The 107,465-nt window shown below is 37.9% G+C and overlaps 2 protein-coding genes across 3 annotated transcripts in view; one reads left to right on the top strand and one right to left on the bottom strand.

Annotated features, from left to right (window-relative positions):
• The window catches only part of LOC145998585 (uncharacterized), a 25,637-nt gene extending 15,555 nt beyond the window's left edge, over positions 1-10,082 (bottom strand). Inside the window, exons 1-5 of one of the 2 annotated variants that reach the window (XM_083135024.1) lie at positions 9,940-10,082; positions 4,517-4,551; positions 3,714-3,804; positions 726-817; positions 135-207 (exon numbers count right to left, since the gene is read on the bottom strand). In XM_083135024.1, the coding sequence (XP_082991150.1) occupies positions 135-207; positions 726-817; positions 3,714-3,804; positions 4,517-4,551; positions 9,940-9,994 (346 nt within the window). In that variant the 5' untranslated portion in view covers positions 9,995-10,082. Of the gene's footprint in view, positions 1-134; positions 208-725; positions 818-3,713; positions 3,805-4,516; positions 4,552-9,935 lie in introns of both variants that reach the window. The other variant, XM_083135026.1, reaches the window with a different exon arrangement.
• Positions 10,083-44,321: 34,239 nt separating this feature from the next.
• On the top strand, positions 44,322-106,668 carry LOC145998390 (uncharacterized). The gene is made up of 15 exons (XM_083134795.1): positions 44,322-44,410; positions 58,827-58,980; positions 61,629-61,641; positions 64,240-64,356; positions 75,324-75,377; positions 75,913-76,003; positions 87,664-87,792; positions 94,588-94,761; positions 98,774-98,896; positions 99,137-99,218; positions 101,587-101,881; positions 102,706-102,762; positions 103,083-103,188; positions 104,019-104,125; positions 106,499-106,668. The coding sequence occupies exons 1-15, from the start codon at positions 44,322-44,324 to the stop codon at positions 106,645-106,647; spliced, it is 1,740 nt and encodes a 579-aa protein (XP_082990921.1). The 3' UTR covers positions 106,648-106,668.
• The last annotated feature ends 797 nt before the right edge of the window (positions 106,669-107,465 follow it).

The raw sequence follows: 107,465 nt of genomic DNA, 5'->3' as shown, positions 1-107,465 counted from the left end.
GCACATTGGTAGAAAATAATTGTAACATGATTATCAAAGCAAATGTGAAGAGAACCACATCCATGCAACATATTTCATATCAGAAAATTAACATATAGAATAAAATTGCAGTTTGTGGATCTTTTTACACTAACCTTTCAAATGAGAAACCTTTATTGGAATTCTCACGTATGCTGGTTCATCTTTCACAAAATTTTCATTTTCATTCTGTAAAAAAAAAATGTGTACTAGGTAAAATGCATATCACAGGAAAATTGTGTTTCACAGAAATATTTACTATAAAATAAGAAATACTTTGTGTAAATGTGATACACATAAAAATTGTGTAACCTAAAAGCCATTCTCATCCTCCCAATTTCTTCATGTACTCTAATGAAAAAGACACATGGAATGGTAGAGCATGAATAATTCCAAACTTTGTTATATCTTCTCTGTTTAAAACATCATATATTTTATATCCATCCACCTTACTGGGCATGTTTGCAAGCTATGAACTTTTGAAAAAAACTTGATTGTCCAATGCACCAATGGAGAATTCAGAGAAATTGCATATTTATATCAGCTTTACACAATCTAAATGAATAATGTAATTTCTAGATTTATTTTCAGGTATACTAACCTGCAAGAGCTAAAAAATCAGCTTCCATTCATCCACAAAACTATACTTTTGAGCCTAGTAATATATAATTTTATAATCTATTAACTATTTAATAAAGTTGTCTCACCATCATCATAATAATTTCTTCGCTGGTTTTGACTGACTCGTATTTTTTGTCTGGTATTTCTATTAGATCCTCATCTTCAAGAATTTCTTCATCTAAAATGACATATATTGCTTATATTAGTTTGACAATGTAAAGGAAAAAAGCACTTGAGTTAATTTATATAGGGTGGCACATATTGTGTCTACCAATATAAGCTGGCAACTCTGTCGGAACGCAGGTGCACATGCGCAGATGTTTCCCATGCTTAGGCAGCTCAAAGTCTCGCAATTAGTCTGCCATGGAACGTTGGACAATTTAGACACAAATTGTGGCAGTAGAGGCATTCATCCGAATGGGCCCCATTCAGGAGACACTGCAACGAAGGCCCAATGAGGGTTGCCATCAACCAGTGCCAGAGCATCACAACATGATACGATGGGTCACACGATAGAGAGCCAAGGGCAGCGTGCAGAAATAGAAGTCTTCAGGTTGAAGGAGACGGATTCTCTGGCACCCTGATGCTTCCCAGTGCAGTACCTACTGCGTCTCCTAAATGGGACCCGTTCGGATGAATGCCTCTACTGCCACGATTCGTGTCTGAACCGACCAACGTTCTATGGCAGACTAATTGCGAGACATGCAGCTGCCTAAGCATGGAAAACTTCTGCGCATGCGCACCTGCATTCCGACAGGGTTGCAAACTTCTATTGGTAGATACAATATGCACCACCTTGTATGTTTGCTGTGCTTCTAATGTACAAACAACATTTTTTTTTTAAGTAATGAGATAATGACAGTTATAAGACTCAACAATGCTGTCACCATCATAAGCAGGAAGGTCAATTAGTAAATGCAGTCAATTTTATCTTTAAAATAAGGTTAAATTTGTTACTTGTTTATTTTAAGCATATCTAAAGGTAGGTGAAACTCAGTTTTGTATGTGTTTATAAATCTTATGTTCAATGTTTATACCAGCAGCCAAATCCAGATAAAATTTTATCCGGATATTGGATATTTTTTTTTATCCAGATGTCAGATATTCAATCCAAACTATCGAGATATCCTAATTGTCTGCATGTTCAGATTATCCTAAATATCTTGATATTTGAATGATCTAGATATTCGAAATATGTTAATGTATGCATTATCTGGACAGTTCTATCATTTATCTGGTTTACGGGGATGCCAAAATCAGTATAAATGCCCAAAATTTTCCCTTGTACCAAGAAGAGTAAATGAGATACAGTTTAGAATATAACATTCTCAATTTGGTGTCCTGTGACATGTGGGAAATGAAATACTTAATGAACATGTATCCTTCATCATTTTGCCTGAGAACCATCCTGTCACCCTTCCCCCTTCCCCCTGCCCCCCTATCTTCCTCTCTCAGATGGAAGAAGCAGATCAACTTGGTTTGGTGTGTTCAAGGGAGGGTAAGCACAGGATTTTATTTTAAAGCAGGCAAACAAGAAAGTCTCTGTGGATTTATCACATTAGTTTGATTATTTTTCAATCTAAGGCATTTGTTCAAGGGCAATCTCAAACCTTTATTTGGTAATAATTTTCTTAATTTCAGGAACCATTCTTACCAGAATAACTTACTGTTAACACTGTTAATCCTTGTTTCCATGTTAATAAAACATTAAAATGCTGACCAAGGCAAACTTTTCTAGATTTTATGTATATTTTTTATACTTTAAAAGTTTGCCTTGGTCAGCATTTTAATGTTTTATTAATGTACTGGTCTTGAAAAAGTTGATTGATTGATTGATTTGGTTTATTTTATCTGGCTAATCGTGAATATGAGGTTGAATGATAATACAATGAAATTGATGAAGGGACACTCAATAAAAAACATATATGCCCAGGCCGCAAATTGAACCTCGGTTGTCTGTGCTAACCACTCCTTCATGGAGGCCAACATCTTGAAAAATTAAATAGCAGTTTGCATACAAGGATTGTCTAAATATTTGGATATCTTGATTATCCACATTATATATATATATATATATATATAGGATAAAAGCAAGGAGGGCCAAAAGGGCTAAGTAAAAATCAAAGAAGGTAAAAGGAAACCGGTTCCGTCTATTTCTCCTCACACCGATGATGCTATGAAATTAGCGAAAATTTTGAATTTTTCTACTGTCCGGTGAGTGTTTCCTTTTACCTTCTTTGATTTATATATATATATATATATATATATATATATATATATTAATTATCTGGATGTACAATTTATCCATCCATTCTGATTTTATATATTATCCAGATTATCCATTGCATCCAAAACAGGTATTGGATAATTTGAAATATGGATATCCGTTATCTGGATTTTGTGGCTTGTATACCATTATGCTTATTGTACATCCAATGGCTAAGATAATAGTAGAAAAACTGTCCACCATTATTTTAATTTTTTTTTATTCCACATACTGTGTTGTTTTAAGGAGTGAAATTCGGTTGATTCAATGTTTTCATTTCAATTCCTTATCATCATGGTGTGGGAAACAAACTGAATTAAAATTGTAATGGTCAATTTGCCTACTGTTTGCTTTGCTGTTGTATGCACATGGTACTGATGAAAGAAATAACTATCACCCATGCCTTCTCAGGGTTCATTTTTTACAAATGATGTGGATACTTTATTGTCCTACACAAACATTAAGGTCTGAATCTTGGTTGATATGTTTTACTCATTATTTAAAATAGTAGTGTTTCAAACAAGATGTAAGCAGAAAAGAAAAACACATTCAATGTAGATAAAAAAGGCTATTATTTTAGATCAATTACTTGCATAATATGGTAACAAATTCATGTAAAAAAAGGGCCTCCCCAATGGTGCAGTGGTAGTGTCGTCGCCTTGTAATCAAGAGGTCCCAGGTTCGATACCTGGTGGAGGCACATAGTGGTTCGGATTCCACTTTAAGCTGTAGGTCCAGTCCCGATTAGCCTTACTGTGGACTTAAAACACCAAATCAATCAATCAATTAATCATGTAAATAAGTGTACCTTCACTTGAATCCTGAGTCCAACCCTTTTCTTCATATACCCAGCTGTTCCATATGAATGGAAGGAAAGGAATTAAATCTTGTAATATGATCTGAAATATAAAATGGTTAGGGTCTGTTATGTCATAATTATTGATGATCAAATTTCAGCTTCCCACCCAAGGCTGTGTCTCACCGAATCCATCTGTTTGTGTTCATACCAATTTTGTTAATATTATGTTATACTAGAATATTTAATGTCTGTTAAATAATGTCATGACTTTTCCATGCCAATGGCACAACTGTTCTTACCTCAATACCCCCCTTGAGCTCTCTGAATCACCCACAGAAACCTTATGTTTATTTTACTTTGCTTTTCTGCCATTTTTGGCTAATTGCAAAGATGAGAATGAGTGATGAAATGAAGAAATTGATGAAGGGACATTCACAAATAACACCCATGCCCAGGCTGGGATTCAAACCCAGGACCCCTGGCATCATAGCACACCATGCTAACCAGTCTGCCACAGAAGTCGTCTTATGTTTAGTCCTGATGCTAAGAAGCAATGAAAGAAAATTGTACAGGGCCTGCAGATTTTTTTTTATTAAGCTTGTGTCACTTAGACTGAATAGTTTAATAAAAGTTCGGTGTTTGATCATTACAAACATATTTTCAAAAGATTTATCCACAAACTTTCAAAAAAACACCACAATTTCCACAAGAGACTAGAAATTCTATCAGATAGTTGGGAAGAAAACATTATATTGCATTAGATTACACGTAGCATATATAATTCCTATGAAAGAAATATGAGACATATTTACCTGCAATGCTGAATCACTGCTACACATCGACCAATCTGAAGAAAATACAAAAAAGTAAAACTGGTGTTGTAAAACAAGCAAATGAATATACCGATAGAATATTTTTGAAAACTGCAGTTAAAATTCCTTCAGTCTCTGGCCAAATAATTATATTAAGTAATTCGCAGCCTGCAACTACGCAGCTGTGTATGTGTGGTACCTGTTTCCCTCTGCCATTGAATCTACCATAGCCTTATGTAACATTACATATCTAAACCACGTTGATCATGTGGAAATAAAATGGCCAGTTTTGGTTAATTCTCTTTTGTAACCAAAGTCTTGCTCTAGAGGTTGATATAGGTCCTCCCGAATTTTGTAGTGAGTAATGCTGTCACTTTGTAATCGGATTCTTGCCAGAGGCACATTGTACAGTGCTTTGGATCTTAATTAAAATATATGTACAACCTTAGTGACAATGAAGTTCGACCAGTCACAAATATAGGAGTGCGTTGTGAAAGAAGGAGAACACATGCATATGCTGAACATATTTTATTCAGCAGGCTACATGGAACAAAGGAAAACATAAATTTCCGCTGCAACGCAGCAATGTATGGTGTCCACACAAAATAAAACATTTTCGTCCATCTACACGTGACATTGAAGTTCGACCACTGTTAGAGGGGATCCTGTTTACCATGGTGTGACGCCGCCCCGTCGGCGAATAACTGTGGCAATGCGTCGGGGCATGCTGCGGACGAGTCGTTCAAGGTATTCCACATCGATGCGGTGCCATTCCTCCTGCAGGCAGGCGATAAGAGCAGCCACTGTCGTGGGTCCCCTCTGTTGCACACGTCGCTTAAGAACACGCCACACATTCTCAATGGGCGAGAGGTCGGGACTCGATGGTGGCCATGGCAGAGTTCGCACTTGATGGCGAGTCAACCATTCTCTTGTCAGCCGCGCTGTATGAGGCCTGGCATTGTCGTATTGAAAGATGAGGCGCCGCCTGTGGAACAGGTGCCTTCGCACTGTGGGAAGATGCCGCTCCAGTATGTGTGATAGGCGTGTGCATTCACAATGCCCTCACAGACGTGTAGTGGGCCAACCCCAGATGCCGTCATGCATCCCCATACCATCACTGACGCAGGTTTCTGTACCCGACGTGTATAACATTTTGCTTCATTCTGTTCCTCCTTCCGACAAATGACTGTTTTCCGTATTTTCCCCTAAACAACATTGAAAATGGATTCGTCCGTCCACAAAACCCTGTTCCACAGCCGAAATGTCCATCCCCGGTACATTCGTGCCCACCGTAGTCGATTTCCTTTGTTCAACATGGAAAGGAAGGGTTTACGTTTCACCTTGTACACTCGGTAACCGCATCGCTGTAGGTAACGGCGAATGGTTCTGATTGACACTTCAATGTGAAAACGTTTTCGAGTCCACAGTCGTAATTCGGCCACAGAAACATGATTGTTGGTCTGGATATAGCGCCTAAATATCCTTAGGTCACGCACGCTCAGCAGGCGTTTTCGACCAGGGGCCTTACCTGGCTCTGTAGTACCCGTATTTTGGTGGTGTTTGATGATGCAGTGGACAGTTGACTTGGGTAAGTTCAGTTGGCGCCCTATTTCCCGTTCACTGAGTCCATCCCGTTGCAACTCCACCACTCTTCTCCTCACGGCGTTGTCAATAGGTTTGCCCCTGGCCATGGTGATGATGCACTGCGGTTCCTCGGTTCACAGCACGCGCTTATATACGGCGGACTCCCTTATCGTGTCCGTGACGTCATGCTTCCGTCGAATGCGCCACTATCTGGAATTTTCCGTACGGGTCTGGTGCCTGATCGAAGTTCAATGTCACGCGTATAGTTCCCCGTTTTCGTTCTTTAAGTGACCTTGGGTGCAACATGCTGGGATCACGATTCTTGCCTGCTCACACGCCTCCTCTTACACACATGCGTCACTTCTGCGGGTCACCCATTCCACCGCCTATGCCTCTGTGCATTTAATCACGTATTCCTTTCTGGTCGAACTTCATTGTCACCAAGGTTGTACTTGTATTTAAAGTTGTACTTTTGTGTTTATTTATTTATTGAGAAAATTCCAGATACAGCACAGGTGGCCATTTTACACTGAAATTGTCAACAATGAGAAAGCAATAATAATAAGAAAAAAAATTTTAAAAAATAATTAAGAGTAACAAAACAACATAAAAGTGAATAGCAAATGAACAAAAAAATAAGTAAAAGATGGCACTATGTGATATTAATTACAAGCATTCCTTCTGATAGAAGACCGAAAGGCAAACTCAGAGGAAAATGTATCAATATTTGAGGGGAGATCATTGTATTGTGCTGCAAGTCTGTAAAAGAGAGATCTTTTTTGAATTTCTAGTATAGGTTTTTTTGTATAAAATAATCTTGTGTTGTGTGTTGTGCGCATAGGTACTCGAAAGTGGAATTCCTCAAGAAGTATGTTGCAGTGGATTTTGCCATTCACAATTTTGTATATATAACTGAAATCATTCTGCAAACGTTGCTGATAAGCAGTTTGTAAGTTTAGAAAAGACAAGAGATGCGGAGATAAAAAATTGCATAATGAGGGAACCCTGTGAAGAACTATAGCTAGGAAGAAGTGAAAGACTGAATCGATTCTAGAGAGATGAGTGGGACATGCCATGGACCAGACGGGAGAGCAGTATTCTATTATTGGGGAAATGATTGATTTGAAGTACAAGTTGAGGGTTGAGATGTCACTAATTTCAGTGAAACGGTAGAGTAAACCTAAGAGACACATGGCTTTTTTGTGGTCGAAAACAATGCCTAGGTCTTTGTGAGAGGATCCTGCTTTGATGTTATTGCCAGAGATGGAGTAAGATGACTTTAACAGATTCTTCTTGAGAGAGATAGTGAGAGTAGTACACTTGTCAGGATGTAATGTAAGGTCCCATGTCAGGCACCAGGAAGTAAATGTTATGTCATTCTGAAGAAGATGAGTACCATCGGAAGTGGAGATTTCTCTGAAAATTTTAGTCATCTGCGAAAAGAAAGTAATTACTAGAGGGAGCTGTGAGATGGTCGGCAAGGTCATCGACGAATAATATGAACAAGAGAGGTCCTAGAACACTACCCTGTGGAACCCCAGAGAGGACAGGAAGAAAGTTAAAAACAGTTCCTGGAAGAACGACACATTATTGGCGATCGCTAAGGTAATCTGCGAGAATGGTTAGAAATTTGCCATAAATGTTGAATCTAATGCATAATTTGTGAATCAGAAGACGATGACTAACAGTATCAAAAGCTTTGGCCAGATCAAAGTATATTACATCTAATTGTGAATTATTTGAAATGCAGTTCATAGCATGTGAGAGTAAAACAGACAGGTTTGTAAGACAGGAGCTACCAGGAAGAAAACCATGTTGCTTAGAGCTTAAGTTCGGAGAAACAAATTTGTACAGTCTGTCTTTGATTACTTTTTCACAGATGATGGACAGAGGAGAGAGTAGGAGAGAGTAAGGAGATTGGTCTGTAAGATGAAACAAGATTTTTGTTACCACTCTTGTGAATCGGTGTGATGTTAGCTTGTTTCCAAGCGTGAGGAAAGATGCCTTCCGAAAAACATCTGTTCAAGAGAATGGAGAGGGGATAGCACAGGGATTGCACAGTTTTCCTGAGGAACATGGTGTTGATATCGTCCGGTCCTAGGGCACGGTGAGTTGAAAGAGACGACAATAGATTCTTCACCTCATCGGGTGTAGTGACAAGCGTTGTTAGAGAGGAGGAACAGATTGGTCTTACGTTTGGCAATGCTGCAAGGGAAGACGGCGGGCAGAAGTTACCATGAAAATAAGCGTTGAAGAGTTCTACCCTTCAGTCGCCTATCGCACTTTCACTATCATGTGTAATTTCAGCTGGAGTCCTACTGTTATTTTTTTTATTTTTGAGTTTATTAGATTAAAAAAGTTTTTTGGGTTTTCCGGAATTGTTATTTCTGAATTGTAACTTGCCACTACATAAATAACTCGTAGAGGCATAGTCTTATACCATGGCCACACACAATATTAAGTCCACATGTGGAGTGATAGTGAATGACTGGAAATAATGTTGTAATGTTATCACATGACATCAGGGAGGAATGGTTTTTGCAAACAGATAATTTCATCATTAATCTTCAGAGCTAGAACACACAAGGGTGCCCATCCCACAAAGCCTATGATGCACTCCTCCTTAAGAGGTAGCACATCCTCTCCACAAATGTTTTGCTAAATTCTTTACACATTATTTTGTGCAGACAAAATTTTATGGAAAACTTATTATTTAATATTATTGAGATTTTTTTATTCTCATGTGCTAGTGGGAGTCTGTATCTATGTGGAATCAAAGATATGGTAAGACTTCTGCCTATCTTCCCCCAAAACACACACACACACACAAAATATTATCTGAATTGTAAGAGGCATTAGTGTAGATAATTATTACAAATATCTTACAATGGTCAGATGAAGTTCATCATGATTTCTTTGTTCTATTGCAAAAATATTACCTTAACAGTACAGATGTTATATTTAATTATAATCCTTATATTAGTATTTCTAGCATTTATAAAACTGTTAGGAATGACTGTATTTTGCAGGTTTTACATAGGCACAGAATCCTATCTGCAAACATACATTAATACTAGCCTAATAGGACATCAGAACTTTCAAAGAGAAGCCATGGCATTTAGTCATTTCCAACTTTTTATGTTTTTTGCACATATTTTGCAAGGTGAACTACCCATCTCTTCCCACACAGCTACAGCTCTGTGTACACACTCCTGAGGTTCTCTTCTGTGTTCGAATCCATGATGTCTTTCCTTAGAGGAATAATTATGAAGTTGATGAGAAATGTAGTATTGCAAGCGAAGTGAGCGATTTTTCTTTTGCAAATTTACTTGAAATAACCAAGTCAATAAAATAACTAACTCAATCTGCTCCCCCACCCACTTTGTGTGTGAATTGAAGCAGGAGGTAAAATATATTTTTTAATAGTTTATTATTATATTATATTATCCTTTGTACCCCACAAAAAATCCCTATGATGCAGTATGCTTCATTAACCCTCCCTCTGAGCACACACACTATGTATGTTACATCACATAAGATATGAATATATTATAGTAAAAAAGAATCTTTGTATTGTGAAATATTAATTCTTATTGCTTCTTTCATGGTTTATATGATACATCGAAGCCTTACACTTTTCTTGATCCAATTTTTCTGAATCCAAATGTATAATTGTGCCTTACCAAAGGTTCTTTTCAGCTATAGTTCCAGCAGATTATGCTAGAAAAATACATTTCTTGCCAATTAATTAAGTCTGAAGTAAACTACTGATCTGGGGTGCAATACAAAAATACAAACTGGGTTTTCAAAACAAATAGCAAAAAGTTACACATACTTACATATTCCCAAGACAAAGACTAATGTTGCAGTAGTTGCTGGAATTAATGGCCACATACCGATAGCTTATGGATCACAAATACTTCATTGAGTTTCTAAATATGTTTAATTGTGTTCATAGTAGATTTACATTGAAGATACGCTAATCGTCATACTCTTTTTATTGGGCTCACAACTTCACATTTGGCTGTTTTTGTCCAATATATATTTATAAACACAGATGCTGCAAGTATTGTTTGGTCAAGAGTGAACCTATAGATAGGCAGGCTTGGAAAGTGAGAGGAAGGATGACAAAATCCAGGATTATTCAGCAACAATTAATATATTCTAATACATGAAGTTAAGAAAGCATTTATTTATTTAGCTGATGAGGTAGACTGATTGAACAGAGAGCATCCACTACTGATGTCATCAGGCCTGGATTTAGGAAGGGGCTACAGCTGCCTGCCTCCACTAGGGAAGTGAGTAAATCAAGTAAGAAAAATAGAAATACTTCATCCACAAAAAAGATGGTGGAATTTACCTGTGCTAATATTATTTGTTTCTACATGCTATCATTTTATGCCCCTAAATATCACATGGAAAAGGTTTATTTTCAATACAAGTGAGCTTTCTTACCAACAATTTATTTTCTACTGGGTGCAGGCCCACAGCCAGGAATTCTTTGTAGGGGGTGCGAAGAAAAGTCAACCCTAGAGAGGGGCAAATTTTTAATATATTGTGTCACATTGGCAGATATAGCAGGGTACACAGAGGCACTTTCCCCATCCCCCAAAAGAGATACGTAACAGAAAAGGGATGATATCTTGAAACTGCAACAAACAAAAAAAACTTCGAGCAACATCAAATAGCAATATTTCGATAATGACCTTTCCAGATTGCCAAAGAATATAAAGTTTAACATAAATAGGCTAAGGGATTGTATCTACTGATTAAGGGAGCCCTTTATAAATCATGCTTCATAATGATTCCCTCAAGTTTCCAGTATGCAAGATTTTTACGCGCAAAGGAATCTAACGAGAATCCAACACCAGCATTGCGTTGTGTTATGCAAAAAAAATTGAATTAATTAAATAATACTGGTTTCATATTATCTACACTTTGATTAATTGTGTAAATACACTTTTTTTACTTGCTAAAACATCAAAACATGGGTCCCTTCAGTGACGTGCGGTGATGTCAACACTTGGGGTAGCAATCAGTGGCTTGCCCAAGGGGGGTTGGTGTGGGTCATAATCCCCCTCCCCCCTTTAGGGCCCAGTATTCCTAAAAATAGAACGTCAAAGAAAGGATTGCAAAATGAGGAAAGACTACTGAAAAGAAACACGTGTTAATCCCACCTTCTTTCGAAAATCCAAAACATGTTGATTTGACTATTAAGCCAGAGATCCCGGGTTCGAACCCCGACCTGGGCATGGGTGTTATTTGTGTTTGTCCCTTCATCAATTTTATCGTACCATTGTGACGATTAGCGAAAAGTGTAGGGAAAGCGAAGTAAAACAAACCAAATTAAACAATCAATCAATGATTTGATTTATGCTACTTAGCGTCGCTGTCACATTTGGTTAATCGCGAAGATGGTACAATACAATTAATGAAGAGACAAACACAAAAAACACCCATGCCGAGGTCGGGGTTCGAGCCCGGAACTCCTGGTGTCATAGCGTGCAGTGATAACCACTACCCCGCGGTTGGATGATTTGGTGTTTAAGTCCACTTTATGTACATAAAAGCTAATCGGGACTGGACCCACAGTTTAAAGTGGGATCCAAACCACTATGTGCGTCCACCTGGTACCGATCCGGGGCCACTTGCACTCCCCACGGAGGTCGGCCGACAACAAGGATGAGTGGAAAGCTCTAACTATTCGGATACTTGGGTATCGGTAAAGCAAACTGCGTATTTACTCAGTGGTACGTAAATTTCAATTGGATTTTTGAAACACCATATTTGCAGATGATTAACGTTTTTCCAAAAAAAATTGCGTTCCTTGATTTCCCTAATTTCTTCATCTCACGATCTCGTTACTGAAGGATCCGGGCTCGAGCCCTGGCCTGTGCATGAGTGTTTCTTTGTAACCACTTTTCATCCGTTTAATTTAATCAACGTTCATCGTCATGGCAGAAGTTAGGTAAAGTGATGGAAAAGCAACGATAAAGAAAGGAAAAAGCAAATACAAATAATTTCCTCCCAGTGCATCTGCAGGGCACTGTGAAATCAGGAGTCCAGAGTTCTCTGTTTATGATTGTCCCTCGTGACTTCCATAAGCTCATTAGCTACTTATCGCGATTAAATCTATACAGCTAGAAAAAGTTATGGAAGGTGGCAAACATTAAATATATTAGAGGGGATGAACAGGTAACAAAATTCACTTTTTTGTAGTTTCTTCAACAATATTAATTTGGTTTTTTTGTTCTGGGATACATTTTTCGTTCCAAATTATTTCATTATTCACTGCAGAGTACAACACATAGGAACAAGAATGCCCGCTCGTCACGGGTTCGAATCCCGGCCTGAATTGTTCTTTGTGAGGTCCCTTCATCAATTTCATTATATCATCACTCATCCTCATTTTCGCGATAACCAAATGTGGCAGAAAGGTGACGTAAAATAAACCAAACCAACAACAACAATTAGAATGCGCGTTTTCTTGTCCAAATTAATACATCCGTATTTATGACTGTTTAGCTTACCCATTTTTTTTATTGTAGGCCAAATTATTAGTATATTTAAATAAAACACTACTAAAACGAGAGCAAGAGAGAGCGTGAGCAAATATTTGTTATTTAATCATTATATATTCCATATTTGATAAAAAGAGAAAAGAAACCATCACATTTTTGTCTGCACATAATACAAGTAAAACTATATCCCATATTATACATACATATTGTGCAACGTATAAAAGGTTGTGTAAATACAGAGAACATAAGTACTGCAGAAAATTTTCCCTAGAGTTCTTTATAGGATTTACAAAGGAATCGGAGGGAAACCAATCCCCTATCTGTCCTATAGGAGATAGACTGGAGGACCTGAAACCACGGGCTTTCAACCATGGGAGCGGGGGGCGAAGGGGCAAGGGAGGTACAGGCAGAAATCTTCCCTTTCGCTTCGGGCGGTTGTCTATACCTGGATCTGGTAAGGCGGAAGAAGAGCCAGCTAGGGTATTCAGCCTTGCCAGCTGATCACATCGAGGGACGAGAAGCGCGTGTAAAGAAATGTTGCATATGAACTGAGGAGGCTTCAAGATAATAAATATTGTGATTTGAAAATAATTAGAGACGTGAGATTGATTGATCTATCTCTGCTAGACTAGCTACTCCTCAGTGCACGTCACTGGGTACCAATGCCAATGCCAATGCTTTATTAACAGGTTTTTTGTAAGTATCGGGACCATTGTGCCCTTGACTTACTATGATGTTCTTACAAAGTAGTGTATATAAAACATTGCTATAACCCGGGTCGACTGTCGTCCGGGATTTGGACAATAGTTCATCTGTATTATTTCACTAATTTGAAATTGTTGAGTTCCTTGTTAAAATTTTGCATTGACAGAGGAATAAAATAATCACTATTATTTTTCAAACCATACAATAGCTCGGTGCACTGATGAAAAGTTCTAATCACAAACTACATTTTGCACATCACTTTAAGACACAAAACATAAAATAACCACATAGAATAATAATGATAATAACAATATATAAGTAACAATAAGTAACAAAAAACCCAACAAAATCACAATCGGTGCTTTTATAGCTGCACTATCAAGGAACACTAATCTGCTTCATTGAAAACAGTACTTTGAAGTACTCATAAACAGGGAGTATATGTAACACATAACATAATAATACAATAGCATTTTTTGAATTTAGATTTGTTCAAAATTTCGGGGCATGGAGTGGGACATCCGGACCTGTGGTCGAGTTCCAATGCCCCGAACCGCTGGATTTGGATGCTGTTGGATCTGGCTCCAGAAGTTGTAACACATGGCATATATAGCAGATTGAACATAATCTAGTTCAAGATTCTCATGGATTTGTAAGATACGAGTATCTCGGCTATGACCAGTAATAAGTCGAGCAACATTATTCTGTATAATCTGCAATGTCCTTATGACTGAAGGTCGGATATGACCCCAAGCTGGTGCTGCATACAGGAGTGTGGGACGTACCATCATCTTATGCACATGCAAGCGAGTCGTCAGTCCCAAGGTAGGATTTCGGAAAACTGGGTACAATTGTCCAACTCGATTTTGTGCTTTTGCTGTCACAGTTGAGATGTGTTTATGGAAATTTAATCTTCGGTCCAAAACCACTCCTAGATATGTACTGGGTACCTTAGTCCACTACGGACTCTTATTTCCTTCAAAGGGGACACTCTTGCATCACTACAGACAATCTTGCCTACTGGTTACGTTAACCATTTTGCAAAATATTGTGTGAATTGTATTATATTATAGTTGAAATACATGATTTGACACTTGACAAACAAATGGAAATCCCTTGATTGATCAATGACTTCTTGGATTACAGTGTCATCATTAATATTTCATACTAAGTTTCATAGAAATAAATTATTTTAATAGAGCGCAAATCATTTTACGGGGCGCCATAGGATTCTCTTTAACATTTTTTTCTTTCATATAGATCGTTTGACTCCCAGGGTTGACTCCCGCCGCCCCATAGCTATGGCTCTGAACTTGAACTACTCGTATAACAACAGCAGACATTGCTAGCGAAGCAAGCAAGAAAATTTTACGAAATGTATTTTTATTTGTATAAAATTTTAAATCGAGGGCGAAAATTACCCCTCTGTGCCCCTTGCAAGTAGCCTTGGCCGTCTGGAAGAAAAATGCAAGGAACACGTAAAAACTAATTCCATCATGAGTATCCAATTGTCATGCTAGTCTTAGATTTAGTCTTCTTTTTTTTTACTTCAATGTTTGCTTCCCCGAATGGACTTCAAGGTCGGGGGGGGGGGGGAGGGCAATGGCCTCTGTGGTTGCGGCACTGTTTATGAGTGTCTCTTCATCAATTTCACGTCATCACTCATTGTTGCGATTAGCTAGAAGTGGCAGAAAAGCAACGCTAAGTAACAAAAATCAAATATTCACTCCCTCTCTCTACCACATGAATCAACCAAAAGGTAGACTTGGGAAACAAAAATTTAAACAATTCCAAGTTCATAGCAACACATCCAAGAAAAACATCCGAACATATTAGGCACCTTTAATACTAGATACTGAAAATTGCGAAATCATTTCCCGAAGTTTGAATCTGGCGAATCCTGATACGATTGATTGATTGATTGATTTAGTTTATTTTACTTCGCGTTTTGTGCTTCTTGGCTAATTTGCGAAGATGGGGATGAGTGATGAAATGATGAAATTGATGAATGGACGGACATTCACAAACAACCAAGCCCGACCAGGATTTGAACCCGGGACCCTTGGGAATCCTCATACGACATTGTACGGAATCCCATACATCAATATCAATCAATATCAATATGTTTTTTCATCATTAAGCATTACAATAATGCAATAGATGTCGTCATTGGTACAAATATAAAACATAATACAAGAATAGTATAAACATACAAATATAAAACATAATACAAGAATAGTATAAACATACAAATATAAAACATAATACAAGAATAGTATAAACATACAAATATAAAACATAATACAAGAATAGTATAAACATACAAATATAAAACAATACAAGAATAGTATAAACATACAAATATAAAACATAATACAAGAATAGTATAAACATACAAATATAAAACATAATACAAGAATAGTATAAACATACAAATATAAAACATAATACAAGAATAGTATAAACATACAAATATAAAACATAATACAAGAATAGTATAAACATACAAATATAAAACATAATACAAGAATAGTATAAACATACAAATATAAAACATAATACAAGAATAGTATAAACATACAAATATAAAACATAATACAAGAATAGTATAAACATACAAATATAAAACATAATACAAGAATAGTATAAACATACAAATATAAAACATAATACAAGAATAGTATAAACATACAAATATAAAACATAATACAAGAATAGTATAAACATACAAATATAAAACATAATACAAGAATAGTATAAACATACAAATATAAAACATAATACAAGAATAGTATAAACATACAAATATAAAACATAATACAAGAATAGTATAAACATACAAATATAAAACATAATACAAGAATAGTATAAACATACAAATATAAGACATAATACAAGAATAGCATATATATCTAAATATAAAACTCAATACAAGAGTAGCATAAACAAGCCTATATATATATATATATAATAAATACATAGGGTGAGTATGGAGAGAATACTAATAAATCAATCACAACATCAATAAGTGTTTTTGTTATGTGCTAGAGTTACACATGATACAATTGTATAGATTAGTGAGAATTCCAGGTAGGAATGTGTTCTGTATTTTTCACAGGGGGGCAAAGCAGGCTCTCATGGGGTGCAGTTGGCACCCTCTAGCTACGGGCCTGACTGGGTGTCTCAATAAAATACCCATTATGTATACACATATAAGAGAAAAATTAATGAAAATAGTCATAACCCCGACAAAAAATCGTGGTTGTGCCTCTGGCCAAAACGGGGGAGGCAAAGGACAGATTACTTTCCCTTGGTAGATAATGTTTAGTATAGTGCGAGGCAAAAGTGGCAAAAAAGTGGGGGGACATATCCTCCCCGCACACACAACCCGCTAATCACCTCCACTTTACTCGAGCATTTGACTTTTTTAATAGGAGTGTCACTCCAAAGCGGAGTGGAGTTCATCTCCATCAACTCCATTTGGACATGCCATTGTGCTAAGGTAGTACAGTATTTGTGGCCGCGGTGGCTCAGTGTCGACCTCCGTGGCGAAGTGGTTAGCAGAGCGCGCTACAACGCCAGGGGTTCCGGGTTCGAGTCCCGGGTAAGGCATGGGTATTTGTGATTGTCTGTCCTGAAATAGTCCTGAAATAGAAATGTGAATGAAATGATATGAGTGAATGTGATGGGGGAAGCTTCCGCTTAGGGGGCTTTCCTTTAAAAAAAAAAAAAAAAAAAGTCGGTAACGCGTCTAACTACCATGCTAAAGGTCCCGGGTTCGATCCCCGGCCGGTTCAAATCCTGGAACTTTTCTAACGATGTTAGCGGCTACGGCGCCCACCCAGCGTCGAATAACATGGGTACCTGGGGGAAACCCTGGGGGCTAAAGGCGGTCAGGGGCGTGATGATGATCACATCACCCCCACTCACGACCGGATCAAGAAAGTGTGGGCGTTACCCCCACACCCCCTATACGCCTTCATGGCGTGGTGCTATGCACAGGGGAGCACTTTACTTTGTTTTGTATACACACATATTTTGGATGATTAGGCTATAATGGCATTGTTTATTCTTTGTTTATAAGATGCAGTTTCTTCTTAAAAAAAAGAATGTGGAAGGCAGGAACAGATGGCAAAAGGAGGGCTGACTACTTAAAAAAAAGTATGCGTAACACCCTCGTCTCAAAAATCCTGGACACGCCACTGGGCGTGAAGTCCATTCATGACAAGATGGCAATCTTGTGTACACCCTTCGTACAATCCATCTGTTCAGCACACTTTGCCAAATACCTCTCACAAAACTGCACTCTCCGGTCCGGATCATCTGCATTGAGAACATGAACTATTCTTGGTATTCTTGACATTCTTCCAATGCCAGTGCTCCTGTTATAGTGTGTGTACATTTTTTGAGGATACTCTGTATCCGTTTTAAATGTATAATTTCATACATATTGTAAAATATTGGGAAAGAAGCGTATTCCATTATTCAATTAGAAATTGGATACGATTAACATTGGTGATTTTTGAATTTCTATTTGAGAGGTGCTATATTTTTAATCTACTAATTTGAATGTGTCCAACTCCGCAAATTTCGTGATTACATTGCAGTTGAATTGTACTACCTTAGCACAGTGGCATGTCCAAATGGGGTTGATTGAGATCAACTCCACTCCACTTTGGAGTGACACTCCTATTAAAAACGTCAAATGCTCGAGTAAAGTGGAGGCGATTAGGGAGTTGTGTGTGCGGGGAGGATGTGTCCCCCCACTTTTTTGCCACTTTTGCCCCGTACTATACTAAACATTATCTACCAAGGGAAAGTAATCTGTCCTTGCCTCCCCCGTTTTGGCCAGAGGCACAACCACGATTTTTTGTCGGGGTTATGACTATTTTCATTAATTTTTCTCTTATATCCTATGTATTTTTAAGCGATGGATTTTTATGTATGCTGGTGCAGAAGTTGTCAACAGCTTGTTTTGAGTTATATTTTAATTCTTGAAGCTCTTATTGGGTCAAATATAGTGTACGAACATGGTGATGGACAATTTGCACGGTAATACTCATGGATCCCACTGTATCAGGATAAACGTACCAATAATAATAATAATTTTAATAGTAATAATGCTAATAAAAATGTTATTATTATTGTTGTTATTGATTTGCTTTAGTTTACTTCGCTTATTGTGCCACTTTTGGCGAATTTGCGAAGATGGGAATGAGTGATGATATGTAATTGATATGAATGAGAATGGACACTCACAAACAGGGCCGGATTAACCTATGGGCAAATGGGACAATTGCCCCAGGGCCCCCACCAAAAGGAAGCTGTGAAGGGCCTCCACCAAATAAATATTTTAACCAGCTGGCTATGCTTGTGAAAAATTACATTAGAAGTTGTATTTTAAAAATAAAAAAAACTTCAATATTGTCGTATGTCTACACTCTTCTGGATCCAATTGTTGCACAGCTCTCAGTCGATCTGTTTGTAGATATCTGAAGCTCAGTATACTTTATACCATGGATTGATTTGGATGTAGTGTGGAAATAAGGCACACTTATTCAAACAATCAATCCTCAGATACGATTAAGATAATAAATAATCCTACGAAGTACTTTCTTTCGTTGATAACATCGTTTTAGAACCGTGAGTTTTTCTAGGGGGAAAAAATTGTGGAGATACTAGCGCTCTCTCTTGGTGCATAAGTGAAATACGGGACACCTAACTTTAAGCACTGCATTGTGAACCGCGCTAACATACGCTAACGGACGGCGGAATGAGTTGATTGTTTCCTTTCGGCTAAATAAACTGGCAGAGCTAGTACCATGTTGTGCCCACTCTTTGAATCGGGTAGATAAAGCAGCGGCTAATGCATGTCCTGTAGCTGTTCATTTCTTCGATTTTGTACAACGGCTTTATGTGTTCTTCACAGCACCACCTCACCATTATCAAACATTGGATAAGTTGAGACAAGCAGAAGGGAAATACTATGCTCCCAGGAGTTTAAGTGAGACTCTGTGGGCATATAGAGCAGATGTCACAAAAGACATAGTCCAAGGTTACGAAAAATTTAAGGAAGCTCTTGTCGAAATAGCCAATGACAAAGAAGAGAAGGGTATTGTAAGAAGTGAAGCGAATGAGCTCTCACGGCAGATGTCATCCCTGGAAATGGCACTGTTAGCCGTCTTCTGGAATGACATTTTAGAGAGATTTGATGCTACGAGCAAAACACTCCAGGATCCAAGGTGAGTTCTTCAGTCTGTCATTGACATTTTGAGATCTTTAAAGAAGTTCGTAGAATTAAAAAGGAACTCGTTTTCTGAATATAAGGAGATAGCCAGAAGAAGTGGCACAGAAGAGTACAATAAGGAACACTCACGTCAGCGGGTGAGAAACGTCCGACTGAATCCTCTTGACTATGAAAATGAACCTCAAATCCACCTCTCGCCTAGTGAACATTTCAGAGTGGAAAGTTTTCTACGAGTGATAGATCAAATCACCTCATCACTAGCAGACAGGATTTTTCCCCATGAAACTGTCGCAAAGAGGTTCAGTATTCTAAATGAACTTGCAGTGGCAACTCCATCACAAATTGCATCTGCAGCTCGCGAGCTTCTGAGCATCTACGAGGAGGATCTGGAACCCTCGCTAGAGAATGAGCTGATACAGTTTGCACACCTAGTAAGCAGTAGCAATGTGAAACATCAGGAAGACATCCCAATGGAACTATCTAAGTATACTATTGTATGTAAGGACACGTTCCGCAGTACATTTCCCAATGTCGAAATTCTATTTAGAATTTATTTGGTCTTAATGGTAACAAACTGCAGCGAAGAAAGATTTTTCTCAAAAATGAAATTAATGAAAAACAGACTTCGTGCTGCCATGGGACAGGATCGCTTATCCAATTTTTGTTTATTAAACCTTGAACATGAACTTCTTCGTGAATTCGACTTCGATGATATAGTAGATGAATTTTCGGCGAAAAAGGCAAGAAAAGTGTGTCTACTATAAGACTTTTGGAATTGTCTTGAAGAAAGTATAGTTACTACAATTTCCACAATGAACCTGTCGGTAATTGTCCAGTAGATGGACCGTGCATATGTAGTGACATGTTTACTGTTAATTGTAAATAATATCATTTATAATAAATTACGTACGTAAGTACAGTCTACTGCTCAGTTCTCTGTTTCCGTCTGAACCCCCTTAGTATTTACCGTATTTACCATATATTGTAGTTACGGTGTTCACTCTTCATAATATACTTTAGACATTTAAACGCAGAATTTTACTGCTGCTATAGCGCTACAATTTTCGTCCTGTAACTTTATTTTACTGCGCTATTCTCCCTGCAAACCTATCTGCGATATGTTCGATTGTGAATGACTACTGATTCTAAAATCACGTCTACCATTTCAACTGCTGAAATTTGTTGGTTAACATATTGAGCTTTAAAAGCTCCTAGTAAAAAATAATAAAAAAAATGGGGGGTCTCCACCAAACATTTTGCCCAGGGGCCTCCACAAACCTTGATACGGCCCTGCTCACAAACATCCATGCCCAAGCCTGGATTCGAATCCGGGACCAACATTATTATTATTAGTAGTAGTAGTAGTATCAAAGGCGTTATTACCCTCGTAAATTACGCAAAAAGGGGGTAGAAGTTGGTGCTAAAGCATTTGTGTTGAACAAACTATTTGAATTATTTTTTCAACACGTTCAATTTCAGATTATTAATGGAAAACAAGCACACAAACTATTTTTGAAAGACAAAATGTTTGATAAATACATTCCAAATGAAATTATTTTTTACATTATTATGTATAACTTTCATGCACGATATATGTTTCACATATATGCAACATGGAGCGACGTGGACACTAAATTGTGTACGTATTCAAAGTTTCTTTAATACATATTATATAAAACATATATGATTTATTGGTTACACAACCAATTCATCCATCTCACAATAAATCAACAGCAAAAATTACAAATAGGGTAAGGACGGGGCAAACGGACACCCTAAGGATATATTGCAAAATAACTATCAAACTGTTTATTGAAAAATTACAATTATGGTCGATATAGAAAGTGTGAACATTGAGCTAACAAATAGTACAATGTATAATTCAAAATAATGAACGTTGTCCTCCAAATTGTTAAATGAATCAGTGTGTGTAGCAGTGTCCGTTTGCCCCACTATGGCGGGGCAAACGGACATGTGAGAGGGGCAAATGGACACTAGCTCATTTATGGACTGTCATGTCTCTCAGAAGAAGAACACACAAAGTATGGGTCATTTCCATTCGCAACGCACTTTACGTGGAACCAGACAGAACACACTAAGCACTGCACCCGTGTTGACCCTGCATGTACACAACGTTGCATACACGGCACACATCTTTTGCGGTGCGTTTAACATGCTTTCCCAGTCTTGTTGTTTGATTAGCTGCAGTCAGTTTTTCTCTTTGAGGCGAGCGATAAAAGAAGGATCTGTTAATAAGTGCGATTCCCCCGTTTTTCGTTTCCTGCTCGAGGTCCCAGAAGTGGATGTCAAGGGGTTGAGATCTTGTCATCTTCCTTGGGATGAGGCATCGTCTGTCGCTAAAGGTTCTGGTGATCGCTGATCTTGACCATTCACTTCATGGACAGTTCCAGGAATAAATGCGTGCTCAGGCAGGCGTTGTGGATTAAATGGATGAAACCCATTTACTGCATTCCCCACTGTGGCCGCACGATTCCAAGCCTCTGCAAAAATGCCACCAAAGGCCACTTTATTGATACCTTTCCCCGGATTTCTTCGCACGTAAACTCTACAGCCGTCGTTGTAAAATGTTTTAAGTGGCCCAAAGAACGAAACGTCGAGCGGCTGAAGTTTGTGTGTGCTGTGTGGAGGTAAACACAGAAGGTACATGTCATTGGCTAATGCCTTCTCCAGAGTTGGGGATCTGAACAATGCGATCCGTGTCCATCAAGAATGAGCACTACAGGAGCAGGGGGTTTGACACTAATAAAATGAGCAAACTATTCCCATTGCATGTAGCCACTATCCGAAAGAACTATTTTCGTCCCAGGAGGCATGCCAATTTCATAGTTCTCGTTATATCTTTAACCCTTCATGATAACAAAAGGAGGCACATAGTGGCTAGTTGCAGGTACACATGCCATAACACTGATTGTTTCTCCCCTTTCACAATTCGTTTCGCTCACGACTTCTCTTGCCCCGCATTGATATGACTCGTTTTGGTTTGTAGATCAGTTACAAGCCTGTCACGTCACAGTTGTATATGTTGGCAGGTTTGTCCCACATATTGTGTTCGTCTAGCAACGTTGATAAATTATTGTAAAAGATGTTAACACTTGCCTTAGATAATCCTTTAGCGCGAGCATATGACAAAACCTCTGCAACACGCAAGCTGAGTTACTTGTGACGAGCTAAAAATCCTTGTATCCAGTCCTTCCCTGCCATTTGTAGATCATTAAAGAAATGTGGCACACCATTTGTAAATGCATACCGATATACCAAACTGCGGAGTTCCTTATAGGCCAGACCATATCCTATAGAATCAAGTTTCAGAAGGTGCTCCACCAGTTGTACCTCCACTGCATTTGAAAGCGTAGTGTGCTGGCCAAATTTCGGAATTTGCACGTTGCTACTCACTCGTCTCTGTAAAGTGATCCGCGGAACAGACAATGTTCCTTCGGCTGTAGCTAGAGGCATGCGATCTTGTACTGCATTAACAGTCCTCTGCATATTGCCATCTGTCCAGGAACAGCGGTCTGTGGATCGTTCACGATGTCGCACTATCCTGTAACAAGGACACATTATTTTAGAAAGGCATACATCTGAAGGGTAAAACATGCATTACATACAATTCACACATGCCCTTTCGTCTTTGAGTTAAATGTAGATTAGTTGCTGAATTACATAATACCTTATAGTATTTAAATGATATGCACTTTATGCATGTCCGTTTGCCCCAACACAAGCCTGTCCGTTCGCCCCGCCTGTAGCCTTGGGCTTTACATTTTCGAAAAAGCCCACCAGATGGCAGCAGCATGTTGACACAGGCTGTGTATGTCGAGGAGGCAATGACATATCGACACTACAAAGCGCAACTTTGGCGGGACCATCATAATCCAAGCAATCCTTATGTTCCGCACACAGATTTTTACTGTTTAGGTTTTTGCTAGTACAAATATCCTTACCTGGTCAGGTTTTACGGCTGGATTGGCGTTCTTCTTCAAGATTTCAACCGATGTTCAACACACCTTCTCGCCAACATTCTGCTTCAAATCACAACGCCAACCGATGCACTATTGCAAACTTCAAAGCCAAATTATTCGTATTTTTCTTAGGGACAGTCCGTTTGCCCCGGTGTCCGTTTGCCCCGTCCTTACCCTAAGTTGTCTCTCAAATGTGCACGCTCCCTTTACTCAAAACAATTGTTCATGCAATTACAACAAAATCAATTAAAACAAGTCTTATTTCTCTGTCTGGTAATTTTTGTACAATGCATTACAGAGAACGATAATATATTACGAGCGAAGCGAGCAAGAACATTTTTGGATCCAATTTTTTTGCAGGCTGAAATCAATATTGATTTAATAGGGCGGAAATGCATTCTCTCTTTCACAACTTGTGTGCATCTCCGATGGTGTGATGAAGGGTCCCGGGTTCGAGACCTGGTCGAGGCACATGGCACAGTAGTAGCACTCTAAACTGTAGGTCCAGTCCCGATTAGCCTTTCTGTGCGTAAAGTGGACTTAAAACCACAAATTAATCAATGAATTTTACAACTTATTCTCATTTAGGTCGTTCGGCGCCCAGAGCCGACTGCCGCCGCCCCCTAGCTACGGTTCTGAACTTAATAAAGCTAAGAAAAGCAGGAAGTGCGAGCGAAGAGAGTATAAAATTTTACGAAAAGTATTTTTATTTTCATAATATTTGATGTTGTGGGCGGTAATTGCTCCCTGCAGGTACACTTGACCGTCAATGTTTGCCCCCCCCCCCCTAGAACTCATTTCCGTCCAAGGTTGTGGGGGCAGTACCCCCTGTGGTTGCGCCACTGGTTTTGGCATCTCCACCCCTAGTTTTGGAACCCAGTCGCCGACACTGGCTGGAAAATTTAGCAAAATATAGAATGGACTATTAATATAGATAATACTAAAATAGAAGAACCTCCATTTATGGTCATATCAACTGGTGTATACGAGGGGAGCTGATGGTGCTACAGATCCTCCTGAAATTTTAAGAAAACCAATTTCAAACTAAAACAGTAAAGATATCAGGACAAACTAAAGTGGTCAATGCAAACTCCCCTTAAAGTAACCCCCGATTATCATTCTTATCTTTGAAGAACGTTTAACACAAAGGTTGCACTAATTATTACGAATATATTATTGTGAATCCCTCCTGCACCCAATCCCCCAGAAAGCAGCTATGTAAAATTCCTGCGTGCGCTAGTGGCCATATCCCCCTTTTCAAAAATTCTGGGCACACCACTGCTTTAGTTTATTCATAATACTTGAGCAGTGGGTGTGCTTTGCAAATCAGAATTTTTTAAATCAACACGTGTACTTCTGGTCACAGGAAATTTCGTTGAGCTCACACCCCTTCGTCCCTTCAATACACCGCTGATGGTCCATGAGTATTACCGTGCAAATTGTCCATGACAATTTTCATAAATTTTTCTCTTACACCCAATGTGTTTTTAAGCGATGGACTTTTATGTATGCTGATGCAGAAGTTGTCAACAGCTTGTCTTGAGTTTTCTTTTAATCCTGAAGCTCCTATTGGGTCAAATAAAGTGCACGAACATGGTGATGGACAATTTGTACGGTAATACTCATGGATCCCACTGTACCTCAAACCTGGATACATTTATTCCGGATATAATAATGGGCACAAAATCAAGGTCGTTCAGTGGCGCCGCCAGCGTGTTGAAGTAAGACTAACAATTCCAAGGCGTTAGTAAGATAGGCCACAATCTAGGTCGTTCGTCACAAGTACAATGTAAGTAATGGATGATTTGAACTACATACTTGTGAAGAAATTCCTTTACAAGTAACGATCATGGATCATCGAAGTTGTTCGCATTTTAATATTGGTAAATGAAATGTTTAATTTTATTGAGTGAAAATTTAAGAACATTGCGATATCCATCGGGATAAAAGTTTGGAAAGATGTTTACAGATTTCAAGATATCAACTTTTGTCCTGTGGATGAAAGGTAAAGTCTCAATGATGCAACAACAATTGATTGATTCGAGCTGATTGGAGAACAACAAACGCAGTAATCAACATGGGCGCAAGCACTTCATGCAAACAATAACGTAAAGTGCCGGCTCCATGTATTTCCACCAGGCCACAGCATCACCAAGAGCAGAAATGCATGGGCCCCGCTTTAAGGACGGGGCCCGCAATTGGTACAGTGGGATCCATGAATATTATCGTGCAAATTGTCCATCACCATGTTCGTGGACTTTGTCTGACCCAATAAGAGCTTCAAGAGTTAAACTCAGAACAAGCTGCAGACAACTTCTGCACCAACATACATAAAAATCCATCGCTTGAAAACACATAGGATGCAAGAGAAAAATTAATGAAAATAGTCATGGTAATTTGCACGGTAATACTCATGGATCCCACTGTACACTTCCTATAACTCTATATATATATATATATATATATTATTCTCAATACGTAAGCATAAGTGAAATTAAATGTAAGTAGATACGAATCAAATTTAAAATGGTAAATTCAGGCCCGTAGCTAGAATTGATCTCCAGGGGGGCTTTGTAAAGCAAGTCCCTTTTTAAAAAGTTTAACAGTATTAAATTAAGGTAAATTGAGTGTGAGAGAGGGTGCATTAAGTTACATAAAATTTAGAAATATCATACAAATACTACATTTTTCTATATCTTTTAAAACATCGGTTGAAGTGTTAATTGACCGCTACTGACATCATCCCTTACTACACACTCCATACTACTTTTGATGATACAGATATTTATATCACACAGAAGAAAATGCACAATATTCAATCATAGTGCCTATAGTACATTCAACGACCGGCCGAAGCAATGAAACTCTCCTTAGATCCCAAAACTTGGGATCGAAGGTACAGATAAAGAAGCTCCATTGTTATAAAAAAAAACAAAAAAAACTTTCTGAAGTCTAGAGAAGAGAATCTTCCAAATACTTGCCTCAACTTAGACTTCTTCTTATAAATAAGATGAATGTAATAGCTGCTTGTTCATTTTCTGTGAATTTATCCTTCACCAAAGTTGTGAGCAAAATTGCATCTGCTGTCTACATTTTCACTCTTCACTGCAGACAAATTATACAAAATAATTTTACCTAATGTCAAATGGGCAGACGGCAGTACCAGGGGGTCTGACAGCAGTTCCAGGGGGGCTAACCCCCCCTGGCCTCTGCCTGGCTACCGGCCTGGGTAAATTACTTGAAAAGTCATGTACTACAAGGTTTCAATCTTATTTAGACATACTTACTACAGGGTCCTCCTTTCCCCTTTGGGCGCCTGACTGCGGCACGCTTGACGGCCGCCCGGCCGCCAACTCCCGTCAAATCGCGTGCGATATCTCCGCTATGGAAACCGCTAGCTTCGAAATGACTTCAAGTTCTCAGAATTATAGTTACAATTACATTCAAAATAAGCACGTTAATTGTCACGGGGATGTTGGAAATGTTGTCCCCGTGCATCCACACCTTTTTGGCATGTTTTTAGGAAATTTCGCGGAGCTTAGGTAACAAGACACGATAAAAGGGAATTTCCTAACAGCTCGCGGCACAAGAGTGGCAACTGAAACACATGGCTTTGCGCATAACTTGTGAATTTCTTTCTTAACCACATTTGATTTCAGTAACTTCGCGATCTCAGTTCAGTCGTATTTTTAAAGTGGTTACGTGTTACAAGTGTTCTTGCGATTTTCTATTGTTTTGTAAAGTGTTTGTTAAGTGTTATTTCCGTTTTGGTATAGTTTTAATAATGGCACATATGGCCTCCCAGATGGTGCAGTGGTAGCGTCGTCGCCTTGTAATCAAGGGGTCTCGTGTTCGATTCCCGGTGGAGGCACATAGTTGTTCGGATCCCACTCTAAACTGTAGGTCCAGTCCGGATTAGCCTTACTGTGCATAAAGTGGACTTAAAACACCAAATCAATCCAATCCAAAATAATGTTACATATGTACACATTACAACAAAAAGTTTTTATCTACGATTCGTATATAATTACAAATTATTGCGGGGACGTTCGTAGACGATTTTCAACAGAATTCCCAGGTGTGCCTGTTCAACACAGAAATACCGTGCGAAACCTTGTGAACAAATTCAGGGAGATAAGATCTATTCTCGATAAGAAGCGAACGGTAAAACGGCGTGTACTTCCTGAGGATAAATTGGACGAAGTCGGAGAAAGATTAGAACATACTCCTCAAAAATCGCTCCGACGACTTTCACAGGAAATAGGAATTTCCGTAACAACAACATGGCGAGCTACCAAATTTTTAAAACTGAAACCGTACAAGGTCACTGTTGTCCAAGAACTCTGTAACGAACCTGAGAGTTTAAGGTTTTATATTTGTAAGAAGTTAAGATTTTTAAAATATTTGTTACTTCAAATAATGTGCAAGTTGTCACAGACAATTATAGTTAGATTGATACAGTTGTAGTTGGAACTTTTATATATGTTTATAAATACGTCAAAATCTGTTCGTTTTGACGTCACTTTCTCATCTCAGCAGAGGAAGTGAACCAACCTGAATGTTTCTCACCTGACGACAGACTGAGATTGAAAAACAGGTGAAGGTGAAAATCAATAAGAACTTGGAAACGGAGGGAATTCAAGTATAGATTTTGGGTTTCCGAGTTTTCTTCTTGCCGATAAGTTGAAAGTAAGCAATTAATTATGTTCTTTGACTTTCGCTATATGTGAGGGAATTGCCCAACGTTAGTATTGAATGTTCTAGTGTTTTACTGGTAAGTGATTATGAAATATACGCGATTATAAAACTGCGTTTTAACTTTGAAAACAGTGTTGTGTTTCTTTTCTACCCAGCAAGCCCTGATGATTTGCAGATTCTCATGTTCCCGACTAAAGGAGTAGCGGACTAACTTTGTGATGACTGGTGTACTACCGGGGGACGTTGCAACTCCTACCACGCGATAACGAGAGTCGGGTAAATTTCAGTAACTGGAATTTTGGGAATGTTAATGGTGGGGTAATTGATCCACGTTTAATATGCCATGTTGCGCTTGCGTCACAGAAGAACAGGTATTGGAGCTTAGATAAACCAGATTTTATACACGAAACTCCTTTGCATGACTAGAAAATCGGTGTTTGGTGCGCATTAAAGGCATACAGAGTTATAGAGCCCATATTTTATGAAAATACCATAAATGCACAGAGATACAGTGACGACATACTCACACCATTCTTCGAACAACTAACTGATATTGAATGCCAGTCAGGGTTTTTCCAAAAAGACTCTGCCACCTCACACACAGCTGAAGAGTCGTTGGATTTCATTCAGGAAATTTTTGAAGCCCGGGTTATTAGCAAAGGATTGTGGCCCCCACGGTCCTGATCTCACGTATGCAATTTTTATCTATGGGGGAAATTGAAAAATAAAGTCTATGCAACAAACCCCCACACATTAGAAGAACTGAAGGAGAATATGAGGAGAGTGACTGAAACAATTTCAGAAGCTGAACTGTTGCGTGTAAATGAAAATTTCATGAAAAGATGCCAGAAGTGTGTGGATGCAGGAGGACACCATTCCCAGCATCTCTTGTGACAAGGTACGAGCTTATTTTGATTGTAATTGTAATTGACACTTTAATGATTGTAACTGTATTTGTTGCAGGAATGAATTTGCAATAATTTTCATAACATACTAGGTCATTACAGTAAAAATTGGCATCTCTGAGAGTCCGATGTGCCACCTTCCAAAATAATTTTTCTCAATTTTTAAGGGCCGTGTCCTCCCGTCCCTACGTTTCCGACGCCAGTATTGCCATGAAGCCAGAAGTACACTCAGCGTAACGAAATGATTGTAGTTTAGTGAAACAAAAATAGGGGACACTACCAGTGGCGCCAACTTAAATGAGCCTGTGGGGCTCGAACCCACACAATAATTTTGCCTGTTACATATATATTTTTTTTTAGAACTAAAGTCTGCGATTAAGAAAAGTTTTCATCATTATAGACTGAAAGAATTCTCGCAAGTTTAATTATTAACTGTTTTCAAAATGTTACATATTTTTTATATATGATACTTTTCAGTGTCTTATACTATTTACACCATGCACGGTCATCGATATTAGAAATCTAAGGGAGGTTAAATAAGGTCTTATAAACAGGATGAGGATTGATAGGCACTAAAAACTCGCAAAATAAGCAGGCAAATAAGAACAAAATACAAAATAGGTACTAATCGTTCTGCACATCGCGCTACGACGCCAGGGGTTCCAGGTTCGATTCCTGGCCTGGGCATGGACGTTTGTGTGTGTTCATTCATCAATTTCATCATATCACTCATCTTCATCTTCGCAAATTAGCGAAAAGTGGCACAAAAAGCGAAGTAAAATAAATGAAACCAAATCAAACTGAACATTTTTCATAATTTTCATGGATTAGGCCCTGAAAAAGCTGTTATCTTCGAAAGGAGCACTTGTGACTAAAACAGTCACAAAAGAACACTATACCTGTGAAACATGAATACCACTCACTCAGGCACATAGTGGTTCGGAGCCCACTTTAAATTGTAGGTCCAGTCCCGATTAGGCTTACTGTGCATAAAGTGGACTTAAAACACCAACTCAATCAATCAATGAATGAATGCCACAAAGAAATGACGGTTTTTAAACATAAACGCCTACATTATCTGGCCAAAGAACAAGAAAAGGCATTTTATGGCAAATCGTTTACCTATTATTGCATAAAACTTAAAACAAATCTCCGGCTTCAGCCTACAAATTTACTAAAACCATGCCAAAAACGAGTTGATGCACGAGGATAACATTTCCAACATCCCCCGTGACAATTAGCATGCTTATTTTGATTGTATTTGTAACTGTAATTCTGAGAACTTGAAGTCATTTCGAAGCGTGCCGCCGTCAGGCGCCCAAAGAAAAAAGGAGGACAGGAGAATGTTAGTTTTTTCTTTCCTTGCCAAAAATCTTGAAAGTAAATTCGTTGCTACTTAAGCTGAAATTACTTTGTAAAAGTCTTCTTAGCTGCTGAACTAGGGACTAAACTGCATGGTATATTAGTACTACTTGACTCTTAAGTTTTCGTTCCAGCACTATATAAGACCATACGCATACGACTTGGAGCAATGAAGCAAAAACTGAATATATAATAGCAACGCGACAAAAGTTGGATCCTAAGTTAATTGGTTCCTACTAGAACATCAACCAGACCCGTAGCTGGAACTGACCTCCAGGGGGGGGGGGGGGAATCACGGGTTATCGGGGGGCTTTGTGAACCAAGTCAATTTTTCGAAAGTTTAACAGTATTAAATAAAGGCCTACGGTACATTCCACCCCCGGTCAAAGCAAAAAACTTGGGATCTGTTGACATTTGACGTAGATGCGGAAGGAATGTGGATAATGACATCAAAGTCACAGATTTCTGTCAAACGAGAGGCTGCAACAGGGGCAGGGAAGGTACAGATAAAGAAGGCTCCCTAAGAAAGAACTTTCTATATATAAAGTCTAGCGAATCTTCTAAACACTTTCCGCTGCTTAGACTTCTGCTCATAAACAAGATGAACGAACGAAGTTGTGAACAAATCAATATATTCTGTCTACATTTTCACTCTTCACCTTAAATTAGAATACAAAATAGTTTTGCCTAATGTGAAGGAGGCTGGTGGCAGTGCCAGACGGGGCTGGCGACCCTGTCAGGCCCCTGCCTGGCTACGGGCCCCGTAACGAATGTAGGATGCGATTTACTTGGAAAAGCAGTTATCGCTCCAGTTGGAGAGCAAGTAAGCTGGCTTGTTTCCAGATTTTCTTACTTCATTAGAAACATTTTAGCAAGGAATCGATTCACGTGTAAGTAGAGTGGACTTAAGAGTCGATTAACTGCTTACAGCTTACATACTGTAGGTATAATGCAGATTCTCATCAGTATACTTCCATGTTACTTTTTTGTTGTTGTTGTTCTTGTTCTAGAGGTGGGGTTTTAAAAATTGGCGGTTACTGCCAACAGTCTCTACGTTTTTCACTTGGGAAAACTAGACGTCGATTGAAAATTGTGCACAGCATAGTGGACATTGCAGGTACGAATCTTACAAAACTAATATGTTCTGATGGAGTGCAAATTAGAAGAAATTCACGCTTTTATTATAAATCACTAAAATCAGGGTACGATATCCTGGGGAATTCCCCCACCAACAATCTTGTCCTCAAAAATCCCTTGTACTTTCTTGTAGTACGCCCGATATTTCTACTTCTTAAAGTGAAAATGAAAGACAAACAACGAAATTCTTGAATTATACAGGGTGGTCCAAAAGTCGAAGTACAGCCTATTATTTCAGAAGTTGTAAGGGAAATGAAACATTTGAATACACCAATGTAAATTGGGTATGAGGGCCCACCTTTTGGGCATAACACTACAATGGCCGCCATTTTGTATTGCCGTCCATTTTTTAAAAATGGGAAGGGGGTCATGTGGGGTATCAAAACCCATTAAAATTTTGCCATGAATTCATTTCTGGAATCAGATTTCACATAACTGTTACGGTGTAGGCGTTATTGGCATCCAAAAGTCTGAAAACCTTATTTTGTTGCAGGTGACATATGATGCGTTGACGAAGCAAGAGCGAATTGAGGTGATCCTGATGTCTGAGGAACGAAGAAGTCGAGTCGTTGCAGCAGATTTCAACAGGCGCCACCCAGAAAGACCACCGATTTCGCATAACACTGTTGCATGTCTCCTATCCAAATTCAAGGAAACTGAAAATGTGTCCGACAGGCGACGTAGTGGTCGTCCCAAATCTTCCACTGACGAGATAACCTCGCGGATGGTCTTGGCTGCCTTTTCGAAGAGCCCACAACGCAGCACTCGACGTCTTGCAAGTGAAATTGGTGTTAGTCGTTCCTCCATTACGCGTATTCTTCATAGCAACAAATGGCACCCATTTCAGATCCAAATGCTGCAAGAACTTTCTGAGGATGGCCTAGACAGATGTGTCGAGTTCTGTACGTGGGCATTACGTCAACATCAGAACAACCCTACATTCCCACAGAGTATCCTATTCAGTGACGAGGCAATGTTTTATGTCAGTGGCGAAGTGAACCGGCAGAATCACCGATATTGGTTTGATGAATATCTCCACTGGATTGACCCATCCAATGTTGTTGGAGATGTTAAAATCATGGTGTGGTGTGAGATATGGGGCATACATGCTGAGAGAGACTGTCTTTCCTTCCATTTTAAATGAAGATTGTACATTCCCTTCGTTTTTCCATCAAGATGGTGCTCTGCCACACTATGGGCTAATTGTTCGTCAGTGGTTCGATGTCCAGTTTCCTGGGCAATGAATTGGTCGGCGTAGCCCAGTGGAATGGCCACCAAGATCACCCGACATCACACCTATGGACTTTTATTTGTGGGGGCATTTGAAGCAACTCGTTTACGCAGAGAAAATTCGTGATGTTTACTATCTGCAACAAAGAATTACGCTGTGCTGCAGTGAAATCGCACCAGAAGTGCTGCTGACTGGATTACGAGACTGGAGTTATACATTCAACAAGACGGTCGGCATATTGAACACGTCATTTAGCCCTCAGTGTCAACTTTGGATGCCAATAACGCCTACACCGTAACAGTTATGTCAAATGAATTCCTGGCAAAATTGTAATGTGTTTTGATATCCCACATGACCGCCCTTCCCATTTAAAAAAACGGACGGCAATTCAAAATGGCGGCCATTGTTGTGTTATGCCCCAAAAGGTGGGCCCTCATACCCAATTTACATTGGTCTATTCAAATGTTTCATTTTCCTTACAACTTCTGAAATAATAGGCTGTACTGCGACTTTTGGACCACCCTGTAGTATAAATTTAATATTCACTGCTTTTGATGGACTTGATCCATCTCAAGTGCTTGGGTGTAAGCAGGTTCAGCTTTGGGCAATGCGAACGGCGTCACTGTATGAATTGTATGTACATTTTTAACAACATTATTTGTCTGGTTTATAATTCGTAGTGCTATAGGGTATTTTGTACATTTCCATACCGCTGGTTCCTGTATCTCGCAAAATACACGCCTTTTCGAGCAACAGTCGCACTCAGCACCAGAACACGTACATTGTTGTCTTTAAATCTACTGTCACCAAGAAGGAAGAATGGAAATCATGACAACGAGGCTGGAAACAATGTATCGTATTTGGATGAAGCATGAGGTAAGAACTCGAAATATTTATGTATAACGTAATTTACGTTGCCTTTTCTTCAGATAGTTTGTATGTTTTAAAGAAATAACGGTAATATGCAGCATACTGAGCACTGTCTTTTAGTGGACTAATGGTATCCACGTACTGGACGCCACCAACATCAAGGTCAGCTCCGAACACAATGCTCCAAAAGTATAATATTGTATCCCGTGACGACTCAAGTGCGAATAAGCATGTTAAATATATCAGCCAACCGTAATACGAAGGATCGCAGAGGCTCAGATAGGAGAAGCTTTGCTTGGAGATACTAATAATTTCCTATCCAGAGTGTCACTTAGCACCAGAATCAATGAAGTGTTTGTTGTTTTCAAAGCTGCTTCTCAAGAATGAGAAAGGAAACCATGTTAACAAATGAATGAAGCAAAATGGGAGGATAGGATATACGTTACTGCATGAGGTGAATACTAGAGATATCCCCTGCGTATTTCTACAAATAAATTAATCATCAAAGAAGTTCAGTTGCATGCTCAGGTGGATATTACCTTAAAGGAAAGTATTTTATTCCTATGGACGACGGTAGACGCTCCCGCTCGACAAGTTTCAGCCTATTTCTCGTTACGCTGTCTTCTCCGACCCTAGGTTCCCAATCTCCAAATTATCAATGGTTCATCACCTATATCTTGTTTCCTTTTTGCACTTTTTTTTACTGAATCACCCTGTATAATCGTCAGACAATGCTATTTGTTTGGGTTCTCATTATTTACCTCTCAGTGCATGTAATAACTTTGAGATTTGTTTAAATGCATTCATGCTTGTGTAGAATAATTTTGTAACTTAGGATATGACGTAAATGAGCTGTGGCTTCATTTTAAATAGTCAAACCAGAGCAAAATTTGCCACTTTTTCGTGCATGTAACGCACTTTTTATTCACTAAAAAAGTTGGACAATTTATTTATTTATTTATTTATTCCCACATATAATTATAAATTTCAATTGCATGTTTTTCGTATATATTCGACAGGCTTTCCTGAATTCTCCGTTCGAATTTCCTCAAAGCACTCACAATCACACAACCTACAAAAAGACAAACTCCATCGAGCTGTATGTGTTGGACATGGTTTTGGTGGCAGGAATGAGCACCCCAGCAGTAAAAGACCTTACCACGAGCCAGAGCAAGTGTCTGTTTCGAGGCGAGATGGAGTTGGATGTTAGTCCTATTTACACGCCAGTTGCCTGTCAGATGCAATGCAAGTTTCAACCGATGATGGACAAATGTGGCTGTGCTCCCCGCATTTTTCAGCATTTCGGTAAGTTGCGTTATGTCTTCTTCTTATTTATAGTCAGTCAATCTTTTGCCGTCTTTCCCTGCATTTGATGATCTTTTTAAGTGCAGGGTCTAAAGTCGAGTTTTAACTTCCACAAACACCCCATTAGAGGGACCTGTTAAAATCGCTCTGTGTCAGGATAAATAGTACCATATACAGTTCTTCCTAATGAAGCTAATACTTATTAAAAGTGGGCAAACAATACTAATAAACCTATTTATGCTGATGGTTGATTATTCAGGAGTTCAATAAAAATGAGTCATGTCCACCTATCCATCCTTAAAAAAATTCTTGTACACTCAGTACGTTATTTTTTTCCTGACATGCACAATAAACAGTGCTAGTGTTGGGATTCAATCGAAACTCCCGGAATATACATTTGTTACTCGAGGAATCATTTTTCCATCGATTTCAATTACATCAACCACAATAATATTTTTTTTCTTCGTGGCACCTGTCACTATGCGACTTCTTACTTCTCCACGTACGAAATAATATTTGGGATAGTGCATTATTCTTGCTTGCGTTCACGTTAATTTGACGACTTATCAATATGACGGTAATTGCATATTCTCAAATCTTATTGGCAGATGCGTGTGTCTTTGATATTGTTTGACAGCCGTGTAGATTTTCTCGCCGTATAAAAGTAAGTTTACTGGATAGTCTTCCCAAACCAAAGCCACATTTTCATTGGCTGTGCATTTTATTTACTACCGTTGTAATTAGAAGTTTTTTCAAAGAATATATTGCAACCAAACAAAGTGTGTGTGTTTGTGTAAGTATATTTAGCTTTAGTACTCCACATACAATAATACAATAATGAGTCTAATTTTTGTATTTGTATTAAGAGTTAGTGTTTAAGTCCACTTTATGCACAGGACTGGACTGGGCTAATCAGGACTGGACCTACAGTTTAAAGTGGGATCCGAACCACTTGTGCCTCCACCGGGGATCGAACCCGGGACCCCTTGATTACAAGGCAATGACGCTACCACTGCGCCATGGGGGAGGCCCGTATTTGTATTAAGACTCTTTACATAAAGACATTGATTAATAGTAGAAGTGAAGCATCATTTTGCACAGACAGAAAAATATAATGTGTAGGGAATATACAATGTCATGATCAGGTATGATAAGAGTTTAGCCCCTCCTTGTTCAAGTCTCCTAAAAATGAGGATTGAATGTAGAAGAAGGTGGCAAAATACGTATATGGTTGACTGACAAAAATAGAAGAATACTTCGTCAGGTCATATTTCCCCTTTCGAAAATCCTGACCACTTATATATGTGGGATCATTAAGGTCACTATGATCATACAGGAAAAGTTTCGTCAGAAATTACGAAGTAGCAAAACATATTGTTATAATTACTCTGATTTGTTTAGAAGTCAAAATATTTTCCATTCTTTGCTAACCTAAAACACGATGCTTTAATACCATCTTTACCAGGATTACTTTTAACGTCATATTGTTGCGGAATTGTTTTTTGCTGAGAAATTGTTAATGAGTTCTTTTTAAATAGGATTAGCAGATGTACAGTGGGATGGACAAGTATTGCTCGGCAAATTCTTCATGACTCCTTTCATTGGCTTATCTCATGCATCCTACGTGTTTTAAAGGAATACTTATTTAAGGATGCTGGTGCAGAGACTGTGGTCAGATTGTTTGGGGCTTTGTTTCAATTCTTGATGCTCTCATTGCGTAAACAAAGTGCATGAACATGATGATGGACAATTTGTTTCATATTACTTATGCATCCCACTGTACCAGTGACCTGTTTTTACCTTCTTGCTATACTCCCTATCAGTGGCGGCGATTTGGTTCCAAAACCGCGGGGAAAAGTGCCAAAACTGGGGGGGGGGGGACAAAAGTAGCTAAAAGTGGGGAGGCAAATGCCTAATTTCCGCCACTGCTCCCTATCTAAAGGAAGTGTTGTGTGAGAGAATACGTATTTTGCAATTGACAGTGGTTGGTCTGCAAGACGGTAATATGCAATTGTAGTAAACATAATTAATTAAAATATAAAAACAAAATAACTCGATAAACACATATTAATAAACAAACAAGTCTTGCCTGCTAAGATTTAGGTTATTGTTGAAATATCGGTCTGAAATGTGAAGTGGAAGCAACTAAAGCTAAAAGGCTAAAATGTGACAGATGAATAGAAAGAATATTGCAGGCGTAAATAATACTGCTATCAGCTCGATGGCCTGTAATAACAGCTAGTCCGAAAATTCCGTAAAGTTCGTTTATTGGGTTATTTCTTTTTTGTAAGTACTCACATTATATGTTACCACCTTTTCATGAATGTGGCATTTACTTGTAAGGAAGCTGATTATAAATTCTAAATCAATATGGATAAGCTCAACCCTGCGTAATAGCCTATTTCTCATATTTGTCTGGAATTTACTGTTTTTGTGTTTCTTTTTTCTAAAAATGTTCATTGGTGTGTGAAGGGGAAGGACTCGTATGGCACATATTCTATTACTATTCTGTTTGAAATGTCTGTTTCTTTGCTCTTATAGCTATGTACTCTTTGGAATACATTACATGGAAAATATGATGTGGACATAAATCATGGTTAAGTGGTGGAAATGGCTCCACAGCCCACTTTTCGCCATGGAAAATTAGATGGCACACATAAAGAAATAAACTTCACTGAGCATGCCACTTAATAGGCTAATGATTAGGACGCATTTGTCAATTCTTGACAAATCACTCCTTTCTTTCCATTGTTTCTTCTGATTACTACGCTAAAAATAGGCTAGAATCACAAGCGGCAAGTACAAAGGCCCACATTACAGATGTTCCTACCACCCGTCTTTCATCTATCAAATATGTTAAGATTTGTTGATATTTGCATGTGGACGTGCCGGCAAAATCAAACATCGACAGTGATCAATAGGAGCTACAAATACTTAAGTTATTTGTTTTCCTTTGGCAAATGGCCACTGATCGATACCAGGCAAAGTCGCCCATCTCATGTTTGGGCATACGTACATACCGACATATATATGGCGTATGAATGTCCAAACATTAGATGGGCTACTTATGTGCGTTTGAATGTATGTATGTATGATGTGTGTTACCCTTTCACTTTTTCCTCTCATTCTTTTCTCTCTCTCTCTCTCTCTCTCTCTCTCTCCCTCATCCCTCGTGTTGTCTGTCGACAACTCTCCAAAGTTATGGTCTCTTTATCATCTCGATTTTTAAACAGCCGTCTCGTAAGAAAGACTTATATTAAATTTAGGGTCGGATCTGTGATACTGAAGAACAATAGAACTATCAACCTCTTGCGTTGAGATATTATTTAAAGTGTTTGGAAGTTTAGGATTTATCCACACACGTCCCAACATCTCCGCCAAAAATGCACTCAACAGTTCCTACAATTTTTCAAAAGGCCCAATTTATGGTCATCTTTAGCTCTAAATTTACCATTACACCTCAGAAATGAATAATTCTAGATAAACCCCTGATGAAAACACAACTCTCTAGGGCTTCAGTAAGTAAGTAATTTGCTAGGTCTGAAAAAGTGCACGTTTATGTACTTGCCCGCTTTTTCAAGTTCGCTTCTTATTCATCTGTTAGACAAATAATTAATACATAACTTACATAATAAATATATAGATTCAGCATAGTAATTGTGGTCTCCTTCAATAAACATTAGATCCATTTATAACCAAATGAATACTTTTGATTGACAGTGTACGTGCATTTTTATTTATTGGCATTGATTCTTCATTTTAGTCCATACGTATGTAGTTTTCTTTTTGTACACAATTACAATAAGAAAAATGGTTTGTTTCATGTACATCTTACCTTACCTTACCATCCGGCGCTACAGCTCCTGTCGGGCCATGGCCTCCTCCACTATGTCCCTCCATTTCTGTCTGTCCTGGCATTTCTGTTTCCATCTTGTTACTCCTATCTTGTTTAGGTCCGTGCATACTTCTTCCTTCCATCTGCTTCTAGGTCTTCCTTTCCTTTTAGTTGAATATAGCTTACTCTCTATTATTCTTCTCGGCATGGCATCTTTTGGTAGGCGATATACATGTCCTATCCAGCTGATTCTCCTGGCTTTAACGAAGCGAACTATATTTTTATGTTTTATTAGTTCCTCTAGTTCGTGGTTGAATTTTATTCTCCATCCTGTTTCTAGTTGGTCCAAATATTTTTCTTAATATTGCTCTTTCAAATACCATTAGCCTTCTTTCTGTATCTTTGGTCAACGTCCAGGTTTCGGCTCCATATGTTACTACTGGCCTGATTAATGTATTGTATATTTTCATTTTTGTTGTTCTTGTTATTATCTTACTTTTCAGCAGATTTCTATTTGCATAATATGCTCTATTTCCTGCTCTGATCCTTCCTTCTACGCATCTTCCTATGTTATTTATTTCATTTATTTGATTTCCCAGGTATTTGAATTCATGTACTACCTCGAACTTCTTATTACCTATCTCTATTTCTTTTCTTCTTTCTGGTTTTCGTGCTATTTTCATATATTTTGTTTTATTTATATTTACTTCTAGGCCCATTTCCTTAGTATAGTTCTCCATGTCGTTAAATACTTGTATTAACTTATTCATAGATCTTGCAATGATTGCTATATCATCTGCATAAGCGCAGATTTGTGAGCTTTTATTAAAGATGGTACCTCTTTGGTCAATTTGTTTTATAGCATCATTCAATGCTATATTAAATAGTGTAGTCGACAATCCGTCCCCTTGTTTTACACCTTTGTCAAATGTAAACTCTTCACTGAGTTGTCCTTTTACTTTTACTCTTGCTGAGGTGTCCATCAGAGTCATCTGTACAAGTTGTCTTAATTTTTTGGGTATACCAATTCTTTCCATTGCTTTAATTAGTTCTTCTCTTTGTACACTATCAAAGGCCTGTTTGAAATCTACAAATAGCATATGTAGTTCGCTCCCATGTTCATAATGTTTCTCTAATATTTGTCTAATTACAAATATTTGGTCTATAGTGCTCTTATTTTCCCGGAATCCTGCTTGATACTCTCCAAGGATGGGTTCAATTATTTCCTGTATCCTTTTATTTAATATGCTCGAGAATATTTTATATCCAACATTTAACAATGTTATTCCTCTATAATTGCTACAATTATATTTATCTCCTTTCTTATAAATGGCACATATAGTTCCTTGTCTCCATTCGTCCGGTAGTTCCTCCTTTCTCCATATTTTACTAATCAGCTCTCATTTTTTTTATCTAGTTCCTCTACTTCCACTAATCTTTGTTTTAAATGTTGTCTTTTCTTTTGGGTACATATTCTTTTAGCGGCTCTTCTTAATTCTGTGTATCTTGCACAGTTGCTTCTAGTTTCTCTCTGTAACTTCTTATTTCTTGCTTCATTCTTCTTCTGGATGACCTCTTCGCATTCTTCATCAAACCATGGTTTTCCATATTCTCTTTTCTTTTCTCCTATTTTCTCTTCAGCTGTTTTTAGTATTATTGATTTTATATTTTTCCATTCTTCATTACTATTCCTCTCTTCTATCTCTTCTGTTTGCTCAGTAATTTTTTCATTAATGGTGGCTCTAAAGGTTTCACGCACCTCTCTATCTTTAAATTTCTCTGTGTCCCATCTTTTTCCTAACATTCTTTGTTTTCTTCTGTCCACTTTAACAATTTTTAATCTTATTTTTGCTCGCACCATGTAGTGATCCGAATCGATGTTAGGTCCTCTCAGGCTCCTGACATCCATTATCGATGACCTATATCTTTTATTGGTGAGAACATGATCAATTTGATTTACTTCTTGGGTTCCTGGAATCTTCCAAGTTCCTAAATGAATGTTTTTATGAGGGAAAGTGGTGCTACTTATTATCATATTGTTTCTTAAAGCAAATTGTATTAGATATGCTCCGTTTTCATTGCTTATGTTGTGGAGAGTATGTTCTCCGCTAGCCTTATATGTGGCTTCCTCCTTCCCAATTTTAGCATTAAAATCACCAATAATTAAGATCTGGTCATTTTTGGATATTTTCTCATATGTACTTTCTAATAATTCATAAAATATCTCTTTTTCTCTATCTTCTTTTTCTTCAGTTGGTGCATGTATTGACAGCAGAGTTAGATTTCTAAACTTTCCTTTTATTCTCAATCTACAGATTCTCTCATTTATTGTTTCTATCTCCAATATTTTCTTGCTGGTTTCGTTCTGAATCATAAAACCAGTTCCAAATAATCCAGTTCTTTCTCTGGTTCCACTATATATCATGGTAAACTCTGGTTTTCTTATAATTCCACTTCCCTGCCACCTTATCTCCTGTAATGCCATTACATCTATCTTATATTTCATCATTTCTTGTGCCATTTCCATCATCTTTCCTGCTTGTAGCATAGTTTGAGTATTCCATGTTCCAATCCTTATCTCGTAGTCCTTTAAAAGTTTGCCAGGTTCATTTCCTTTACATCTTCCTTTCCGAGGCATAGTGTTTGGTTTCTGAACCATTTTTTGTTTTATGGGGCCGGGTTGTTAGCCCTGCGCCCAACCCCCAACCTGGAGGACCAGGTAATTTTCTGTTGGGGTGTTCTTCCCCTAGCCTTTGCCAGTCCCCTGGCTACTGCAAGGCAGCAGTGCTGATTTTGGTCCGCCCTGGCTATGCCAGTACTATATATATCTATATAGCATTCCCCTATCCGCCACCTGGGGAGGCGCCCGGTTGGAGATCAGCAACTCCTAGCCGGGTTCATGTACATCTAAACGTTGTAATTACAATAAGGCTTTCGTTTCTGATATGTGTGTGTGTGTGTGTACTAATAGTTTCTGTGGCTGAGAGCGTTGAGTGGTTGGTTTCGATTTTTCCACCGAAGATTTCGGATTTGAGTCCTCGTCTTGGCATTAATGTTTCTCTGTGAGTGTTCCTTTATCAATTGCATGTAATCATCAGTCATCCTCTTCGTTGTGATTAGCCTAAAAAGGTTGATAAACAACGTAAAATAAGAAAAATCAAATCTAAATCGGCTAAGTAGATAACTAGGAGAAACTGTGTTACGTACACATACAAATTCTGAAATTTACTAAACTTTAGAATACTATAACACTACAAAATTATAATTGTAATCGTATAATAATTTGCCAAAAATGAAGTTTTCAAATTTCAAGACATGTGTGTTTAGTTAATCATATTGTTATTGCAATGTAATGAAGAGGCTTTGCAAATGTCATACAATGACTGTTTGGCAAGTACAGTAGAGCGTCGATTATCCGAAATAATTGGGGGACATGGGTGTTCGGAAAACTGGTTTGTTCGGATAATCGAACTGTACATGTTTATTTGCCAAAAAGAAGTACTGTACAGTAAATTTATTCATAAAAACAGGCATCTCTTTAAGTATTACAAAGTAACGTACAAAGGCAACTTTAGTAGGAATATACAGCCAGTGCCAAACCGACAGAAGTGTGCTGATTGTTGAAACACAGCGACTGGCGGCTTGGCCGGTCAGCAGCGCCTTATGAAGGCCCCATTAGAAGCAATGTTCCGCCAGCGGTGGCTCAGTGCGGCGACTACTGTGGGAAACTTGGTTTGGGAGTGAGGGGGATGATGGACGGTAGGGTGGGAGAGTAACAGGTGCGAGCGAGTACACAGTTCGGTTAAGCGGTCGTTCGGTTGACCGACGTTCGGATAATCGACGCTCTACTGTACTTGTATGAGAAATCTGATATTAACGTGAACTGCTAACTAACTAACTCTCTAGCCTTCTTAAACCCGAAGGTTCATGGCTGCAGCAACACAGGCCTTCCATCTGTCCCTATCTTGAGCAAGATCTATATACTCTTTTCCATCCCTACCGATTTCCCTTAGGTCCATCTCGACGTTGTCCCTCCATCTTCATCTTGGCCTTCCTACAGGTCTCTTACCATCAGGTTTCCCAACAAGAATCCTGTAAACTCCTCTTTCCTCTCCCATTTGTGCCACATGGCCTGCCCACCTAAGTCTTCTTGATTTAATTATTCTAATAATGTCTGGACATGAATACAAATGATGTAGTTCTAAATTATGTAACCTTCTCCACTCACCTGTCTCCTCATCCCTTTTAGGTCCAAATATTTTCCTAAGGATCTTATTTTCAAATACTCTCAATTTATGTTCCTCTTTCAATGTAAGGGACCAAGTTTCACACCCATATAATACTACAGGCAAAATTACGGTTTTGTATATTTTAACTTTTAGTTTCTTAGATATTAAACGAGAAGACAAAAGTTTATGAAGAGAGTAGTAACATGCATTTCCTGAATTAAGCCTACTTTTTATTTCCTCTTTAATATAATTTTCATTTGTTAATATTACTCCTAAGTATTTGAATTTGGAAACTGTTTCAAACGAGTTGTTATCAATAATTAGATTTTGATTATTACCTAACACTTGGTTTCGGCCTGTAAGCATATATTTAGTTTTATCTTTGTTAACTTCCAAACCTATCTCTTTAGCAGTTTTGAAAAATATTTTAGCATTATTCTTAATTGTATTCACATCATCCGCCAGTAAGTCTACATCATCTGCATATGCTAACAACTGAGTCACACCATTTAATTTTAGTCCTTCGTTAGTTTCGTTTACCTTCCTAACAGCATATTCTAAGGCAAAATTAAAGAGCAATGGAGATAATGCCTCTCCCTGTTTTAACCCATCATGAATTGTAAATTTGTCAGATATATTAATACCCACACGAATTTTACTTTCTGTTTCACTGGTGCATATTTTTATCATACTAACAAGTTTCTTAGGTATTCCAAACTCTACTAATATATTATATAATTTATCTCTTTTGACCGAATCATATGCTTTTTTGAAATCAATGAATAGCTGATGGACATTTTGATTATATTCCCACTTTTTTTCAAGTGTCTGTCTGATGTGAAAAATTTGATCTGTAGTTGATCTGTTGCGTTTAAATCCACATTGATAATCACCTATAATTTCATTAGCATATGGGGTTAGTCTTGTTAAAAGAATGTTAGATAATATTTTATATGTTGTTGAGAGTAGAGAAATTCCACGGTAATTATTGCAGTTCATTTTATCACCTTTTTTAAACACAGGAACAATTATGGATTCTTCCCACTGTTGAGGGATTTCTTCTTTATTCCATATTAAACAAATTAGTTTATGAATTTGACTGCTAGTTAATCTTAATCATGCTATCTGAAAGTAAGCATGTGCTTTAACGTTTATTTTCTCAGGTTGAATTGTGTGAAGTACCTGAATGCTGAATGATGAGGGGTTACATTCAACTGTTTTTGAAAACGACATCTGTCCATGGTTTATCTGAGAGTGTGGGGAAAGGACGATTACTCGGAGAAAGGTAAGTGAAAATATACTATTCATCTGTGACAATAATTTCTTCGTTGTGATGTAAAGGCAGGAAAGCTAAATGTAATTCTCTTATCTTAGGATTTTGTGGATCTCCGCACTTATTTTTGGCATGGTTGGAACAGCTTTAGTAATAAATGATTCTTGGAGGAAATATCAGGACCACCCTACAACTCTAACTATAGAAAGAAACAGGAACGACTGGATATTTAGTGTACCAGCTTTAGTCATGTGTATGGAGACTCGAGTAGACAGACGCCTAATTAAAAAATTCATTAAGAGGTAAGATGTTCGTACACCTGTAGTAAATTTATAATATTAATACAAATAATATAATTAAAGTCAGTAGTATGAAAGTATATATAACCAGCCCACACATAGCGTACAAAAGAAGAGCTCATATGATTAAACAGCCCGATTTGCCCACACTTAAAACTATGCCAAGATGCCCTTATTCCCCAATTCTTCAAGTGTGATATGCTCTTAATCCCAAGAATCTTGAATCCTAGTGTAGAAAAGAAGAACCCTAACAGCCCGATTTGCCCACACTTAAAACTATGTCAAGATGCCCTTATGCCCCAATTTCTCAAGTGTGATATGCTCTCAATCCCCAAGAATCTTGAATTCTAGTGTAGAAATGAAGAACCCCCCCTCAGACAGATTTGCCCATGTGTCTAAAAGCTACATCTCTCAGATTGTTGTCCATAAACTTGTCAAAAATATGCCCCCCTTGATATTGTTTTGACTATACTTAAAACTAGGGCAAAAATGCTCATAAGAGCTTTTGCTTACACAATAATATAATATAATATAATATATGCTTAAATACTTTTTACCTGGAATATGCTCAATATTTTAATTGGACACCAGCCTCAACTCATATATCTAGTACTAAAACAATGTAATATGCAGAGATTTTCTAGAATTGCTGTGACTCTCTCATTTCTTACATCATAAACATATGATTTTTCACCTATGAGAATAACACTACATATGGTATCATCAGGGAGTGTATCGTGGAATTCACAGATAATTTTAATGTTTGTCCTGTCATTAACCACAACCTGTTTCCTTTTTGAAGTGTTGATGACAAACATGGGTCTCTGTGCTTTGAATTCATCTGGTGTGTAATACATGTCAGTATTGCCAGTAGTGACCCTTTTGTATGCTGTAAATGCTTCATATAATTTAAGAAAATCATCCTTGGACATGTCTAAATTATAATTTTCTCTAGGAAATACCTCATTTCTGCCATATTTAAGATAAATGTTCTTGATGTTGCAGTTATCAAATTTACTTGAATTTTTTTCCTGATTATTGTTTCTTCCAGTTTGAAACAGTACCACCACAAAATCTGGCATGTCATATTGTATACTGGAGAATGAATTTGTAGCATCAAACTCATAATAAGTACCAGTTGCAGGCTTCTGTACACATTGATATGTATAAAATTGTAAAGGAACCTGTGGATTTTTTATTATATCTGCTTTGTATTTAAGAGCATAACTGGCCTCATATTCAACAACCGGGATTCTTAGCTCCATAGTCTGAATAAGGCACTTGCCCTCATCAGGTAGGGTATTAGGCAGAGCTTCCCCGGTAGAGTTTAATGCACTGTACCTCATCAAAGCATTATTATCATTGGCAGCTCTTCTAAATGTGATTCTTAAACCACCCTTCCACATAATATCTTTGTAATCTGAGAAGAATCCTGGCAACAGGCGCATGGGGAACAGCACAGTGTGGCTTTTAGATAATATCTTATCACCAGCCTCAAATCCACCTATTTTGTAGTATGAAGCCTCGGTTTTGGATAATTTTAGTGTGGCCAAAGCTGTGGAGGTAATGCCGGGATAATCCACTCTGTTTATAACAACACCATGTTTTCTGATCTCAATTTCAGAGAACAGATGAGGCACAAAATTGTCTACCAATCTTATATTTGAATTTGCCGGATAATCTGTACCATCGAGCTTTACAACATCAAATTTGATGTATAGATCTGCTCTGTGGGGGTGTATAAATCCATCCCCTACATCAAGATCAACCTCAATCTCTGTGTTGGGTTGATTTAAATTTGCAAAGGTCCTCCTGTTTGGGGGGAATGATTGTAGCTCATAACTCTCAATATTTTCCATTTTTTTTGTATGTATTTTTATTTAAATATTAATCTCTATGATTGCAGTTGTTGTGGCTCCAGCAAAATCAACTAATTCTTCTTTTTCATTAGTGACCATCAATTCAATATAATCTATTCTATTATGGCACACAGGAAAATATAATGTTGGGGATGGAGTGTAGATGATGGGATCCATAAATTCTGAATTAGTTTTGAATGTTGCAATGATGCCAGTTTGTTTGTGAGTGCCTATGCCATTTGATTTGGTGATCATACCCTCGGCCACATTACAGTGAATATTTAGAGTCTCTATGGCTAAGAATTTAGGTATATTAATAGCAGTGTGTTTGATGGCTGGTTCAAGTTTTGTGTTGTTCTCAAAGCCTAACAGCTCTCCTATAGTACCCAGATCCACTGTTTCTGTAGCAGATACAATCTCTACTCTGTGAGTGACAGAATTTTGAGTTAATACTATACCTCTGGGTAATTGAGCATTTAGAGTGGATAGATTATATTGCCCTGGAGTGATGACAATGTTTTGATCCCCTACTGCAATTTTGTTGTTGTGGTGTGTAATATTAGAGATCAAGTACATGCCATAAAATGCTCTGAGAGCTATTGTTTTGGGATACACTATGTAATCTGAGCTTCAATATTGAATTTTGGCTGGTGAGATGGAATACCCCCATGATGTTTTAAATACCACAAGGCTTTTTGAAAATTTTCAATTGATGGTTTATTTATTTGAGACATATATCTAAGAACAGATAAACACAGATGTCCGCAATTAACATCTTTGAAGTTTTGAACACGGGCATTATTGTAATAAAGATTAGCTGAATTTAGATATTTTATTAAATTTTCAGGTGGAATACCTCCAAATGAATCAAACACAAATGCCTTATTTTTTAAATATTTAAGATAACAAATCCAGTGAGTGCCCTGATTTTTGTACTTATCCAAATTAACAATGCCACACTCTTTGTTGAGTGGTTGTTCTGGTAAAGAATCAGACATGTACACACCTCTAAAATTTTTGATGCCCAGTGGCTTGATTAAAGCTTCAATATCTTGGTTTGTAAGCGGCTCTTGTTTTTTTTAAACTTATTCATGGCTCTCTTAACACCTTTGCCTTGTTTCTCTATGGCCAGGTTATGGCGCTTCAATTCATCTAATTCTGCCCTATTTTTCTTGGCATCTATTACTGTTTTTGCTATGGCAGCTGATCCCCCAGCCAAGCTCCCAACAGCCCCGAGAGCAGCTAATATGGCCGGGATAGTAAATATAAATTTCCCCACATGTGATTTTTTCTTGATTGCTGTAATTTTTTTAATTGGGGGGTGCTAAGCAACAATTTCATACCATGGCCCTTGGCAATACAAGAGCTTTTTTCTTGCGCTGCTTTTTGGTTAAAAGACTATCAATAGTTTTAAGAGATTTAAGACCTGCATAAGGTATCAGATACATAACACCCTTGGCCTTCATCCTAGGTTTATTATATACATATTCACAACCCCCACCCCAGTTTTTGTTTGGTGTTCATAGCTATGGTGGTCCCCAATGCTGATATTCTCTCACTCAAAGAAGCATCTTTGCTTACAAATCTACCAAATGCAGCCTCTTCTAATTTCTTGTCTGCAACATGTCTCTTGTCAAGATCAGAATGTGTGTTGTATGCTATGTCATGGTCTCTACAAGCATCATCTAGGGGATTAACACCAGGATCACCTCTGTTTAATCTATGATCTAGTTTTGTACCTGGACCACAATACTGATAGCCTGGAATGTGTAGTTCAAATGGCAGCTTGTTTATAATGTCATTAACCAGCCCCCGACCCTCAGAAATATTCCAAAATTTAGGTGGTAGAGTATTAATAATTTTTATAAGATATCCAATCCCCTTAGTGTCATTTACTATAAAATTAGACAATTTTGTGCTTATCATGTCCATAATTCCAACCTTTTCATTGTAAAAATTGTGGTTGCCAGCATTTTCCTCCCCAGCTATCACCAATAACCTATCTACAATTTCTTGACATCATCAACCCACACAAATTCTTTAGGCAGGGTGTTGTATTGTTTGATCCCACTGCCTGTCTTAATTTGTGACCATATGGGCTTGATTAAATTGTTGTATTTTGCTCCACTGCTAGACTTGACTCTTTTTTGTGTGGGATCATTGTTCTGGTATAGAGCATCTGATTTTATTAATATTTCTTTGTAATGCTCATAATCTTGATCTGTATAGCTGCCAGGCCTTTTCCTAGTCATCAGTTCCCACAATCCAGGTGTGCCAGGATATTTAACAAAACCACCTCTTTCTCCAAGATGAGATTCTGAATATACAATTAGATCATCTCCCATAAATGTTACCCTGAAATTGCCAATTCTATGTATGATGCTACCATCACGCTCTGTGTCAGCATATAAGCCAAAGACCTCATCTTTGTTGTCTTTAGGTGTGCTTAAATATTTTTGAGCAAGAAGACCCAATTCAATAGGGTCCTGAGTAGCTTCAATTCTTCGAGGAGCAACAGGACTAGGTGTATGAATACTAGAAAGTGGGGTGATTGGATAATCTAATATGTTCCTAGCAGCTACAGGTACAAGCTCTGTGATCAAATTTTGATTTTGCTCTGTAACAGTTTTGATATTTTTACCTAATTCACTAATAGCATCAATAATAGGCTGTTCTGTTTGATTGTGTTGTTCATAAATTCCTCGGTTCTCTGATTTCCATCCCTTAAATCTTTTTACAAGATAGTCTCTTAATTTAAGATCATCAATGATTGGCCTTTTCATGTTTATTTATATATGTTTCAATGTCTAGAAAATTGTTAATTTTATTTCTGTATTTGCCACTATTGGGTTTTCTTGTCATATCAATTGTGACAAACCCATAACTGTCCTGGTTCCAGCACCTACTGCAAAACTTAGAAAAATCATTGTAGCTCAGGTCCCCACCTACATATTCATCATGTATATGTTTGAGGTTGGTATGGTCTTGATGAAACACACATATAAAATTGCTGTTGTCTCGGATCAGCTGCTTCGGAATTTTAGAAAAAGTCTATGCCAGGTAGAAGCAATCAATGTTTTTGTGTCGGCCCTGTGTAAAGAAATTTCTAATCTTGTTTTGATTATCCAGTATAATGTCATCAAATACAACAACAGAATTATCGAGACATTCATGGAGTGGCTTAACATCTGGTTCAAAAGTGGCTATATCCAGTTCATCATATAGCTTCATCAGTTGCTGATATTTTAATTGTTCCAAGCTCTTAGAGAAGACATACAAGTGCCTATTTTTCCAATCTAACCAGTTGGGTGCCAATAAAAAATTATCACTCATTAGTGTAGTTTTACCACAAGCCGATGGCCCAACAATAAGACATCTAATATTATCAGGCAGCAACTTGCCATTTCTCTTATTCTGCTGTTCAGGTTCTGGCAGCCTCTTTATAACATCCCAGGTGTTCATATTATCACTTTGTTTGCCTCGATCCAGCTGTGTTCTGGAAGTCCTAGCCATTTGACAAGTAACTTGTTGCCTTTTTTGCGGATGATTTTTTCTATGAGATATGTGTCAGGCTGTTTAGTTTTGTTGAGTTCTTCTTCATAGAACCTGCCTTTGAGAATTTCTCCTCGGTGGTCTTTTATTATATATGTGTTAAGGGTCCCATGTTTAACTTGAACCACTGTAAATAATTCAGTGCTCCAGTTTCTTGTAAAACCTCTTTTGAATAAGTGCTTATATTTGCTGATTCTTACTTGATCACCTACCCTGTATTTGGCTTTTCTTGTTGTTGGCTGGTATCTAGGATAATAAACAGTCCTGATCAATTTTTGCTCATCAGATGAAGTTACTTCAGAGGGTTTCATGTTGATTGTGGAATGGACCGAGTTGTTATATTTTTGTAGAAGTTCTGGAAGAATATTAATCCATTTATAATTACCTTGAAGTGTAAATTGTTTATACATAAGATTTTTTAGGGTTTTGTTGAATCTCTCTACAATTGAGGCCTTGAGATCACTGTAACTCGAATAATGTTGTATTGACTGGCTTTTAATAAATTGTTGAAACACTGAATTATAAAATTCTTTGCCATTATCTGTTTGCAAATAGCGCGGTGATCTTCCACTCTGATTGATGATTGTTCTGATGGCTTCTGTAACACATTTTCCAGTCTTGGATTTGTGTGGCACAGCCCAGGCAAATTTTGAAAATGTATCTATGACAGTGAGTAGATACTTGTAGCCCTTGTTGATTTTGTCTAAGTTTTTCAGCTGTCCACTTGCCATCTCAATCAAGTCGCACTGCCATAAATCATCTATGCCCTTTGTAACTACTGGCAGTCTCTTATAATTAATTATGTCTGGCTTTTCTGTGTAATTCATCAACAATAATTTGTCTAGACATAATATGAAAACAAGAATATTGCAACTATGGGGTGTTCAGCAGCTGATACTACAGGATTTTCTAAATATAATTTGTCTCCTATTTGTATATGAAATTCCAGAGAGCCATCATCTTCAGCATAAGATGTTTCTAATGTATTGGGATCTGTAAAATCCTCTAACTCTACACTGGTGATTTTTGGTTTGTTGTCAGCATTTGTTATTGATAAGGTGGGGTAGTGGTGTGTCTGTGGTTGTAGCCAATATTTGATCTTGATTGGTCTCAGTGTGGCCCCAACAAAAAACTGGTAATAAAATTGTGCAGGGGACAGCATATATATTTTGCCACCTGGTGTAAATGGTGAATCATATTCTTTGTTGGGGATGCTGTACAATTCAAGAATTACTGTATGTTTAGGATTCTCGATTATGCCTGTTATTTCTTTTTCCGCTGTAAGCAATCTGCTTGTTACAGATTCAAGGTGCTCATTGATAGTCCTAACAACATCATCATGGCCTGGCTTGATTTTTATGTCCACAACAAGTTTCTTGTATTGTTGCACAATCTCTTGTAGCTGGGTGGCAAAAACAGACAGAGCATTTGCTTGATTGGATTCCATGGTCCCTAGCTGTTGCTTGATATTGGCTACAATTTGCTGTAAATTTTCAACAACTGCCAATTTTGAATTTTGAGCAGTAAGATCATGGACCTGTCTTCTGATATCCTCAAACAGGGCATGCAGTTCATTAATATGTTGATTGGTTGGTAGAGTGGCCACTGTCTGAGTAAGTTGTTTGATCTCTGTCTGGATATTCTTGATATCTTCTGATTTCAATATGCGATTCACAGCTCTCTTAATATTTTTAAGTTCCTGTGATGTAGGCAGATTTGATACAGTATTTTGCAAAGATTCAAGTGCCAATTTCACATCATTTAATTCAGAAGCATCAACCACACCACGCATAGCATCTTGGAGCAGGGCTATATCTGGCTGAGTGGGTGTTGATTGTTGTAAAATTTCAAGCTTTGTTTGAATATCATCGATCAAGTGATGAAAATGAGATAGTTCAGATTCAGTGTTGAGGTTTTCAAGTTTTGTGATCTGTTGCTGGACACTGGCAAGGGTGTCTACAATACCAGGCAGGTGAGATTCTAGAGATTCTTGTACATTTGTCAAATCACTTTGCACTGCTGCTATTGTACCCTCAAGATGGGTTATGGTACTTTGAATTTTTCCAAAATCTTCATATGTTTCAAGTTGCAGCTTAATGTTGGCAACACTCCGAGTTATTGCACTCAAAGCATCAGAAGATGGCAAGTTGTTCATAAAATTTTCAAGTGTCTCAATTTTTTCTTTAACCTCGGCTATGGCATTGTTCAGAGGGTCCAGATTAGGTATCTCCAGTGACTGAATCTGTTCCTTTAGAGTGGAAATCACTAGATCAAAATCTTCTTGTGATTTTATGCTTTTGACAATTGTTTGGAGCTGTGTCTGGACATTATTTATCTGCTCTTCCAATTGTTGTTTCAATTGCTCAGAGTTGGTGGCCTGGGTCTTAAATTTGGCTTGAAGAGCTGCTACAGCTTCTTCTAAACTTTGAAAATTATCCAATGTGGCCAAATCAGTATATTTTTGAAGCAGCAATTTGAGTTCAGAATCAATTTTAAGAAGAGGGTCCATGCATTGTGATTGTAAATTTGTAATTTCTAGTTGAAGACTGACATTCAGTGTGGTTTGTAAAGCTTGTAAATCACTTCTTAATTTCTTGACTCTGACATCAAGCATCAGAATCTCATCACTGTGATCTTCATGCCTTGTATGGCCAAATATATCATTAAGCATTTTTGTTTTAGCGGTTATTTATTATTGAATATCTAATTCTTAATTCTATAAAAAAGGGTATAAGCTTGTCATAGGATCCCGGGACCTCAATATATAAGCAGTCACCAGCAGAAACAGTATATACAGTGCCAGAAACCATGTTTGAGTGCTTAATTCTGTAAATATTTTTGCCTATTGAAATCTTGACATTACCCTCAGGGGTTGTAATAAATTGTAATTGTCCACCTACAGGTAATTGGTAATGATTTAAATTATTGTTAAATATGTACAATGTTTTACCTGTTTCATCATCAACATCTGTAAGTATGCTGTTCAGATGAATAATTAACAAAGCACTTAGTTTAGATATTATATCAGAAGAGGGTTGTGGTGTTGGCAGGTCCATAATAGCCTGTTTTTTGAACCCAAATAAGTTCATAGGCATGTTTATTTATTTCAAATCATGCTCTGTAATTGGGCATTGATTGCCATTTTTCAAATCACAATGACCCCATGGTAGAGTATGTATGCCACATGATAAAATGCATCTCTTATCATCATGTGGGTCCAGAGCCACTTTTCTTACAATATTGCTAGTCAACAAGTGATCCACACTCTGAATTCTGCATTCTGATGTTCTTATTAAACTCTGGGTTTTGAGACAATTCTTGTAATCTTCAAATTCAAGCTCTTTGTCTACAGTATCTCTACCAATGCCCTTGGCCTTTTTGGCAACAACACCACTACATGTTTCAAAGCTGTACATCTTGGCCCTTAACCCAGCAAATGCCACAATAACATCACCAAGTATCTCATCTTTTAACTTGCCAGGCACCTTTTTGTTGTGGTGTTGAATTTTTGAATGTTCACTGGTATCAAAATATTTAAACAATTCAGGCTGTGATATATCTTGATAAACATCTTCTGTTTGAATATCAAGAATAAGACTATCTGTGTCCATGTACATCAATTTTACACAATCACCATAAAAAGGTTTCAGCACATTATAATAGAGCTCCAGCATGTGTAATTTGGCCAATTCCAATATTACAGCCCCTACATAAATAGGCTTATCAAACTTAATCTTTGTTTTTTTCATATTAAAAAGTGCCATATGCTCATCATAAATTCTTCTGTAATTGAAGTTGGGCTTTGCTATCAATTTTTTGCTCCGGCTGGGGTCAGTAATTATTTTAACATCAATATGTTTTCTGACATTTTCTATTGTTTTGCCATACACAGAATTGACCATCAATTTAAACAAGGTCTTATCAAATTGGCTCATTGCAGATGTTCGAAGCTCTGTGTTTGTATCAATATAAGGCTTCAACCATCTTGAGTGCCTGAACCTCAAAACTTTTCCAACTTTGGTCACTTGAACACCATGATTCATCAGGAACTGGAGGTTTTTGTAATATATGACATAATCCTGTTTTGGCTCCAGAGTCATCATCAATTTCTTCTGTTTAGAGCCAGGTGAGCACTCAACCTCAGGAATTGGGGGCAGATCAGAAAATGTGTTGTGTAAATTATCAGGAATTGTCAGATCAACCTCTAAGAATAGGCCATAGTTACTGTCATCAAAATCCTTAAGATCTTCAATATTGAAATCTTCAACCCACTCAAGCCCTGCATATGGCAGTTTATCCATCATAGCATAACCATAGAGGCTGTTGGCATCTACATACAGTATATAATTTGATGGCAGTGCTGGATCTTAATCGGGAATATATTTGTTATTAGCTCTGGCATATCTCTGAGAGCATTGCACCATGCCCCCTCTTATACATTGCTCCATAAACAGATACATATCCTGATCTTGGATCAGATCCAATTGCATTTTAGTGTTCAAAAACATTGCAGACCATGCTAAGCCTGGCGCACTGTAAAAATATATTGGATCCAGCTTATAATTTTGCATGGAAGATTTTCTGAATGCCTGCAGTATATCAGCTAAGAGGGTCACATCAAGTTTTAAATATGCCTTGTGATAATCACCAAATGTCTGGCATTTTAAATTGTTCCACATCAACTGGGCATAGTGATAATCATCATCAGTGATTCCAGATCCTCTGATTTTGCTGTAAAACTCTTGTTTTGGGGGCAGAGCACACTCATCAAATTTAGAAAAATCTGTAACATAGTCATATGGATATACACCCTTCCGCCTAATTAATTTCAGGTCCTGATTTGGAAACAAAGCACATGTGATTTTGAATTGATCATCAGATAATTGAGTGGCCAGTGTAGCCAGGCTAGCAGACAGAATTCTGTATGAACCAAGAAATCTTAAGTGAAAAGGAACACCATTAACTTTAATTATTTTGATAATAGCTATATATTTTTCATTATTTTCTGCTAAAATATTTAAATTCTGCTTGTCAAACCCCTCGTACCTGATCAAATGATGGAAATCATAATTGGATGCTCCATGGCAAAATATAGGGACAAATTTTGGTCTCTGGATCTTAATATTACAGCTATTACACAGGGCCATTAAGAATTTACCATCTGTATGAGAATGGTGATGTACCTTGATATTTGTATCTGAAAATTCACAATCACATACCGGGCATTTTTCTGCATTGTTGAAATCTTCAATCTGTTTCTCTGTTAAAGGCATCATAGGTTTTGATTTTAATAAGATATTAGATGCTATGTCATGACACTCATTTTCTATTCTATGTGCAAATTCTTTGATGGCATCTGCTCCCATGTGTAAATATTCTTTACTAACAACACCATCCTGTACAACCACATAATAAAAACTAGAAGGTTCATGTAGCTGGTATGATGTACTTGAAGATTCCTCAGGGTCTGGGCTGCAGAATGCAAGAGGTTTGAGATTTGATTCAAAATCACAGACTATATATGCTGGGTGTTCCAACAAGGCTTCAAATTTTTTAAAATTGGCTTTTTCACTTCGATTAGGCATCGCCATATGAACAGGTTTATGGTTGCCACAGTATTTCAGAATCTCAATTAACTTGTTTTTAGCAATTTCTGCATTCACTTCCCGAACCCCATTTATTATTTTTTTTACCATCAAATACAGTTAAACATCTTCTACACAACTTGAATATTGTATTGGATTTGTCTAGTTGTGTTCTCACTAAAGCTTCAAGATTATGTATCAGAGTATAATGGTGTGTATCGTCCCCTTCAATTAAGAGCAAATCAATCGGAACAGCAGAATCATCATCAAATGTACTGATTCTGAGAGGTGCTATCAAGCAATTGCCACGGCCAGTAGAACAAATAAATACATTAATAGATAATTGTTTACCATTAATATTCCTGGCCTTTTTTTCAAATTTATCAATATTCTGAACAGACATTGGATATTCTAAACCCTCCATTGCTTCATCAAAATCATTTTCATGTTGTTTATAAAAAGTTATTCTCTGAGGATTTTTTCAAACTGGATACAAAGCAGCTAAAATACACCACAAAAAGCATTTCTCATCATTATTTTTTATATTAACCACGGCTTGTTTGTTTTTAATATTGGCAGGTAATGGCAAATATGTAGATCCTTGTAATGGGCTGAATTCAGAAATATTAAACTAGAGCTTGTGTGGAGATCCGCATAGGCTCCATCCAGACTCTTTTCCAGCAAATTCAGAGTGTTTAATATTCAATTGATCTATCAAACTGCTTATTATTTTGTCTGAATTTGCATTTGAATATACAGGTACAGTTTCTGTTATGTGGGGCTGTGTAAATTTTGTGCCATTTGGCTTCTTATATTGTGTAAACAATTTGAGGGACAGCTTATAAGAGCCATTTTGTGCATTTAGAATTGCCTGCACATCAGAATTTATACTGTTCAAAAAATTCTTAATGCCACATCTTGGCTCTGATTTAAAACAGTGATCCCTAAGTTGGCCATTAAAACTGCTATGGATGGGTTCATAGCGTGGCTGCTTTGCCGGTTTAGCATTAACAGGTGTTTCATGCTTCCTTTTCAGACCAGATGTAGATGGTTGTGAGGGCAATGTTGATGACTGTACATAAGAATTACACTTATGCCTTTTGTAATATGCCTTGCTTAATATTTTATGGCATCTTGGACACATTTTTGTGGCCTTTCTCCATTTCTTAGGGTTACAAATATGGCGATGTCTAGACCAATTAGAACTAGATATATTTTTTTTGCATTGATTGCAATATTTTTGATTTGGCATTTTTTGTTGTTTGTTTATATAAAATTTCTTGGTCCAAAAGAACAGAACTATGGACAATAAGCCAAAACAATTATAACAGCAGTTAGTGGCTGAGCTGATGCTTTTATACCCAAACAACAGCCGTCACTAGGCTCTGGTGATCCCCAATATAGAGTAGTTTTGCTCTATTATGCTGTTGTACAACACACTTTACCAGGTTTCAAACCTCAGCTGTATATCAGCTAGCAATAAATATTCTCAAAATATCACATGTGGGGATATTATTCTGCCACATGTATTTTAATCTTACACATTTTACCAGAGCCTCAAACCCGGAGCCTCTTGATTACGAGGCAATAATACTAACACTTTGCCATTAGGGGAGGCCCACACACTCTACCAGGTTTCAGACCTGGGGGCCTCTTGATTACAAGGCAACAAGACTAGCACTTCTCCATAGAGAGGTCTTAAACCCAGAAGCCTTTGATTATAAAGCATATAAGGCATGGGACTATGTCCATATTCTATTGAGCATCTGAACCCAGGAGAGCTATATATCAGCTAAATACAATTCAAAGTTGGACTTTGAAATGTGCAATGAATATTCTGTAAGTCTCACTCGGGTATATATTATCAGAAGAAGGCAAAACCTGAATCCAATTCAGGCATATATGACAACATGCAAGAGTCCAATGTTCTTTTTACTAAGAATTTCCCTTGGAGTCAATGACATGATGGCATGTATGGGGGGAATTTTCCCTGAAAAGGCACAGTGTAGATTTTATCTCATGCATGCAAACATATGAAATCTCCCAGGCGTGCATTATTTATTGCTGGCCGGGACATGAAATTGATCAAAAATTAGAAAGAACATGAAACAATTTGCAGCCTGACCTTGTCCTATTGTATTGATCTGTAAGTTGTAGAGGATGAGAATATAAGTATTTTTGCCCTAGTTTTAAGTATAGTCAAAACAATATCAAGGGGGGCATATTTTTGACAAGTTTATGGACAACAATCTGAGAGATGTAGCTTTTAGACACATGGGCAAATCTGTCTGAGGGGGGGTTCTTCATTTCTACACTAGAATTCAAGATTCTTGGGGATTGAGAGCATATCACACTTGAGAAATTGGGGCATAAGGGCATCTTGACATAGTTTTAAGTGTGGGCAAATCGGGCTGTTAGGGTTCTTCTTTTCTACACTAGGATTCAAGATTCTTGGGATTAAGAGCATATCACACTTGAAGAATTGGGGAATAAGGGCATCTTGGCATAGTTTTAAGTGTGGGCAAATTGGGCTGTTTAATCATATGAGCTCTTCTTTTGTACGCTATGTGTGGGCTGGTTATATATACTTTCATACTACTAAAGTCAACTTCAAATAAATTTTGGGAATAAGCTTGACAAACATTTTGTGTATGTAAATATAATAATACCGGTCGAGAAGACCTACTATAACGGCTGGGGATACGTCGGGCTGACCCCCCGACTATTCCAATCCTGGTTGAAGATCTTCACGCTTAGAGGTGACGAAGGAAAGCGTGGGAGGGAGACCGGCAGTCGGTAGGTATGCCTAGGCCCTTCATGGGCTGTTGCGCAAAGGATTATTATTATTAAATATAATAATATCTGTTCCTCTTGAGAATTTTTATTCACATAAAAGAAAACCCTCAGTCGGAATGACCGACCTTGGGGTTTGAACTTGCAACCCTCGAATATTTTTAGTAAATGGCACATAGTTATTAATAAGCTCGAACGTTTATTTAAATCTAAAAGGAATTGCATTTTATAACAACTGAAATTATGTTCGTTCCTTGTTGAAATCTACAGAGCTGCACTTAGTTTTTTTAAAAAAAAATTAGATCAACAAAATTTAATTGGCTTCCATATGTTTCCGCAGAGAACTGAACTCACTCCCACCGAACGAACAAGCTCAGTACAAGGAGTATGTCACAGATGTTGCCAACTTGAGCCTGTTCAACATGAAAGGATTTCTAAAGTACAAGGATCTGTCAATTTTCCCCAACGTGTCACTCCTCGAACTGCAAGCGAAGGTAAGGATTAGTATTTTATGTATAGCATGTGAAATATGTGGTATTTAAGAAATTTCCAGTGTGGGGAAATTCTACTGACTGTCTAGGGACAGCATGAGATAATAAAATTTATCAAGTACTCAGAGGGGAAAAATCCCCCATCCCCCCTACAAATACCACCCTGGAAATATCACTAACTTATATGAACCCGTTGCCTATTATGATGATTTATTAGTAGTAATGTAGGAGAAGGCTCGCTTTTTGCACATGCATCCTGCCCAATGACAGGACTACTAAACTACTGAGCCTACAAGCGAAATAGTAGGATGTCTAATGATTTCATGGCATATATATCAATTAATTACTGTCAATTGGGCGCATTATTCTACCTTTCCGACGATATACTTTATTGCTAAAATGATTACTGTTACCAAACATTTCAAAATAATTATGTTTAACCTACAAATTTGATATTTGCAGTGTTCTATATATAGTATAGTATAGTGTTCTAGTATACCAGCCAAAGGCCAGAATTGTGACTTTTACCTGCATGGAATGTTAATAATAGGCATCAATGCTAAATCAATCAGTCATAGGTCTCACAGAAAACTAGGGTTGATGCCACTAAAAATTTTGACCTTAAAGGTCATTCCAAGGTCATACTGTGACCCAAGAAAGGTTAAATTTCAAAGTATAGATGCAGTTCCGAGTTCTTTCAAATATACTCGGTTCACTTCTTAACAATGGTGATAGGCAACTTCAATCCGGTGCTGCACTTCTGCAACTGTGCCAACGGGAATGCTGTACACTACGCTTTTCAGATGACCCCAGGCACAAAAATCCAAAGAATTCAAGTCAGGTCATCTGGAATGCCAAGGTACAGGCTAACTACGACTGATCCATTGTTGACCATATTTTCGAGTTAGATGTCGTTGCATAGTTACCGCAAAATGTGCCTGTGTACCATTACGCACAAACCACACCAGTGTCGGATCTTAGCAATACATTCATACGAGGGCCATTTTTCTTGTAGAGGCAACGCTTGTTAGTTGTCGCTGGGACAAAAGACGATCGGGTCTTGTTTAGTCTTGTACTACGGATGATGTGTAGGTATTTGGTGCTGAATAGTACTGTTGTATGGTAGTTAGAAGACGTTAAAGTGAATACCGCCCTGAACAATGTTCACTCGTGAAGAACAGCGAATATTCATCAAATTTTAGGTTGCACGTGGAACGAATGCACGGCAAATTCACAAGGGCTTACGGGAGGCATGTCGGCGCCCACCCAGCGTCGAATAACATGGGTACCTGGGGGAAACCCTGGGGGAAACCCTGAGGGGTAAAGGCGGTCAGGGGCGTGATGCTCATCACATCATCCCCACTCACGACCGGATCAAGAAAGTGTGGGGCGTTACCCCCACACCCCCTATACGCCTTCATGGCGTGGTGCTATGCACAGGGGAACACTTTACCTTTTTTACGGGAGGCATGTGGGGACCACGCTTTACCATATCATACCTTTTATAGTTGGGCCAAGACATTTGAAAGTGGTCGTGAATCAGCCGCGAAAGAACACGATGGCGGGCATCCTCGCACGGCAACAGATGCACACCACCTTGATGCACTTCGCAGATTGCTGGAGAATGATCGGCGTATTTTTGTATGTATGTACGAGGTGTTGGAGCACTCACCTTATTCTCCTGACATGAGTCCCTGCGACTTTGATTTGTTTCCCCAAGATGAAGGAACCGCTGTGGGGAATACGCTTTCCAGACGTCCCGAGCATCATTTCGACCATAGGACGGTCTCTGCGTACACTGGCACGAACGGGAGTTATCAATGGCATCCAACGACTGCCAGATGTTTGGAAATGTGTTCACGCAGCAGCAGGAGATTACATTGAAGGATTTTAAATGATTCCAGGTATGTATCTTCTTTCATGTCTCTTTCTCATACATGTTGCCACTACAAGAAAAATGGCCATAACCCTCGTATATTCCCAATTATCTTGCAAACGGTTCATTTGAGGACCTGTGTTTACAGACTTTTTTGCTTCTACTAGTGTGTACTTTACTCTCACAATTTGGACCATCACATGCGTGTGCGTGTGTGTGTGCTTGTGCGTCTATAAATAGTAAAATAATAGTATAATATATAATTACATGTAAAAATTACTGAGACAAAAGCAAAGTAGGAATGCGATAACTCATTTTTACAAAGTATTCGTACACCAGAGGTCCGGGGATCCAATTCCGACTTGGGCATGGGTGTTCTTTGTGAGTGTCCCTTCATCATTTTCATCATATCATCACTCATCCTCATCTTCGCGATTAGCCAAAAGTAGCAGAAATGCGAAGGAAAATAAACTTAATCAATCAACCAATCAAAGAAAATATCGTACAGAACGAAACCTCGCCTCACTTGACCCGTTTCGTTACGTCTATCATTCTGAGGCTCACATACATAAATACATGTAGGTTTATATTAATGCATAAATACATATATGAACGTGTATGAGAAATATTTAGGAGTTTGCTGGTTTTACTTTCCTGCAGGTAACAGATATTCCAAAAGTATCAGTATTCAACCCGTACACAATGGCATCGTTGATGAAACGTCCCTTCAGAAGTGAATTTGGTTGGTGTTTCACAACAAACTATTTCCTTTCAGACCACCAAAGCAGGTAAGCATACTTCAACGAGAAACCTCTATTTGTTTAACACAGTGTGGTATTTGGAAATAGTGATGGTATGTACCAAGATGGGCTAATAACTATCGGGACGGAAACGAGAACAGACCCTTCGAGATGTGTCGAGACGAGAACGAGACCAACCGTGTGTGTGATTTTCTTCTACGTGACTCCCAGATGGCGTAGTGGTAACATTGTCAATTTGTAATGAAGGAGTCCTGGGTTCGTGTGGATCTGTTCGGATCCGCTTTAGTGAACTTAAGACAAACAAATGCATTCTTTTAGGAAAACAAGTTTGCAGTGCCCTTCATAAATCAGTTCACCATGCTAAGCCATGCACATATCATATTAATTCGAAGCCAGTCAGTGATGCGAGTTACAAAAAAAAATCAACAGTGTATTCATATGTGTTGGAATATTCTTTCCTTAATATAAAGCATTTAACTTTTATTCTCACTTATGAAATAGATGTACGGCGTACAGTGGTGGACTGGCAGAAATTAGAACTATGTGTGTGTGTGTATACATTTTTTAGATTCGCGTAGCCAAGTTGTTAGCGTTGTTGTCTTTAACAGTGTTCGATACTCAGCGGAAGTTCCAAAAATATGAGTACTGGCTTCGTGTGGTAAGAACAATTGGGGAAGCTACTTGAAAAAAATCAGGAGACTGGAATCTAGAAAATCAGATACATTCAGCAGTCTAATGTTCGTCAGATTGGTTGGTCCACCTCTGGAGCTGCTTAAACCTGAAGTTTGTGTCACGAGCTATTTTTTTTAGATAGACATCTTACAACAGACATCAATATTAAATGGGGAAGACGTGATAATTGTAGCACTGACACATGATGCCCTGGTGATCAGCACATAATGGTAAGTGGGTCAGGGAAAATCATTATTGAACGCCCCTCGTATTGATTTAAATTGACACTGCCAAACTTCAAGTAAGTCCCCTCGAAGTTAGTTTTTAAACCTGCATTATGGTAAACCATATTATTTATGTATTCTTATTTCATTCTTTTTCAGCACACGCGATACCCAGGAGGAGGAAGATGAAATACAAACATTCGATATGAGTTATAAGCCATTATTTTATTACATTTCATATCCATACTCAAATTTAGAGGTTTGTTTAATATATTTATGCTTTTTTATTTATCACACAGTTAGTATCAAAATAATATTAGATTAAAATTTTGAACAGTTATGTGAAAATCATTAACGTGGGTAATGATGTAAGAATGTCTCCATAGTTTTCTTATGTGTCACTAATTTGTAAATCATCAGCATTTTACAAACTCTTTAATCTAATACACTGGACAACAAATTTTAACTTTTTTCATGCTTCGGAAATGAAAAGTACATTTCCTTATGGAATTGAGGGTGCTGAATATAAAAATAATAATAAAAATGCTGAATTGGTTCGAGTTTAAGTGTAATCGAAAGAAATATGTGTTATGTGGTGTTAATAGGAAATTAACACGTGTACAAAATGGAAGTTATAAAAACATTACTTACATGGATATTACAAACGGCACCTCTTTGCCTGTCGCTTGTATTGTGGTTCTGGAACATCTGTGGCGATTGTCCAACAATAATCAGCAAGCATAGACTTGCTCCAGTGGCCCTGATATCGTTTCTCCATTGTGGATATAACTTGGTGGAAATATTCCCCATGTTCATCGCTGACTCCGCAATTTTCTGGGAAGACGTTTATGTGGGAATGTAACATATGTATTTTTAGTGACATATGACACCCCATTGCTTGGTAGGAAGATATTAGGTGCTCCACTAGTTCCTTATAATTCTGAGTCCGCACGTTTTCCAAAAAAATTGTCACCACGTTTCGGAAAGAGTCCCATGCAATCTTCTCCATATCTTCTAACAGTGCGTCAAATTCAGGATCATTGAGGAGTTCTCTAGTCTGAGGGCCAATAAATATTCCCTCCCTGATTTTAGTTTCACTAATTCGTGGAAATTTACGCAGAATATACTTGAATGCATCACTGGCTTAGTTCATACCTTTAACGAAGATCTTGATTAAACCAAGTTTAATATGTAGAGGAAGTAAAACCCTGCTGGGAGCTATCACAGGAACATGTTGAACGTTCTTTGTTCCTGTCTCCAAAGATTTACGGAGTGGCCAGTCTTTCCTTAAGTAGTGGGAAGCCTTATCACGGGTATCCCACTCGCATAAAAAACAGCAGTATTTTGTGTAACCGAGCTGCAGGCCAAGAAGTATGGCTAGAACTTTGAAGTCGCCACAAATATTCCAATTGTATTCGTTATAATTTATGGCTTTCAGCAGTTTTTCCATGTTGGCATATGTCTCCTTCAAGTGCACTGCATAACCGATTGGGATTGATGGCAACACATTTCCATTGTTCACTAACACAGCTTTCCGACTTAGTTTTGATGTTTTCACTGAAAAATACTCTTCCAGGGGTTTCTGAAGTGTCGGAAACACGTATACTTTAACATCTTCAGCAAGAGCTTGAGTCTGGATGCCAGTAGTTCTGCGCCACTTTTGGACAACCCGAGGTCCTTCACAAGGTCATTTAATTCATGTTGAGTGATATGTTGGCTGTGAATTCAGGATCAATGGATGACGAGGAATCTGCAACAGGATTTGGCATTCCTGCGTCGAGTTTGGCCGCCTCTTCCTCTTCGTCGGATGAATCACTGGAGTATGATGCGGGATTTTGTGCAACAGGTAGTTCTTCCTAATGTGGCACAGGACGAATAGCTGAAGGAATATTGGGATAAGTGATAGTCCACTTTTTATTTTTGGATAGGCCTTTAATTGGAGGAACCATGCAAAAATAGCAGTTTGAAGTATGATCTGTCGGTTCTCTCCATATCATTGGAAAGGCAAACGGGATGCATGGTCTTTTTCCATGTAGCCAGTCCCGCAAGTTTGTCGAACACGTATTACAACAAATGTGTGGTGCCCACTTCTTGTCCATATCTCCCACTTTACAACCAAAGTACAAGTGGTGGGCTTTCTTGATGATTGGCGTGAAATTTCTTTTTTGATCGACAAATGTCATAACAAAAATTGTCTGCACTGTTAACACATTTATGCGACATGTTTCTAGTCAGTAGAGTCACATAACGATAAAAAGAATTACACCACACACTCATCCAATATCTCACCACAACAACACACTTATGCGACAAGTTTCTGGTCAGTACAGTCATAAAACGATAAAAAAATACACCACAAACATACACAAAATTTCGCTATGGCCATATCTGGGAGTTCAAAATGGAACTATGCAGGAACACATAACAACACGTTTCCCCTGGCAAAATCTTCAATACAAACTGAACCGTGATGTGGTTGATGATTCTAGGTCAGCGATCACGTGCTAGAGATAAGGATAGTGATAAAGCTAACCGTCAAACAATGGATGTTTATTGAAATACGGAGGCAGCCGCTGTTGTCACACGAACCCTTATTCTGCGTGCCGGAGCACATCTGGCAATAATGTATTTCTTCGAAACTAGAACCAATCTTCAAAAACTAATATCATATTCGTTATCAGCACCCTCAAATTAGTAAGAATTGGTTATTTTTATCTCCGAAGCATTTTCATTGTTGACCAGTAATGTTGAAATCGACATTATCTTTTTTTGTATTTTGTAATAATTACATCTTGCGAATTCTGCACGGATTAATTATTAGACTAGTTTCATTCACGTCAAACACGGTTTGTTAGTTTTTTCCGCATTGAGCTTATATTGGAAATTTCAATGTATATATCCGACCCTAGATTCCCCATCTCCAAATGTTCAGTGACTCCTCGCCTATTTCTTGTTTCCATTTTGCACTCTTTATTTTTAAAAAAAGTTGGCCAAAATAGGAAGGGGTATAACTTCTATCATCCATGTCAATTTATTTATTCTCGCACATAATTATAAATTTCAATTGCATGTTTTTCGTATATATTCGACAGGCTTTCCTGAATTCTCCGTTCGAATTTCCTCAAAGCACTCACAATCACATAAACTACAAAAAGACAAACACCGTCGAGCTATATGTCTTGGACCTGGTTTTGGTGGCAGGGGTGAGCACCCCAGCAGTCAGAGAGCTTTCCCTGAGTCAGAGGAAGTGTCTTTTTCGAGACGAGATGGAGTTTGATGTTAGTCCTATTTACACGCCAGTTGCCTGTCAGATGCAATGCAAGTTTCAACCGATGATGGACAAATGTGGCTGTGCTCCCCACATTTTTCAATATTTCGGTAAGTTACGTTGCGTTTGTTTAAACATTTGCTTTCTTTCTACTTCCTCTCAATAGTTCTGCTTTCTCAGTCAGTGTAATATTTTGTTTTATGTATCCAAAAGGAAGTGATTTTTCCACCCTGATGATGGAATCTGATCCCTGAACGCGATCTCGATTTGGTACTACTTTACTATACCGGAGACACCTATCAATGATTTATTTCGCAATTTTTTACATTGCTAACGTACTATTCTGCATTTCGGAACATTTCTTTAGGTGAAATAATGAATTTCTAACGAAAATAATATCTATTTCTTACATTAACGAGTACTTACTGTTGTTCCTTATTTCCAACAAACCATCCACGGGTAGCCCCAAAAACCATTGACGCTAGCCCAAAAATTCACGATAGCCCCACGAACCATCACGGGGACGAGGTATGCCTACTAGGTTAGGTTAGGCCTGTTAGGTTAGGTTCCATTAGCACTCCTTTCGTTCAATTTAGCATATACGGACAATACGAGAGCGTATTGTGCTCTCGTGCAGAAAGCAAATGGTGGCAGCAGCAATAGCACGTCGGAAATAGTTGTTCGTAAAAAACCACATGCATTCGCATGAAAATGGATCAAAACTACATTCCAGAACATCAACAACGCTACAGAAAATGATTTGCGTAAGTACTTTCTCCTGTAAATTTGATGAAATCCGTCTCCGGTATAGTAAAGTGTTACTCTGGATTTATCCGAATATACGTACATACGTACACACACAGACACACACACAGATATTGATTGATTTAAAAGTTTTGGGTCCGTCGGCACATGAGGCCATTTTGTACCCTTCAATGTGTGCGGGGAAGAGCCCTTTATCTAAAACCCTTAACTCAAAATTTAAGAAAGGGGTGTAAAAAGCCCCTTGGAAAAGGTTAAAAATGTAGGTTGTAAGTAGACATGTACAGGACAAACACAGCACATTAAAAATTTAAGGATAGTTTAAATACTACCTTAGAAACAGTGGAAAAGACCTGCTCCTCTCAAAATCTAAAAACATTGACTAAAACACTGTCATCGCCTCCCAACATAGAAGACAAATCATTGGGAAGGTTAAAAACGTGTCTGAGCTAATTAAAATCGGTGCATTCGAGAAGAATGTGCCGAACACTTAAAACAACGTTGCAAGTATGACACAACGGAGGGTCCAGTCCTTGCTGAAAATTACGATGTGTGAGACGGCTGTGTCCGATTCGGAGCCGCGCTAACATGACTTCTTCTCGGCCTGAGGAAAGGGACGAGGAACGCCAAGCATCAGTGATGGGCTTGATAGCTCTAAGCTTGTTCCCCCTTATCTCATCCCATTCGTTTGAAGAACGGAACAACGATAAACACACTGCAGGTCCCTTCCTAGCTGACAGAACGCGGACGAGAACGTCGCCGTCTATATCAGCGGACTTCGCGGCAGCATCGGCTGCTTCGTTCCCCTGTATGTCCACGTGACTAGGGATCCAACTGAAGTAAACTTCAGCTGTCGCACACAAGGAAACTAGCCGTCGAAAGATACGCTGCATAAAAGGACTTCGTTTATATTACAAAATATAATTGCGGGCATAAGCCGCATTTACACTTTTGCGTCCTCCTTCCTCTTCGGAAAATGCCACTACCTAACGGCAACCTCAATTAAGATCGTTTTCAAAAAATAATTACATGTTTATTTTAATTATTTTATGTATTTTAAAAATTAAACTCATTTTATCTAAGAGAGTATTGTCCTTTTATTTTTTACACCCCCGCCCCCCCACACGCACACACATACATACATACGTACATAAATATTTAGTGTACGGATAATCAAATAAGTTGGACACAACAAACCAAAAACCAACTTGGTGGTGTCGCCACCCACCGTCTATGTTTTGAAACAAATCTCAATAGTCATACTCATAGTGTAAAGACTAGAGAAGTGGATGCAAACCGATCCTGAAAACTCTCCCTTCCGGCGCATGACGTCATCATCGTTGCAGGAGAGGACTACAGGGAGTCCGTTCGCTTTACAGTGAAGCGTTCTTCGTGAAACAAATTTCAACTACAGACTCGACTCAATATAACTTCAAAACACGCAGAATAACCATAACCATGGTGTTCTGAGCCAGGCACGTATCCAAGGAGGGGGCTTAATGGGCTCGAGTCCCCCCCCCGAAAGTTTTCGGTTTACACTAGATAAAATGAGGTTCTTGGTTTCTTGTGGTGTGAAATAAGATAATGTGACGATAATTTAAGGAGAGAAATAATTATCGAGGCAATACGGAGAATGTTCTGTATCCTTGTTATTGTTAATAGTGCGTATCCAAGGTGGAAATCAGGGGGCTCAAGCCCCCCACTAGATTTTTTTTCTGTTTATACTACATAAAATTAGGATTTAGGCTTCTTGAATAATGTGATGATAATTTGAGAGAAATAATTATCGAGAAAAGACGGAGAATGTTCTATAACCCTGTTATTGTTAATAGCGCGTATCCAAGGTGGGAATCAGGGGGCTCGAGCCACCCTCCCCCCACACACCTTCAGGAAATATTTCTGTTTACATCAGATAAAATTAGGATTTTTGCTTTTTTAATAATGTGACGATAATTTAAGGGGAGAAATACTTATCAAGGCAAGAGAGAGAATGTTCTATAACCCTGTTGTTGATAATATTGTACGTAAACTTTCTTGAGCTTTCAGTAGTGTCGCAGCAAACTTGAGCACTATGTAGAGACTTGTCAGCATTTGGAAGCTGCACAGCAAAGGTATCGCCACACGTAGAGCGATTCTTTGTAATTTTTAATCTCTGGAAGGCGCGAGAGGGAATGTTCTTCAATAAGTGGAGTCGAACTACTGGCAATATTTATAAATCATTTATCTGCGCAACGTTCTAGAATATACTGAGGATATAAATGCGCGTTAATTAGAACCATTCCTAAATAGAAATTCTTTGACGGAACCTTGAATCCAAGAGAAAAATGGCGTTGCCTCTGACATCATTTCCTTTTAAGCTTTCAATTCAAGGACTTGTTCATGATTCATTTGATCGTGTTAAAGGTGTTTTACTTCAGTCTGTAATACGAAATTATAAACTTCTGGTGAGTTGTTTTTAAAAATGTGTCCGAGATAAAGAGTGGCGTGCCAACGATTTTCGGCAGGGAGAGGGGTTACGCATACTATTTTTGGTGGTCAGTCCTCATTTTGCCATATTTTCCTGTTTTTGACGTTCTTTTTTTTAAGGACTGTGTCAAATGGGGTAATGACCCCACCAACCCTCCCTTGGGCACGTCACTGGAGATACCTAAATGAGTAAGCATTTGATCATATTGAAAGAAGAAACATTAGATGTGTTAGGAACGGAAGGGTTTTCACTGTGCAATAATTGTTTCGCGATCCAGCTGTATTCTATAGAAGACTTCCTTCCACGGGGGAGGGGGTGGGGAGTAAAGGCGGCCGGAGCGTGGTACGGATTACATCACCTCCTAAATGGCCGAGATCTAGAATGTGTGGGTCCCTACACCTAAAACCTCTAAAATGTGTCTTCATGGTACGGTACTATATGCACGGGGAACTTAGAAATAAATTTGAGGCACGAAAGAGCATATAACACAGACTGCATTAATAACCCTATATATACACATATGTATAGTACGTATACATACATATACGTAAATATACACACACCTAAGACTGCATATATACATATACGTGAGTCGCTTCGGTGACTGAGGGCGCCGGGTTCTTGACTCGCGATATTGCCACGGAAGTTACCGGGTTCGAATCCTGAACTGGGTAAGAGTATTTGTGTTTGTCCCTTGATCAAATTTCATATGATCATGTAGTCTTATCGACGCAATCAGCCCAAGTAGGCAGAAAAGCAACGTAAAATGTGATACGTGAAAGCACATAATACATGCACATATATATTATATGTATGTGTGTGTGTGTGTGTGTGTGTGTGTGTGTGTGTGTGTGTGTGTGTGTATATATATATATATATATATATATATATATATATATATATATATATGTATATATATATACCGCGTGAGGCACCTAAAAGTACCACCTGAAATAGCGAAGAAACCAGAAACAGTAGCGATGTGAGGTTTGCGGGAAACAATAATATCAAATGGGGCTCGTAAATTGGAGGTATGGGGTGGGTCGAAAAATGTCGACAAATGGGGCATCTGGAGCAAAGTCATATTTTTTTAAATGGAACGATATACAATAACATGCATAATATAAAAGAGCACACACAGAGAAACACAACGCCGTTGGTCTCATGCACCTACTGCACATAGGAACGAAGATATAACCATGTGAACATATGTAAACAAACTAACAAGTGGCCCACTTGACCGTCAGTACCACGGCATGTAAGACTTCTCAGGTGCCTGACAGAACTGCCTTTACGCAGAGCAAGTTTTGATAGCAGGTCCACGAGATCGTGTTAGTTCATAGCAAGCAGTCGTAGTGGTAAGAGCGAAGATTATGGTGTTCACAAACATAGAAAAAGCGGACATGATCTTGATTTATGAGGAATGCCGAAAGAATGCCTCAGAAGCCTACCGTGTGTACGCAGAGAGATATCCGGACAGACGACAGCCATCTCGACGTCTGTTTGGTAAGTTATTTATTAAATTAATAGACACCGGAAGTGTAACACCACGAGCACGTGTGCGGAACAAGCCAACTACAGGTGAGGCAGGTGCAACAAATGTTCTCGCCGCTGTTGCTGTGAATCCGGACGTTAGCTCCCGTGAAATTGCCAGGGATGCTGGGATGAGTCAGCGAAGTGTATTGCGCATTCTGCACACACACAATTTTCACCCATATCATATCTCCCTCCATCAGGAACTTCACGGGAATGATTTTGTGGACCGTGTTCGGTTTTGCACATGGATGTTACGACACGACACACCCGATTTGTCACGTATCCTCTTCACTGACGAGGCAACTTTTACCAATCATGGAAATGTCAACCTAAGGAGCATGCACTATTGGTCGGTGACAAATCCACATTGGCTTCGCCAAGTGGAACGCCAGCGCCCATGGAGTGTGAACGTGTGGTGTGGTATAGTGGGTGAACATCTCATTGGCCCTTTTTTTATACAAGGGACACTGAATGCTGACCGATACATACAGTTTTTACAACATGAACTGCCTGTACTATTGGAGGACATACCACTTCAGACAAGGAGGGAAATGTGGTACCAACATGACGGGTGCCCAGCTCACAGTGCAAGACGCGCTACAGCATGTGTGGAAAATACATTTCCAAATCGTTGGATTGGACGTGGAGGGCCTGTCAAATGGCCGGCTCGTTCCCCAGATTTGTAACCGTTAGACTTTTTCCTGTGGGGAAAGCTGAAGGACATTGTCTACCGGGATGTGCAAACAACTCCAGCGGATATGCAACACCGCATTACTGCGGCCTGTAGGGACATTCCCTACGAGATGCTACATTCTGTGCAACGATCTTTGCGTGGGCGCCTCGTTGCCTGTATCGCAGCTGACGGCCACCACTTTGAAAACACACTTTGACAGGTTTTCGCTTCTTACGCAGTGGTTCTTCGACATACTGTCATGGTCATTTTCATTATGCTGTAACACTGTCAAATACATGGTGCTGACGATGTCTACTGTATTTTTTCTTCCTTTAACACGTTCTGTCTTCATCTTGTCCAATGGCTTCCGACATCTCATACTTGTACATGCCGTGGTACTGACGGTCAAGTGGTCCACTTGTTAGTTTGTTTACATATTTTCACATAGCCATATCTTCGTTCCTATGTGCAGTAGATGCATGAGACCAGGCGCGGAGCGTCCATGTAAGCCGTGTAAGCCGGGCTTACACTTCATTAGTTCTAGTAAAATGTATGTAATTATCTGGCAAAAATTCGTAAACAACTTCCAAGTTCAAATCGGGTCGACACCAGAGTTCGAGATCATGTTTGTTAGATTGCAACACTTCAGCGCCAGGCGGCACATGGGATCTCCCGCATTCTGCTTGTGGAAAACTGTAAGCCTTCTGAATTTTGCCTTACAAATTTCTGAGCGCGAACGAGCAGTGCCTACCCTATCTGGGTGCAAGGCCCGTTCTCTGGATGGAGAAGAGCGGGCCAAAACCCACGTGTGTAAACCTTCCGGCCAGAGGCTTACAACAGCGTTGCAAACCTTATGTTTACAAAAAGTGTTGTTCATGGATGTCCGCAGTATTTCTTTCCACCAGGGAGGATTAAGCATAGTATTTTTTTCAGGGATGGGGGTAAACTAGGTATATTTCCCCCATAATAAAGTTGCCTCCTCAAAAGATACAAATTCAATTTGAAGTTAACATTTTTCTGAAACGCCCTTACAATAATTAACATAATTTGATGTGACTGAAGTGAAATGGTATGTGTGAAATATATTCTTTTATGGTTGACATTCATTTTCCAGGAAGAGCTTCCTCCCCTTGCCCCTTCTGGACATCCATGGTCTCGTTTAAACTCCATAATTATGCTACATACTACTAAATTGTTCTGCGATCTACATATTATTAATATTTATTTGTAACAAGAAATAAATGGTTCAACCAACGGGATGAGTTCGACGTCATACGTGAAAAGTTTGAGAAAATTCAACTACCACGAACAGCGGCCCTCTTGTTTAATTTATATCCCCAACTTCCAAACGACTTTTGAAACTTGTGTGAGATTTAGCACCATTATGCTTGGGTTGGCTTCACTGGCTAACCGTGAACACGCGCGAGCGAGACCAAGGTCCTACAAGAGGAGGGTTCTCCAGCGTTGTCGGGTATGAATGAATGGTTGGCTGCAAAGGAAATTTGAGCCAGTGGTGTTTCAAGGAGGTTTTTTCCAGGAACAGGGAATTCTGAAGCAAAAAACTAACAGGAAGGTGAAAAAGGAGAAACATCTAAAAATGAGCGAGAAACGGGAAAATTAGATATACAAACGCTTGTTTCTGTTTTTCGCTTGTAGGAGAGCACAAACATTGGAAATATTAAGATTTCTGTTTTTCGTTTATATTTGAACTCAGCAGGTAGTAATTGAGCTAACAAGTGCAATAACTTTTTCAAAAATTAAAATGTTTAATTAAAACTGAATATTGAACCAGTTTTACAAATCTCATGTCAAATGTGAACAAAATATTATTAATTACATAGTCCGTGGTTTAAACACTCTTCGAACAACGTACGAAATGGCTGTTTATGGTCTTTCAGGTGCAGGATTTTCTTTTACACTACCCTTAGATAGCACTTACATCTCCTTTCACAGAAATTTCTGGATAAATCCTCAGAATTAGCGAGCATTTCTTTCATATTTTATTTTGTCTTTCTTTTTTTTACGAAATATAAAGGAATTTTAAGGCAAGAGAGGGCATTTATTTATGTCCGAAAGGAATATTCCCCTCTGAGTCCGAAACATCAGTGCATTGAGCATTGGCCGCTTTTGGATGTGATTTGTTTTTGTTTCCCCTTTCATGTGTTGTGTGCATGGTTAAAGTCTCGCGGTATTTCTTTGCGACTTCCATCCATTGAAAAGGGGGCTGTCATTCCTCTGCTGTAGTGTTATAGTGAACAACAACAACTGCATTATGAAAGAAAACGAGTATGATTGTGCGGTGGGGTGGAGAACTTGTTGAAGACGCCGTTGTCCAGCTGCCAAGAAGAAACTTGTGGATGTAGGTAGGCCCACCCACCACTTCTCTAACAGGCACGGTAACAGAAACGAAAAATAAAGTGCCCCGATTTTGTGATTCATGGTACGAGCTGATACTTGGTTATGCAGCGGTTGTAAAAAGTATTCAGCACTTTTCTGTTTCTTTCTGTTTTCCTTTCTTTATTATCATTATTCTTCATTTTATCTAACATTGCATTTTTTTATGGTTACGTTACTCATTGTGATAGGAATAAAACTGACGTAATTATCAGTTGAAATGTAGGAGATATACAGCCTAGCAAAGAAAACACCAGGCTCAGGGATTTATCCAGAATATTTAATCTGATTTAGTGTAACTTCGTTTTTAAAGGGTGTAAGGTTAAATTTAGTGCCAAAATTAGGGTTTTGAGAAAAATTTCAGGGAAGTGTTCTGAAAAAATGGGGGAGGGATTGATGATTGTGGATAAATCACTGACCCAGCCCAAAAACAAACACAAGCCTTCATCATGCTAGGCTTACACTGTTGGAAAGGTCACGCTCCGCCACTGCATGAGACCAACGGCGTTGTGTTTCTCTGTGTGTGCTCTTTTATATTATGCATGTTATTGTATATCGTTCCATTTCAAAAAATATGACTTTGCTCTAGATGCCCCATTTGTCGATATTTTTCGACCCACCCCATACCTCCGATTTACGAGCCCCATTTGATATTATTGTTTGCCGCAAACCTCACATCGCTACTGTTTCTGGTTTCTTCGATATTTCAGGTGGTACTTTTAGGTGCCTCACGCGGTATATATATATATATATATATATAAAGAGAGAGAGATATATATATATAAAATTGTTTATTTTGTCCTTTCGCCTGCAAGCCAATACCCATTCGTAACAAAATTCTTCTTTTTTAACAGGAAACCCAAAATACTTGATATTCGTTCCTTTCGTCTTTTTGTAATGATTACTACAGCCGTAAATAGCACAGTTAGGCATATTTTCTTTCGCAATGCACTTAGATTCTTCTCACTAGAAGTGAAACGAAGACAACAAAGAAAGAAACACTCAGTTTAATGGTCTACAGAAAAGAACAAACCCGGAAACTCCACTTGTCACCCTCTGAAAAGCACCCCCTCTCCTGGCTCCACTATGTTGACGTCAGAGCTCTGACGTATGGCTGAGAGCCATGCGCGTGCATCCACCTGTTTGTCATTCCACCATGGGTCATACTAGGTACAGTGGGATCCATGAGTATTACCGTGCAAATTGTTCATAACTATTTTCATTAATTTCTCTCTTACATCCTATGTGTTTTTAAGCGATGGATTTTTATGTATGCTGGTGCAGAAGTTGTCAACAGCTTGTTTTGCGTTTTCCCTTAATTCTTGAAACTCTTATTAAGTCAAATAAAGTGCACGAACGTGACGATGGAAAATTTGCAGAGTAATACTCATGGTTCTCACTGTACACTAGACAGCCTCCTCCGCAGACTGGACTTGATTAACGTAGATGTGTGTGTGTTTGTGTGTGTGAGGATAAAGTGTTCTATTTTCATTTAGCGATTGATCAAGTTCGAAGTTGATAAAAATAAATTAGCTCTCTAGTATCATCGTTTAACAATGGGAGAAAGTATTGTTCTACCAAACAATTAGAGGAATGTTCTCTTGCGACTTGGCAACGATGTTTTAAGTTTGGTAGTGATAAGTGATTTAGAATTGTAAATTAAATTTCAAGTTTGTAATTTTTTTGTGAAGTTTTATTTTCTCTCAATTGCAGGACAATATAACGTCTGTGATTCAAGTGGCCTTGTCTGCTTGGCTGAGAAGCTATGTGAGTATATTTTTAGTTATAAAAATAAGTGTCAGCGTATTTGGTCAAGTTATACCCTGCGCATGTAAGCACACAGGGAATGTGTAAATAGGGCCCCATAAATTCTCGATCTCAGTCATAATGGAGGTGATATGATGAGTACCATGCTCCAGCCACCTACTAGGGTTGTCCTCCCCCAAGTTCTCCTCTTTATCTAATTACCATTTTAGATCACAACTTCTGGAATCGAATCCGGGTCTCCCGTCTGGTAGTCCGACGCCATACCGACCAAAGCACCGTGGCTCTATGTCAGCCTATCAGCACATACATTCTCAAAATATATTCATATTTATAGCAAATATATCGAGATATTGAAGTAGCGGTCGCATTATTGTAATACATTACAACACTTGGACTAACAAAATAAATTACAAATTTCCGGTCATTTAAAATGCTGTTTAGATCTCTACCAGTCTCTCGTTTGTCTCTTTCACTCACCATTGCAGTTTCAGTTCCAAAATTTGCAATCAATATGATTCTTTCTTCTCTTTTAAAGCTTCAAGTGAATTTAGCGAAGACAGCTCATGTGACTGCCAACAGCTTTGTGATCAAGAAAATTTCCACACTCACGTGGGATATAAAGGCATGTAAGTATCCTCCGTTATCCATATTGTATTAATTAACATTAACAATTTACATCATCCTGTGTTTACTAGCTGTAGAGATTTACTGGTTATCAGAGTGCGCTACGAGATCAGGGGTTCTGGGTTCGAATCCTGCCCTGGGCATGGGTGTTCTTTGTGATTGTCACTTCATCAATTTCATCATGTTATCACTCGTTTTCATCTTCCTGATTAGTCAAAAGTGGCAGAAAAGCGAAGTAAAATATACCAAATCAATCAATCAAAAATCTGCAAAGATTGAAAACTATTTGTGATATTTTCGGTCAAATTACCTTAAACATGTTACAGAGCTATTTATAAAAATCATTCCTCGGTATAGATGAAGTGGTGTGGAAGAAAATTCATTGAATCCTACGGAAGAAAACTATCATATTTTGTTGAAGTATATTTCAGGATGCAGTATTATAAAGACAGGCGAATGAAATTTATAAGATGTAGCCTCTGATATAGTTTCTGAGCCGAGAAAGTGTTATATATGATTGTTACCATTCTCCAAGTGTTTATCTGTAAAAAAAAATCATGACTGAAAGAATACTTGTCGCAGACATGTATAATTCCAAGAATGAAAGTTCCATAACGCCTATAACAAATGTGACGAACTAACTAACTAACTCTCTAGCCCTCTTAAACCCGAAGGTTCATGGCTGCAGCAACACAGGCTTTCCATCTGTCTCTACCCTGAGCAAGATCTATATACTCTTTCCCATCCCTACCGATTTCCTTTAGGTCCATCTCAACATTATCCTTCCATCTTCGTATTGGTCTTCCTACTGGTCTCTTACCATCAGGCTTCCCAACAAGAATCCTGTAAACTCCTATTTCCTCTCCCATTCGTACCACATGGCCTGCCCACCTAAGTCTTCTTGATTTAATCATTCTAATAATATCTGGACATGAATACAAATTATATACTTCTAAATTATGTATTCTTCTCCACTCACCTGTCTCCTCATCCCTTTTTGGTTCAAATATCTTCCTAAGGATCTTATTTTCAAATACTCTCACTTTATGTTCCTCTTTCAATGTAAGGAACCAAGTTTCACATCCATATAATATTACAGGCAAAATTACTGTTTTGTATATTTTAACTTTTAGTTTCTTAGATATTATACGAGGAGATAATAGTTTACGAAGAGAAAAGTAACACGCATTTTCTGAATTAAGACTCCTTTTAAGAGTCCTCTTTAATATCATTTTCATTTGTTAGTATTACTCCTAAGTACTTGAATTTGGAAGCTGGTTGAAACGAGTTGTTATCAATAATTAGATTTTGATTATTACCTAACACTTGGTTTCGGCCTGTAAGCATATATTTAGTTTTCTAAATGTGGCGAACAAAAGTACTTATACAGATGTATAGTAGAAGTGCATACAAATATGAACGAGAGTTCAGTTCACAAGGACGCACAAAAATTAGATAGAAGAAACTAATTTTGAATCATGTTAGGACAAGTTCTAGTTTGTCATCGGTTGCTACCAGAGATTGTCATTTTAGCTCAACCACCCTAACGACTCGCCCTCGCCCTCACTTGTCTTCTTGAAGGTGAGGACCGCCCTACGTTGGGAGGTCACCTCAGGCACGTATCCAGGAATTCCTTTCGGGGGGGGGGGGGGCTCAACACCATTTTTTAAGGGGTATAGTAAGAACCTCACAATTGTATATTTAAGACCAGTGGTGGCAATTGGGTTTCAAAACGGGGGGGGGGGGGCGGTGCAAGGAAAGTTTACTTTCTCTTGGTAGACAAGGCTTAACATTAAGAGGAAATAATGTTGAGGGGAAAAAATGGGGAGCAACTATCCCTTAAATCGTCGCCACTGTAAGGCTGTCATTTTAATCAGAACGTGAAATCGGAACATTTTTTACCACTCGACTCCTCTGTTTCCATGCATTAACATTTGTGCCGGAACCATCTCAGTATGTGTGTTTGTCCATTTAATCTCATCAGACATAAAAACATCAATGGTGTCTTTGAGTGTTTTTACGAAGCTGTTACACATGCACGGGATGGACAATCCACTCGACAACGCGAGATTCAAATTGTGGGCTGCGAACTGGATGCAGACACCTCTCGAATATTTCTCTCTGATTCGAGCCTCAACACCACTTAAGTGTCTTGTCCTCCCATGTTTGCAGCTCTTATAAAAGCCGAAATCCACCAAATTGTTCAGATTCAGGCCTTAGCACTTACAAGTGTTCAAAAATGCCTGTCACAGCTTCCGCTGTCTTGTCATATATCGGCACGAAACAAAGGAAGTCTTCTCGAATACGGCTGGATCACGAAACAATTAATGCACAGTGAAAACCCTTCCGTTCCCAACACATCTAATGTTTCCTTTCCCAGTATGATCAAATGCTTACTCATTTATCTCCAGTGACGTGCCCAAGGGAGGGTTGGTGAGGTCATAACCCCATTTGACCCAGTATTCCTTTTTTTAAAAAAAGAAAAAGAAAAAAAAGAAGAACGTCAAAGACAGGAAAAAATGACAAAATCAGGACTGACCACCAAAAATAGTAGGTATTCGTAACCCCTCTCCATTCCGAAAATCCTGGACACGCCACTCTTTATCTCGGACACATTTTTTAAAATCAACTCACCAGAAGTTTTATCATTCCGTATTGGAGATTAAAGTAAGATGCGTTCTTCCTGCAGGTTTGGATATGATCCTTTAGGGTGCTGCCTGCCTGCCTTCACACCTAACCTTAACAAGGCCCTAATTTTCCATCCTTGTGACTTGGATTTTCAAGACTTAGGAAGGTTTCAGACCGAAGGACACCTGATACATGTTGATTGGAATGGGCCAATCAACAGCAACGTTTCACACCGTAGCGACACAAAAGGCCGCACAAACCTAATTTCGATTTGTGAAATACTCAGGCGACAGGGTGTGAAATCTCCTTTATTAGGCCACTGTCATTGTCACCTCCAAGTATTCTTCTCTCTCCTATATTTTATGTGCTTGTTCACTATACGGGCAACACCTTACGATTTGATATACACAGGACATGTACTATGTAGACATTTTAACGAAAAATCGGTTGAAGTCAATGATGGCTAGGTGGCTCAGTTGGTAGAGTCCTGATTCGGGTTCTGGTAGAGCCTGCAATTTCCGCCTAAAATGTCTACATATGCAACATCTTCTTGCTCTCTCTTCTCGACATTCATAAAATTTTCGGCTGTCTCTTTATGGTAGTTAAGTGTTTGAATGTGTTTCGAACCCAGTAGGCTTAAAGAAAAGTATTTTTTTATACCATGAAATTCTCGGACTGCATATACGAAATTTAGTTCTGGCAAAACTAAATCATCACTCAAAACTTTGATTTTCAGTTGATCTATGCAGCTTATTTCTCCTTTAATAAACCATTCAAATATCCGGTACTGCTGAAATATTCACGAGAGAGAGAGAGAGAGAGAGAGAGAGAGAGAAGCCTTGATCTCTTCGGCCCTCGACCCGAACTAGCACTACACTGAGGCCCCAGAAGTTCTACTGTCGTCAATGTCTTCATTTTCGAATCACTATATCTTATAAAGCAACCAGAGGACGCTGACTGATCACTAATCGACTGTATGAATTGTCACACTTACCTCTGAAATCTCATTAACCGATTCTTTGTACAGATCAACCGAAAAATTGAATCCGCGTATTTATATCCTCATTATATTCTAGAACGTTCCGCAGATAAAACGATTCGTTAATATCCCAGTAGTTGACTCCTTCTCTCATTCAAGAACGTACCCTCTCCCGCCTTCCAGAGATTAGAAATTACAACGAATCGCCCTACGTGTGGCGCTACCTTTGTTGTGCAGCTTCCAAATGCTGACAAGTCTCTACATAGTGCTCACGTCCGCTGCGACAACACCGAAAGCGCAAGAAAAGTTTACGTGCAATATTATCAACAACATGATTATAGAACATTCTTCGTCTTGTCTCGATAATTGTCTATCTCCTTAAATCATCGTCACATTATTAAAAAAGCCAAAAACCTAATTTTATCTAGTGTAAATTAAAATAAAATCGGGGGGGGGGGGGCTCGAGCCACCTCAACCCCACCTTGGATACGTGCAATTAACAATAGCAGGGGTATAAAACATTCTCCGTCTTGCCTCGATAATTATTTCTCTCCTTAAATTATTTTCACATTATTCAAGAAGCCAAAAATCTAATTGTATCTAACGTTAACTGAAAAATTTCCTGGGGAGAGGGTGGAGCCCCTGTGCCCTATCTTGGATACGTGCTATTATCAATAACAGGGTTACGGAACATTCTCCGTCTTGCCTCGATAATTATTTCTCTCCTTAAAATATTGTCACATTATTTTATTTCACACCACAAGAAACAAAAAAACTCATTTTATGTAGTGTAAACCTAAAACTTTAGGGGGGGGCTCGAGCCCCATAAGCCCCCCCCTCTGGATACGTGCCTGGGTCACCTCTTGTAAATACTAGTCGTTTCATACCCCCTTGTATTGAGCAGTAATAGTCAGGATGCCGAAGAGAGAATTGCGCAACAGGAAAATCATCAGATTTTTTGTTTTAATGGAGAAAAGTGCTGTGCCGTCTAGAAATTCAAGAGAAAATTAATCAATTAATTTCCAGGATGATGATGCAGTGAATAAAAATGTTAAAGAACAGTTCTCTAAAATTAGCCTTTCTCAGTGCTCAGGTGAAATTTGAAAAACTTCTGGCGCCTGGTTCTCGATATAATCGTGACCAACACTTGCACAGGCTTTCAGAGGAAAATGCTCAAAACAGTCAAAACTTGACCGAGGTGTTAGACTGGGGTATAAGAGCCCCTTCGATTACAGATCGAGGATAAATGGTCATTTAATTGGACGTAAACTTTTCGAGAGAAACGAAACTGTGTGAGAACGAACCTCATGCTGGGCGGTGAAGAATTTGATCACACCACTTCTTTCTCTCTCTGAGATGCAACGGAGACGGAACCCAATAGTGCATAGCCATAACAAGCTGAAACATGTTCTATCATGACTTAGCATCTTTCCTTCATTGCTTCCTGCTTTCCTGGCCCTTAAAAAATAACGAAGTATGCTATAAAATATATTTCTTGAAACTTTGTCCACAAGAACAGGTGTAGCAAACCTGAATGTTTTCCGGTTGAAAGGTTGTTTGACAAGAAAAAGCGTTTTGAAGAATTCTTAGTACCAAAATTCCAAGAGAAATATTTTCTGAAAGACCAAAAGGCTTCCCTTCAAAAGAGCAGACGATAGTTCGGGGCTGGCGAAAACCAACCACGTCGACGAACCGACCACCGCCGTTGCCAAAATTTGCCTTTTCATGTTCTGGCTTTTCCCTCACTGGCGTTAGGTGACTCTAGAATACGTGTACGGCATGGCAGGGTTGTCTATTATGGTGATAGTGTTTGTAAAGCTTCTGGAAGATATTTGTATTTGTATAAAAGGGATATAAAGGCGGGGGAACCGTTTAAATTCAGGAAACTGACATCCGGAAGAGCTTTCCGTTCGGGATGCGAGAGAAATAGTGGTGAATGTGCAAAAGTAAATGTAAAAAGCACCGTGCGAAGAATTATTTCAAATGTGAAAACCACGGCAGACTTTGCTTGCTTGTTTCTGTCTTGAAGCAGACGACGCGACTGTAACAGCGTCCACTCGACTCAGTAGTCAGTTACCGTTATGCCTTTTGCTCCATACTACTTGGACTAAATTCTAGTTCATATGTGAACATCCCTTTTAAATTGATTATAACCATTTATATTTCTATGTATCTGAAGTTTGCTCTTTTCCGCAGAGGATATAGCAATAGACAGGGGATAGTCTACATTATGGGCGTCTTTCCAATAGTCAGATACAAAAGGGACATAATGTTTGGAAAACTGGATGTTTTAGGTAAGTGTTCATCCACTCTGATTCTGATATTGTAGATATATGTTTCAATTTGTTTTAGATCCGTATTATGCTCAGGTAAGTTAATTAGAACTAGGGCTTCAGTTTAAAGTGGAATCTGAACCTAATGTACTTCCACCCAGGATACAGCACCTCTTGAATGCGCGGCCTTGTTCCAGAGATTCCCCAGACAGACTGTAGCTCAATTCGCTGTTACGACGTGTGCTGTATAACATTCGTTCATGATTTAATGGTATTAATATTAATATTACTGTTGAAGTAATTTGGGTTGCGGTGCTGAAAATAGACGATGTGAACGCACCCCCACTTCCCCCGTCACATCGTGCAAGGAAATGCGTTACGTGCGTTGCCTAAATCTACGACGGTGGTGGAAGTTGTCACAGAAAATTTGCTATCAAAATTAATTTCGCCTTAGAGTTAGGCAACACACACAACGCCTTGCAGGGAAACGAGTATTTCAGGATCTAAGTGTCCCATTTTTATTGCCGGTGACTGTACATAGCGAATACGCCTGAAGTAACAAAAACAAGATGTTGCCAAATTTTAAATGAATGTCCATAGACTAAAATTAATTTCTGATTCCAGTGTCATTAGGAAGTACCGCTGGTTTATTCATTGGATGTAGCATTCTCTCTGTGATTGAGCTTTTGTGGTTCTTCACGTTGCAAGCTGCTTTTCTCTTTGGGCGGAAATATTTCAGAAGAGACAAGATGAACGGTTCGTCTAAATATCGCCATTTTGAAATTAACCTGACGCCTTCCCAGGATAATGATGTTTGTATTAGACGAATCCGTGCTGCTGCAAAGGTTATTTTTGTTAAGAAGAACCCACTACAATGTCAGACCAGGCAGTTAGACTCTGATAACTGTGAAGACGTCAGCAAGCAGCACATCACAGTAAATAAAGCATCCCTAAAAATGAAAAGGTGAGTGACAATTGTTGTACATTACCATACAATGTTGAATTAACATTGTATGCTAATGAAAAGGTAAGTACAGAGATACTGATTGATTGATGATTGATTTGCTTTATTTTACTTCGCTTTTGTGCCACTTTTGACTAATTTGCGAAGACGGGGATGAGTGATGATATGATTAAATTTGATAAATAGACACTCACAAACATCCATGCCCAGGCCGGGATCCCTGGCGTCGTAGCGCTCTGTGATAAGTACTCCGCTACGGGGGCCGGCTACAGAGATATTATAGAAGGTTGTAGAATGAAACTAGAAATATTGAATGAGTCTACATAACGTTAATTTAAAAATAAGTAGACTTAAATGCATATAAGTGAATTTTTTCACTTCTTCTTTCTGTTGTCTTCAAGTACTTGTTCTTCCAGATAAAATCCAATAGAATAGATAGGTCGATTCAAGGATCTATGGACACTAAACACGTTTGGCAGAATATCAAATGGAAAAGCTTATGGGAACCCAAAAGAGCATAACAGCATCCTTAATAAAATGAATAGCACGTCATCCAATAGAAGACCTTATGAAGGCTCAAACGAGTTTAGTGGATCATCCAATAGAGAGATCTGTGAATGCCAAAGAACACTTAGCAGATAATCTCGTTGATCATTTCGTTGAAGGATCGACGGTTGTCAAAAAAATGTTAGCCAATCATTCAATACAAGAACCTATAAAAGATGGAATTGGATCTATGAAGATCCCAAACGACCGATAGAGAATCTAATAGAAACACACAAGCAAGTGTAACAGCCTTAAAAGTGCTGTATCTGAAACTTGGAATAAATAAATAAATAAAAAAAAAACTAAGTTAATCATTTGAAAGAAAGTTCTGCAAAGATCCAACAATATACGCATAGCAGATCGCCCAATAGAAGCATACCTCCAATATAAGTATGATTTAAGGCAAAAAACCTGGGCAGGTCTTAGAAGGATCTATGAAGACCCCCAAAACGCCGAGCAGATAATTCAATAGAAGCACATAAGATGGCCCAAACATGTGTAGCAGATCATTCAGTTGAAGTAATTATGAAGGTCCAAAAACGCTAAGCAGATCATCCAATTGAAGTATCCACAAACACTAAGCACTAATCCAATAGAAGGGCCTGTATAAAAAATCCAAAACACGCAAATATCATCCTATAGAGAAAAAATAACGCCCAGCGGATCATCTAATACAAAGAAATTCATAGCCCTAAAAACTCCTAACACTATCAGGACATACGAAAGCGAAAGGAAAAGGAGGGGGGAGTTTAGATGAAGTTTCGAATCGTTTGATAGTTCTGCACACATGTGATCTTACAGTAATATGGAATATTTTGCAATAGGAAAAGAATATCGTAAAAACGTTGATTGTTTAGATTTAAATAAGCCTTCCTTGGGAAACATTTCAAGTTGAATGTACTTTCTATGCAGTTGTAATGATAGCAATGTTTGAATTTGACGGTAGAAACTTACTTCTATCTATTTCCATATATCTACTCGTATTTTGATTGCGTCACTTTTCTATCACTTTGGCTAATTGCAACGATGAGGATGAGTGATGAAATTGACTGCGAGAGACCTATGCCCAAGCCAGAGCTTGTATTTACGTACTAGGAACTTCAGATGGCGAGATGGTAAGTCGACCGTTCAGCGCATTCGTCAAGTTCTTATTTCGGTGCAAGAGATGACTCTTTTCTTTTTTTGGAATCCATTACTCTTTCATACAACACTTTGATAAAGTTGAATTGCTGCAGTTTAGCAATGTTCTGAATCCTGGAGACGCAGCTGGAATAGTCCTCTGGTAATGTGTAGTTCTGTTACTATATCTGTTGATGAGCTTTGAAAGCCTCAGGTTCTGATACGTACTGCTGATACAGAGAGTTTAGTCATCTGATATTTTCATTGCTTTTCGTGCAAGTAAGGAATTCATCACCGCAAGTTTTAATATAGACATTTTCATTTCGTAAGTGAACTCTGTTCTCTGATGTTTTTATTAACTAACTAACTCTCTAGCCTTCTTAAACCCGAAGGTTTATGGCTGTAGCTCACAGGCCTTCCATCTGTCCCTATCCTGAGCAAGATCTATCCACTCTTTTCCACCTCTACCGATTTCCTTTAGGTCCATCTCAACGTTATCTCTCCATCTTCGTCTTGGCCTTTCTATTGGTCTCTTACCATCAGGTTTCCCAACAAGAATCGTGTAAAGTCGGTCCCCGTGGCGGAGTGGTTAACACATCGCACTACGACGCCAGGTGTCTCCCGGCCTGGGCATGGATGTTTGTGTGTGTCCATTCATCTATTTCATCCTATCATCAGTCATCCCCATCTTCGCAAATTAGCCAAAAGAGGCACAAAAAGCTAAGTAAAATAAAGCAAAATCAATCAATCAAGAATCTTGTAAGCTCTTTCTTCCTCTTCCATTTGTTCCACATGGCCTGCTCACCTAAGTCTTCTTGACTTAATCATTCTAATAATATCTGAACATGAATACAAATTATGTAATTCTAAATTATGTAACCTCCTTCACTCGTCTGTCTCCTCATCCCTTTTAGATTCTATTATTTTTCTAAGGATTTTATTTTCAAATACTCTTAATTTATGTTCCTCTTTCAATGTAAGGGACCAAGTTTCCTTCCATATAATACTAAAGTCAAAATTACTATTTTGTATATTTTAACTTTTAGTTTCTTAGATATTACAAGACAAGATAAAAGTTTATGAAGAGAAGAGTAACACACATTTCCAGAATTAAGCCTGCTTTTCATTTCCTCTTAAATATAATTTTCATTTGTTAGTATTACTTCTAAGTATTTGAATTTGTAATCTGGTTCAAACGAGTTGTTATCAATAATAATTAGATTTTGAATATTACATAACACTTGATTTCGGCCTGTAAGCATATATTTAGTTCTCTCTTTGCTAACTTCCAAATCTATCTGATTAGCTGCTTTGAAAAATACTTTATCATTATTCTACATTGCACTTACATCATCCCCTAGTAAGTTTACATCATCTGCATCTGCTAACAACTTAGTCACACCATTTAATTTTAGTCCTTCATTAGTTTCTCTTACATTCCTAATAACATATTTTTAGGCAAAATTAAAGAGCAATGCAGATAATGCATCTCCTTGTTTCAACCCATCATGAATTGTAAATTTGTCAGACACATTAATACCCACATGAATCTTCATTTTTGATTCAGTGTTGCATATTTTTATCATATGAACAAGCTTCTTAGGTATTCCACACTCGACCAATATATCATATAATTTATCTCTTTTAACCGAATCATAGTACGCTTTTTAAAATCAGTGAATAGCTGATGGACATTTTGATTATATTCCCACTTTTTCTCAAGTGTCTGTCTGATGTGAAAGGTTTGATCTACAGTTGATCTGTTACGTTTAAATCCACATTGATAATCGCCTATTATCTCAGTAGTATATGGAGTTAGTCTTGTTAAAAGAATTTTAGATAATAAATATTTTATTATATGATGTTGAGAGTAGAGAAATTGCACGGTAATTATTGCAGTTCATTTTATCACCTTTCTTAAACACATGAACAATGATTGGTTATTTCCACTGTTGAGGGATTTCTTCTTTATTCCATATTAAGCAACTTAATTTATGTATTTGATATACTAACGATTTCCAACCATAATTAATTAACTCAACTGGTATTAAATCAATGCCAGGTGCTTTGATATTCTTTAGCCTTTTAATAGCATCTTTAACTTCAGTCAAGTTAGGGTCTGGAACTAAAGGTTCTGCTGTGTGTATTTCATTTATTTCTGATTTATCTCCTACATGAACATTTAAAATGTAATAAAAGTAGTTCTGATATTTTTATTACTTTTAAATATTAGTAAGAGGTTCACCTCCATAAATTTTAATCTAGAAACTTTATTTTAATAAGTTAGCCTTGTTCTCTGATATCTCTATTGCTTGGAGTTCATCTCCGCCCCTTTTAATCTAGACACTTTCTATTCTTAAATAATCACTATTATCTGATATTTCTATTTCTGCGGCTCTGAGGCCTATCCAGCCTCATATCAATGGGTACCTGGGGCAAACTCTGGGGTTGTTAAGGCGGCCGGGCGTGATGATCATCCCAAGTATGGGCGAGATGAAGAATATGTGGAGCTCTGCAGCCACATTACCCCATGTGCCTTCATGGCAAGTGTGAACATAGCAGGGGTACCTTTAGCTTAGCTTATCGTAAGAAGTTTATCGCTTTAATATCAACTCCAGACACTTTCCTTTAATAAGTAAGCTCTATTGGCTGAATACTTTTAGTCCTAGTAAGGAGTTCGTCTCCGCCACTTCTAATCTAGACACTTTCTTTGAACGAGCAAGGTGTGTTCTCATAAGTTTCTATTGTTTCTTGTTTTAGTAATAAGTTCATCCCTGCAAGTTTTAATCTAAGTTCTTTCTTTTAATAAGTAGGGCCTGTTTTCTGGCATTTCTATTGCTTTTAGACTTAGTAAGGGGTTTATGCACGCAAAATTTTTAACCTGAACAATTTTATGAAATACATAAGTTATGTTCTACGCGTATATCTTGTAAATGATACGGATTGTTCCTCTATTTGTGAAGAGTGCACATGCATACGCTATGCGCAGATATCTAGAATTACAATTAATCGACCAGTAAATGTATTATTTCATAAAGTATTTCATACAGTGTCATTGCTATACTCACTTTATCCTTAGTTTTACCATTCATTGCACATCAGGATTACAATATTGATATTAATTCATGCAATTTTTTATCCTAATAATTGCAGGGAAACTAGTAAGAATACTACAAGACTATATTTGGCAACATTAACATCGTCTCTGAAAGAGTATGCCCATCACTCCACTGTACATGGGTTGTCTTATATTGCAAATCCATCACAACCCTGGTTCCTGAGGTACTCAATTTTACTCTTAATAATATTTTTTCTCTACAAAATTATGACTTACTAAGAAGAAGAACACAATATTCTCTAAGAAAAATATCGTAGCTGCAAACAAATAATAACAGTCATTACACAGATAAAGATAGGGTAAAGGAGGGGAAGTTCGCCATCAAAATGCTTTTCATTTTTTCCTTCTAAACGAATTGGGGGAGAAGGACAAAATTTATACGATACAAAAAGTAGTCATTGTGGATTATAAGGAATATAACATAAATACTGTGTTACTTATACTTATAACGTAATATTAAAAATACTAAAATGAGAAAAAGTGGCGAAATTCCCGCCACATGCTGGGAAATTCGCCATATAACTTATTTATCATTTTATCGTCAGTTTAAGTGTATGAAATACCAAGTTGTTGCCAAGAAGTCAGACAACAAAGTGTAAAAGACCTACAAATGACAATACAAAACTGCTTAAAAAGATACAATACAAACGTTTTAAGAAACATAGGCGTAAATGTTCATATGCATTGTGAACAAGTTGTGTGTGAAAGATCGCCTGTAAGAAGGGAAATTCGACACATTTTCTGTTACTCTGGCGAATTTATCAGCAAATGCATAGTCGAAAGAAAACAACTTATGTTTACTTGTACATGCACGCTTTCCAAAGCAACTCTTTTCACGACATTCTTAAGGTTTGAGGTTACGATATCAATAATTAAAAGGAAGAAAAATAATTCTTATCTGCCACGAAATGACAATTTCCAACGTAGTATTGAAATTCGGCACCTTTATTTGTCTTCCGTGTAGACGCAACCGCGCATTCCAAACTGTACTGCTTGCTTGCTAGTTCGTTCACCACTATAGTTTTCAATGGAAACAAGGCACATGTTACTTGATTATTTACAGGCATCAGTGAATGTTTCCAACCTATAGTTTCTATCTACGATTACAAAAACCACAAGTACGGCGAAATTCTCAGCATGGCGAACATCCCTTCTTTTACCCTATATTATTTGTTAGGTTATGTTATGTATTTTTATGTTATGTATTTTTTATAGGTTCATTGTCAGTGGCGCCGAATTCAAATTAATTTTCTTGCTGCAAGATTGCCATAAATTATACAGCGTGTTTCAAAATAATTCATCGGATTTCAAATTATTGCATATTATTAGTTTACAAAGCCAGAGTTAATGATCTTGTTATAGCTGGAGATTTCAACATTAATTTCTTACATCCAGACTGTGCTGACGTGGTTTACATTCAAAATTTGTTTAATCAATTTCAATTAACGCAAATAATCAATAAACCGACCAGAATAACCTCCACGACTAAGTCATTAATTGATCTGACGTTTGTCAGCAACATGCAAAATGTAATCCAACATGGTGTCGGTGAGCCAGTCAGCAATAGCGATCATAGAATGACGCACATTTTACTTGCGTATACCAAACCAGAAAGCGTGAACAGAATTATATACCACAGAAAATACGGTGATATTGATTATGATAAATTCGTGAAGGATGCAGAAAAAATTAACTGGGGAAAAATATATAACACCGATAACTTGGATATGAAAGTAGAGTATTTCAATGCCAACTTACTTGATCTCTTTGACAAGCACGCGCCAGTCCGTAAAACATGAGTTCGTAACAAACGTATGCCGTAGATTACAACGAATGTGAAGCTGTTGATGAAACTAAGGGACAATGCGTTTCGTAAATTCAAGCAAACCGGAAGTGAACCTGCATGGAAGGAATACAAGGAACTGAGAAATTTCACGACATCCGTTATTCGGCAAGAAAAAAAGTGTTACTTTGAGCATAACATCAATAAAACACCTAGACAACCAAAGCATTTATGGAAGCAACTGAAATCTGTAGGCATTAGCTCAAATAAAAATGATCTCCCCTTCACGTTTGACAATGCGAACGAGATAAATGAACACTTTATTAATTCAATTGATAGTCTAAGTATCGACCAACGTCTGATATCTCAAGAATGTTTAAAATTTAGTAACCAAAAGTTTAATAATATGCTTCCCGAATTTGCTTTTCAAAAAGTGGATGACTATACTGTAAGAAAATGTTTGTACGAAATCAAGTCTACTGCTATTGGTACAGATGGAATATCAACTACAATGCTGAAGTTATCGCTACCTTTTATTTTGCCTATTATCACACACATTATTAACTTTTCGCTCGAGAAATCCGTATTTCCCAGGAAATGGAAAGAAGCTTTGATAACACCACTCCCTAAGACGACCCGACCAACTAATGTAAACGACCTTCGACCTATTAGTGTTCTGCCCGTGTGTTCAAAACTACTAGAAAAAATAATCTATAAACAGACATTTAGCTTCATTGCCCAAAACAATATTCTTCCACCCTCACAGTCAGGATTTCGGCCGGCACACAGCACTGCTACGGCTTTGCTGAAAGTCACAAATGACGTCCTCCAGGCTATGGATAAGAAATTCGTCACTGCATTAATATTATTGGACCTGTCCAAAGCATTTGATACGGTACAACATAACTTACTGCTCAGTAAACTGAAATATTACAGTTTTTCACAATCTACCCTTAACTGGTATTTTTCATATCTAAGTAACCGAAATCAACGTGTAAAACTGTCGCCTACTTTATTATCTAATAATTTATATATTTCATCTGGTGTTCCACAAGGATCTATACTAGGTCCCTTGTTGTTTACGATTTATATTGCAGACCTTCCCTCAGTTGTCAAATACTGTAACGTACATTCATATGCTGATGACACTCAACTAACCAAATCATTCAATCCAACAGAAATTGCCATAAGTATTGAATACATACGTAATGATTTGAGTGCGATAAAAACATGGTGTGATGCAAATGGCCTTAAAATTAATGCTAATAAGTCATGTTATACATTTATTGGAACTCGAAATGCTATTGGTTCGGTCGAGCACACTAATACAACAATTAAAATACAGTGTACTCTGGTAGAATAAATAAAACTTTACAAGCAAAAATTCAAAAATGCCAAAATGCGTGCATGCGGTTCATATTTTGCATCCCGAGGCGTGAACATATTTTACCTTCCATAAATAATAAGAATATCCTCAATATGTACCGTAGGCGACTACTGCATACATATTGCCTTATACATAAAATTATTACATCTGGCAAGCCGTCGTATCTGGCAGACATGTTGATCCCTCGCACCAGTGTTCACAGCCACCATACAAGAAATAATTTCAAATTTAACCTTCCACTCTGCAACACACAGGCATATCAGTCGTCGTTTTCATATTTTGCTGCAAAAATATGGAGTGCCCTACCTAAGACCATGTCGAGCATATCTAAAATAGAATCTTTCCGAAATGAAGTAAAGAATTTTCTTTTGGCAGAGCAGAGATTGTGTTCAAATACTATGATGTAACTTGTATGTTTATGTTATGTATTTTGTCTACATATTTTTATTTTTATTTATTTTTTATTCATTTTATTTTATTTTATGTAGTTGTCTTTTCACAATTTTTGTATAATTTTATTCATACATTTATTACAATTACTTTATCAATAGATTTTGTAACTAAATCATACAGTTTATTGTACACTGTATTAATACTGTAATAACATAAGAAATGTAAATTTAAATGTAATCGATGACACGGGTTAGGTGGCAGAACAGCTTCAGGCTGAACCTCGCCCAAGCAAATCAAGAATATGATTGAAAAGTCTTAACAGTTTTTATCATACGTTATGACTGAGTGTTCTATGTGAATTCCTTTGCACGTAAAACGCCAAGACGATAGAAGAATTCTTTCCATACTCGCTCCAGCGTGTTCTCATTGACTCCACAGCAGTTAAGATGTGATTCTTAATCTCATTCCGACTTAGTGGTATATAGTTGCCCTCCTAAGTCACCGGATCGTTTTTTGGGAAAGCATTAAAGATTCTGTGTACCTGCTACAGTTGCTCGCAACGTCACATCAAGGTTTAATGATTGTGATTAGCTATCCTACTCTGAATTTGTAAACTCCAAACATAATTTTGAAACAACCTGTATGTATACATAGGGTTCGTACAACATCGAAAATATTTCACAGTGTGTACGTACCGTATGTATCTTGAGGTATCAAATGTTTCGTCTCTTCACTGGAAACATTACAGTTTAAATAAGGTAAGGTTAACTTAAAATAAGAAAGCAACAGACATAGACTTCTAAGTAATTTGCCAAAATAACTTGGCGTAGAGCAGTGGCGGCGATTAGGGGGCCATGGGGCAGTCGCCCCCCAAATTTTCGCCACTTTTGGCCCCGCAATATGCCAAACCTTATATACAAAGGGAAATATAGCTACTGTCTTTGTCCCCAGTTTTGCACTTTGCCCCCCCCCCCCCGGTTTTGGAACCCAATCGCCGCCACTGGGTAGAGGTTACCTCAAATTTTCATGAAATGTGTTCGACTGTTTGTGTGATCCTTAGATATGCAGAATAGCTTTCATAATAACATAATTTTGACTGTTTAAACCATTTGTTAATAGAAGAGTGAAACTTTATTTGGGCTCTGCGCATCATGGTATTTATCGCTCTTGAGTCTCTTTCGAGCAGTTCTGAATGTATTTATCATAGGGTTTTTCAGTTTCTTGTAAGCGAAGCACTCCAACGTAAAAAGTCCGACGTAAACATCAATGTGTATCGACTAGCTGCCATACGTTACATTATTACTATGTTACTCTTATTATTATTTACAATTTATTTTGGGGAATTTTAAAATCTTCGCTCACTTGGAGATTTGTGAAATTGAAATATCTTTGCACAATAGCTTTCTTACCACTCCCTATATTTGTTATAAGTTGGCAATTATGAATGACAGCATGTATTCGAAAATGATATGGAACAAGCAAGACTGAGTTATATTGTAAAGATCATTGCAATATGAACAAAATTTAATTCTGATATATTAGAGAATGTAGGAACGTGCCTACATTACATCACACTTGTTTCTTGTAGAGCAAATTTTCTAAAATGAAGTTAAACAATTGCGGCCATCGATTGCTCACTCAGAACCACTTTGTATTTCTATAGCAGATTCTAATATTAGGCGCATCCAGAAAGTAAGTTTCCCTGAGGTCGTGCACAAAAAGGAAAAATTATTTCATTCAATGATTTATTGCCACAGATACAGCACTTGTCCATTTACTTTTCAACATAATTCCCGCAGGAAACCAGTCACTTGTCATAGCGTGGGACCAACTTCTGTATACCTGCGTCGTAGAAGTCCGTCTCCTGGACGCCGAACCACTGTGTGACAACCGTCTGAACCTCTTCGTCGCTGTGAAAATGTTGACCGGACAGGAACTTTTTCAGGTGCAAAAACAGGTGGTAATCACTGGGAGCGAGACCCGACTGTACGATGGATGATCGAACACCTCCCAACCGAACCAGAAGGGCTGCAGTGCGCCTAGCCATATGCGGCTTCGAATTGTCGTGCAGCAAGATCACCCCAGCAATGAGCGTATCGCGTCGCTTATTCTGAATGGCTCGTCGAAATGTCCCCAGTGTTTCACAGTAACGGTTAGCGTTCACAGTCTCCCCTCTGGGCAGAAACTCGATGAGCAGAATGCCTTGTCTGTCCCAGAACACCGTGCACATCACTTTTTGCTCCGACACAGGCTGTTTGAACTTCGTCCTGCATGGAGATCCACTGTGACGCCTATGGACTGCTGCTTGCTTTCTGAGGTCCTGTATGCAACCTACGTTTCATCACCTGTGATGATCCGGTTGAGAAAATCGTCATCATTATGGTAACGCTGCAGAAATGTCAACTCCATGCCCATGCGTTTTCCTTTGTGTTCGGGCGTCAGTGGTTTTGGCACCCACCAGGCACACAATTTCCGGAACAAGAGGCGCGTGGTAACAATGTCGTGCAACAACGACCGAGAAATCTGCGGGAAATGGCTGCTGAGTTCCGTGATCGTGACACGACGATCCTCCAATATGCGCTGCTCCACAAGCTCGTCCCTAACGGCAGATGGTCGCCCACTGCGTTCGTCGTCCGGCCTTCAGCAAAATGTCCTGTACCAACGACGCACCATCTGCTTGCTCATGACGTCTGGCTCATACACCTGGCACAGCTGATGATGAATTTCGATAGGCTGTATGTTTTGTGCGTTCAAGAACTTGATCACCGAACAAACCTCGCACGCGGCGGAAGATGGAATAAGAGCCGCCATGCTTCATCGCCGTCGCGACGCTACTGAGGACTTTCAGGAGGCGTCTTCTAGGACATTTACTAGCCAGGGCATGTGCCTCTAACGCCTGCGCAAAACCTGTTTCATACGCATGGCCTGCCACCTGTGGGCGAGTGGGAAACTTACTTTCTGGATGCGCCTAATAAAAGCAACTAAACAAGAAGCTGTTATTACATTGCAGCTCATAAATCTTACACTACTTTTCTACTCAAAGTTTAATTGTGACGATGAGGATAAATGATGAAATGAATCAAACAGCACAATACATAATTTTCATGTAACGTGAACCAAGGGCTATTGACCTCCAAATAACGATAGTTTGTGCATCTACTACACATATTTTGAAAAATTGCTATTTATAATATTACTTTATAAAATTCGTTTCAGGGTTGAGCCCCCTGGCCCCTGCCTGGCTACGGGCCTGTACGTAATGCATGTATTTTGAAGTTGGGCCCTCACGAATACTACTCTAGCCCCTTTAGTAAGCTCTAAGCCCTGTACGGCCCTGATATCAAGTTTGCAACTGGCACGTCTATTCTGTAATGTGACCTTCCTTTGCTTTTTCAGGGTGGTGTGGATCATCATTTGGTGCGCACTGGCTGGATGTGCGACCTTTGTTGCATGGACGCTGGGACACTCTTACTACTTTAGTTCAGTAGCTTACGAGATAGAAACAAATTTTCTGTCTTGGAATACCATTATTCCTGCTTTTACGCACTGTTTTAATAATCCAGGAAACAGGTAAGTATCAAAATACCATCTCAACAAAATGTTAAGACCTTAATATTGTCAAAAGTTACAGTATTTTCAGGGTGATATTTGTACAAGGAAATGAGGGACAACACCCCTTTGTTTTGTGGTTACTGCACATCCCTCTCGAGGTGCAATTTTTTAGCCTTTGTGTAGGAATATAATATTACTATTCTTCAATGTATCCCTACTGGAGTTTCCCCGTACACTGTGCATAGTTTTCAAATACCGCACTGATCACATCCAAATTTTATATTATGTTGTAACTTGATGTTATTTTTTACAAAAATGTTTTCATTTACTTTCCATCCCTAATGCAATGTAAGCAGGAATTTCGTAATTCTGGGAGCAATAGCCTATTCATATTTACCACGTTCTTTTGCATCTAACATTCTCTTTCAGGAAAGCTGGTGCAATAGAAGTTTAACTCCCAATGTTTTCCACAGTCCACACAACTTCACTAACAAACCAGTCCTGTCCAATATGAAATAAGGAATAAGAATTTGCACTTTGTGAATTGGAAAGTTCGGGGCGAGAGAGTGCCAAGTCATATTTATTTTTACCATTTAGTTTCAAAAGGTTTTAACTAACTAACTAACTAACTCTCTAGCCCTCTTAAACCCGAAGGTTCATGGCTGCAGCAACACAGGCCTTCCATCTGTCCCTATCTTGAGCAAGATCTATATACTCTTTTCCATCCCTACCGATTTCCTTTAGGTCCATCTCAACGTTGTCCCTCCATCTTCGTCTTGGCCTTCCTACAGGTCTCTTACCATCAGGTTTCCCAACAAGAATCCCGTAAACTCCTCTTTCCTCTCCCATTCGTGCCACATGGCCTGCCCACCTAAGTCTTCTTGATTTAATTATTCTAATGATATCTGGACATGAATACAAATTATGTAGTTCTAAATTATGTAACCTTCTCCACTCACCTGTCTCCTCATCCCTTTTAGGTTCAAATATTTTCCTAAGGATCTTATTTTCGAATACTCTCAATTTATATTCCTCTTTCAATGTAAGGGACCAAGTTTCACACCCATATAATACTACAGGCAAAATTACTGTTTTGTATATTTTAACTTTTAGTTTCTTAGATATTAAACGAAAAGACAAAAGTTTATGAAGAGAGAAGTAACATGCATTTCCTGAATTAAGCCTACTTTTTATTTCCTCTTTAATATAATTTTCATTTGTTAATATTACTCCTAAGTATTTGAATTTGGAAACTGGTTCAAACGAGTTGTTATCAATAATTAGATTTTGATTATTACCTAACACTTGGTTTCGGCCTGTAAGCATATATTTAGTTTTCTCTTTGTTAACTTCCAAACCTATCTCTTTAGCAGTTTTGAAAAATATTTTAGCATTATTCTTAATTGTATTCACATCATCCCCCAGTAAGTCTACATCATCTGCATATGCTAACAACTTAGTCACACCATTTAATTTTAGTCCTTCTTTAGTTTCTTTTACCTTCCATACATCATATTCTAAGGCAAAATTAAAGAGCAATGGAGATAATGCATCTCCTTGTTTTAACCCATCATGAATTGTAAATTTGTCAGACATATTAATACCCACACGAATTTTACTTTCTGTTTCACTGGTGCATATTTTTATCATACTAACAAGCTTCTTAGGTATTCCAAACTCTACTAATATATTATATAATTTATCTCTTTTGACCGAATCATATGCTTTTTTGAAATCAATGAATAGCTGATGGACATTTTGATTATATTCCCACTTTTTTTCAAGTGTCTGTCTGATGTGAAAAATTTGATCTGTAGTTGATCTGTTACGTTTAAATCCACATTGATAATCACCTATAATTTCATTTGCATATGGGGTTAGTCTTGTTAAATGAATGTTAGATAATATTTTATATGTTGTTGAGAGTAGAGAAATTCCACGGTAATTATTGCAGTTCATTTTATCACCTTTTTTAAACACAGGAACAATTATGGATTCTTCCCACTGTTGAGGGATTTCTTCTTTATTCCATATTAAACAAATTAATTTATGAATTTGACATATTAATGAATTTCCACCATATTTAATTAACTCAGCTGGTATTAAATCAATGCCAGGTGCTTTGTTATTCTTTAGCCTTTTAATAGCATCTTTAACTTCAGTCAAGTTAGGTTCTGGAACTAAAGGTTCTGCTGTGTGTACTTCATTTACTTCTGATTTATCTCCTACATGAACATTTAAAAGGTCATTAAAGTAGTTCTTCCATCTATTTAGAATATCGCTTGGATCAGCTAGAAAATCACCGTCTTTATCTTTTATCAAGTTTACTTTAGGTTGCCACCCCTCTCTAAATTCATTTACACCTTTATATAAATCTCTGATATTTTTATTTTTGTTGTTTGTTTCAATTTCGTTAATTTTGCTTTTCAAGTAATCTCTTTTTTTTACTTCTAAACATGCGGTTAACTTCTCGCTTTATTCTATTATAATTGCTTAGATTTGTATCATCCGAGTTATTTTACCACCTAAGTCTAGCCTGATTTCTTATGTCTATTAGATTATGACATTCATTATCAAACCATGGCTTACTTTTTCTCGGTTTATGGTATCCTATACTTTCTTTAGCTGCTGATTCTATTGAATTACGTATGTGCTCCCAATTCTTATTTACGTCTGTTTCATTTATATTTTCATCATCATTTAAATCCTGCAAAACATCAAATCTATTTGACAGTTTAATTTGGTAATCTTTCTTAATTATTTCATCAGTAAACTTTCCTGTATCAAATTTTAGAACTTTTAGACTTTGTTGCTTATGATTTATCACTGAGAGTCTTTCTCTTAATTTAACAATTACTAAATAATGGTCACTGGCACAGTCAGCACCTCTATGTGTACGAACGTCAATTATACTAGTATGCCTTCAAAAGGTTTTAAATTAAATAACACGGAAATCTGTTGCAGACGTTATCAAGTCTACAAAGTACGAGTAGCAGAAGAAATGTTAAGTGCAAGTCTTCTTTTCAAATCTGTTCAAATCTGTGTTTCTCACAAATACGAAAATGTGGTTTGGCACCTGTCGCATCCCGACGTATTCAATATGAGGTCTTCTACGGAAAATGGGCCCAAGTCCACTTTTTTCTGAAATTGACTTTTTAGGTTTAAAGTACTCTTAATGTACTCATGATGAAATAAAGTCAAGTGCAAAAATATCATTTTGTGACTGAAAAAACAATTTTAAAAATTTCCACTTAGTTTAAAAAGGTCCTGTGTCCATGGACCCATATTCCACAGAGGTCAGGTGTTGTTGGTGTAGTAGATTGTTGCTATTAATATGGGGGAAAACGTGTTTATAACTTCAAACAATGCAACCAAGGGAAACTTTGGTCCGAGTTCTTTTCGTGGATGGAGCCAGGAAAGCACCAAAAAGGACTCTTCCCAAGGCGTAGGCTCTGAAACGGGTAGGGGGGAAAAAAAAATCGAAAATGGTGCCGATCGAAAGGGTATCCATTCCGAAGGTAACCTAAGTGGTACGATCCGAATCCCCAGAGCCGTCGGTACACGGGCCAAAATATCCAAAAAATATCCTTTTCAATGTTCGACCGGTACCAAAAACATGGGTCGCTTTGTGAATTTTTTTACGTCGAACCTATTTGAGATTGAACAAACCATCAAGCCACGTTGGAAAGAGGAGTTTTTGGGCTATCACGTGGAATTTTTTGTTTTGCCGATCTGACAGAACGCAAGCAAGAATGTTAATAACTCATAATAGATTGTCTCCGCGAAAAAAGGGCCTGTAATTTTACAATTAAAATAATATTTTATTAAACTGTATTAACATATGTCACAATTTATTTTCATGCAAAATGTTGGAAATACGTTGTATTACTTGAAATATAAAAATGGTACTCATACTCCCCAATAACAAGATCAGTATAACGTTTTTTGTGTCTCCTGTAAAATTTGAAATTTTGGACTTGGGTCTATATTCCGTAGAGGTCCTCAATTAAGAATGTAATTTCTCTTCTAGGTCTATTAGAGATCTTATACGCAACTGCAAGATCAACGGTGTCCTTTACGATTGTGAAGCACTGTTTGAGAAAGGATACTACGATATACGAAACTGCTACTCTATATATTCGCATCAAGGAAGGTAAGATACAATATTAATTTATCTTAAACTATGTTCGTATTAATTAATAAATGGACAACCAGCAAATTAGAAGTTAATTCTACTTTTTCATTATTATAAGTTCTCATTGATAGAATGTTGGAAGTGCTGGAGAATTTTTATAACTGTTTAGACACCAATCTTGTGATAAATGCTTTCTGTGTGTAATTTATTTTCCCCCAGAAGTTCAATCAACACTAATTATAATGTGCTATATTTCAGAAAAACTTTTAGTGTCACTCTCAATGATACTCAAGATGTTATTGTTAGCGCTTCCTTTTTGTGGACAGGTGAAAGCAGTACAGTAAGTACAGATATGTTCTTATGAAATATATATTTGTAATCCTCGTTGAAGTTATTTAAGTCTGTACGTATGATCATAACTGGTGTTCTGGAGAATATTGAATCTTAATTTTTATTCAAACTATCATTTTTGTACCATTTCAGTAGAAAATTCAGTCCCTCGTATATATTTAATGCTTTGTAGTGAGTGAGTAAACACCAGTCTTTTCAATAAAGGAATTTAATCTCAGAAAAATGTGTAATGCAGCTGAAATCCAATTCAAAAAATACTGTTTATTGTATTTGTCAAATTTGTCAAATAAAGAGTATTTGTTCTGAATGGTCATTATAATTACAAACATATTTCTGCTTTTGAAGAAAACAATTTTAAATTACTTAACTTTAGCAAGCACTTTAACAAATTAATTATACATAGGAAATATAAACATAATTTTTCATGGCAATTTTATTTTTTCCTTAATGATACAGTAAAATAGCTAAGTTGCGAATAATATCATATGTCTAAACGTGAATATTGGTTAATGATATTATCGCATGCAATTTCTTAGGACTAATATTTAATTATGGGAAACTGGAGATATTCCATTAGCAGTGTGATATGTTGAGAAATTTTCAAGTGGTGGGGAAAATCCAGTAACATCTTTCAAAACAAATACATGCAGTATCGCCTCCAATTTTGCAAGCGAATACCCATCTATCTGTAAAGTTCTTACTAATGTCCGTGTAAACACAACCAAATTCATATGAAAATAAATGTTTATGTACAGTAATGGACACTTCTTGGTTGTAACGATTTCATAGAAATTCAATTACTGTGTTCCAACCCAGAAGTGTTGGACTGTACTTAAATAAGATTTCTCATTTTGCCGGGATATCTTTTCGAGGGACCTGATAAAGGCTTCCGTTTGATTAGTAGAAACTTCGTCTCCATAATATATACACAAACACTTCTTCTCCTACCAATCTACGCGTATGTATCACGAACAATCAATTTCAACTGATCATACTTCTTTGGAAATATTGCCAAACAGTACCTCAAAACAGACTCATCTATGTGTATTCCTCAGTATTTGATATTCATCAATTATGAAAAGAATACGTTTTAGTTGTCAGAACTACCTTCTAGTTACTACGAGTTTTAGTAATTATAAGAATATTAGGATTGTTTAATAACATCAAAGAAGTATCCTCTCACAAAGACCTAGGCATTGTTTTCGACCAAAGGCTCACATTTGAGGAACATATTTTATGCACCACAAAAAAAGGCCATGCGTCTCTTAGGTTTACTCTACCGTTTCGCTGAAATTAGTGACATCTCAGCCTTCACCTTGTACTTCAAATCATTCATCTCCCCAATAATAGAATACTGCTCTCCCGTCTGGTCCATGGCGTGTCCCACTCAGCTCTCCAGAATCGGTTCAGTGTTTCACTTCTTCCTAGCTATAGGATAGTCCGTCACAGGGTTCCCTCATTACGCAATTTTTCATCTCTGCATCTCTTGTCTTTTCTAAACTTACAAACTGCTTATCAGCGACGTTTGCAGAATGATTTCAGTTATTTATACAACATTGTGAATGGCAAAATCCGCTGCAACACACTTCTTGAGGAATTCCACTTTCGAGTACCTATGCGCACAACACGCAACACAAGATTATTTTATACAAAAAAAAAAACCTATACTAGAAATTCAAAAAAGATCTCTCTTTTACAGACTTGCAGCACAATACAATGATCTCCCCTCAAATATTGATATATTTTCCTCCGAGTTCGCCTTTCGGTCTTCCATCAGAAGAAATGCTTGTAATTAATATCACGTGGCTCAGTCGGTAACGTCTGACTACCATGCTAAAGGTCCTGGGTTCGATCCCCAGCCGGTTCAAATCCGGGAACTTTTCTAACGTTGGAAACGGCCCCGGCGCCCACCCAGCGTCGAATGACATGGGTACCTGGGGGAAACCCTGGGGGTAAAGGCGGTCAGGGGCGTGATGCTGATCACATCATCCCCACTCACGACCGGATCAAGAAAGTGTGGGACGTTACCCCCACACCCCCTATATGCCTTCATGGCGTGGTGCTAAGCACAGGGGAGCACTTTACCTTTTTTTTAGTGCCATCTTTTACTTATTTTTTTTTTTGTTCATTTGCTATTCACTTTTATGTTGTTTTGTTACTCTTAATTATTTTTTTTATTTATTTTTTTTTATTTTTATGCTTATTATAATTATTACTTTCTCATTGTTGACAATTTCAGTGTAAAATGGCCACCTGTGCTGTATCTGAAATTTTCTCAATAAATAAATAAATAAATTTGTCCTTGGATGTATTATTCATTCATTTAGTTAATTGTTTATTTATTTATTTGTTTGCAGTTGTTTCTCCATGGACATTACGAGGTTCCTCTACAAGACGGTTTCTTCCACGAGTCTATCTTTATGCGTTCGGCTTTCGACAAGTTCGAAGCGAGCTTCATCGTGATAGACGAGGTGGCGGACGAGGACGTGAGGAGTGTCCCTCTGGGCTCCAGGGGCTGCAGGTTCCCGGATGAGAACCACGGCATGTGGGCCTTCAAGTACTACAGCCACACGGCGTGCTTGACCCAGTGCCGCGTCCAGAGGAAGATGGAGCTCTGCAACTGCACGGACTCCATCGTGGGGGATGGCGGGGGTAAGGTTTTGGAATGCTGGCTCATGTTTAACGTTGTTAGTTATTTCTTTATTTAATATGCATCATCAGTGTGTAAAACGCAAAGCTCTGGAGGCATTACCATCTATTTTTGGTTTCACATACACACATTTAGCAGAGATGTCTGCTTTTTCACAAGAAAGTTAATTCTGCTATTGAATAACATGAGAAATATAGGTAATTTACATGTATCATATAGAAATTGCACTAGGATATCAGTGAACTGTGTATTTCTTTACACTGGTTGTTTCTTTTTCATTGCTTTACACACTGTTGTTGAATTTGCAAGACTTCATTGGTTGAGATATTTAGCGTAGCTTCATTCTCGTGCCACAAAGTTAGCTTCTTGTGTGAAATGGTTTCTCTCACATTCTGTCTTAATTTCTTGGAGCTTCACTGTATCTTCACTGCCCAGTAAAGATTGGTCTGTCTGATGATAAAGTGGACTTAAAATGAACTTCGACTTTGTTCGGAGGTAGAGGTAACATATTCTCTATCTAAGTCTTAGAGGAAGTGGGTATAAAGACTTGTCCTCTTCATCTCCATAATTTTGAAAGGAGACCATCAAATACTAAACCACATATGGTTCTATTATAGTAATAGAGTCATTTGTACTTTCACTATCAAATAAATTCCGATATTATTAGTATTTGCAATGCGTGATGCAGGTCATACTTTCAGAATATTTTTCGAATCGTGAAGTGAAAGTTTATTTAAAATTAATTTCCTTGAAATACTTTATTGTCCTTTGAAAACAGTAACTTTCTTATTGATTTAAACGCTCTTCGATTTTTCATCTGTTCCAGGAAATCAGGTGATTTGTGATGAAGATGGAGAAAAATGCCTCAGGGAAGATAACAGAGGTAAAAATAAACTTCTGCGATTTATTTAGTGTTTAAACTGATTGAATATAAAGTAATAGGAGTAGAAATATTGCAAAATTTCAAGAAACTGTGTTGAAATTTTAAAAAAATGTCTAAAGTGAAATTACTGATCGAAATATGTTGAATATTTTATGTTTAAAGGTTCCAACTAGGCAACCAAACTATTACCTTTTTAAATGTTTTCATTATTCATATTAAGAATTTCCGAATTTCCGAAAATATCAAATATCAATCATGTGAAAAATATATTCACACTGAAACTCTTCCTCACTTTCGTCTGCTTTTCTATCCTACTGAAGATCTTCTGAAACCAGTGAATCCAATCATAAGAAAAGGCCAGGGACTCACATGTGACTGTCCTCTTAGTTGTCTCGAACAAAGCTTGGAGCATATCAGGGTTATGTCGTAAGTACCATTCCTTACACTGCATTTGTAATTCGCTATACGTACTTCTCAAAAGTTAAGATATGTGCTCTCGCTTAGTAATTGTATGGGAAACAATCCCACAATATGTGATAGCCAAAATCAGAACACGAGTACTTCTATTGCGTTTTCAAATATAATCTTGTTCCTGACTCAAGTATCGTATTGTGCTTAAACTACAGCACAACAACACAACTGACGAAAGTAAAAATTTAACGTGTTTTAAACATTTGCAGTGATTGATCAAATAAAGTAATATATTAAATTTAATACAAAAAGTTCATAGGACAATGTCTACAATATTACAAGACTTCTGCTCATGTAATTATCTGAGAAAGTTGTTGACAAAAAAAGCGTATGCAGTTGTTTTAAATATATTCGGATGCAATTCATAGTTACTTACATTCGCACGTATGCACATATAGTGAAGTTAATTAAATAAATTATGCATACAATATTTCGATTTCTGAGAGATATTTTCTGAAGTGAATATTTCGTCTTCTTTGTCACACTCAGCACACTACGTAAGTACTTGCATAATGCGCCACATAAAAGTATAAATCATAATTACGACATAATTGCTTGTTCTCCAAGCAGCTGGAAAACAAGTACAGACTCGTTTCTACAGTATTGTCGAGTTCAGATGCGAGTAGAGTGTTTAAGTAAGAAATCGAGTTTACGAGCAACGGGCTTGCTTAAATTTATCATACTGCTTGCATAGGGCATTTATTATTTATATGCTACAGGTACGTAGCAGTACTTTAGTATGTCACTACTACACTCAATATCAAGTTTTGCTTTTCTTGTTTCAGAAGTGGGGTTACAAGTATTGGCCGTTACTGCGAACAATTTCTGCGTGTATCACTTGGCAAATCTAGACGTCGATTGAAAGTTGTGCGTAGTTTGGTTGACATTGCAGGTACGAAGTTAAACTAAGTTTATCAGGTGATATGGGGGTGATATGGGGCATTATAATAATAGAAACGTGAAGTTAATAAATAATATTTTTTTTCTTCTAGAGCCACTAGCTCTAGAGTTATATGGCTTCAAAGTTACCTTTTGTTTTGTGTTCCTCATCTTGAATGAATAACATTAACAGGGGCGGCTTAAGGACTGGGTATCAAATCAGAGCAACCCTCTTAATTAGCGCCAAAACCTTATTTATGATTACATAAGGGTGGCTTTTTGTTTGTTTGTTTCATTTTTTAAGTCCACCTTATGAGGAGAAAGGCTAATCTGGACTGGACATACAGTTTAAAATGGGATCCGAACCACTAGTGCTTCCGGTTGTGCGGCTATTTGTTTTAATAACAGTTAGTTTTATTGTTGACAAGAATTAATTGAAGTTGCTGCTGCATAATATAGTAATAAATATATTGCAAAATCATGTGGCAATTTAAGCATAGAGATTACTGTTATTTTGACATAATTATGCAGGAATTAAATAAACACGCGGTCGTCTAGTCAGTAGGGCTTCTGACTGCCACGCGGGAGACAGATCTTCGGTGAAGATGAAACTAAAAGTTGTTGTGGTTTCAAACTTGTAAATGAAGCTTTCATTTGGAATGCCACATTCTATATTCCTTATGCTCTTGGCAATTTGACCTTCAAATGTGAAATTCAACCTTGTATAACAAATAAGAGGTACCCTTCTTTTAAAAAATTTCCAATATGAAATTTCATATCTACAAGGGTTGTTCAAAAAGTAATGTCTCAATTTTTATGTTGAAAACTTTTTATTCAACATAAATGAGTTAATTCATGCTCAGCAAAGGTACATACATGCTTCAGCTACATGTGTTATTTTTTTACAAATTCTTCTATCAGTTTTATGGCCTTACACGTTTGCAGAACGAGGGCATTTATGTTATCCCTGTACCAGTTCATATCTCGTTCCCGTAGCCATCTTTTGACAACAACACTTTCGTCGTCTTCAAACCTTGTTCCGTGCATTGCGTCCTTCATTGGGCAGAACAGAGAGGACTGACGAGCAAGATCCAGGTTGTAGGGTGGATGGTGGAGCACAGTCCAACCAAATTTCGGTTGCCTCCATTGTTGCCTCAGGCTTGTGTGCAAGCGGACATTGTCGTGAAGGAGCAAGGGTTTCTGTTAGATCACACTCGTCGGAGTTGCAAGAGTTTGTGGAGTTTGCTGATGTAAGAGTCATAATTAACCGTCGCACCTCGGGGCAGCACATCCACAAGAACAACCCCATCGATCGATATCTCAAAAGATGGTTGTTCCGATTATGACAAACCATGCAGCTTCACTTCCCATTTTGACATTTTGATTCTCTTAGCCAAGCGTCCGACTGCTTCTATCGAGTACAACACTTCTGTAGACAGAACACAATCGCTTGTGAATATATACCAAACTTTCGTTTTCCACCAGTACAAATTCAATTACTGCTTGTTGTTTGTGACGGATGTCTTTCACTTCCGCCATTTTGACTGACTGCTATAATGTCACCGGTAGCTGGATACAAATTTCCTCCCTGTATATCTCACTCCTGGAATAAGGAGGAAAAAGAGGGACATTCCTGTTTAAACAACTTTTGCAATTAGGTGTTGAGAATTTCCAATTTTCATGGAGAAAACTTGTCGATTCAATTAGGTGTTGAGATCTCTACGCTAAAAATTCGACATGGTTAAGAAAATAAGTTATATATCTGTACCACGATACAAGTCATTGAAAGGGTGGCCAGAAAAATGCATGAATACGGAACTAAAAAAAGACAGAGATATGCAAAGAGTTTGTTACCAATATGTTTTTGTATGGGATTTATTCGTTGAAATCAGCGAATATATCATACTTTAAATTAAGTTTTATTTTACATATTTGTTCAAAAGATTGCATGGACAAGATCATAATGTATAGTGCACTAAGTAAGATATATTTAGTGTCAGATCTTATGTATTAGATGGTCCTCCTCCAAGAACTTTAAAACAACTCCAAAATCGATATGCATTCTACATTATAACCTGAGTAAAAATATGAAATGGTCACATACATTTTCGCAATTTTCTGTGCTGATTAGATGTGGAATATTAGAAGTGCAATTGTTGAAAATATATAATACTTAATAATGCAGAAACCGATTTAAGTTCTTTGATACTGTGCCGTAACAGAAGGAAAAATGACGTATAATTAAAGAATAGTTATTCTTCGATAAAGAAACCTACATAAATATATCACCTGCAGTGGTACGTAGTTGAATTACTTATTTTGTTTGTTTGTGTGAATGTTAAAATTAATAAATAAAACATTGCTTAAATCTCTTCTTTTTTTTCAGTGTCCACGGGAGGAGTTTTCGGACTATTTCTTGGAGCTAGTTTAATGAGTGTGGTAGAATTGTTGTACTTTCTTCTAGTGCGGCCAATATTCCTACTTCTGAAAGTGGAAAATGAAGAGGAAAAAATAAATTCTGCAAATATTGTATGATTATGGACGTCGAAGCCATCCCCCTGAATCTTTTTGGCCTCTCCCTCAGCAAGGCGTCCAACTTATTAAATGCAATAACTTCTTCGTTTTTTAATTTATTAACTTTATAACAATAAGAAATCTATCTTTCAACTTATCTTATTCAAACATTAATGTTGATTACCCATTTTATATCATCTTCTTTTCCAGACAGTCCTCTGTTCGTCGCTTTGGAGCAAACAAACTTTCTATATCATATTATTTTATGCAGGCTTACTGTTCAAAGAACTCTGCAACACCTTACATCTCCTTCCCTTCTATTATTTTTCCACTACTCTCTTATGATTAGACCACGGATTTTTAGGTTCTAAACAGTGTGCTTTCAGGTTCCTAAAATAGGCGCTAAAAATCCTAAAATAGGTCCTAAAAATCTTAAATTAGGCTCTAAAAATCCTGAAGTAGGTTCAAAATTAAAATTGTTCAAAATTTCTTTAAAATGCTGATTAGGTATAGTCACCGGCAATGAAAATGGGACACCTATATCCTGAAATACGCACTACCTTGCGTTACCTAACCCTACGGCGATGACAGAAGATACCCTTGTAAATTTGCTATTAAAATCCACTCTTCGCCGTATAGTTAGGCAACAATCCTTTTTCATGTTATCCACAGTCAAACACCGAAATTTTGTCTGTGAGGATCATCTTATATGCTGAAAATAAACTTTAAACAAAAGCATACTCAGTGGTGCAACCTTCAATGCTGAAATGTTAGTTTGCAAGGCGTGAATGCCACAAAGCACCGAAGTGACGCGAAAGTGAGCAAGACCACACAGATCA

Source organism: Lepisma saccharinum, chromosome 14, assembly GCF_977018435.1.
Source record: "Lepisma saccharinum chromosome 14, izLepSacc3.1, whole genome shotgun sequence".
In the NCBI taxonomy this organism is placed as follows: Eukaryota; Metazoa; Arthropoda; class Insecta; order Zygentoma; family Lepismatidae; genus Lepisma; species Lepisma saccharinum.
The sequence above is the reverse complement of the archived record's forward strand: the minus strand, read 5'-3'. Positions and strand labels throughout refer to the sequence as shown.

Excerpts from the sequence above, each read along its gene's own strand:
- LOC145998390 (XM_083134795.1), top strand. The coding sequence starts at position 44,322 with ATGAGGGGTTACATTCAACTGTTTTTGAAAACGACATCTGTCCATGGT. Across the intron at positions 101,882-102,705 it reads CATCGTGGGGGATGGCGGGG|GAAATCAGGTGATTTGTGAT; the intron begins GTAAGGTTTTGG and ends CATCTGTTCCAG. Across the intron at positions 102,763-103,082 it reads CCTCAGGGAAGATAACAGAG|ATCTTCTGAAACCAGTGAAT; the intron begins GTAAAAATAAAC and ends ATCCTACTGAAG.